This window comes from Mus musculus, chromosome 3 (genome assembly GCF_000001635.26).
Source record: "Mus musculus strain C57BL/6J chromosome 3, GRCm38.p6 C57BL/6J".
Lineage (NCBI taxonomy): Eukaryota > Metazoa > Chordata > Mammalia > Rodentia > Muridae > Mus > Mus musculus.
The window spans coordinates 142,525,694-142,669,872 of NC_000069.6; the positions used below are offsets into that span (position 1 = coordinate 142,525,694).

Sequence of the window (144,179 nt, forward strand, 5' to 3'; positions counted from 1 at the left end):
CTGATCTTAATTAAGTGTTGTTCCTATTCTCAGTTGTAAACAAGGCCTGGCTCACATCAGCTTTTTATGTATGCACTCTCTTTGTTTTGTGTTAAGAACCAGTGTACCTTGGCAAATGTATTCGCCTAGCCTTCTTGTTTTATAAGACTGGTGCTCGATTTGACAAATTACATCCAGATACACCACTCCCTTGTGTCTGTGTCCGTTTGTCATTCATTTCTCGCTGATGTCTTGCTCACCTGTAACCAGAACCCCATTCCCTGCAGACCTGAGACCCAATAGAGGTTTGTCTGCAGCAGGAGGTCACTCTTCATCTACATTTATTAAGTATTTGAGCTGGACTTTATGTGCTTCAATAGTAGACAAATCACAAAAGTTTAAAGACTACCAAAACCTTCAAATCTAATTCTGGATAGTAGTTCCAATCCATTCAGAATCACAGTTTCACTATTATGTATTCTGAAATGTTTAGGACCACCCATTAAAACATAATAGGTACAGATTTAGAAACTATTTCTATATCAAAATTGTATTTACTGTGGTTATATGGTTTGACTGGTCTTCACTAGTTAACATAGCTTATCAGTGTTGTGTTTTATTAAGAGAAAAGGAAAGGAAGAAAGAAAGAGAGAGAGAGAGAAAGAGAGAGAGAGAGAGAGAGAGAGAGAGAAAGAAAGAAAGAAAGAAAGAAAGAAAGAAGGAAAGAAAGAAAGAGAAAATCCAGGGATATATTTGGTGGCGATGCAGTATGATGTGGGGGAAGGGGGTGCCTTTGACGGCCCCTGCTGAGGTATCCTTTCCCCCTAGGTACCAACCACATGGACAGTATAGTATAGAATAGAATTTACTTAGAGCATGGGGAGGGGTGTTGAGAGAGTAGAGACAGAAAATGACAGAGGGAGGGAGAGAGGGAGGAAGGGAGGGAGGAAGGGAAAGAGAGAGACTGAGAGACAAAGAGAGACAGTGAGAGAGACAGAGAGACACATGAACAGATTGAGGAGTAGAGGTTAGCGGTGATCATGTGGAGCGAGGGGGCAGAGGGGAATGGGGAGAGAAGAAAAAGAGGATAAGGAAACAAGGGCAAGAAGAGAAGAGAGCAAGAGAGCAAGGAGGGGACAAGCAGCCCCCTTTGTAGTGAGTTAGGCACACCTGGCTGTTGCCAGGTAACTGAGAGGCAGGACATACCTGGCTGTTGCGGGGGTAACTTGTGGGGCGAAGCCTAAACACAATGCAAACTGTCACAATGGGAATTGCTATAAATACAAAATGTCAATGAACTCAAATGAGACTTAGATGATCTCATGCAGCATGTTTTACTACCGGATGGGCTGTCTCATGCTTCAAATAAATGACGTCCAGGCACGAAATAATCCAGAAAAATCATAGATACAGCTTTTCAGTCAAACCATCGAGTTCCTCTACTTCTGTATAGTCCTCAATAACTTTCGTTTTTCTCCTGACATTTTTCTCTTCCAAAATACTGCCCCTGTTTCTCATATCACATTACCGAATGTCTCCCTTTCATTCCTGACAGTGCAAAAAAAAAAAAAAATCAGATGTACTTCTGAGATTTTAAAATAGTTTATTAACTACTCAACAAATATTTAACAAGTACTCGGGGCCACACAATGGCCGAGTAAAGCAGACTCTAAACAACTGGCAGAGTCAATGATACAATCAATGCCTGCCACAGAAATTCAAGTCTCATAGGCTAAGGTTGAGAGAAAGGAAAAGAAGCCTGGGACTGAGATGAAGTATGCGTGCTAAGGGCTAAAGGATAGACAAGCATCCAGGCTTGTGGATGTTCACAGTGATCTGGTTGTCTGGAACTTGGTCTGAGTGGTGAATGTGTCACTGGACAGGAATTATCTAAGGAGCTGGGAGGAAAGCTACTGTGGGGAGTTTTCACATCTGACCTGAGTTTAGACTTCCGTTTATTCACGGCCTGGAGGAAATCACAAGATGCAAATGAAGAAGAAAGGACCAGACTGTGCAGCTTGGTTTTCATGGGGGTCCCCTAATAATTGGAGCATGGGACTGTCTTTGACTCTGTTATCTGCCATTAGATCTCCTTTTCCTAGCTGGACTGCCTGGTGGTGTCTCAGTGGGAGAGTATGCACTTAGTCCTGCTGGGACTTGATGTCCCAGGGCTGGCTGGTACCAAAGGAGGCTTCCTCTTCTCTGAGGGTGGAACTGGGAAGAGAGGAAGGGTTGTGACTGGCATGAATAAATAAATTAACTAATAAAAAAAAAACAGAAAAAGAAAGGATTCAAACTTTCTTGTGTCCGGTACATGACTGTATAGAACCATGTTATATTCAGAAAAAGGCTGATGTTGTATCTGCCTTTGTGTTTCCTTGGACAATGGTGTTTCTCTGGGCAATTTCTGGACAGTAAGGCAATGATGTGGAAACTCGTCCTTCAGTTAGAGTTCTCACTGGTGAGAATTACAAGCTCTACAAGTTAATGGGTGGAGCTCCTCTCTCAGAAGTCTGGATAGGAAGAATTCCCTACAGCTAAAGACACAGCTCTCTTTTAGTAGAAGGCACACCCTGTTGAATCTGGACAATGACAAGTGTCGCTGTGGTTGGTGGCCAGCTGAGCAGGGCCTTTCCCACTACATTCCAAAAGCTCCATGGCTCAAGAGAAAATAGCCCAGGCCGTCTGCTTTCTTCCCTTTCTCCACAGCGTCTGCACAGTGCCAAGTGGGTCATGAGGGAGACACTCAAAGAAATGGCTAAGAACAGAAGAGAGACAGTAGTAATCCATGGCCACTAAAAAGGTGCATTGACCAAACAAAGGAGAAAATAGAGGTGGCTGTAAAGAAAACCACCTAAGAAAAGCAAGAGAAAGTGCTGGAGCTCATGGTCAAGTCTGGCTGAGGCCTGGGAAGTGCCCGACAGTGCGGAAGGGAAGTGTGGAATTACCCAAATGCATGTACCCAGAGGCAACGGCAAAGGCATATGGTTCATTGGAGTTTCAGATCCATCTCGAGTCTATCCTTGAACTCCCATTATTACAGCATTTCCCACATGTTGGGTCATTATTCCTGATGATTTCAGGGAGGTCTCATTGTGCTCCAGGTGTCTTAGTTAGGGTTTTGTTACTGTGAACAGACACCATGACCAACGCAACTCTTATAAAGGACAACATTTAAATGGGGCTGGCTTGCAGGTTCAGATGTTCAGTCCACTATCATGAAGGTGGGAGTATGGTAGCATCTAGGCAGGCATGGTACAGGCAGAGCTGAGAATTCTACATCTTCATCTGAAGGCTGCTAGCAGAATACTGACTTCCAGGGAGATAGGATGAGGGTCTTAAAGCCCACACCCAAAGTGACACACCCACTCCAAAAAGGCCACACCTACTTGAACAGGGCCACACCTTCTAATAGTGCCACTTTCTAGGCTGAGCATATACAAATCCTCACAGCAGGTCCATCTGAAATAGATCCATTATGTCTTTTAAAAAGCAACATAAAAGAGAGGGTTGTGAAAGCTTTAACACTTAAGTGTCTGCCCCGTGCCCTGACTCCAGACATGCCTAGTTCATCCAGCGTTACTGCAATGAAGTGCATTCGTGTCCTAGCCTTGAGTCTGACAACTGCTATTCCACAGAGTTCACACTTAACTTTGTTCTATGGGAGAAATTTACCTCAGTCAAACTAACAGATGGGAATCAAATTGATGTTCCCACCTGAAGGATAACCTGAGGACACACTACATGATGGTTCTCAGGCCTGACCAAGCCCCACCTCCTCCCTAGCTCAGAAAGATGATTCCGAGGGGCCTGTAAGAAAGCATCAGACATGGATACTTCACTAGTCTGGTCTGTATGTAGATGTTCCTTAACACAACACGAGGTTACATTCCAATCACAGAATCACCCTGACATGAATATTTGTGAATTTAAAATGCACCAAGACATTTAACCAAACAAAGATGACAGCTTAGTCTGTTGTATGTTACCAGACATCTGGACAGTCACTTAAGACAAAGCTTTTTTTCTTTCTTTCCCAAAACACCTGTTGTAATTCATTTCGGTTTTGCCAAAAAAAAAAAAAAAAACAAAAAAAAAAAAAACCTCCATATAGTAGAAGGCATAGCAAGCTAACCCGTAGGGGACATGAAAAAGGGAGAAGCCAGACTTTCATATGTGCTGCTGCACAGCAAGATAAATGATGGTGACTGTGGCATACATCTCAAAAAAGAAGTGTTAACAGTTTGAAGAGATAGCTATGTTAACCCAGTCTGCATCATATATCACATGAGGTATCCAATGCACAGAAACAACCCATTACCTTTTTAATATGTACAGTATTACTATCATGCACGAGTTGCGCGTTTTTTAAGGTAAAAACGTCTCGTTGGTGTCAACCTCTTGGAATAAGCCAGTGGCAGGAGCTGGCACATTTCTGTTGCAGCATTCTGTATTTCCCAATAGAAGTCAGTATTTAGAGAATCAGCGACTTGTTTTCATCCGCCGCCCATCTGGCAGGGAAGACTATGGACTTGTTCCCCACAGATTCCGTTTTCTTTCCAGGAAAAGCAGAAGCTTCTCAGAAAGTCAGCACAAGCCTGTGTGTGCAGTTTCAGTTTCAGTTCTCCATCCCCACAACTAAGTGCAGGCAATATCCGGTTTCACTCTGGAGTTTAAGAATAGAGAGCTTTCAGGAGGAATCGGGGCGGGCGCAGCAGCAAGCCTAAAGGTGCTGAATCCAGGTAGCAGAGAATCCGGTGCAGGCTGGTGAGTTCCCTGAGACTCCATACCCAATGTACACATCTCCTAAGGAGCTTCAGGGAGGTCCCGAGGTCCCAGGCCATAAACTCCACATTTGGTGCAAGATGACACCGGAGGGTGGACGACCGCGATCAGAGACGGCTTGGTGGCCTCAGGGTGGGTGGACAGCGTTGCTCAGTGTGGGAAGTGCGACCACTCTCGAGCAGCCACCACAGCCAGGCATGGTGGGGGATGGGGTGGGGTGGTGAGCGGTTCCTACGGGAATATCAGCCCAGGGCTACCCACTCCCGCAGGCTACCCATTCCCCTGCATTGTTTCCAAGTAAGAGGGCATAACCCCAGAATCCTCATCTACCATAGTCCTCAGGTACTCCCGCCGCTGTGAGCTCAGCTCGGCTTGAAGAAACAGAAAACATAGCCTTCCCTTGTTGAGTCAGACAGAATTTCCAATTGCGCCCGCCCCGTGCACCGCTGTGCTACCAGTGCACTCTCGCGCTCTGCAATGGGGTACTCAGTCAAAAGTTAGAAACAGCAGGAAAGCCTGAACCCCTTCATGTATTGTGAACTGTTTCAAAGTCGTCCATCTAAGGTTTCAGACCAGTTTTGGAGCTTGTGAAAAATCTCCGGAGGAGGCAGTTTTTTACTGTCTTCCCTGTGGCTCGAGCCACCTTTGGAGACCATGGATAATTTACATGACCAATCGCAGCTATGTAGTTCTACTTATTTACTGTGAATTTTAAGCTTCTTAGTTGGGACAGTAACCCAGACCTGCACGAGAGCAGAGAGAAGAGAAATAACATGCCTATCAATATTTTCCTAATATAGATAGAACTGGTCATTAAGGTACTGTTGTCTTTCACAGAATTAAGGTGAGCTTACGTTTCCCATTCGACACCTACTCTAAATTGATGCTAAGTAAAGAAACACCTACAGTTTTTAAGATGCCACCAGAGGACAAACAGCACCCAGAGTGCCCCTTATACATTATATCATGACATGCCACTAATCAATTGAGAGTTGGTATTTCCCAATTAGGATATTTATCAGTGTAGAAAAGGTGAATTGCGGAAGTTGGTTCTATCAGGGAAGTTTTGGTAATAGGATCTGGTGTTTATTCCCTGATCCACTGGGCAGTTTATAGTCTTCCTGAGCATTCATTTAGCATGTGTGCATGACCTCCAAGACAAGTGAAAAGGAGGCACAATAGCCTTCAATACTTATGGTTGTTTTAAGAGAGAATGCACCATCAGAGATTTGCCCACAGAAGTATTTATTCACGAGGATGTATTTTCAGGGAAATTAGCCACTGGAAAAGAATCATATCCATGTGTCATCTTCAACAGCATGGGCATGAAGCAGGTGGGAGATGATAATTTGCCAGTGTAAGGTCACGTGCTTGTCACTTATCTATGTACAGAAAGTAAGCTGAAGGTCCTGGGGCTGATCTCAGTTGGTAGAGCGCTTGTCTAGCACTTGTGAAGCTCTGGCTTCAGTCCTCAGCATCATATAAACTGGGCACTGCAATACTCATTCCTGATCCTGGCACTCAGGCTGTGGAAGCAGCGGAACCAGTAGGTTTTGTTTTTTATTTATTTATTTATTTTTAATTTAATTTCTTTCAATTTATTCACTTTACATCCCATTCACTGCCTCACTCCCGGTCATGCCTTCCCACAATCCTTCCTCCATCCCCTTCTCCTCTGAGCAGGTGGGCCCCCCCCCTGGGTATCACCTCAACCCTGCATGTCACATCTCTGTGAGGCTAGGCACTTCCTCTCCCTCTGAGGCCAGACAAGGCAGCTCAGCTAGAGTAACATATCCCACGTACAGGCAACAGCTTTTGGGATAGTCTTCATTCTGGTTGTTTCAGACCCACATGAAGACCAAGCCACACATCTGCTACATATGTGTGGGGAGGCCTAGGTCCAGCTTGTGTATGTTCTTTTGTTGGTGTTTCAGACTCTGCAAGCCCCAAGGGTTCAGGTTAGTTGACTCTGTTGGTCGTCCTTTGGGGCCTACAATTCTTGCTCCTATTCTTCCATAAGAATGCCCAAGTTCCATCCACTATTTGTCTATGGGTGTCTACATTTGTCTGAGTCAGCTGCTGGGTGGAGCCTCTCAGAGGGCAACTTGCTCCTGTCTGCAAGCATAACAGAATATCATTAATAGTGTCAGGGATTAGTGCTTGCCCATGGAATGGGTCTCAAGTTGGGTTGGTTATTGGTTGGCCATTCCCTCCCTCTCTGCTCCATCCTCTGTGCCTACATTCCTTAAAGACAGGGTAAATTTTGGGTTGAAAGTTTTGTGGGTGGGTTGGTGTCTCTATTGCTCCACTGGGATTTCTGCCTGGCTAAAGGCGGAGGCCTCTTCAGGTTCCATATCTCCAATGTTGTGAGTCACAGCTAAGGTCATCCCCATTGATTCTTGGGTGCCTCCTTTATCTCAGGTGTCTGTCTCATCCTGGAGATGCACCCCACCCCTGTCAGTTGCAGATTTCCATTCATTCTCGTGACCATCTAGCCACCTCTCCTGTCTATCCCCACACCTGATCCTGAATAACCCCCATTCCCCTCCTCATTCCCCCCTCCCATTCCCCTCCCTCCATCTGCCTCTTATTACTATTTTATTCCTCCTTGTGAGATTTGTAGATTGGGCCTTCCTTCTTGTTGGTATAGCTGAATCTTGAGGTAAAATTATTCCCAGGTTTTTGAGAAACCACCAAATTGACTTCCAAAGTGGTTGTACAAGTTTGCACTCCTACTAGCAGTGAAGAAGTGTTCCCCTTGGTCTACATCCTCGCCAACATGTGCTGTCTCTTGAGGTTTTGATCTTAGTCCTTGTGATGGGTGTAAGGTGTGACCTCAGAGTTTTTTGATATCGCTGATGACTAAGGACTTTGAACATTTAAGTGTTTCTCAGCCATTTGAGAATTCTCTTTTTTAGCTCTGTACCTCATTTTTAAATTGCGCTGTTTGGGTTGTTTATGTCTAAGGTCTTGAGTTCTGTGTAAATTTTAGATATTATCTCTCTGTCAGACATAGGGTTGGGGAAAACCCTTTCCTAATCTGCAGGCTGCTGTTTTGTCCAATGACAGTGTCCTTTGCTTTACAGAACCTTTGCAGTTTCATGAGTTCCCATTTGCCAAGTGTTGGTCTTAGAGTCTGAGCCCTTTGGAAGAACCAGTAGTTTAAAACAAGCTCTACCCCATAAACAAACAAACAAATAAGTAAATACAAATTAAAATAAAAGATGAAATGCCATCCTGAGCTTGTTGGATCCTACCTAGAAAAGCAAAACAAAACAAAACAAAACACCCCTAAAATGTAAAATGTAACCCCTGAAAAAGCACAATGGGAAAGCCAAGTGAGATGATGCCTTCATTTAATCCCAGTAGATCAAGAGACTATGATAGGATTGGGTGTACGAGGGCAGCCTATCTACACAGAAAGCTTCATGCTAGCCTGAGCTGCATGAGACCTTGTTGAAGTGGAATAAAGTGAAAATGACCAATAATTAGATTTGCTTAAAAAAGCTCTGCTCTTGGCTTTGCTGGTTGTCAATCATGGCTTCACTCTGCTCCCTGGTACAGAGCAACCTAGAGAAATAGCTAAAAGACAGTAAGTCATTGCCCTTAACCCAACCACAAAAGCTTACACCTGTCAGATGTAACATGTGTCCTTGTAAAGCAAGAACTTGACTGCCATGTGTGCTTCTGGAAAAAAAAAACCCACAAAAGCCAAACAACAACAACAACAACAACAACAACAACAAAACAACCTTTGCTTGCCTGCTTGCCATACCTTGTGGTCTTAGATTATAAATGAAGTTGGAGATTAGACTCTGGACAGAAGCCTTCAGGAACTATCCTGACTTTGGGTCACTGGTGAATACGTCTCCTCTCTTCCACTCCTCTTGCCTTGAGAGTGCTTATGTCAGAGAGGCTCCTGAAAGGCTGTCACACAAACCCAACAACAAAGATCAATAATTCTAAGTTGATGCACCCATTGCACAGACACACTGTCATGCCACTAGAGGTGGCTTGGAGATCTCATATTCAACTGAGTAGACTTTTTGGGGTTTGCAGGTTACCATGGCATCTGGTCCCAACATGGAGGCTCCTGTGTGCCTAGTGGAAAATGAGAATGAAGAACTGAGGGTGAACTCCAAAGCAATAAACATTCTTGAGAGGATCACTCAGCCTGTAGTGGTGGTGGCCATTGTAGGACTATACCGTACGGGAAAATCCTACTTGATGAACCGCTTGGCAGGACAGAACCATGGTAAGTGTGGTCCTCAGACAAAAGTACCGAGTCCATTTGGAATCATTGGCAATTCAAAGTGGTCATTATCTCCTGCCCAATTCAATCCCCATCTTGTTTCCCACTTCTCTCATCTTGCTTACCATGGAGTCAATGCAAATGTGTTTGTTTATTGACATAGTAAGATGGAATGATGGAAGGAAGCAAGAAAGTGAGGAAGGACTGCCTCTGTGAGGCTGGAAAGGAGGGAGAGAGAGCAGGAGGAGGTGGAAGGAGAGGAGGGAAGAAGGGAGAGAGGGAGGGAGGAAGGGAGGAAGACAGGGAGGCAGGAGAGAGAACAGGAGAGGGAGAGGAGGGAGAAGAGAGATGGAGGGAGAGAAGGAGGGAAGGAGGAGAGAGAACTGGAGGAGAGGGAGGTAGAGAAGGGAGATAAGGAGGGAGGAGAGAAAGAGGAGGGAGAGAAGGAGGGAGGATTTGTGTTTATGTTACACCTTGTTTGAAATAACTATATTTTATGCCTTACACCATCACTTTAATAGTTATATCTATGTTTCTTTCGTAAGCCTTTAAAGTATGCATAATACAACTTAAAGATTACATAAAATACAGTGTAAGGCATCACTAACGAGTCTTTATTTCATTATCGATCAGGTCAAAATATTAAACTTTGTTAGCATTCAAATACGGTTTCATGTCATCTCATACTCTCCCAAGGCTCCTTATTTTCATGAAACTTCTGCCACTGATTTACAAAAACAGTTAAAAAAATACAAGTGTGTATCTATAAAAATCAGTTCTCTTTGACCTACTATTAAACTTCTTAAGGAGTGTGCACATATATAAATAATTATATAATACATATATGCATTTTTAATGTATCACAATATTTATATTGGAAGTGTGCAGATGTCACTGGCTTCTTTTGCTCAACACCCAGTTTGTTATAAGTATTATTAAATTACTAATTTTTAATTTCATAACATGTCACTATGAAAATAGCATTATTTATTGTGGTGAATATTGATTTATTTCCAGAACTTATTTTGGAGGACAAGGCTTTTACACATAAGCTTGTCTTTATGCTGCCACATTTTTGCATGAACTTCTCTTTGTATGACATAATCAGAAGTGAATCTCTAGATTCTAGGACATTTGCATGAAGCAGTGTTTCTTGATGACATCACATTCCTTTTTAAACTTTATGTGTAATTTTTATGTTTATTCATAGCAATAGAACATTTTGTACTCCTTTACAAAAATTGCGTCTGAATTTAAGTTTTGCTAATGTGGTGAACTTGGGGTGGTACCATGAGCTTATAGACAAGGGGAAAACAGCTCTTCATGTCATGCAATTTGCATGTCTTGCTTTGTAAACTGCACACTGGAGTCTTTTTAAAAACCAGAGCATTCTGTTTTTTTTATTGATCTCTTGACAATTTGCCCTGGTCCCACTACTTTCTTCTTCCTTTATAGACCACCTAGCTGCTCTTTCCCTCCTCATACCTTTTACCTGAATAAACTCAGAGCTATTAAGGGTGGAACCTCTGCCTCCTGTATTGTAAGGATTCATATAAATCCATGGTGCTTTCATATTCTCTCACACAGGCTTCAATCTGGGCACCACAGTTAGGTCTGAAACTAAGGGCATCTGGATGTGGTGTGTGCCTCACCCCAGCAAGCCCAAGTTCACACTCGTGCTTCTGGACACGGAGGGCTTAGGAGATGTGGAAAAGGTAGGTTTGGTCTTGGTTCTCTGTGAACCATTTGACTGCTGCTTTAGTCCAACTTCTGTGCTGCTTGCAAGAATTGCAACCAAGCTATTGATAAGGAGAATAAGTTGCTTCCCTTGGTGAAGTTTACTCCTTTGATAAACTCAAATGTTCTGTTGTAATGGAGGATAGTCTTATCTTGATACTTTTGTGAACAATACAGTTCAGTTCTTAATATTTATTAAGAAGCTGAATTCTAGTGTTTCTTACTATATGCTACAATCCTGCAGTGGAAGGCACAGATACATAACTTCATCCAGGAGGAAGCAGGCATATACTCTGACATCAGTACAAGGTGCTGTGGGTTCATAGAAGTAGACAATTCTCCAAGTTATCTGGTTGCATAATCCTTCTTAAAGGCAAGCTGTCACCTTTGAGGTTATTGAAAATTTTAATCTAATGGAAGTAATAGCAATAGCCTTAGATATCTATTATTGTTAACATAGGAGTAAACATTTCATTATGGTATATAAAATTCCCAATAATCAACCCTGTATTAAACCAAGATGAATTCTTCTGCAAGCAAGTTGGTGTCTGACCTAAGCTTTGCTTCTATTGATATGAATGTAGTATTTTTAGGGCTATCAAAAATGGGCATTTTAAAAAATATGCCCTCGGAGTATGAAAGATTTCCTGCCTGCTACATCACATCTAATAAGCCCAGAATCCATATTATGCACAAGAACAAGGGAGAGACACCACGGATACTGTGATGATAGGGTTTGACTCGCTGGCTCTGAACATTTTGAGACAGGATAGCATCTACCTCTGTTTGCCTGGCCTTCACAGCATTACATCTTACCTCATGTCTTGACGTCCTGCCCCAGCTTCCAAGTCCTCACACATAGTAACTGCTTCAGTCAAACAAAATAGGTGTACAGTGCATTTCATATGGCCTGTGCATTGTGATTGCTTTTAATTACTGAGTATTTATCTTCCCACATGTGTGATTCATTAAATCTATAATTACACTTACTAGCAATTACTTTAAAAAGGCTGTTTTTATACCGTTGCCATCATATCCCATTAGAGTCACATTAGTCTAAAGTTACATAGACCTTCTTGCCACTTATTAAAATTAATTATTTTTCTTCTCTATTAGCATTTCATTGTACTTTTGGCACAGATGATTATCATGGTTGTGTTTCTATATGTACAGGACTTTTTGTCTGACCCTATTGTTATATGAAAATTTGCATTCACACAGCTCAATGTAGTACTTGAGATTTTGTAGATGTTCCATGAATAGTAGTTGAATTTCAGTCGTTAATATGACATAATCAATGAACTGTTAATGAAATGATATGTTACTATTGTGCATACATTTCATTGTGTCTAAGCACAATAGCAAACATTTTTCATATTTTGACAGTATCATTGATTTCGGTTGTGGAAACTGGTAAAGGTCTGTTTCAAAATTGATAAAGAAATATGAATTTGTTATTGTTCATCTTATTATTCTGAAGTTTTGCTGCTTAAGCAGCAAATAAACAAATGGAAGAAAGAATGGAGGATAGAGTCTGAAGTTCTTTGCCCTTATGTGCTCTCCAGGGTGACCCTAAGAATGACTCGTGGATCTTCGCCCTGGCTGTGCTTCTGAGCAGCACCTTTGTCTACAACAGCATGAGCACCATCAACCACCAGGCCCTGGAGCAGCTGCAGTATCCTTCCAGGGACCAAATTGCCATGTTTCGTTGGCTTAAGATAATAACAACTGGGCATATTGCATATATTACTCAGTTCTTAGGATTTAGGAAAAGGGTAATGTCCTAACTGGTTCTAGGTGTCAACTTGATACAAGCTGGAGTTACCACAGAAAAAGGAGGCTCCCTTGAGGAAAAGCCTCCATGATTTCCAGCTGTAAGGTATCTTCTCAATTAGTGATCAAGGGTGAGAGGGCGCATTGTGGGTGGTGCCATCCCTGGGCTGGTGGTCCAGGGTTCTATAAGAAAGCAAGCTGAGCAAACCAGGGGAAGCAAGCCAGTTAACAGAACTCCTCCATGGCCTCTGCATCAGCTCCTGTCTCCAGGTTCCTACCCTGTGTGAGTACCCTGACTTCCTTTGATGATGAACAGCAATGTGGAAATGTAAGCTGTATAAACCATTTCCTCCCCAACTTGCTTCTTGGTCATGATGTTTTGTGCAGGAATACAAACCCTAAGACTGGTATGCAAGACAAAGAGGGTGCTTGTAAAATGGATTTGTAAGAAAAATGTGGGAGAAGTAGAGTAGTGCCTTCTATTCCTTAGCTAAGGTCCCAGCTATGTCACAGAACTGACAGAGCGGATCAGGGCAAAGTCCACTTCACGGTCTGAAGAAGTGGATGACTCTGATGAGTTTGTAAGTTTCTTTCCAGATTTTATCTGGACTGTTCGAGATTTCGTTCTGGAGCTGAAGTTAGAGGGACGTGTCATCACAGCAGACGAGTACCTAGAAAATGCCCTGAAGCTGATCCCAGGTATCAAAGCCAGCTTGGGTGGGAAGGGCTCCAGCTGTCTCGTTCAGAACTTGCATAAATGTTGATTTGACACTGGCATAAGCTCTAAGCCAACAATAAACTGATGAGAGCTGAAAAGCAATTGAACATTTTCCATGGTTATTATCCTGGAAAATCTTCAGCTGTTGGAATTTAAGGGCAAGGGAAACAATGAGGCACAAATGTTGGACCTAATGGTCTCCAGCCAATTAATAGTGAAAAAGTTAGTTGGATAATGATACACTCTATAATGTCCACACTCCACCCATCGTGCTCCTTATAAAGGATTTCTGTATCTTTTCTTTCTTTCTTTCTTTCTTTCTTTCTTTCTTTCTTTCTTTCTTTCTTTCTTTCTTTCTTTCTTTCTTCTCTCTCTACATATATTCTCTCCCTCTCCCTCTCCCTCTCCCTCTCCCTCTCCCTCTCCCTCTCCCTCTCCCTCTCCCTCTCCCTCCCCCCCCTCTCTCTCTGCGGTGTTCTAACACTAGCCCTAAAATATATTTCTATCTATCTATCTATCTATCTGTCTGTCTGTCTATCTATCTATCTATCTATCTATCTATCTATCTATCTATCTATCTTTACACACACACACACAAATATGTGCACAGAGAGTTCACAAATCACATGAAATTCCATAAAATGAAGTGATCTACTCCAGATTGTAATTCTTTTGTTCAGTGTATTTCAACACTATGATTTAAGATTTTTTTTTTTTTTTAGGGAGAATATACTATAAATAGTTAAGAAAAACATTGATACTTCCAATCAACAAGACTCAAATCTTTTATTTTATGTTTCTTATAACATCTGTCTCTTCTCTCGACAGCCTTACAGTTAATATATTTGGCATTATATATTTATTAAATATACAGCATTTATCTCTTGAGAGGGTGCTCTCAGTAATTTTATTGATTCATTCATTTCTTTTTCATTCAACAAACATTCACTGAATGCATGCATGGCATAGGAGTGCTCTATTTCATTCATTGAATGCTACAGTGGCGTAGGATGGCTCTATTTCTCAGTCAACACTAACAGACTCTAATTTAGGGAACAAAAGAGGTCTTCACATCACAGTCAGTTAATATTATTCCTCATAGTTGGCAAGGCACAGAATCCTGAGTGCATTTATGAGTATGTGTACAGGAAGCTGATATGTGTGCTTTTTTTTTTCTCTCCTGACCTGATATGTCATCTTTCATTTTTCCTGGTAGCATCTTATTCTTCTCCACATCACTTTGTTTCATAGCCCAAGTTCATTTCTGACAAAGATACAGGAAAATCAGAAAACTTCTTCTAATACTTTGGTTTCATTAGTTAATTATCCAGTATTTTGTTTTGTGTTGTTTTGTATTGTGTTGTGTTGTTTTGTTTTGTTTTAAGTTCTTAATTCATTGGGGCCTGTACCAACAAGTACTAGGAAGACCAAAGATTAGTTGCCATCATTCAATGGATGAATGGTCCTCTTAATCTTCATCATTACTTCATTGCTCTTTAACTCCAAGCAGAAATGAATTTACCCTTGTCTTAGATCAGTGGTTCTCAACCTTCCTACTGCTACTAATATGTACCTTTGTAAGACCCCCTTTCGGGGACCCCCACTCTAGTTTCGGGAGTGACAGAGCACCCAAAGAAACACGAGAATCCATCTTGCTGTAATCACATGAGGCAGTTTAATGCTGGAGCTCCAGACCGACATACATCCCACACAGAAGATAACAGATGTTGGCCACAAGGCTCAGAAGCTAGGGGTTTTTATGGGGTAAGGGGCTTAGGGGTGTGGAATTCAGCATAGCGACACACTATTGGCTTATTCAAACATCAGCAGAAAAATTACATGTACATGCAGGGTGTCAGAGTTCTGTGAGTTGTTGACTCAGTTCAGATAGCCCTGCTATGTCCTCACATTCCTCTTTATCTTTCTGGTCAAGATGTTCCCAGGAATGTTTTAACTACAGGGCATACCTGGGTTTGTTTTTCTTTGTTCTCAGCCCCAGGCAGCCTCTAGGCTCATAAACAACCATCAATTTCTGAGTACTTTATATGACTTACAAGTCTTGAAATTTCATCTTTCTTTCACCTTATGTTGTAGTTGTCCCTACCATAAAATTCTTTCATTTCTACTTTATGTGTAAATTTGCTACTGTTGTGAGTCATAATGCAAATATCTGTGTTTTCTGATGATCTTCAATGAACCCTGTGTAAGGGCCACTTGACTTCCAAAGAGGTTGTGACCCACAGGTTGAGAACCACTTTCATAGATGCTCAAATGAAGAGTAGTCATGTGGAGTGTTACCACAGATGGAGAAATAAAAGAACACCTGGGATGCCAAGCTCTCTGGAAAGGGAAACAATAGGCCCTTAGCCTGAAGACTGTCCTTTCCAACAGCAAATCTCATTTATATGTATTTTGCAGGCATGAGTATCAAAGCCCAGAAAGCTAACTTGCCTAGGGAATGCATCAGGCACTTCTTTCCAAGACGGAAGTGCTTTGTCTTTGATCGACCTACAAAAGACAAAGAACTTTTAGTGCATGTTGAGGAAATGCCAGAGGACCAGTTGGATCACAGTTTCCAAGTGCAGTCAAAAGAATTCTGTTCCTACATCTTCTCCAATTCGAAGGCCAAGACCTTGAAAGAGGGAATCGTTGTCAATGGAAACCGTGAGTCACCCTTGCCCCAGTTAACATCTCTTTACTTTAAAACGGTGTATTGTAAAACATTGATTATATGTTAGTATCTGATGTGATTACAAAGAAGCAGCTGTTCATGCTACTCAGAAAACTTTTTCTAAGAAGGACATACATTTTAAGGAAAATATTATCTCTCTACTTGGGTCTTTACTGAAATCTTATACATGTTAAATGCTCATGATCAAAGAAGCAAGATGAAGATTAAAGAGGGAATACCTGTGTTTGAAGTAATATAAAGGGCACTCATGTTTCTTTGTCTGGCTAGAAAAGACAGTTGTAAAGTATGTAAGAGAATAAGTTTCCTAAATATTTATTATGAGTTTGAGATTAAAAATAAAAGTCATTATTTTGGGCAAGGATGATGATGGAGTCAGTAGAGTGCTTAGCTTGGCAGCATGAGTTCAATCCCCAGATTCCACCTACAGAATTGAGAGTGGAGGTACACACTAGGAACTGGGGGCCTGGCAGAGGCAGGCAGGCTCTGGGGGCCAGTCCTGTATACTTTCAACCAGTAAAGGACTTTATCTCAATGAAATATAAAGTTAAAAGCAGGCAAGAGCATCAGACACAGCCTCTGCTGGGTTGCCTTCTTCAGCTATAATGTGAGGGGCTATGATATTATTAAGTTACATAATTTTATTGTAATTTGATGTGCCATATTTGGTTGCTGTCCATGGGAGGCCTGTCCTTTTCTGAATGAAAATGGAGGGGGAATAGATGAGGAGGGAGAAGGTGAAGGGGGGCAGTAGGGGAGGAGGTGAGGTGACAGAAGGGAGGAAACTGCAGTCAGGATGTAATATATGGGAGAATAAATTAATAGAAAATATAAAATTTAAACGAGGGATGGCATTTGAGACAATAGAGGTTGTCATTTGGCTTACACACACACACACAGACACACACACAGAGACACACAACCTCCCAACCCAAAATAACTATTGTCTTATATATACATATCCTTCAATGAAATGACTTTGTACAGTCACATGCCTGTAATAAGAGCTGTTCCTCTCACATAATGCTCTGTTATTATCGTGAAATTTTTGAGTTAAAAAAAAATCAGTTTCATTTGAGGCTGGGTCCTACAAAATAGGTCTTCGCTCTCATACATAAAATTTTCCTTGCTTAAGTAGTCTACTTCAGTGCCGACTCATGAATAATGTGAAATTAACGAGAGCTAGTTTGATATTTAGCCTTAAATTCTGTCCTGCGGTTAGGACTGGCGACTCTGGTGACGACCTACGTGGATGCTATCAATAGTGGAGACGTGCCGTGTTTAGAGAACGCAGTAACAACCCTGGCCCAGCGTGAGAACTCCATAGCTGTGCAGAAGGCAGCTGACCACTACAGTGAGCAGATGGCCCAGCGAATGAGGCTCCCCACAGACACGCTCCAGGAGCTGCTGACTGTGCATACAGCCTGTGAGAAGGAAGCCATTGCTGTCTTCATGGAGCACTCCTTCAAGGATGAGAATCAGCAATTCCAGAAGAACTTGGTGGTACTGAAAACTGCCTTTTCTGTTCTATTCCAAATCCCCATGTTTAGGAGTATTGATTAATGGCTGCCATCTTGACCTTGTCATTCTCCATTCTTGTGAGTGACAGGGTTCTCCAGGATCAAAAGCGAGGGACTTGATTGTTTTTTACTGGAGCAAAGGAATTTCCAGTGAACCTATCAGCATGCAAAAGCATGTGTGGGTTAGCTCAGGTTTATAGATTATGAGCATGGTTCAGGGAGGCTAGACCATTCCGCTCTGGCTATCTGAGGATAGAAACAAGATGTAAAGTGGGTTCCATTCTCGCCTGAAAACTCTGGAGAGTCTCCTACCTCAAGAGAGTCCCCGGACTGTAATTTATACAACACAACATGTTGTTGTTCTATCTCCAAGCACCCATCTCCTCCATGAAGGAATTGATGAAGGGTTCATGAACCTGTACAGAGTTCCAGTCACTGTGCTGAGTCACTTGTTCCTGATACATTTTTCCCTATATAAATCTCTGGAGGGAACTCCCTGCCAATTCTACTCCATTGCTCAGTTAATCACATGGTTAATCACAGTGTCTGAAAGAGCCAGCAGTTCTGCCATTTGACAGGGGATAAGCAGGCCACGGGAGGCGTGAGCTATTTCCAAGGTTATTTAGACAGTGGCTCAGAGACTCTGTGGGACTGAAGAGAATTTTCTAACTTGTGGTATAATTTTCACAGCAGAGTATATTACTTCCCTCAAGACCACAGTTGGATCTGTTCTCTAACAGCTTCCTTCTCTGATATCTCAACCATCCCCTGGCAGGTCACCATAGAGGAAAAAAAGGAAGATTTCCTGCGACAGAATGAAGCAGCGTCTCTCAGTCACTGCCAGGCTGAGCTGGACAAGCTCTCAGAGTCCCTGAGGGAGAGCATCTCACGTGGAGTTTTCTCTGTTCCTGGGGGTCACAGGCTCTACTTAGAGGCCAGGAAGAAGGTTGAACAGGACTATGAGCGAGTGCCCAGGAAGGGAGTGAAGGTGAGGGACAAGGGTGAGCATCAGGGAGATGGGTGTAGGGTTGCCAGGAGTCTCGCTCCTCCTTAGAACTCGGATGAAGTGTTGGTGAGGCAGGGGAGGAGCATGTCTGCCTATGCACTTCCAGCTTCTCTAGATCCAGAATGAATTATTCTTATTTACTTATTGAAAAATTTAATAGTATTTTATTGTTATACTGCACATGACACTGTGTTACATTAAGAAATTTTCATACATGTGTAGACATACACACACACAGACATACACAGACACATACACACAGACACACACACAGACACAGACACAGACACACACACACACAGACATACACACACAGACACACACACACAGACACACACACAGACACACACACACACAGACATACACAGACACACACACACACACACAGACACACACACACACACAGACACACACACAGACACACAGACACAGACACAGACAGACAGACAGACAGACAGACAGACAGACACACACACACACACACACACACACACACACACACACACACACACATACACGGTATGATGAGCATATCCCCTGTATCTCTTTATCCTTTTTTTCAACAAACCCAAAACTAATCTTTCCCCCGAAGTAATTTAAAATAAATAGTTCTAACTGGAGTAGAACAATCTTATTCCATTGATTAAACATGGCAATTGTTTCTTAACTAAATACATGGGATTTGAAGAACAAAGACACACTTGCCCATGAGCTATGGATGAGCTTGTCTCAGATATAAATAGTCAGTTGGTTACATCAGGGCAAGAGTTATCCTGGCATAAACAGTGAGCAGAAATTATGATGCAATTAGTATTATCATGGTTGCAATAATAATAATAATAATAATAATAATATTTACATGTCATATTCAATGCCCTCTTTTTAAGTTTTAGTTCCCATTGTGCTGTTCTAAGATGGAATCCTGAGGTAACCAGAACAGACTGGCACTGAATTTGCACTTCCATGGCCGTAGCCTCGCCAAAATTAGGATTACAGACATGAGCCACCATGCCCAGACTTTAATACCTTGCATTACATGACAGATACCATCAGTAACCTGAAAGTGCATGCCACTTTGGAAGTTACAATTCAATCCTCAGAATAAGGGTATAATTAAGTACTACTGTTGTGCACATTTAAGAGTCGTGGAATGGGATGGAGGAGATCCTAAGGCATTTTAAGGCCACAGAAGGACAGGCAGGGCAATTCATTGTAGTGAGCAGCCACACAAACCTCAGAAGACAGCCCTGACCTGTGTTTTTTGTGACCTGGCAATTTCTTCTGCTTATTTCACCAGGCAAATCATGTCCTTCAGAGCTTCCTACAGTCACAGATTTCCATTGAGGACTCCATTATGCAGTCAGACAAAGCCCTCACTGATGGCCAGAAGGCCATGGAAGGTATGTGGGAGGGCTCAGCTCTCACAGCAATCAGTAGGCTTCTGCTAAGCCTGCTGACTGACAAACAGGAAGATCTTTTCACATAGGTTTCACACTTCTGCTAATCTGAAATTAAGAGGGTGGTATGGCCTCACTCAGTGACTGTGACAGGCACCTTCCAGGATCATTCTGAAATGTGTTCTGGGGATGTGGTGGCTAGAATTCAGATGTTTCTCTTGCATGGTTCAAAGTCATCTGGGTCTCTGAACCCAAGAAAAGAGAGGTCACTCCTGACCCTTGTGTCTCCTCTCTCAAACCTTTGTGGGACAGCTGAGCGAGCTCAGAAGGAGGCAGCTGAGAAGGAGCAGGAGCTACTAAGACAGAAACAGAAGGAGCTGCAGCAGGTGATGGAAGCTCAAGAGAGAAGCTACAAGGAAAATGTGGCCCAGCTGCACGAGAAGATGGAGACAGAAAGGAAGAACATCCTGAGAGAGCAAGAGGTGAAGCTGGAACACAAGTTGAAGGTAAGGCTGAGTAGGTCCCCCAACTTCTCAGAAGTGCCCAGTTCTGGCTTTTTCAAACATCTCCCAGTCTTCTGAGTGGTATAGAGGGACTCCAGGCTGTTTTGAGTCATCTCTCATAATCCAGGAATCAGGCAAATTCATCAATGAGCACTTTTGGGGAGAGAGATAGACACATGTCCTTAACTCCTTGAGTTCCAAGTGCCAACCTCCAACCCCCCAACCGTCAATAGGCATGGTTTTCCAAGTGTATTTTTCTTTTTACAGATTCAAAAAGACATGCTTAATGAGGGATTTAAAAGGAAATGTGAAGCAATGGATTTGGAGATAAGTCAACTACAAAAAGAGATTCAACTAAATAAGGAGAAGAATAGCTCATTGGGTGCAAAAATCCTTGATGGGTTTGGAGATGTATTAATTTCAGTAGTGCCTGGTTCTGGTAAGTACTTTGGTCTAGGGTTGAAAATATTAAGCAGCCAAATGAATCAGACACAGAATTCAGACAAAGTTAGAAAACTCTAAGTATAGCTTTCCCCCACCTCCCTGAGACTTACTTTTGAAGTCCATCTCACTTTAATTTCATTTATCAAATTTCAAAAACCAAGAATATAGGTCACTCTCTATAAATTAATGGCAAGACCCCATTGCTGAAAACAAATGTATACAACTCATTGATTGATGGAGAACTCAAGCTGGTGCCCATAGATCCTTCTCCTTATATGCGGACATCTTTGGCACAGAATGACACTCTGCATGCTACCAAAGGAAAAACACAAATGCCAGCCCAGCCACAAGCCCTTTGATCTACAATGGCATCCTGCCTGCAAAATATGCAAATGCAGTGGTGGCACAAACTGTGGGAGTAACTAACCAATATCTGATTTGATTTAAGGCCAACTTCACGGGATGAAACCCATGCCTACACTGCCTGGGTGATCCAGAACCTAGATCAGATAGCCCAGCGAACCTTGAGTAAAACCAAATACTATTGTTGTATTAAAAAAAAAAAAGTAGCAATATAATGACTCTTCCTGACATTCTGCAGTACTCATTAATCAGTGCCTTGCTCAGCCATCATCACAGAAGCTTCCCCCTGCCACAGATGGGAACAAATGCAGAGAGGCCCACAGCCAGACACTGTACAGAGAGAGAATGAGAGTCTTGGGAACACTCAACCTTAAGTAGGGTGTCTTTATCAAACCCCTCCCCTCGGGGCTCAGGAACACTGTGAAAGAGGAAACAGAAAAACTATAACAGCCAGAGAGGACAGAGGGCACCAAGAAAAACACCCACCTCGCGGGGGCTGGAGAGATGGCTCAGAGGTCAAGAGCACTGGCTGCTCTTCTGGAGGTCCCTGGTTCAGTTTCCAGAATCCACATGGCAGTTCACAAATGTCTGTAACTGTGGTGCCAGGTGATCTGACACCCTCATACAGACATACATGCAAAACAAAAACAAAAACAAAAAGCAAAAAAAAAATCAAACAAACCCCAAATAATCAACAACAACAACAACAACAAAACCAATCAAGCAAGCAAGCAAGCAAACAAACAAAAACAACACCAAACAAAACCAGCTAACCAAGGAATCATTTAAAAAAAAAAATGCCCACTGAACCAATATGATCAATGTACATAGGAACTCACAGAGACAGAGGCAAGGATGCACAGGCCTGCACAGGTCTGCACTAGTTGGGGTTCTAGGGCTGAAAGGAAAAGTGGACACAAGCCCTCATCTCTGACACAGAAGCAATCTTCAATTCATAACCACTTACAAATGGAAATTAATCTTACTCCAAGAGAGTTTCTCCATCTCATGGAATGGGCTGCCTGACGCCACAGTTATTTTCCTTCATGGACTGGGAGACACTGGGCAAGGATGGGCAGGAGCTGTTGGTTGCAGGCGGCAGAACATCCCACATCAGGCACACCTGTCCACATGACACCCGATATGCCTATTACAGTCAACATGAATATGACCAGGCCTTCTTGGTTTGATATTGGACTTTCTGCAGATTTCCAGGAGGACGAATCTGGAATTAAACAGGTGGCAGGGAATGTAAGAGCTTTGTGATAGATCGAGAGGTGAAGGATGGCATCGCTTCTAACAGCATTATTTGGGGAGGATTTTCTCAGGGAGGCAATTGATTTTTTTTTTTTTTTTTAAATCATGCTCTTAAGACACAGCAAAAACTGCAGGACACCAATGGGCTCAGTTGCTGGCTTCCACTTCCGGCTTCTTCTCCACAGGGTCCCATCAATACCACTAACAGAGATATTTTTTGTTCTCCAGTGCCATGGAGATTGTGACTCTTTAGTTCCCCTAACATCGGTTCTCTTCCTGCTGAAAAACTAACAGCATTGGTTAATCCAGCCAATGTAACCTTCAAAGCTTTGGTGCACAGCTGTTGTCTGCAGGAAATGATGGATGGCAGGCAATTCATTGATAAACTTCTACCTCCAGTGATTGACATCACTAAGAGCCTTGTGTAGACGCTGGCTGGCATCACTGTAGTAGAGTACCTGATGGGAAAACTTCTAATGTTGCAGTGTTAAAATGATTTACAAATACATACCAGTGAGACAGACTAAATGATGTCTTCCTCATGGGAAATGTATGATCCTTTACATTTCTACAACATATTTCAGTATTATACAATCCAGAATATCTAAGTGTTAAAGAAGGAAAAGTAGGCAGCTAGCTTTTTTTTTTTCTTAAATTAATCCATCAGTCTTAATACATCATTTGAAAAGTGACTAGTAAGCTCACTGAAAAATATTTCAGGGCTAAACAAGCCGTTAGGATGTAAATGATTTCTTAATTTTGTGAATTAGACTATAATTTTACTCCACAATTTTATGGTCTCTATGCAGTGTCTATATTTTCATATGTGTATTCACATATACATGATGAATTAGATGGTATTATAATATCCTTAATACTAGGGATAATGCTTTTAGAGCATCAAAGAAAAAATAATACTGCTCTCTTCAGTTAATGGCCCTTTTAGTGTGGAAACCAGGCCTTTCTTTTTCTGCTATTTCATTTTTTCTTCTCTTGAGAAACAAAAAAATAGTTGGTTTCTTTCTATCTTGATTTTCTATAGAAGTCCAATATTGCCTCTTTGCCATAAAACCTACCAATATATACTATAATTTTACAGTTTGAAACATAGACATTGTATTTCAAATCTAGGGGTAATGTGAAAAAACAAACATTACTAAGATTACATATTAACTAATTGCACCTCAGTCCAGCTTTAGACTGCAGAGTTATCAGAATCTTCAGCCCTGGTGATAATTCTATGGTTTTTTTGTTTAGTAAAGAACTGAAAGAGTAAATAAAACCTTATTATGTTAAGAAATAAATACTTAAGATCAGTTTTGAAGTCTAATTCTAAGACAGTTACAACTTACAGAAGAGTTTGAGTTTACATTTTCTGTACCTATGCTATGTTTAAATGCAAATACTGTTCAACATGAGCAATTCAAAAGTTTTATTTTCATCTGGTCATGAACTAATTAGAAAATTTCATTTTAGGTAAAAAAAAGTTTTTTGAGAATAAGTCTCCAGTGTGTACATTAAAATAACAATAAATTGAGTTTAAATAGTGCCCAGAATATTGATGAAAATTATTTAAATTAATTTACGAGTAATAAAGACTGATTAGAACACACTCATAAACTCACATACACACACACACTATACATAAAACAGCTGAATACATACAAAACTGTGGTTATTGATGAGCTGTTGCTTTTGTTGCCTTTCTTGCTGTTTATTAACTGACAAAGACCATGCTAACAATCATCTTTATGAATGGGTGCTAGCTGATGGGCAGATCATTTGTATGGGCTAGATAAAAATGTTAATAATGAAGCCATGTGCTCAGGTTTGAATTGAAAACAATTAAAAAAAATCACTTGCTATTTTGTTTTCCTTTGAAGAATATAAAGTTATTTCAGTTAGATCATCAGTAAAGTTTTATCTGGGCTAAGAAAATTTCCCTTGAGTTCTTGTGCTGTAATGTGGGAAAATATCATGTTTTTCACAGTTTCCATCAATGTGAAATAAAATTTAATTCTGGCAAAAAAGTCTATATGGTGTGTATGTGTGTTAGAATATGTGTTAGTGTGGGTATGGGGGACGCTTCCTGTTGTCTCTCCTCACCTTCCACCTTGTGTGAGACAGGGTTTCTTATTTGTTGTTGAGTTGCTTCCTGTTGCTTGCCCCAGGCTAACTGACCAAGTTCTCACAAGGTCCCTGGAAAGCACCACCCTCTAGCACTTCAGCTGTTTCCTCTTATCCTTTTCCATCAAGGAAGCAGATGTAGAGGTTCCTTGAGTAGTCTTTCTTGACCTAATGGCTAGATATAAGGAGTCTTGGTTCTTACAAGAATTTGACACTAAGTTGATGGTTAGAGAAAACCCCATGTCATGATGAGTCACCTACATACAATGTCACTACAGAAAGAGCCTAAGGAAACTCTCTGAAGCCTCATGGAAACATGGGGGTAGGGGCTGTAACATTCTGTGAAATGAACTGTGGCCTTAAAGTGATATTCGCATCCGGTTCTGCTCTGGGGTTGGGAGAAGGAAGGCAGCAGATTCTGGCCCTTCACCAGGTGCCACTGACCTGAGCAATGGAACCTGCCTTTCCCTGTGCCCTGATCATTTAGGGGCATGAAGTCCTGTTTCTTCTCCTAACTTAACTCTTACTCCAGACCCTAGTGACCACCATCCCTGCCCACTTTCATGCTAAAGTGACACTCATTTTGTTACCTATCCTGAAGTCAAGGCTTGTTCTACTAAGTCACCAATTCTTAAAGTAGTTCTCTCAAATTAGGGCAATTAAGACTCTCACTAAGGGTGCCCACATCTATTGTATTGAAATGTACAGGGGCTTATTGTGGAATATTTGAAGCAAATTACTATATGAATAAAACCAAATTACTACGTGAATAAAGTTTAAAATTTCCACCAACACTCACCTACTATTCACATCGCCCTTTATCTTTGATTTATTTGTAGCAACAAGCATGTCACCACACCCCTTTGTTTTGTTTGGTAACTCTATCATAATTGAAGTTTCTCTCTAAGTCTGAGTGCCAACACAATCACTCACACTAAACAGGCTCTTCTGTCTAAACTGCTGTAACTCACCTGTGCCCAGCTAAACCCTGGTACAACAGTTTTCTACTCAAGTAATATTTATTAAATCTCTGCCACATAAATAAGTTGAAAAGCAACCCTCAACCTGCACCCAGGGATGGACTCTTGCAATGTACTTTTATAAATGAAAACTACACAATTGTTATGAATACATACTTCTATAATTTTAAAAACAACTCACAGTCAGGAAGAGTAAATTCATAGTAAAGGAAAAAAAAAAAAGAATAATTAGAACCAGCAAGACAGTTCAGCAAATAAAGGTGCTTGCTACCAACTAGCCAGATAACATAGTATTCTTGACCTTTGCGTACTTGGTGGGAAGTAAAAACTGGCTTCCACAGGTTGTCCTCTGGTCTCCACGGGTATACTGTGCTATGTGGATATTTGCATATGTACATGTGTCAACAGTACATGTCCAAAAGTACACAAAATTGCACACAAAACAAAAATAATTTTTAAAATTGTAAAGCAGAGGTCAGCTCTGGATGTCCTTCTCCAAGAACCACCCACAGTTTTTGAAAAAAAATGTTTCTCTTTGGGACCTTGGGGCTTACTGATCAGGCAAGGCTGTCTGGCCAGGAAGCTCCCTGGAACTGTGAATCCACGTCCCCAGAAGTGAGATTCCCAGCACATGCCACTGTGTGCAGATGTTTTTGGTAAGTGTTAAGGGTTAAGTTCAAGTTCTCATGCTAACTTAGTAAGCACTTTACCAGCTAAGCTATTGCTGAAGCCTCATTTTCTTCCTTCCTTTCTCTCTCTCTTTCCTTCCTTCCTTCCTTCCTTCCTTCCTTCCTTCCTTCCTTCCTCCCTCCCTCCCTCCCTCCCTCCCTCCCTCCCCCCCCTTCCTCCCTCCCTCCCATCCTTCCTCCCTTTTTGAATCAGTATAAACAATGGTTCTGAAGGCCTTGGAGTGATAAAAACATATATGAAAAATGTAAACGGATAGCTTTACCAATGTATTTTAATTGGACTGTTATTAAAGTCAAAATTCTAAAACTAATTAACCTCTAGTAAACTACTTTGGACAAGTACTGAAGAAGCATGTATAGTATGAACATTAGTAAACTACAAATAAATCAGATATGACAGACCATGGAGGGAAGCCAATCCATCTCTATTTGGATTTTACAAGTTGATCTTGGGACTTAGAATGGAAACATTCTCTTCAACTGTTTGCCAGGAGTTTCTTACCATGTGATGGACCACGACAAAGACACAGGGTTGAGTCTAAGGCGGGTTGTTCCCGTGCTTGTCAGCTACAACATACACCAGTCTGTCCCCCGAGCTCAAGATTACAGCAGGCCAGGATTGTGTCCCCTCATATGGAGAGACATCAGGAACTGTGCAGTGGAGAATAAAAGCAACCCAAGTCTGTGACATCTCCTGATGGACAGACATGTTCATCTTAAAAATTAATTATTTTATTTATTTACATTCCAAATGTTTCCGCTCCTCTTGGTTCCCCCTCCCTGAGTTCTTTATCCCATCTCCCCTCCCCTAGGCATCTGAAAGGGTACCCCCAGGAGGACCTTTCCCTTCTCTGGGGCAAGTCTACAGGATTAGGCACATCCTCTTCCACTGAGGAGTGAATTTTTTAAGTCAGTTTGTTTACTTTTTTACACTTCATATTTTCTACACACCTACCACCGTCCACCTTCCAACTGTTCCACATCCCATACTTCCTCCTCACCCCCTGTCTCCACATGGATGTCTCCACCCCCACCCCACCTGACCTCTAAACTCCCTGGGGCCTCCAGTCACTTGAGGGTTAGGTGCATCATCTCTGAATGGACAGACCTGGAAGTCCTCTACTGTATGTGTGTTGGGGGCCTCATATCAGCTGGTATATGCTGTTTGGTCCAGTGTTTGAGAGAACTCAGGGGTCCAGATTAATTGAGACTGCTGGTGCTCCTACAGGATTGCCCTTCTCCTCAGTTTCTTTCAGCCTTCCCTAATTCAACAACAGGGGTCAGCTGCTTCTGTCCATTGGTTGGGTGCAAATATCTACATCTGACTCTTTCAGCTGCTTGTTGGGTCTTCCTGAGTACGATCATGCTAGGTCCCTTTTTGTGAGTGCTTCCTGAGGTAACTCAGATCCAAAAGGATATGCATGGTATGTACTAATAAGTGGATGCTAGCCAAAAAAAGAAAAACAAAATAAAACAAACAAACAAACAAACAAACAAACAAACAAACCCAAGATACAGTCCACAGAACTCAAAAAGGTCAACAAGCTGAAGGGCCCAAGAGAGGATGCCTCAGTCCCACTTGGGAGGATGAAGAAAACAATCACAAGGGGGGAGGGGGGAGGGAGGAGGGAGTAAACTGGGAGGGAAAGTGGACAGTGGGGGAAGGGAGTATGTGTGGGGGAGCAGGGAACCTGATCTGGTATTGGGTGAGGGAAAAGGACTGAAGCCCTGAGGGCCAGCAGAAAGAATGGAAATAGGCAACCTTAGGAGATAGAAGGTTGGCAGGACCCTCCAGAATGCACCAGAGACCTGGGAGGTGAGAGACTCTCAGGACTCAAAGGGAGGGGTCCTTAGATAAAATGCCCTAGGGAGAGGGAACTTATAGAGCCCACCTCCAGCAGAAAGACAGGGCATCAAATGAGGGAGAGGGGAGCCATCCCACAGTCACAACTCTGACCCATAATTGTTCCTGTCTGAAAGAATTACAGGGATGGAAATGGAAAGGAGCCTGAGGAAAAGAAGATCCAGCGACAGACCCAAAGTGGGACCCAGCTGAGGAGTGCATCTTTAAGGAGAGGATTTCTTTACTGACATATGTTTTTTTGCTCTCTTCACTCTCCTTTAAATTGTACATACTATATAGAACACTTCATAGAGAAGAAAAGTAAAAATTTGAATAACAAACACAGCTTTCTTAACTAAAGTGCTACATAAGTCATGGCCCCTAAGAAACAAGCAGCTCAAAGATTAGTCTATGGGTTTTGCGTGCCAATACATTTTTATTTGTATGTTTGGTTTGGTTTTTATTTTGTTGTTTTGTTTTGTTTTTTGAGACAGGGTTTTTCTGTGTAGTCCTGAATGTCCTAGAACTCACTCTGTAGACCAGGGTGATCTTGAACTCAGAGATCCACCTGCCCAACCCTCACCCCCATACTGCTGGGATTAAAAGCAAGCACCATTACCACCAGGTGTGCCAACATATCTTAAGTTAATGGTGGTTGCATGAAAAGATCTTCATGAGGAATCCTTCTGGTGTGAGTTGTTTGTGGGAAATCCTTCTTGTGTCTGGTTTGGGACAGACATCTAGTCAGAATTTCTTCCTTGTGAACAGAGAAAAACACACCTTCTGATACTTAAAGAAGTGCATTCTCTGATTTGCCTCTTTTGGAAAATTCTCTATTCTACCCCAGAAACCAAACAACGAGAAGAAGACATGAGTGGTTTGGGGAATCTGCTTGGGGAAGATAGGCAGACACCATAGTGAGGCAGATTTGGTTGCAGAGGTAACATAAACCCAAACTGCAAATATGTAACAGATTGTGAAACACAGTGTTATTTCTGTTTTTATGTAACTCAATTAACTGGAGAGGCATTGTTGGTTTTCTATCTGGACTCCACCTCCACAGTTCCTGGCAAAAGCCAGGTGAGCTCCTCCCCATAGTTACTTGGCAACAGCCAGGTAGGCCTGGCCCACTATAAAAGGGGCTGCTTGCCCCTCCTCTTCCTCTTGTCTCTCTTCCTCTCTTGTTTTCTTACTCTCATACTCTTGCCTCTTGTTCCCCCTCTCCCCATTCCTTTCCCTTCCCCCCTCTCTCCACGTGGCCATGGCCAGCCTCTACTTCTCTACTCTCTCCTCTCTGCCTTTCTTTGCCTCTACTACTCTCTTAACTCCCCTCCCCATGCCCTGAATAAAGTCTATTTCATACCATACCGTGATGTGGCTGGTCTCTCACGGGGAAGGGATGCCTTGGCATGGGCCTGCTGAAATATCCCTTTCCCCCACACCTCACCACACCCTATAGAACATATTCTTATATTCCTTTATCTTTTTATGATCACAACATTGGTGCCTTCTGACTCAGATCTAGAAACCCTGCAGGTTTGCATTCCACCTCAGCTATCACAAGAGATCCACCCTTGCTAATCCAGATCTGACAAGCTCCCATTCTCACTGGTCAGAGTGACCATCTGCATGGTCCCAGAGATAGTCTCCTGGCTGAGAATTCCAGGCTGGGCTGCTCTCCTCCCCCTGGTGCTCAGCTCCCTCAGCCTGCTCGAGCTCCACCTGTGCCACTCGGTGTCACCTGGCCATATGTGCATTGTTAGGATATGAAACATGCTCCTTGGGCCCTTCCTTTTTCCTGCCCATCACGGACTCCAAGTCTAGCTGCTGGTAGGAAGTCCTGCACTGCAACAGCACAGACCTACAGGTTGCCCGTTCACCCAGCCCCCAGTCTCTGCCATGTGCGTTACACAGTCAGGCGGGCCCAAACAACCACTCGGTTCCACATTTCCTGCTACCAGACTGTGGAAGCTCACAGACACACACTGGCATATTGATTAGTAAGGAGCCTCTCCAGTTGGTGGGAGGGACCGTATATGCCCAGATGGCGCCTGGCCCGCCTCTTTTGGACTAAGGTGTTGGCTTTCAATGCCCTGGTCCTTATGACCGGTCTCTTGGCTGACCTAAAAGTTAAGGCTTAGACGGTTGGGTGCTTTCGCTTCTCGAAAGCTGTTCATAAACTCCTTGAGCTCTTGCAGCCAGCTGAAAATTCCTGGTACCAGGTTGAATTGCTTTCTGGAAATTCCAGGAATTGCAGCCTCTGATTATTCTCACGATGACCTGAATTTCTAGTTTGGCTGAACACTAACTAACCCGTTACTGTGCTCTTCTCGGGACGCCAGTACAGAAAGTTCAGTAACAGCCCCACCACCCAAGGGGCGCTAAATTGTCTTTAAACACTTATTTTAAGGGATCTTCACACATACTGCCAGCAGTCTGGTAAATGAAGAAAAGGCCCAAGCACTTACCTATCCATGCTCCCACACCCCAGGCCTGTTCTCATGGCCTGCGTGCTCAGTTTGTGTCCCAGGCCTAAATTTGCCTGGACAAACTCATTTTCTGCCACCACGCTATTATGCCACTGCTGCCATCTTTCTTATTTTGGTCCTAGCCAAATATTCCTTTGCTAATACAAAAATATGCTTCTTTCTACCTATACAACCTGTCAAAGTTACCTAAGATTCTCTTTCCTATCCTGTCTTGACTACTACTATTAAATTCTATTCAATTATAACCAATCTATATCATGGTCAGTCCTGTCAGAAGTTTATTAATTATTAAGTTTATGACAGACAGAATTCTCAAAAGCCTCTAACAGTTTCTCCCATTAAGTCTCAGAAGATGTGGACACAACTACAGAATACCCTCTGGACTGTGATATGACAATAACTGAAATACGCAGTGGACAAGACTGGATTCTCCGAGTCAAATGGCTTAATTAAATCAAGGTAAGCCATTTCTCATGTCACACGTATCCATCCCACAGAGAAAAAGCCCTGAGTTTTCTGCACCTGAAAGACTGAAAGACTGACTCTGCCCAAGTTGCCGTTGAGACCATGGAGACCACAGGAACTGTTGGCTAGTGGACTCTGTCATTTTTAAATAATATAGCTGCTCCCACACCCCAGGCGTTCTCATGGCCTATTGTTTATTCCCCGGACTTCTGTCTATGTTGACAGCTAAGACAGAAGCTAGAAAAAGCTTTCACAGATGTAACCTGCTATCTCTTTACCTACACTCAGTTTCCATGAATCGAATGCTTCATATTTCCTCTTCTTGCTATGCCACTGTCCTAATATTATCTGAGTTTCTATAAATTTACCTAACTCTAATAAAACATTCCGCTATACAATCCACCTTTTTAATCTTGTTCCTTCTGCTCCACAAAAGGCTCATCTTAAAGACTGTTCATGTGGTTAATTCATGTTATCTCTTTTATAAACTTATAAGCTACAGGACACCCACTCAGATCTACTTCACATGGGCCAAATAGGCTCCATCCGACAAGTGCATCTGCCTAACTTATTCCAGAGGGTGGGATACCTCTTGATTTCAAATGTACACCTTAATATCTAAAATTTTTCTATCTCCCAAACATACTTAATCTTATTCTCTACCTATAATGTGCTTCAACATCTTGTCAAGTCCAGGCACTTACTACACCCAGGACAGCTCCTGAGAAGCAACCTTCAGACGCTCCCATCTCCTCTCAGACACAGTCACTTCTGGACCTATTCCTTCTGACCTGTCCTCAGATGGCTCCACAGACCCTGGACAGCAAGGAAACAGCCAACTCTCCTAAGACTGGACAAACATCCCCTGTACCCATTCTTCTGGGTTTCCCAGAGACATGTTGCCCCAATGTCAGCATGAAGCAGCCAGATACAACAACCCTATTCCTGATTCGCCATCACCTCTTTCTAATTTTTTTCTAATTCTTATTTATTTATTTTATTTTATTTTTATTAGATATTCTCTTCATTTACATTTCAAATGCTATCCGCTTTCCTAGTTTTCTCTCCAAAAGTCCCCTATACCCTCCCCCTGTCCTGCTCCCCAACTTACCCACTCCTGCTTCCTGGCCCTGGCATTCCCCTGTACTGGGGCATACAATTTTAGCAAGACCAAGGGCTCTGCTACATATGTAACTAGAGACACAGCTGGGAGGCGGGGGTACTGGTTAGTTCATATTGTTCCTCCTATAGTGTTGCTGACTCCTTCAGCTCCTTTGGTACTTTCTCTAGCTCCTTCATTGGGGGCCCTGTGTTCCATCCAATAGATGACTGCAAGCATTCACTTCTGTATTTGCCAGGTACTGGCATAACCTCACAAGAGAGAGCTATATCAGGGTCCTGTCAGCACAATCTTGTTGGCATATGCAATAGTATATGGTTTTGGAGTTGTTTGTGGGATGGATCCCCAGGTAGAGTAGTCTCTGGATGGTCCTTCCTTCCATCTCAGCTCCGAACTTTGTCTCTGTAACTCCTTCCATGGGTGTTTTGTTCCCCATTCTAAGAAGGAACAAAGTATCCACACTTTGGTCTTCTTTCTTCTTGAGTTTCATGTGTTTTACAAATTGTATCTTGGGTATTCCAAGTTTCTGGGCTAATATCTGCTTTTCAGTGAGTGCATATCATGTGTGTTCTTTTGTGATTGGGTTACCTCACTCAGGATGATATCCTCCAGATCCATCCATTTGCCTAAGAATTTCATAAATTAGTTGTTTTTAATTTCTGAGTAGTACTCCATTGTGTAAATGTACCACATTTTCTGTATCCATTCCTCTGTTGAGGGACATTAGGGTTCTTTCCAGCTTCTGGCTATTATAAATAAGGCTGCTATGAACATAGTGGAACATGTGTCCTTATTACAAGTTGGAGAATATTCTGGGTATATGCCCAGGAGAGGTATTGCTGGATGTTCTGGTAGTACTATGTCCAATTTTCTGAGGAACCGCCAGACTGATTTCCAGAGTGGTTGTACAACCTTGCAATCCCACCAGCAATGGAGGAGTGTTCCCCTTTCTCCACATCCTTGCCAGCATCTGCAGTCACCTGAATTTTTGATCTTAGCCTTTCTGACTGGTGGCCAGCTTCTACTTCTCTACTCTTTCCTTCTCTATGCCTTTCTCTGCCTCTGCTACTCTCTTAACTCCCCTCCCCATGTCCTTGTGTAATCAGTTGAATGGAGCAATTTGTATATGACCCTTCTGTTTCTCACTGTGGGATGTAAGGATGGAATAGCTGGACTAGTGAGAATATGAATGCCATGGGTAACTCTGTACCTTTCACTCACTTGTCGGTCCAGTAGGGAGATATAGTTTTTTCTTATGATCAAGGAAGGAATAAAGCACAAATTGATACTCATATGTATTATATAAGGACTTCAACCTAACCAGCCTTAAAGGATAGTTAATGATAACTTGTAGCAGTTAATAATAAAAGCATATCTGTTGTAGCTCACCTGGAACTCTATTAACTGAAAAGTCAGTCTGTCTATGTCTTGTTTTTAATGTTGAAAGTTTGCTTTTTGCATGAATTATTTGAAAGTAGTCTATACATGAAGTACATGAAGTAGTCTGAGCACAGCCAACTTAGCATACATGAACCCCGTCCCACATATTGTATATATATTTTGAGACAAAATTTTCATGTAGCCCAGGCTAGCCTCAAGCTTAATATATAGCTCAGAATGGTTCCCCTGCCTCCACTTCCATGGCCAGTTCACATAGACAATATTTTAAATAATTCATGAAAGCAGGAAACTTTTATAGAACAGATTTTTTTTACTTGTGATTTTATGTCAGAACTCAAAAAAAAATCAGTATTGGGAGGATTTGGAAGTTTGGATTTGTAGATTAGGAATGAACACTTGTGTTGGACAAATGGCAAACAAAGAAAGAGAGTAGTTTGAGACATCCCCAGAAAGACAGGCAAAGCATACTGGGAACTTCCTGTCAGTCAGAGTAGAGAAGGAACAGCCCAGAGTTGTTAGCTCTACTGACAGACCTGACTGAATCATGCATTGTTCTTGCCAAGCAAGCTGCACTGTAAACAGTGGCCATCTCTATAGTTCACCATCTTTATAACACTTTGGTTAAAGACTCTAACAGGGAGCTGACAGCAGATATGCACTTTAAGGAAACTGGGGACTTGTTTTCCTTTAACAAAAAGGCTAGGATACCCAGGGCTTGAGCAATCATCTTTGACTCCCTAAACAAAGCTGGTTCATGTCAGGACACAGTTTCAGTTTCTATTTCCCAGATCCCTGGAAAACACAAGAAAGGGAGGAGAAAGGGCTTTTCTGCTGGGGGGAAGTCCAGTCGTCGCCTTTGGCTCGAATTCACAGCCTGAGTTCAGGTTGTATAATGACTGCTATTTTCTCCTGCTGCATCTGAGGGAGCATTTCCTCTGAAATGTGTGGAGGGAAAGGAGGAGGCCACACTGCTGATTTAGACTGCAGTCTAAATCCAAGAGGGCAGGGGACCCAGAAAACGCAATGACAATCATTGATTAGTAGTGTTCCCTGGTGAGTACTACAGACAGACTTGTGTGCCAAGTGTGATTCTGTTTTCTCCTTTTTTTTTTTTTTTTTTTTGCATCGGTGATGGAACACACTGTAGGAAAGAAAAAAAGTCTCAATCTGCAAGATGTGGCGGGGTGATAACTGCAGAAAGTTCGGGGGGATCTGGGAAATTCCTCAGCTCAGCTGAGGTCACAAATTCTGTTATTTTGTTCAAGCCCTCAACGACTGACTGAGTCATCAAGCAAGGAGCATGGTTTCGATTTCAGTTCCTTTTATCTCAATTTGTGTTTGGGCGGCTGTTACTTTGCCACTTCTAACAGTGGCTGCTCCAAGGAGCCTGGAGCAGTAGGAAGCTCAGGGAAAGAACTAAGTTGGCTGAGGACTGTCCCTGTTACAGAGCCAGTGCCTGGGTGAGTAACCACATGTGTTTCTCTCAACAGACGCTGCCGGCGAAATTGCCAGGACATCTCCATTCTGGGGTGGCAGACTCACCCTGGTGGGCAAGCCAGTGCAAGCTGCAGACCTCACAGGGTCTTGTGGCCATTTGCAGAGCGCCACCTGGCGGGCCAAGCGTGCATGTACTGCTTTTCTTGGGTCTTCATTCAATAACCCCTCTGGCTTGGGAGACAATGACCAAGGCCCATCCTTGGTGGTGAGAGCCTGGTACCCAGGAGCCAAACTCAGTAGTACTGCAGCCTCTTGTAGGGTAGCTTCCCCCAGTTTGCTTCCTTGTGTCCGCAATGTTTTCTTGATAGCAGACATCTGTCCTCAAAGGTGTCACTAAGAGGCTTCATTTTATCTTATTTTGCTGGAGTCAGTCCCTGTTTTATTTATCTGAATTCAACCTCCAATGTCCCTACCTCGCTCTATACTTACTTTATTCTAAGGCGTGTGTGGGCGCACGGGCACGTGTGTGTGTGTGTGTGTGTGTGTGTGTGTGTGTGTGTGTGTTCATTTTCTGCTTCGTTTTCTCTCCCATTTGAACAGAGGCTCACCAAGGTAGGAAATTGCACTCATTTAGTTTATTCTTTGATAACAGCCACCTAAGGCAGTGCCCAACACACACCCGGCAAACTTCTCATACTGAAACAGACTTCAAATTCTCTCAGAATGCCAGGAAACCTTTCTACCCACTTTGCAACTTTGCCACGTGCGTTTTTGCCTCACCCGCTGCAAAACCCGAGTGCTCTCAGTCTCAGACATCAGTGTTGTTGGCTTTCTCATGTTATTTTTTAAGAAGCCGGAGAATACTTTTCATAGTTCAAAGAAGAATCGTGATATATTCTATGAGAAATACTGTAACAGGTTTGGGAAGGCTGAGTTCATTTCCCACTTTAGAAACATACAGAACTTGAGATACGTGTTGCGCAAACAAAAACCGACATGTGTCTGCCTTGGGTGATGACAACAGACGATTTTAAGATCCCATATTTCAGTGAGCGACTGTTCTGGGTTACAGGGTTCTGCAGCTTCCGAGTGGACCATGGAGGCACCCATTTGTCTGGTGGAAAATTGGAAAAATCAGCTGACAGTAAATCTGGAAGCCATAAGGATTCTTGAGCAGATAGCACAGCCTCTGGTGGTGGTGGCCATTGTTGGTTTATATCGTACAGGGAAGTCCTACCTCATGAATCGTCTTGCAGGACGGAACCATGGTGAGTGTCCTTGGGGTGTATAGGGATAATTTCCTTGGACTAATGTAGAGCTGAGCACACTTTTCTAGGGTGATCTCGTGGAAAAGTCTGATCCCTCTTGCTGTGGTCATAAAAAGATAAAGAATATAAGAATACGTTCTGGTGGGGTGTGGGGGAAGGTGGGGGACTCTGTGGGCCCATGCCGAGGCATCCCTTCTCCCTGAGAGACCAGCCACACAACAGTATAGTGTAGAATACAGTTTATTCGGGGCATGGGAAGGGGAGTTAAGAGGGTAGTAGAGGCAGAGAAAGGTAGAGAGGAGAGAGGAGAGAAGTAGAGGCTGGCCATGGTCACATGGAGAGAGGGGAGAAGGGAATGGGAAGAAAGGGGGAGTAAGGGGACAAGAGGCAAGAGAAAGGAGAGAGAGAGAGAGAGAGAGAGAGAGAGAGAGAGAGAGAGAGAGAGAGAGAGACCAAGCAGTCCCTTTTATAGGGCCAGGCCTACCTGGCTGTTACCAGGTAGCCATGGGGAGGAGCAGACCTGGCTGTTGCTAGGTATATGTGGGGGTGGACTCCAGACAGAATACCAGCACCTCTCACAAGTGAAAATTCCCCTTCTTGTCATAAAATTTATAATTTCTTAACCCATGGGGGAAAATTAAGTTTTTCTGAGTATTAATAGTTTCCCAACTTCATCAAAAGACTTGCCTCAGCTTTCCTTTTGATCTCCGCTATTCTGGCCTGATCAGCAGCTGAACCAAAAGCATCCATTCTCCCTTCTGTACCTTTGCCCAAGCCACAAGCACATTTCAAGTATGACTATTGTTCCACCTGTTCTATTGAAAAATAGATAGGCTGAAGGATGTGTAATATGGTCCTTATATATCCTACATCCAAACTGGACTATCATCCTGTCAGGGTGTGGGGTGAGGATGTGGGGAGGGTGTTGTTTGTATTTCCTGTCAAACCTTTTTAAAGCTTTATTTTGCTCTATTGTGTTACATATGGCCATTTTCATGCATGGATATAATACATTTGAGCTGCTCTCCCCTCCCAAGCTTCATCCCCATAATCTTTCTTTTTCTCATTTCTTATCTCTCCTCCTGGTCCCTACCATTCCTCAGAGGAAGGGGCATCAAAAAATGAATAAATCTAATGTGCCCATGAGGGACCTGGCAGGAGATAGGAGCCCACTACACCAGCCAGCTGTCCATCATCATGCCAAATGCATGAGCGAAAACATTGGTGATGACACACGTTTGTTTTGATTGGCAGTGCTTGGAGGATTCAAGTCCTCCATAACTGGCCCCAGTGCTTATGGACCTGGTGGGAAAGGCAGCACAGATGAGCAGGAAGCCTATGGCAGAGCTGTGCTGCTCTGTTAATTTCCAGTCAGGCATTAAGAAAGCAACAGTAACGACACCAACAATATCAAAGAGACACAGCCTTCTCCAGTGTTCTTCAAAGGCATACCTGAAGACCTCCACTTGGCCTTGCCTCTTAAAAGTTTCCACAAGGAGTCCCTTCATCATTGTGTGGAGCAAGCCTTGAATTCATCAGCCTTTGGTTGATATTCTAGATCTAAACTCTAGCACCCAGTCATGGAGTAATGGGAGGGCATGATGGTTCAGTTCACAGTGGCATTGTAGGGCAAAGGGAACCAGCATGTGTGAGCAAATGTCTAGGGAGAGGCAGCAGGAATGACCAGGTAGGAACTAAGCTCCTTGTTTGAAAGAAGCAGGTAAGGAGTGAGTGCCGACATGTGGCAAGAGAAACATTGGCTGGAACTACATGAAGGGAACTGTGACCAGATGTGCAGCACTAGGCCCTGGGCACGCTAAAGCTCACCAGGGTCAAAGCCGAGGGAACTCAGGCCACTTATGTGACCATTTGCTGCTGTTCCTCAATTGCTGAACCCCATGTCTTTGAACATCTTTGAACTCAGATCAAAAACTCCAACTAATAAATAGAGTCTAAACTAATTCTATAACACAGTCTACTTTGAGGAGTTGCAAGAATGAGGCAAGAAATCTTTACCAAGTGTTTCTTGAAAGCATCTGTTATATACAAACTAAACTGATTGTCCTTGCTGAAATGAATGACAGCAACCCCTTTCCTTGACACAGTGTCAATACTCTACTAGCCCTGGTCTTCCTGCTGTGACCCTTTTCTGTTTTCCTCTCACCTTTAGGCTTCTCCTTGGGCTCCACAGTGCAATCCGAAACCAAGGGTATCTGGATGTGGTGTGTGCCCCATCCCACCAAGCCAACACACACCCTGGTCCTTTTGGACACTGAAGGCCTTGGTGATGTAGAAAAGGTGAGGTACTGTCTTCGCTAATACAATGACATCTTGCTCTAAATTCTCAGATTAACCCCCCCCCCATGTGCCTTTCTATGCCTTTTTGTTGTTGTTTATAATCTTGACTGTCTTCCTAGCACAATTGACATTATGGTTGTATTTATCTGTTGACAAGTTTATTTGCTATTATTACAAAAAGTTATTTTTCAGAAGGCAACTATGTTGAATTTGCTAGCCACAAAACATGCCTCTGCATTTTGTCAGAGGTACAGGAAGAGTTACATTTAATGAAATAGGGTTTGTGTCTATAATTGAGATAAATTTATAAAGGTATAACTGCCCGTTTTTTTTTTTTTTCATTGCCTACTGTATTCTAGGCACTTAGGAAATGTTTTATACACAATGAATATCTTGTCTTTTTATCAGTCATTTCTCAGAACTAAACTCAGGGCTTTGTGCATCTACCACTAAGCTATAGCCTAACAACTAATCTATAGTTAATTTAATTGCTAGAGGAGCAAATGGCATGAGATGGATCAGTGTAAGTATTAGGAATGAGGGCTGAATGTAGCAGTATCTTCCAATTTTGTTATTTCTCTCAGATTCACTGATAGTGTAGCTGAAAGAATAAACAATGGGATGATTGGATGAATGAATGGAAGAATGGATGGATGAATGAATGAATGACCATGAGACTCTTTATTTGCTTGCCCTTCCCTATGTACTCTCCAGGGTGACCCTAAGAATGACTCGTGGATCTTCGCCCTGGCTGTGCTTCTGAGCAGCACCTTTGTCTACAACAGCATGAGCACCATCAACCAGCAGGCCCTGGAGCAGCTGCAGTATCCTTCCAGGGACCAAATTGCCGTGTTTCATTGAGTGTAGGAAGAAGGCAACTTACTGCCCGTTGTTTGGTCTAAGTCAGTAAGTCTTGAATTACAGTAGGCTCAGACAAAGGGACTATTCTTAATAATTGAGACTACATGAGACCTGGAAGATATTTTGTTTCATATCCTTAGCTATAATCACAGTTTTGTGACTGAATTAACACAGCTAATCCGGGCAAAATCGAGCCCCAGAGAGGACAAAGTGAAGGACTCCAGTGAGTTTGTAGGTTTCTTCCCAGACTTTATCTGGGCTGTTCGAGATTTTGCTCTGGAGCTGAAGTTAAATGGTCGGCCCATCACAGAAGATGAGTACCTGGAGAATGCCCTGAAGCTGATCCAAGGTACCAGTGGGAGAGGGAAGTTAGAATCAGCTAAGCCTTGCTCCTTGCTTGACATCTCTTGCTTGAGATAGCATTGAAACTCTCGTTAATCGTGATGACAATTGACAAGTGGCCATGATTTGAACAGTCATTGTTACCTGCCAGTGTCCCCAGGCTATTTAAACCTACTTTACCTGAGAACATGTCATGACAAATGATTTTAAACCCATTAATATCACAAGAAATCAAAATAAAACCAAATAGGGGAGGATTACAATCAATGTGATCAATTCCTAAGCCTTATGTACTTGTAACCTATTAATTTAGACATCCTTTCAAGACAATGGTTCATCAAACAAATAAGTAAGAAAACCTAAAATCATGAGAAAATCTATTGAGCTAATTTTAAAAGCATTCCTTACTCAGAATGTCTTACTAGCTCAAATAGTTATATAGTTACACTTTTCAGTGGACGTAGGTATACAAATCACTTACCTCTCGGTGGACGGGGGTTGGGGGAGAGATACATGCTACTATTATTGAGAAATATTTCATTTTTTACCAAAATTTCACCCTCCAGCCTTATGCAATGTGCTAGCATGTTAATATTACAAATTTAAATTATGTTTGGTAGGACAGATATTTGTACCTAGAATCAATATTTGTCATTTATTCATTCATCTGAACTGTTAATCTATGTCACAGAGTCTCTGTGCAAATTTCGTAAATTCCATATAACGACTAAGCACTGAGGTCTCCCAATGCCCCGGGTACTTTAAAACTCTTGGTGCAGCCAGTCAGAGGAAGGGAGACTTGCAAGCATTACAACTACAGCCTTACAAACATTCTTGGAAAGTTGTCAATCCCCTTATCTTCCAGCTGTATCTTCAATCAGCTTTTTTTTTTTTTTTTTTTCTTTTCAGGAGACAATCTCAAAGTCCAACAGTCCAACATGACCAGAGAATGTATCAGATATTTTTTTCCGGTACGGAAGTGCTTTGTCTTTGACAGGCCCACAAGCGACAAACGTTTATTGCTCCAAATTGAAAATGTTCCAGAAAACCAACTGGAACGGAATTTCCAGGTTGAATCAGAAAAATTCTGTTCCTACATCTTCACCAACGGCAAGACCAAGACTCTGAGAGGGGGAGTCATTGTCACAGGAAATCGTGAGTTTCTCTTGTCCCAAGCATGTCTCTGTGGTTTAGAACATGTGAAGCAGCTGCGATTCTTCTGTGGTCTTGAACATTTCTGTTTGCTCATGTAAAGGAATATGGAGAGATAAATGTGCATATCACACATGCATGTTCCATACTGGAACTTTCTGTACATGAGAAGTCTAGCACATCTCACACAACTAACACTATGAGATGACAGACAGAAATCTGCCAGGTGACGTGGGGTTCCTGGAAGAGGGTCTCAGTTTGATTATATGGATTATGACACCAGTTAGAACACAGCCGGCCAAGAGACCCATGCAGTTGGAGAAATCAATTTCAACATACTAAACCTGATAGACACACTGCCTATGTAACTTTGCTTTGCCCCTGAAATGTGTCCATAATGTTATTCCATGTTCTCTATTCTGTCTTCAAATTTCTGATGGTGATTTTTATTGCTTGGACTTGACTTTTCACTTGGAATTTGGTTTCACAAAAAGTGAAATGTACTTTCTCTTTCAAACCAACTTTTATTAGATTTATATGGAAGAATTCCCTTTCCAAGAAACCTTGAAACCTCATATTTATAATCACTGATTATTTTTGATGAATTAAATTTAAGAACTACAAAGGAAAGAAGTTGATTTTATTAAGTAGATACTGATTCCAAGAGTGCATGAAATGAGAACAGAAGATATGGGAGATGTAAGAGAGGACAAAAACATCAAGATAAATAGAATTTTAATGCTTTAAATAATGCTAGGCTTAAAGCTAATAGCAACAATTAGTGAGAACGATTATTTTATTTCATTTCATTTCATTTTATTTTATTTGTTTTGTTTTGTTTTGTTTTGTTTTGTTTTCTAGACAGGCTTTCTCTGTGTAGCCCTGGCTCTTCTGGAATTCATTCTATAGACTAGGCTGGCCTTGGAAACTTTCCATATTTTAACGATGTTTTTCTCAGGGCTGGGGACTTTGGTGCAGACCTATGTGAATGCCATCAACAGTGGGACTGTGCCTTGTCTGGAGAACGCAGTGACAACCCTGGCCCAGCGTGAGAACTCCATAGCTGTGCAGAAGGCAGCTGACCACTACAGTGAGCAGATGGCCCAGCGAATGAGGCTCCCCACAGACACGCTCCAGGAGCTGCTGACTGTGCATGCAGCCTGTGAGAAGGAAGCCATTGCTGTCTTCATGGAGCACTCCTTCAAGGATGATGAGCAGGAGTTCCAGAAGAAGCTGGTGGTAAAACAACTTAGCCTTTGTCTTTCCTGCTCCATGCACTTTTGATAGGGCCCCTAGAATGTACCTTTCTTATTTCAAGATCTGCATCATTCTCATTAGAATTTTTATGGGTAACAATGACTCATTGGGCTCGAATTATGCTCTTTCTTAAAACAATAGAGTTTTATTTACCTTTATTGCTACAAAACAAGCTACCATGTGCTAAGTGCCTTGAAACAATATGCAGTTTAATAGTTCAAAGTTCACAGTAGAGGTGAAGCAAGGGTATGTGAGTTTCTGCTCAATGTACTACAGACAAACAAACAAAAAGTTTTGTCAGATGGATTTAATTCTGATCAGTAGGTCCAGGGGAAGCCCTGCCCACTTACCAGCAAACACGGAAGCACTGGGCTGGGCTCTTTTCTTGTTTCTAATGTTCTGATTTTTCTTTCTGCCAGAGCCAGATGAAACTAATATTTCGAAGAGTGACACTAGGTCACCTTGTGCCATATAATAATAGAATTACTGTCATTATATATCATTAGTACCAGCATAGGATTACTATCCATTATGTTCATTAGCAGAGGTTGATAAGAGCATTTTCACCAAGAAACAACTCTCAGGGGACAACCATGACCCACCTGACCAAAGGTAGCTTCCCTGAGAGGAGCTTGTCTTCTATTCATCTGAGTTTGAGTCCTGGAGGACAAAAATCTCTTAGTTCATATTGAGGAGATTAATCAAGATGATCAGTTACGAACACACACACACACACACACACACACACACACTTACAGAAACAAAACATACCTATTCCAGCATCCTGACACCGAAATCATTATTGAGACAATGCGAAAGGGTTCAAAATCCTGATAAGAGTACACTCACCTGTGAAGAATTGGTTGTCAGTCACATCTACCTCTGTTCTCAGAGGAAAATATCACACCCAAAAGCAAAATTACCCCTGTATTATTCACCACTGAAATCTGAGGTTCTGAGTAAACTAAATTTGTGTCTTCCAATTCGATTTCACAGCTGCTGCGTATGAGCCCCAGGAAGTTAACAGACTTCCGGAAGTCACTCAGAATTGACCCAACTGGGGCTAAAACAAATGTCCTGGTCCTCTCGATCCTCCTCCTGTATCCCTCGAGCTGTGGCTGTCACACTGGGATCATCCAGGATGGTGACTGTGGCACTTTCCTTCTAAGAGATTGTTCTGTGTCCCCCTTCTCACCTGGCAGGTCACCATAGAGGAAAGGAAGGAAGAGTTCATACGACAGAACGAAGCAGCATCTATTCGTCACTGCCAGGCTGAACTGGAGAGGCTTTCAGAGTCCCTGAGGAAGAGCATCTCCTGTGGAGCTTTCTCTGTTCCTGGGGGTCACAGCCTCTACTTAGAAGCCAGGAAGAAGATTGAGCTGGGCTACCAGCAAGTGCTGAGGAAGGGAGTGAAGGTGGGGAACAACAGAGACAATGGCTTACAGAGCTCAGCTGAGTGCTGGCTGCTGGGCACTGGTAGACCTAACCGAGGTGAAGATGAGTTCGTGGTAGCAGACACTGAGCATTCAGATCTGGCCTGAGGGTTCATTTCGGGTGACTTGGCTGGAATACCTGTTTTTACTTCTCAAGATAAACAAACCAGCAGAGTTTTCCACTCTCACGCACTGGACAAATGCAATGCATCAGTTGCCTTACTTGGTGTTATGGCCACACAGCCACTCACTGGCAGATTTGTAAGGTCAGCCAATAGAATCTCAGAATTCCGTCTTTTAAGGCATCTATGCTGTTGCACATCACGACTGCAACCGGTTTCCATTTCATGAAGAGATCTATAAAGGTTCCTTTGTTTTCCTCAAACTCAACCAAAACTTTTGAGGCTTTGATAATAGGCATGGTCACAAGAGTGAGGTGATACCTCCTTGGGGCTTTGATTTGTTATTTCACAAAGGATTAGTAATGCCAAGTACAAATATCTGCCGGCCATTTGAATTCCTTATTTTAAGAATTATCTCTTCAGGGCAGTTTTTTAAGCATGCTAGTGTTCCCTGTTGTGTCGTGAACATTCTTCATCTTCTTTACATTTTAACTCCTTATCACTGTGCAGCTTGAGACATCTTCTCTCATTCTGTATATTCCCTTACATCTTATCGACTCCTCCCTTTGCTGGGCAGAAAGCTTACAATTGCCTGTCCTCTCACCTCTCTATGTATCTGTGCTTCTGCTGTTAAATCTAAAACACCATCACAAAGCCAATGCCACCTGGCTTTTCTCCTACTTTTAAGAGTTTTAAAGTATTGGCCGTCTGAGATACAAAGTAACATGTCTGTAGCTGTTATCTTAGCTATAAAGTGGGGGATACCCATGAAGGTAGGAGACAAAATATATCCAAGCATGGTAAACAGTGGAGACTCTATGTCATTGGAACAGCATGTGACTGTGGTGGGAGATGTAACCTGAGGCAGTTCGTAGACAGCATCTCTGGGAAGGTAGGCTGTGAAGCTAGCAAGGAGACTGAGGCAGAGAGTTTCCTTATCCAGGAAGAGCTTGAATTTTTGGTTATGACTATGGAATTATACATTGTAGGACAGGACTCAAAAGATTAGATGTTTTATTGATCAATCAATATCTCAGCAGAAGACTATATCTTTACTACCTTAATTATGTTTTCTCGTTTTGGATCCCCAGGCAAAAGAGGTTCTCAAGAGTTTCCTACAGTCACAGGCTATTATGGAGGACTCTATCTTGCAGTCAGACAAAGCTCTTACAGATGGAGAGAGAGCCATAGCAGGTAGGGTAAAGGGTTCAAGTATTGGGCTTTACTTTCTGCAAAGACCTCTGACTGATGCTCAGGGAGGTCCTTGTGGAGCAAGGAGTTTCTTCCTGATAGAGGTCATGACCTCTCCTCAATGTGGAAATAATAATGGATTTGGTGTTGTGTTGTATGTCCATTCAGTTAGTACCTTTCTATCATGTTAAGGACCACAATGATGCTGGCCCGGCTAATGGGAGTACTCAGAGGTTCCTCTACAAGCCCTGGCTACATTCTGACTGTGATTTCTTCCCTCTCTCAAACATCTGTGGAACAGCTGAGCGGACAAAGAAGGAAGTGGCTGAGAAGGAACTAGAGCTGCTGAGGCAGAGACAGAAGGAGCAAGAGCAAGTGATGGAGGCTCAGGAGAGAAGCTTCCGAGAAAACATTGCTAAACTTCAGGAGAAGATGGAGAGCGAAAAGGAGATGCTGCTGAGGGAGCAGGAGAAGATGCTGGAGCACAAGCTGAAGGTGAGTGTAGATGGGCTTGGCAGAGCCAGATGCTGGTGCTCTGACTCCCCAGGATGGGAAGTGTTAATCTTGAGCCTGTAACTTCAACTTGCAAAGGTTTTTATCAAAGTCCACTTGGGTCTTACTGAAGCCTGTGAGAACACAAGATCCCAGCATCAGTGGGGGTTTAGACTTTGGAGATAGTGTCCCCCAGGGTTCTGAACTGCTGTGTGGTGAGTTTCTTGGAAGGTCTTCTTGAGGTCCACGTGACCCTTCCCACTAGACTTTAGGATTCTAGGCTTAACCTTCAAAAAGACATGAGGTAGGCCCCATCTTGTGTGAATCTATCAGATTTATCCCAGTATAAAGCAAGAGGATGATGGATTTGGGAGAGGGCTAAGTCAGTAATGTTCTCATTGTATACACACAGGAGCTAATTAGGATTTTCAGAGCCCAGGTAAAACTCTGGAGGAAAGTGACATGTGCCAGCGACACTGGCACATTTTGGGAAGAGACAGGAGGACCCTGGGGCCTTTCTAGTCAGCCGGCCGGCCTAGTAGAATCAGCTCTTGGATTGAGGAGAGAGGTTGTCTTCAAAATGAGACTGTGGAGTTGACACAGTTGTTCAAATCCCTTACTATTCTTACAGAGGACCTGAGCTTAGTCCCCATCAAGCACATGGCAATGTACGTTATCCAAATGTAGAATTCCAGGAGCTCTGATATCTTTCTTTCATACCTTTGGGCAGCAACACATGCACATATTACTCACTCATGCAAGCCAAGTACTCAAAAGTGTAAAATAAAAAAAATATATTTTATAAAAAATAAGGTAGAGGCAGTTGAAGAAGATATAAAAAAATCAACCGCTAGCCTCCATGGACATGTACAAACACATGCATGTGCTCCCTTTTACACACGTGCTCACACATGCACAAAGACAGGGTAATTCACTTAATGAAAAAATAAAATCATACAATAAAATAAAGAATGATGCAATTTCAAAAATTGATCTATTTATGCCCATATCTTCTCCATTCACTGGATCCCATGCTGAAGTTTAATAACCAGTATTCTCTATACAAGGTCAGCTCTCCCATTATCTGTTAAATATTCAAAGAGATACCTCCTCATTGGAACTCAGAGTCAATCTTTGTTCATCTGCTTTCTGCAATCTCCCCCACAGGGCATTGTTTTTCTATATTAAAACATTCACTCTGTATGAGGAGGTGCTGAGGGATTCCCCTATATCTTTGTATAAAGCATGGGTATTTCTACTGATATGTGCAAATGTCTTGAAATATCAAAAACCCTTCTGAGGTTGTAGACAAGTAAATAATGGTACTTAAGATAGAGTTATAAAATACAAATTTCTACCTGCAAACAACAGCAGCTTTTTTCTTTGACAGGTCCAAGAAGAACTGCTTATTGAAGGATTCAGAGAGAAATCTGATATGTTAAAGAATGAAATAAGTCACCTGAGAGAAGAGATGGAAAGAACAAGAAGGAAACCCTCACTGTTTGGTCAAATCCTTGACACCATTGGCAATGCGTTCATTATGATTTTACCAGGAGCTGGTAAACTATTTGGTGTGGGGCTGAAATTCCTCGGCTCACTAAGTAGTTAGTCTAAAGAGTTTCTGGGAAGGAATTTATAAAATCCAGGCTTCTGTTATTTTGATACCAAACTTTTTGCTGTGATTTTTAAGTACACATTCTAGTTTAATAACCACGGTTACAAAGAAAGTAAGAACTTCCATTAATAGCTAAATTGTCAGATACTGCTTCCTCGGAGTCTAATTCTGTGTCAGTTCATTACCTATTATATTTAAGGTTAAAGATACAAACCAATGATTGAAGAATATAAGGGTCTGGCGTCCATAAATCCTGTCAAATTTCAGTGATGTTATCTAAATAATAAAGAGGGAGGCCAGTCAGAATATAGTGAAATTATTTCTAGAAAAGATGTAAGTAAATCAAACAGAAACATGGCCAAATGAAGACACATTGGCATATGTATCCCAGTTGTACACTACAGATAAATTGTTAAAAAGAGCTCTTGTTAAAACGCACAAGTGGGTTTTCATAAGAGAATGTATGAGGAAAATGTTTGATTGATAATAAAAGGCATGCAGATTAAAATAATGAAGCATTTGTGTCTCTCTTCTTACTTGCAAAAGAATTTGGTTTTGGCAGAATCCTGGAGCACAAGGGGTTAATTGAAATGGCAAGGAACTACCATTTTCTAGGGAGACAATGAGAAACCTGTCCTTTCTTTCTGCAGCCCATGGAACTTGTTCTCAGAAGGGATGTGGAAGGTCTTGGAGCCTTGGGATAGGCAAGCTCTAGAGAGCTGTAAGAGCGCTTACTGCACATTTGGTTTGGGGGACCAGAAGGTTGAGAGAAACACAGTTCAGCATGGCCCATGAGGTCTCAGAGAAACACAAGGACTTCACTGGGAAATTGGCTACAAGTCATTTTGGCTCCATTCTGGCCACAAGCCTAGCTTCGAGTGGCCAGTGACCTGTATACACTTGGGGTGTGCGTTTCCTTGGTGGAGGAAATTTCAAGACACTGCAAAGCATTCAGACTTTGCAATGGCTGAAGCTGAGTGCTTTTATTAAGATCTAGAGTGGGAGAAGATTTTATTGTTCTTTGTTTGTTTACTTTCCAATAGTTTTTTTTATTTTTTCATAGTTTTTAAAATTCACATTACATTTTGTGATAGCTATTCCTAGAATGAACTACAATCCAGAAAACAAACCTTTCATTGAATTGGAAGCTCAGATTTCCCCCTGGTCGTTTTGGGCTTTTAGCCTTTAAACCAACAGGCCAAGAAAGGAATAACAGTGTTAGGAGTGGTGACAGAGCCAGATTATCATAGGGAAATTGGATTGCCTCTCTACAATGGAGGTAAGAAGGATTATGTCTGGAGTAGAGGAGATCCTTTAGGGTGTCTCTTAGTACTACCATATCCTGTGGTTAAAGTCAATGGGAAACTACAACAGCTTAATCCAAGCAGGATGACAAAGGGCACAGACACATCAGGAATGAAGGTATGGGAATCTCGAGGCAAAGAGCCAAGACCTGCTGAGGTGCTTGTAGAGGGTTGTTGAAGTACAAAAAGGGCAGTGGGGGAAGGTAGTTATAAACACTACCTAAGGCCACATGACCAGGTGCAAAACTGAGGATTTATATGGAATGAATGATTCTGTTTTATTTTGTTAAGAACACATTTGTATAGATGTTTGTGTTTTCTTTCAATTTCTTTAAAATCAATTAAGAGAGTATCAATTGGTATTTAAGTTCCCAAGGGACATTGACCTAAATTTACAATGTGATTGTACTAGGGATAGTTATAACATGTTAGGCGTATTTATGACCTGGTTATTGTTTCATTTGGACATGAGATATAATTTGTGTCAAGTTGACAAGGCATGGATCATGAGGCTATTCCTGGTTGTCAACTTGACTACATCTGAAATGAACTACAATCCAGAAATGGAGGGCACACCTGGAATGCAGATCCTGAGGCTGGAAGACACAGGCTTCTGACCTAGATCTTGACATGGAGATATTGAGACATAGTAGCTATTGGGCACAGTTTAGGCCAAGGCAAGGTAGCACATGCAATAATCTCAGGAGACTGAGGCAAGCAGATCTCTTAGTTCAATGTCAGCATGGGACAAAGCAAGTTCCAGATTCAGGCCTGGTAATCCATAACTTTAATCTGGGCCACACCTTCTGCTGGAGGCCTCCATAAGGACATTGGAAAAAGGAAGAGTCATTCATCTTAGACTGCTTGCACTTACTTGCTACCATATCTGTTGGAACCTGCTTCTTCATGATTCCAGCTTATACAGAAGACCAGCTGAGACAATCAGCCTCATGGGACTGAGCAACTACTAGATTCGTGGACTTGCTGTTCACAGCAAGGCCTGAAGGGACCCTGGACAGGAAGCTCTGTTTCTTTTGTGGCCCGTGCTTCTTCTGTGCAGAGTAGCCTCAGAGAGACCCCAGATTGAAAATGGTGATCATACCTGAATCCTGGGTTCTGAGTACTCCCTGGAGGCAAGCTCCCACTTCAGTCCCTCGCCTGTAGGAATCTCAGCTAGGATCACCCCCATGGATGTCTACGGCCTACCTGACTTTAGGTCTCCAGTTGTTCCCAGTGATGTCCCCTACTGATTTCCAGTCTCACTCCCAGCCCTCTTCAGCCAGATTCTCCACACAACTGATGAGCATCCTCATAGCCCTCCTCACTCCCTCATCCACCCCGTTCCTCTCTCTGTCCACCTCTGATGACTATTCTGTTTCCCCTTCTGAGTGAGACTCGTGAATCCTCCCTTGGGCCCTCTGTATTACCCAGTTTCTTTGGGTCTATGGATTATAGGACAGTTATCTTGCACTTTATGGCAAATGTGCAAATATAAGTGAGTACATACTATATGTGCCTTTCTGGTTCTGTATTACTTCACTCGGGACACTCAGGACAACATTCTCAAGTCTCATCCATTTACCTGCAAATTTCATGATGTCATTGTTGTTAATAGCTGAATAGCATTTCATTGTGTAGATGCACCACACCTAGAGAATTCATTCTTCAGTTAAGGGACATCTAGGTTGTCCCTCAATCTACGTCTGTTATTGCATAAGTAAAGTTGCTATGAACATAGTTGGGCAAGTATCCCTGTGGTATACTGAGGTTTCGTTTGGATATATGCCCAGAAGTAGTATAGTTGGTCTTCATGTAAATAATTCCCAATTTTCTGTGAAACTGCTAAATTGATTTCTAAAGTGCTTGTTCTAGTTTGTACTCCCACCAGCAATGGAGGAGTGTTCCCCTGCTCCACATCCTTGCCAGTTGTGCTGGCTCTTGAGTTTTTGATCTTAGTCATTCTGACTGGTGCAAGATGGATTTTCATAGTCTTTTTGATTTTCTTGGTGACTAAGGATGTTGAACATTTCTTTTTTGTTGTTTTTGTTTTTGTTTTTTATTTTTATTACGTATTTTCCTCAATTAAATTTCCAATGCTATCCCAAAAGTTCCCCATACCCTCCCCCCATTTCTTTAAGTGCTTTGCAGCCATTTGAGATTTTTCTGTTGAAAATTCTGTTTAGCTTGTACCCCATTTTTTGGCTGCATTTTTTGGTTTGTTGATATTCAGCTTCTTTTGTTCTTTCTTTATTTTATTATTCCTCTGTTGGATGTAGGGTTAGTGAAGGTCTTTTCCCATTCTGTAGGATAATGTTTGTCCTATTGGTGGTGTCCTTAAACTTGCACATTTTTTCAGTTTCATGGGGTCCCAAAATTGTTGATCTTAGGGTCTGAGCCCTTGATGTTCTCTTCAGAAATTTGATCCCTGTGCCAATGAGTTCAAGGCAGTTTACCCGTTTCTCTTTTATTAGATTTAGTGTGTTTGTTTTTATGTTATGGTAGTTGATCCAGTTGGAATTGAGTTTTGTGTAGGGTGATAGATATGGGTCTATTTGCATTCTTCTCCATGCAGACATCCATTTAGAATAGAACCATTTGTTGAAGGTGCTTTCATGAAGATGGTTTCATTTTTCCATTGTATAGTTTTGGCTTCTTTGTCAAATATCAATTGTCCATATATGTGTTGGTCTATTTCTGGTTTTTTTTTATTCTATTCCATTGATCAACCAGTCTGTTTTTATGCCAATACTGTTGTGCCAGGAAGCATTTGTGAACCCCAAATGACTACCAAGGAGCTGACTCTGATGTCATCACATTAGAGTCGTTTTATTATAAATTCAAGTTTGTGCATACTCACCACCGACCCCCAGGAAAGTTTGGTGAAACAGCTCTGAACACTCATCAGTACAAGGTTTTATAGAAAATGTAAGCAAATGAGGGGATGTTCAGCCTGACAAGCATCTAATGATTGACTAGTGGAAGCTGACAGGTGAGTGCTCTGAAGCAAAACCATATACAATGACAAACAGTCTTAAAGTACACTTTTGATTAGTCTGTTGTTAGGAAGGAGCTAACAAGGTAAGAAGTTGCCAACCTAGAGTTCCAATAAGATTGGGCTCGCAGATGTTCAGGTAGGGGAGAGGCTTCTTGGGTCAGCCTCGTTCTGGGAACCTATGGGCAGTTGAGAGATGCTGGAGAGAAAGTCATTGTCCTCAGTCATGTAGCCAATGCTGAATTACTATGATTCTATGGGAACCTCCTTATTCTTGACCACTTAAATAGCCCTGGCCAAACCCAGGGTGACACAAAGCAGAACCAAAAACAAAACAAGAGACACGAAAGTGGGAAGTACTCTTGCAGGCATGAGGGGAGGGCAAAAGAGATGCTGAAGGGATGAGTATGAGCAAAATATATCATATATTTTATGGCATTTTCAAACAATAAACTTTTAAAATACAAGTAATAAAAAACAAAGAAGATGACCAAAGTGGGCTCTTGCATGATAGACTTTGCTGTGCCTTCCTTTTGACCGTGTTTATGCCTGGGAAGTACTGCACTGTATGTAGTTAATATGAAACTAGAAAAGTGATTACTAGGCATTGTGGGTGTCCTTGGGAGTGGTGAGGGCAGATGGTGAATGGTATACATGGTCATGCACACAATGAATGTAACATATTGGTACTACTGTAATTAGTATGCCATAATATATTCAAAATAAAAACAACATATCTGAAAATAAGAGGGAGAGAGGGCAGAGAGAGAGAGACAGAGAGACAGGCAGAGAGAGAGTTATGGAGAGAGAGAGAGAGAGAGAGAGAGAGAGAGAGAGAGAGAGAGAGAGAGAACTTATGACTATAGTACAGACAGGACAGAGGCCAGGACAGATGTATGGGTGAAGCTTCTAGGTGACAGTGTCAAGCCCTACTTGTATAGAGTTTATAGGTAAAGGACGACTTGCTGAGCCAGGTTTTCTTTCCATTCAGGCTGGACTCAGAGCACGGTCATAACAAGCTCCAGCTGCAAAATGGAATGCCAAGTGTGGTACAAGTCCTCATACAAGTTATTTCTGACTTGGTTAAGACCATTGGGACTGCTGAGACATCCAGACTATCAGACTGAACGGCTACTGGATCCTTGGTCTTCCCTCAGGAAGTACGATTGTTGGACTGCCTCAAGGCCTATCGATGTCTTGTTAACCACAATGTTCCCAAATGGCATAACTCTAGGACACACAAACATTGTTAATGTGAAGCTGTCAATGACTTTTCTCAGCCTTTGGAGATTTTATTTATACTCAGTAGTTAGGAAAAGGACTCTGACACACTCTTCTCTCAAGAAAAATACTACAAAGAAGACTTTTGAGCTTAAAAACGGAAACTTGTTTTTCATTTACGTTTAAGTTCTACAAGATTCACAAACGTTCAAGCATGCAAAGTAATTCTGGGTTATCTAATAGAAATAACTGTTACTGGTCTAAAGAAAACAACCTATTTCCCAGTATTTAGATCTGTTTCTAAGAAACTTCGAACTGCTTTCATTTTCAGTAATAGTATCTCTTCCCACTTCCATGCCTGCTTCACTTCATGGGGTGCTGTTTTTCTCTCATCCTATCTTTCACAGTATAGAGTAGAGGAGCAGTGAATTCATTTAAGCCCATTTCCAATTATGGATCCCATGAAGTTGCTTGGTGTTGCAGGTCTTCACTCACCCTCTCTCTGAATCACCTTTCTCCTTAAACAGATAGGGTAGTGAGTATCTCATGAAGCAGTCTTGTGAGCTTTATCAAGACATGTACAAATGTGGAGGAAAAACAATTGGTGAATACACTGTACACTATCATTCACTAACTGAACAGAGGAACTCCTGGGAAGTGCCAAATGGTATAGGATTTAGAATTTTCAGGGTTTTTCTTTTTCTTAAAACTGTTATCTGTGGCTTAAATTGCTTTCAAAGGTATTTTTATTAGTTTTTTTTTTTGCTTAAACTTACAAAACAATGGATTTGTGCAACATTTTCATAAATGTATATCATTGTATATGCTCTAGCTTGCTTTTTCATTGCTGTGATAAAACACTGAACAAAAGCAACTTGGCAAAGCAAAGGTTTATTTCATCTTATAGACTATGGTCCTGTTTTTGAGGGAAGTCATTGTGTCCTGAAAGCAAAGACCATGGAGGGATGCTTCTTATTGGCTTGGTCTCTTTTTTTGCTTAGATCTTCCTAACATAGGCCAGGCTCACCTGCCTAGGGATGACACTGCTCACAGTGGGCTCACCCCTCCTCTATTCATCATAAAGCAAAAAAGTGTCTCACAAACCAATCTGATGGAGTCACTTCCTCAGTTGAGACCCCTGCCTCCCATGTATGTGTAGATGTGTGTCAAGGTAACAAAAATTATAACAGTATTTTTCCCTACATTTATCTCTTGTCTGACCTACTTCTTCTTACTGAGGGTCCGTTTTTTTAATGGCTTTATTTTTATTTCTTTATTATATATATATATATATATATATATATATGATGAATATATTGTAGCTGTCTTCAGACATACCACAGGAGGGGATTGGATCCTGTTACAGATGGTTGTGAGCCACCATATGGTTGCTGGAAATTGAACTCAGGACCTCTGGAAGAACAGACAGTGCTCTTAACTGTGAGCGATCTTCCCAGCCTGGCCCCTTTTCTCATCATAAATAGTACCCTCTACTGACCCTGCTCTCTCTCTCACTCTCTCTCTCTCTCTCTCTCTCTGTGTGTGTGTGTGTTTGTGTGCATCTGTCTGTCTGTCTGTCTGTCTGTCTCTCTGTGTACACACATGTATACATGTGATAATAAACCTATGTTTCAAACAAAGTTCTCGCTAACCGAATCCAAGAACACATCAAAACAATCATCCATCCTGACCAAGTAGGTTTCATCCCAGGGATGCAGGGATGGTTCAATATACGGAAATCCATCAACGTAATCCAGTATATAAACAAATTCAAAGACAAAAACCACATGATCATCTCGTTAGATGCGGAGAAAGCATTTGACAAAATCCAACACCCATTCATGATAAAAGTCTTGGAAAGATCAAGAATTCAAGGCCCATACCTAAACATGATAAAAGCAATCTACAGCAAACCAGTAGCCAACATCAAAGTAAATGGTGAGAAGCTGGAAGCAATCCCACTAAAATCAGGGACTAGACAAGGCTGTCCACTCTCTCCCTACCTATTCAACATTGTACTTGAAGTCCTAGCCAGAGCAATTAGACAACAAAAGGAGATCAAGTGGATACAAATTGGAAAGGAAGAAGTCAAAATATCACTTTTTGCAGATGATATGATAGTATATATAAGTGACCCTAAAAATTCCACCAGAGAACTCCTAAGCCTGATAAACAGCTTCAGTGAAGTAAAAGGATAAAAAATTAACTCAAACAAGTCAATGGCCTTTCTCTACACAGAGAATAAACAGGCTGAGAAAGAAATTAGGGAAACAACACCCTTCTCAATAGTCACAAATAATATAAAATACCTTGACGTGACTCTAACTAAGGAAGTGAAAGATCTGTATGATAAGAACTTCAAGTCTCTGAAGAAAGAAATTAAAGAAGATCTCAGAAGATGGAAAGATCTCCCATGCTCACAGATTGGCAGGATCAACATTGTAAAAATGGCTATCTTGCCAAAAGCAATCTACAGATTCAATGCAATCCCCATCAAAATTCCAACTCAATTCTTCAACGAAGTAGATAGAGCAATCTGCAAATTCATCTGGAACAACAAAAAACCTAGGATAGCAAAAACTCTTCTCAAGGATAAAAAAACCTCTGGTGGAATCACCATGCCTGACCTAAAGCTGTACTACAGAGCAATTGTGATAAAAACTGCATGGTACTGGTATAGTGACAGACAAGTAGACCAATGGAACAGAATTGAAGACCCAGAAATGAACCCACACACCTATGGTCACTTGATCTTCGACAAGGGAGCAAAAACCATCCAGTGGAAAGAAGACAGCATTTTCAACAAATGGTGCTGGCACAACTGGCAGTTATCATGTAGAAGAATGCGAATCGATCCATACTTATCTCCTTGTACTAAGGTCAAATCTAAGTGGATCAAGGAACTCCACATAAAACCAGAGACACTGAAACTTATAGAGGAGAAAGTAGGGAAAAGCCTCAAAGATATGGGTACAGGGGAAAAGTTCCTGAATAGAACAGCAATGGCTTGTGCAGTAAGATCAAGAATTGATAAATGGGACCTCATAAAGTTGCAAAGCTTCTGCAAGGCAAAAGACACCGTCAATAAGACAAAAAGACCACCAACAGATTGGGAAAGGATCTTTACCTATCCTAAATCAGATAGGCAACTAATATCCAACATATATAAAGAACTCAAGAAGGTGGACTTCAGAAAATCAAATAACCCCATTAAAAAATGGGGCTCAGAACTGAACAAAGAATTCTCACCTGAGGAATACCGAATGGCAGAGAATCACCTGAAAAAATGTTCAACATCCTTAATCATCAGGGAAATGCAAATCAGAACAACCCTGAGATTCCACCTCATACCAGTCAGAATGGCAAAGATCAAAAATTCAGGTGACAGCAGATGCTGGCAAGGATGTGGAGAAAGAGAAACACTCCTCCATTGTTGGTGGGATTGCAAGCTCGTACAACCACTCTGGAAATCAGTCTGGTGGTTCCTCAGAAAATTGGACATAGTACTACCGGAGGATCCCGCAATACCTCTCCTGGGCATATATCAAGAAGAGGTCCCAACCGGTAAGAAGGACACATGTTCCACTATGTTCATAGCAGCCTTATTTATGATAGTCAGAAGCTGGAAAGAACCCAGATGCCCCTCAACAGAGGAATGGATACAGAAAATGTGGGTACATTTACACAATGGAGTACTACTCAGCTATTAAAAGCAATGAATTTATGAAATTCCTAGGCAAATGGATGGACCTGGAGGGCATCATCCTGAGTGAGGTAACCCAATCACAAAGGAACTCACACAATATGTACTCACTGATAAGTGGATATTAGCCCATAAACTTAGGATACCCAAGATATAAGATACAATTTGCTAAATGCATGAAACTCAAGAAGAACGAAGACCAAAGGGTAGACACTTTGCGCCTTCTTAGAATTGGGAACAAAACACCCATGGAAGGAGTTACAGAGACAAAGTTTGGAGCTGAGACGAAAGGATGGACCATCTAGAGACTACCATATCCGGGGATCCATCCCATAATCAGCTTCCAAACGCTGACACCATTGCACACACTAGCAATATTTTGCTGAAAGGACCCAGATAGAGCTCTCTCTTCTGAGACTATGCCAGGGCCTAGCAAACACAGAAGTGGACGCTCACAGTCAGCTATTGGATGGATCACAGGGCCCCCAATGGAGGAGCTAGAGAAAGTAGCCAAGGAGCTAAAGGGATCTGCAATCCTATAGGTGGAACAACATTATGAACTAACCAGTACCCCGGAGCTCTTGACTCTAGCTGCATATGTATCAAAAGATGGCCTAGTCGGCCATCACTGGAAAGAGAGGCCCACTGGACTTGCAAACTTTATATGCCCCAGTACAGGGGAATGCCAGGGCCAAAAAGTGGGAGTGGGTGGGTAGGGGAGTGGGGGGGAGGGTATGGGGGACTTTTGGGATAGCATTGGAAATGTAAATGAGGAAAATACCTAATAAAAATATTTAAAAAAAAACCTATGTTTCAAGTGAGCATGCAGTATCTGTCCATCTTTGACCCTTCTGTTATCTAAGCTTGCTTCCTCTCCAACAGCATTATACTTTCTTCTTCCCATTACTTCCTCTCCCATCCTTATTTCTATTATATGTATACCATAACTCTCTACATATGATGCTAACTAACACATATGAGAGGAAACATGGGAGATCTGTCTTACTTCATGTAGCATGATGTGCTACAGTTCCATTCACCCTCCTAAACCCCTGCAGTGCATGTTCCCCATCTCCTTTACCATCCATGTGTTGGAGAATGTCTCATCTGCTTCCATACCTTGAGTACTGTGACTAGCACATCAATAATCATGAGTGTACAAGTGGCTCTGTGGTCGGCTACTTATAACATCTCCGGCATATTATAATTTAGAGTCTATGTAGAAGTAGGAAATGAATGCAACGAAGGAGGAGGAAAAGAAAGAAAAAAATTTTTAATGGAAATAAACACTCTTAAAGGAAATGAAGAACAATGTTCTGAAGGGGGAAAGAATGAGAAATGGAAAATATGATGATTCAGCAATGAAATTATCTTTCCACAGCACCAGATAACTGTGGGATACAATTCACATAGCATTGAAACAAAACATTTAAAAAGCCAAACCAAAAGTTTACTGAAAGCAAACTGACAAAAGGATACACAGGTGTGTGTGTGGGGGGGGGGGGGGGAGAGACACAAAATGAAGTGCCGGAGTATTCTACTGGCTTTTTTTTCTAGGATGTCAAGTGTTTGGAAGACTCCTTGTCTTTCCTTTGATTTAGGCTGGTGTTGAGCCTGTGATGGACACCTTGAAACAGCTGGGTGTGCTGACTTCATCTTAATACCTTTCACTAAGAGACAAGACTTCTTCCAGTCAGGATTTGCTTAGGGACTCTGCTATTTTAACTGATCATTACATTTATTTGTGGCACGAGTATTATTTGTGAGAATCAGGTGGTGTGAAAAGCCAATGCATCTCATGGATGTGCAAGTAGGAGCTATCTTCAATATTATCTATCAATTCTCCAATATCAACTTTTAGGACTTGTGTTACATTCGAAGGATTCAGAATTACATAAACTGGAACATTGACTCAGAGGGCTTATAGCCTTAGAAGGGAAGATATGAGTAATTAAGGCCACTGTGAGTTTAGTGTTCAAAGCTACTGAACCCAAAATAATATCTGATAAGACAGCCTCATTCCTGAGCTTCTCAAACTGCCTCATGAACATGAGTTGTTCGTTATGGTTCAAATCTAGCTTCCCACCCGCAACACCCAGCCCTTTCCTAGAACTCCTCAGCGGGAAAATCCTGATAAACATTGTAAGAAACTTTCAGCAAACATTGTCCTTGTATTCTGCACAAGTCACTGATTGATAACAGGTATATCGAGTACTTCTAATTTCACCTTCTTCTTTATCACTGTGTTTGCAGAAATAGCTCTAATTTAACTCGGCAGAAAATTTCTGCTAATGCTCTGGACTGCCCAGAAAATTGGAGGGGCAAAGTGATAAAACAACAGGTGCAGAAGGCATCCATCAGAGCATCCTGATTCAAGAGGAAAGAAGCCACCAGCTCCTCTTCACTTCCTAAGTTCTACCCAAAGGTAAGGAAGGATTTCTGTTCCAGGTGAGACAGGGGCAGGGGTCAGGTGCGGGAAAGGCCTCTGGCCTTTAGGATCCAGAGTTTGTGTGGAGAGAAGGTATGCTCTCAGCTCTACTGTTTCTGCTGTGCTCAATTAATAGGTATCAGGCAGTGGAGTCCACAGAGTTTGGGGTTGTAGGGGGACTTCAGTGTTCATTGTACTTTCAATAACCTTTGCTGCCCTAAGACTCTCACACAAACTTACCCACACTGTTGCCAGTTTGCATACCTCTTAAAAAATGAGGTCTGTACAACTCTGGCAACTTGGGACATGTCAAAACAGATACTCATCCCACTAAAAACTCAGGTGGTTATAAATTTTTCTGCACCCTCCTTATTTTCTGGGCCCTCATTATTGATTTCTTCCAGTTTTATGGGGGCACAACTCAAGTAAAAATAAAAAAAAAATACCAGAATTCGAGAGATAGTTCAATGTTTAAAAGGACTCTCAAGTTTGGTTCCTGGCACCCAACTTGGGCACTTCATAGCTGTTGCAGCTCCAGTTCTAGGAACTTTAACAAATTCTTCTCTCCTTTGTGGGCCCTCTACAAATGTATGGCAAACCCACACACACTTAACTAAAAGAATCTTAAAAAATCCAAACTGATCTTGATAGCTTCTAGGGTCTACTGTTGTTCAAAAGGAAAGATTCTATTTCAGAATAGAATGCCCTGTTCCCTGCACGATAAAGGAAGCAGGACAAGGGAAGCCTGGCCCTCTGTTGGATTTACGTGGAGCAAATCAGAAATGATAAATTCTAAGTCAAACAAAAACCACTCTTTGTCTTTACTTTATGATATCCCCGAAGACTGGGGTGAGAGACAATTTCAGTGTAGGCTTAATTTGCATTCCTTTGCAGGCTAAAGATGTTGAATGATTTCAAAATTATTGTTATTATTTTGTGCATTTGTGTTTCTTTTGAGACTTCAGCTCATTGTCCCATTGATGCATCCACAGTTTTGTGTGTGTGTTTATTTTTATAGTGTTTATTTTCCTGGATTTTATGCTTTGAAGCACAGCTGGAAAAGATCTTTGTCCCACTCTGAAGGCTGTGTGTTCATTCTGTTACCAGTCTCTGTCAATGTGAAGAAGTGTTTTAGTTTTGTGTGATCCCATTTGGGATTCTTGTGGTTAATGCTCACACGATTAGGGTTTTATTTGGATATGCTGTGCCTGTTCTGGAGTGTTCTCCAATGTTTTTTGGTATCAAGTTCAGCATTTTTTGGTTTTAAAGATTATTTTTTGTTATTTTTAATGTTTATTCATATGAGTATAGATCTAAGCGATGTATGTATATATACATATATACCTGTGTGTGTGTGTGTGTGTGTGTGTGTGTGTGTGTGTGTGCATGCCTGAAGAAACTAGAGGAGGGCTTTGGATACCCCGGAGCTGACAGAGCACATGACTGTGAGTTGCCTGATATGGATGCTGGGTACTGAACTCCCAAACTCTTGAAGAGTAACAAGTATTCTCAACCCAGCTGTGGAATATTGGGCTTTTGTTTGTTTGAGTTTTCGTTGTTGTGTTTGTTTTGTCCAGTCGTCCAGTGGACATAAAGTCTGTATCTTTTAACTTGCAGACCAAAGACCTTTGCATTTAAGGTCATAGCATTTTTAAAAATCCATCTTGTTAGCTTCTGGTTCATGAGTTAATTGACAGCTCTTTTGTCCTCCCCACAGAGATGGGTATTCATGGTTGGGCAGGACTAATTCCGTGCCCCTTGTCTTTTTCTCATCTTCTGCTTCTATGAACTGTGTTTCTTCCTGTGTTCTCTTATGGTAAGTTGTTTCTGCTTCTTCTCCTTCATCTCCTCCTCCTCCCCTTCTCCTCTTTTTTTTAAATCTTTTTTTATTAGATACTTTCTTTATTTCCGTTTCAAATTTGATCTCCTTTTGTCATTTCCCCTTTGAACCCCCCCCCCATCCCATCAGCCCTCCCCCTGCTCACTAACCCACCTACTCCCACCTCCCCACCCTGGCATTCCCCTACACTGGGCCATCAAGCCTTCACAAGACCAAGGGCCTCTCCTTTCATTGATGTTCTGCAAGGCCATCCTCTGCTACATATGCAGCCGAAGTCTTGAGTCCTTCCTTGTGTACTCTTTGGTTGGTGGTTTAGTCCCTGGGAGCTCTGGGGTTACTGGTTAGTTCATATTGTTTGTTGTTCCTCCAATGGGGCTGCAAACCCCTTTGGCTCCTTGGATCCTTTCTCTAGCTCCTCCATTAGGGACCCTGTGCTCAGTCCAATGGGTGGCTGTGAGCATCTACCTGTGTATTTGTCAGGCACTGGCAGAGCCTCTCAGGAGACAGCTATATCAGGCTCCTGTCAACCAGCACTTGTTGGCTTCCACACTATTGTCTGGGTCTGTAACTGTATATTGGGTGGATCCCCAGGTGGGACTGTCTCTGGATTTTCTTTTCTTCAGTCTCTGCTCCACACTTTGTCTCTATATCTCCTCCCATAGGTATTTTGATCCCCCTTCTAAGAAGGACCGAAGTATCCACCCCTCTTCTCTTATTGCTCTGTAGATAGTACTGCTTTAAGATCTTTCAGCTCCTCAAGCTTATTTGCCACGAATTACTAGAGACACAGCTCTGGGGGGTACTGGTTATTTCATATTGTTATTCCTCCTATAGTGTTGCAGACCCCTTTTGCTCCTTGGGAACTTTCTCTAGCTCCTTCATTAGGGGCCCTGTGTTCCATCCAATAGCTGACTTTAAGCATCCCCTTTTGTATTTGCCAGGCACAGGCATAGCTGCACAACACTAGCTATATCAGGGTCCTGGCAGCAAAATCTTTCTGGCATATGCAATAGTGTCGGGGTTTGGTGGTTGTATATGGGATGGATCCCTGGGTGGGGCAGTCTCTGGCCTTCCTTCCATCTCAGCTCTGAACTTTGTCTCTCCAATTCCATGGGTATTTTGTCCCCCATTCTAAGAAGGAACAAAGTACTCACACTTTGGTTTTCCTTCTTCTTGAGTTTCATGTGTTTTGCAAATTGTACTCTGGGTATTCTAAGTTTCTGGGCTAATATCTACTTATCAGTGAATGCATATCATGTGTGTTCTTTTGGCTAGCCTCCCACACATGCTGATTAGCAGTAGGAATATGAAGCCACAGACAGTGGGAATATTGGCTTGATATTAGAGTTGTTTGTGTAGCAGGAAGTGATGACAATGAGAGGAAAAGAACAATAACAGTCTGGTTCACAGCAACATCAGTCTCCACCCAGTCTGCAACTCAGTCACCAGTTGTCATCTGCTGAGTGTGCTTTGTGGGCAAAAGGGCTTCTTACACATTTGAAAATTGATGAAGAAAATTGTATTGATGGCACAACAGATCAATTTCTATCACTTCTTGGTAATTTTTGAAGGAAGATAAATTTACTACTCTTGTATGTATTATCTCAATTTCAATCACTTTTTGGTAATTTTTGAAGTAAGATAAATTTACTACTCTTGTATGTATTATCTGGGCTATTTTCTCAGAGTTTGTCTGTAGTATGCCCTCCAAGTGCTGCCTTCTCACTTGGTGGATTGAATTTCAGCCTCCCCAATAACTGGTTCTTGAAAGCAGGCTCTTCTTTGTGTTGAAGTTAGAAGCAGGAACTTATTAGAAATACAAAGAAATGGGTATAGCTCAGTGGTGTAGCCCATGCTTGGAGAGAGGAAGGGGTAGATTCTTGCAATAGAAAGACAGGTTGCAAGCTTTTTCAAGAATATTAGAAAGAAGGAAACAGAAAAGCTGATTCTGAAGTCTTGCACACTCCCATCAGTCTCTGCATCTGCAGCTAAAATTTTCCCATGTGAGCATATATTACTTATGAGAAGAAGGAAGATCTTTGACTGACCTGCCCACATAAGGTAAGAGACCCCCCACAAAGGAAACACCTTGTCAGAATTGGAGATAGCTAGGTTCTTTGGCCAGGTGTGAACTTCAGAGCAGAGGAAGTATTCTCTGTAGAATGAGTGACATGGGACAGCAGCTACAGATCACAGAATGTGGCACATCTATCATGAGCTATTAAACTTCTTACTGTGTACCCTGTTCATGAAAGTTTACATCCTTTAAAACAACCATACTCTCTGTTAACTTTATTATTTCTATCAGTCCTCATATCATTTAGCCAATTCTTCACTGTGAATATAGAAAAGAACATAGGTAGACTATATTATTATTATTATTATTATTATTATTATTATTATTATTAATTGTTTTATTTATTAATACCCCAAATATTTGCTTCCTCTGTGTCCCCCCTCTCAGAGTTCTTCCCCCATGCCCTCTCCTCTTTGACTCTTAGAGTGTACCCCCTGTTTATCCCCCCCACCCTGGGGCTTCATGTCTCTATAGGATTAGCTGCATACTCTCCCACGAAGGCCAGACAAGGCTTCCCCTGCTATACAAGTGCCAAAGGCTTTGAACCAACCCACATATGCTGTTTGGACCATCTTTTAAATACTTGGAAGCTCCTATCTACCCCATGCAATGCTCTGAGCGTTTACAACCCCTAAATTTGTATGCTGAAATTAATCCTCACTAAGGGAGTAAGGATAGGAAGAGAGGCCTGAAAGGTGATTGAGTCATGAGAGAGCAGTTCTTACAAGGGACCCAAGAGACCAGAGTCCTTTCATTCTACCAAGAAGGGTACAGCACAAAACCAATGTCTTTAAATAGAAAGTGGGCTCTTAGCCAGACAGCTGGTCTGCCATTGACTAGCTTTTGTCCTCCGAAGATTCCAGGATTGAGTAAGCAAGGCCAGTTGCATAAAAAAAACAAAACAAAACAAAACAAAACAAAAAACAATGGTTTATGGATTTATTGTAATTGTCCAACAGACAAAGACACCATGAAATAATTTGAAGTAGATTGCCACATGGACCCACACGTCCATTTCCAGCCTGCTTCTGGTGCAGACTTTTACCTTCTTTGCTCACTGGAGAAAACACCTTTATTATCTCCTACAGTAGCAGCAAATGAAGCTAGTTTCTGTCCAAACTAGGGGCATGAATAAAACCCATGTTCTTCACTACACTCTGTTCTTTGTTCTTCAGTGTAAGAGCCATAAACTGTTGAACACTAATGTCACTACAGTTAATATACAATCATCAATTCTTAAATGTTTATCTAACAGATAAATGAGAGGTTGTAACAATCCCAGCAGGAAATATTTCGTGAGTGACAGAGAAATGGCTCAGTAAAAGTTCTTGATGCCTAGCCTGATCCCCAGGGCTTACATGGGGGAAGAAGAGATCCGATTCCTTCAAGATATCCTCTGACCTTACAGGCTCTCTTGTAAATGTGTGTCTACACATATACACATTTATACATAGACAAATAAATAATTAAAATATGTTTTCATAAAATATGTGGTTTACTTTTTCATAGGGTGAAATTACTTCTTACAGTGCAGGTGTTTTTACATAACAAATAAATAAAAGAAAACATTAATTATGATAAGGAAAGTATATCTATTATTAGAAGTAACCTCAAGCTTCATCAATAAGATACAAATATTATGAACTTTACAATATACATTCTTCTACATCTTTCTGTTTTATTATTGATTTGTAAGGTATTTTATCAAAGGACAGTTTTGCATACACTCTGAAAGGAATCAAGCCCCACCCACTCATCCAAACTTATTAATAGGTCACAGCTTTATTCTTCAGGAAGACTTTGGAAAGTAGACAGAAAATTGACTTGTATTTCAGGCAAGCTACAGTTTTACCAAGAAATAATGTCCTCTCAATAAAAATATAGAAAATAGCATAATTTTTTTATTAAGGGAGCAGAACTGAGTGTGTGCAGGCAGGACTACTACATGTGACAAGAGTTCACATGACACTTCCCACTTGTCCATCCAAGCAGGATCATTTTGTCAGCAACAGTCCTATCTGACATGTGGCATGCTGCCTAGGATGCAAAGATAGACCATGAGGATGGGCTCCATGAAAAATTGTATGGGTGTGATGTGGCCATGACACTCACAAGCTCAAAGCACCTGCAGTTGTCAACATAGAGTTCACACAAGATTGGGCTCACAGATGTTCAGGTAGAGGAGAGGCTCCTTGGGCCAGCCTCATTCTGGAAGCTTATTGGCAGTTGAGAGATGCTGGAGAGAAAGTGGTTGTCTTCAGTCATGGAGCCACTGCTGAGTTACTCATGTTTCTTCGGGAACCTCCCTATCCTTGGCCACTTAAGTGACCCTGGTCAAACCCAGTGAGACACAAAGCAGAACGAAAAGCAAAACAAGAGATATGAAAGTGGGAAGTGCTCTTGGTGGGTTAAGTGGAGAACAAGAGAGGGTGTGGGGATGAATATGAGCAAAATATATTATATAATTGTACGACATTGTCAAAGAATTATCTTTTAAAATACAAGAAATCAGAAACAAAGAATTTGACCCATGAGGGCTAATGCACAACAGATTTCACTGTGCCTTCCTCTTGACAGTGCACATGGCTTGGGAAGCACTGCACTGTAGGTAGTTGAACTGAAACTAGAAAAGTGATTACTAGGCATTGTGGGTGCCCTTGGGAGTGGTGAGGGCAGATGGTGAATGATATGCATGGTCACGCACACAGTGAATGTAACAAGTTGAAACTATTATAATTAGTACCAATATACCATAATATATTCAAAATAAGACAATATATCTGAAATAAGATGCAAGGGGAGGAGGAGCAAAAGGAGGAGGAGAGAGAGAGAGAGAGAGAGAGAGAGAGAGAGAGAGAGAGAGAGAGAGAGAGAGAGAAAACGAACTTATGGTTACAGACAGGACACATGTGTGGGTGAAGCTTCTAGGTGATAGTGTAAAGCTCTACCTGTATAGAGTTTATAGTTCAGAGGGACAGAGTTTTGGAGAAGATTCTAGAGAGGATGACTGTGCTGACCCAGCACGCAAGGTTGCTTTTGTTTCCTTTCAGGTGGGACTCAGAGCATGGTCATTGCCACCCCTGAGAATGAGGCTTATGTCCCAGAAAGGGTTCATCATCACAAGCCCCAGCTGCAAAATGGGATGCCAAGTGTAGTACAAGTGCTCATACAACCTATTTCAGACTCAAGGCCATTGGGACTGCTGAGACATCCAGACCATCAGACTGAACAACGACTGGATCCTTGGTCTTCCCTCAGGAAATATGATTGTTGGACTGCCTCAAGGCCTATCGATGTCTTGCTAACCACAATGTTCCCAAATGTCATAACTCTAGGACACCCAAACATTGTTAATGTGAAGCTGTCAATGGCTTTTCTCAGCCTTTGGGGAATTTTATTTATACTTAATAGTTTAGAAAAAGGACTCTGACACACTCTATCTCAAGAAAAACACTACATAGAAGACTTTTGAGCTTAAAACAGAACCTAGTTTTTCATTGGCCCTTAAATTCTACAAGATTCATAAACATTCAAGAATGTAAGTAGTTTTGTGTTATCTAATACCAACAAATTTTACTGGTCTAAGGAAAACAACTGATTTCCCAGCATTTAGGTCTGCTTTTATGAAATTTGGTTATGCTTACATTTTGAGAAATATCTCTTCCCACTTCCAAAGCCTACAATGTTTCACTTTGTGGGAAGTTGTTTTTCTCTCTTCCTATCTTTCTCAGTGTAGAGTGGAGGAGCAGAGGTTTCACTCAAGTGCATTTCCAATTTTCGATCCCCTAAAGTTGCTTGCTTTGTAGCTCTTAGACTCCATACAGTCTTCACTGACCCTCTCTCTGAATCTCTTTCCTCCTTGAACAGATGTGATAGTGAGTAGCTCATGAAGCAGTCTTATGAACTTTATCAACACATGTACAAGTGTGGCTGAAAAACAATTTGTGCATACACTGTGCACCATCATTTACTGACTGGACAGAGGTGTTGGGTCCGGCCAGCAGACCACAACCTGGGTTCTAGCCTGGAAAGGCATTTTGGAAACCTGGAAGAGAAGAGGGGCTAGGTGGCGAGAGAAAGAAATGTAGCCAAGACAGTTATTCTGATCAAAGCTCAATTTTACTAGTTCCGACATTTCAGTTATAAAGGAAGGGGGAGGGAATCCGATTCCTGACGAATAATCTCAGGTCCAGTAGAAAGGTGAGCACGTGTGTGGCTCCAAACAGCAAAGCGGCAGGTTCCAGCAGTGGGAGTGGCAGAACGAATGAGCAGGAAGCTCCACCCCTGAACAAGCAGGTTTCAGGCTCGGGGAGGGGAGACTACACAGAGGGACTTCTGTGAAGTGCGAAATGGTATAGGATTTAGAATAAGACATTTTTTTTTTGTTTTTTTGTTTTTTGTTTTTTTCTTAAAATTGCCCTCTGTGGGTTAAATTTCTTTTGAAAGTATTTTAATTAGTTTTTTTACTTAAACACACAAAACTGGATTTACATAACATTTTCATAAATGTATATCATTGTATATATTCTGGTTTATTTTTCCATTGCTGTGATAAAACACTGAACAAAAGCCACTTGGGAAAGCAAAGGTTTAGTTCATCTTACCTGTTTTTAAGGAAAGTCAGTGTGAACTCAGGCAGGAACTGAAGCAAAGACCATGGAAGGATGCTTCTTATTGGCTTGCTCTCCTTGCTTGCTTAGATCTTTCCTATACAGGCCAGGCTTACCTGCCTAGGGATGACACTACTCATAGTGGGCCAGCCCCTCCTCTATTCATCATAAAGCAAGAAAATGTCCCACAAACCAATCTGATAGAGTCGATTCCTAAGTTGAGACTCCTGCTTCCTGGTTATGTGTAGATGGGGTCAAGGTAAAAAAAACAACAACAAGAACAACAACAACAAAAACAAAACAAAACAAAACAAAAAATGTATGACAGTATTTTCCCCCTACATTTAGTCCTTGTCCAACCTATTTCTTCCTATTGGTCCCTTTTCTTATCTTAAGTAGTTCCCTTCTTCTGATTCTTCTTCTTCTCTCTCTCTCCCCATCCCTCTCTGTGTGTGTGTGTGCACATGTATGCATGTGATAATAAGCCTACTTATCAAATGAACACGCAATATTTGTCCATCTTTTGACCTTTCTGCTTCCTCTCCCACAGCAGTATACATTCTTCTCCCACTACTTCCTCTCCCCATAGTACTTCTACAATATGTATATAATATCTATCTATGCATAATTAATAACCCATTTGAGAGGAAAAATGAGAGATCTGTCTTATTTTGTGTACCTTGATGTACTAAATTTCCATCCCTTCTAAAACTCTGCTGTATGTATGCACCATGTTCTTTACCATCCCTCTGTTGGAGAATGTCTCAGCTGCTTCCATAATGTGAGTACTGACTGTGACTAGCACAACATTAAACACGGGTGTGGAAGTGACTCTGTGGTCGGCTACAAACGGCATCTCAGGTATATTATAATTTAGAGTCAATGTAGAGGTAGGAAAGGAATGCAATGAGGGAGCAGGAAAAGAGAGAAAAGAATTTAATTGAAATAAACACTCCAAAAAGAAACGAAGAACAATGTTCTGAAGGGGGAAAGAATGAGAGATGAAAAATATAATGATTCAGCAACGAAAATATCTTTCCACAGCACCAGATAACTGAGGGATAGAATTCACATTTAATCAAAACATTTAAAAAAGCAAACCAAAACTTTACTTGAAGGAGATTGACAAAGGAGACACAGGTGGGTGGGGGAAAAAGAAAATGAAAGGAAAGAGTACTATATTGGCTTTTTTCTAGGATGTCAAGTGTTTGGGAGACACGTTCTTTCTTTGATTTAATGTGGTGTTGAGCCTATAACGGACACCTTGAAACAGCTGGGTGTGCTGACTTCATCTTAATACCTTTCACTAAGAGACAAGACATCTTCCAGTCAAAGTTTGCTTAGGGACTCTGCTATATTAACTAATCAATATATTTATTTGTGGCACGAGTATTTTTTGTGAGAATCAGGTGGTGTGAAAAGCCCATGCATCTCACAAACGTGCAAGTGGGAGCTATCTTCATTATTATTTATTAATTTTCCAATATCAACTTTTAGGACATGGGTTAGGTTTGCAGGATTCAGAATTACATAACCTGGGGCATTGTCTCAGAGTGCTTATAGCCTTACATGGGTACACATGAGTAATTAAGGCCACTGTGAGTTTAGTGTTCAAAGCAACTGAACCCAAAATAATATCTGATAAGACAGCCTCATTCCTGAGCTTCTCAAACTGCCTCATGAACATGGCTGTATGTTACAGCCCCCAAGGACCAGCCCTTTCATAGAACCCCTCAGCTGGATAATCCTGAGAAAGCTTGTGATAACCTGTTAGCAAACACTCTCCTTGAATTCTGCACCAGCCACTGATGATTTAGGACTACTGAGTACTTCTAATTTCACTTTCTTCTTTATCACTGTGTTTGCAGAAGTAGCTCTAATTTAACTGCCTCAGCAGAAAATTTTTGCTAATGCTCTGGACCGCCCCAGAAATTGGAGGGACAATAAAACACCAGGTGCAGAGAGCATCCATCAGAGCATCCTGATTCAAGAGGGAAGAAGCCACCAGCTCCTCTTCACTTCCTAATTTTATCCAAAGGTAAGGAAGGTGAGAGAAGGGGAGGGGTCAGTGTGGGAAAGGCTTCCAGGATACTGATGAATCCATGTAGATAACTGCTCCACAGGAGGCTGTTGCTCAGGAGGTTTTAGAATCCAGAGTTTGTGTGGAGGGAAGGTATGCTGTCAGCTACACTGTTTCTGCTGTGCTCAATTAATAGGTATCAGGCAGTGGAGTCCACAGAGGTTGGGGTGGGGGGTGGGGGGCGGGAGAGGGGCATGTTCAGCATTCACTGTACTTGAAATGATCTTTGTTGCCCTAAGACTCACACAAACTCACCCACTCTGTTGCCAGTTTGTATACCTTTTGAAAAATGATATTTCTACACCTCTGGCAACTTGGAACATGTCAAAACAGATACTCCTCCCGCTGTGGACTCTGGAGGTGATAAACTTTTGCAGACAGCTTTTCTGGGCCACCATTATGGATTGCTTCCTCTTTTATGGTGGCACAAGCCAAATAACAATAAAAACTACCAGGATTTGAGAGATGCCTCACTGCTTAAGTTTGGTTCCTGGCACCCAACTTGGGCAGTTCGTAACTGTTCCAGCTCCAGTTCCATGTTATTTGACAACCTCTTCTGTCCATTGTGGGCCACCACAAATGCATGGTAAACCCACATACACATAACTAAAAAGAATTTTAAAAAGTCCAAACTCTCACTTTGGTAGCTTCCAGGGTCCATTGTTGTTCAAAGTGATAGGTTCTGATCCAGAAACATGACCAGTGTGTCTGTCCTGTTCCCTGCAAGATACAGGAAGGAGGACATGGGAGGCCTGGCACTTTGTTAGATTTATCTGGAAAAAAACAGAAGTGATAAATGCTAAAGCTAATACAAACCACTCTTTGTCTTCACTTTACCACTCTTTACTTACTTTATGATAACCCTTCTGACTGTGATGAGAGACAATTTCGGTGTAAGCTTAATTTGCATGTCCCTGCAAGCTAAGGATGTTGAACACTTTCAAAATTATTGTTATAGTTATTATTATTATTATTATTATTATTATTATTATTAAATTTTGGTGTTTGTGTTTCTTTTGAGACTTGACTGTTCAGTTCATTGTCCCATTGATGGATCCACAGTTTTGTTTGTGTTTTTGTGTGTGTGTTTATTTTTTATAGTGTTTATTTTCCTGGGTAGTATGCTCTGGGGACAGCTGGCAAAGATCTTTCTCCCACTCTGAAGGCTGTGTGTTCACTCTGTTACAAGTCTCTGTCAATGGGCAGAAGTGTTGTAGTTTTGTGTAATCTGATTTGGGATTCTTGTGGTTAATTCTCACATGATTAGAGTTTTACTTGAACATGCTGTGCCAGTTCTGAAGTGTTCCCCAATATATTTTTGTTTAACAAGTCCAGCATTTTTGGTTTTAAAGGTTAGTTTTTGTTATTTTTTATGTTTACATATATGAGTTTAAAATATAAATAACTCCAGTACAGTCATTAAGGCCTCTTGGACACTTAAAAATATGCAATAAATAAATCCTGAGTATAAAACATTTTGATCCATCTTATTTTTAATAATAATTAGCTGGAATTAAGATATGACTATGTCATTTTTCTACTTTCCCTTTCTCTCACCAATAACCTCTCTAATGTACAACCTGCTGCTCTCTTTCAAGTCCATGGCTTCATTTTCTTTGATTGGTATTACACATGCACAAACACACACCCGCACACACACAGGTATATATTCCTCAATCAATGAACACACAATCTGTTCCATCTGTATAATGTTATTGGATGGCTATGATCTCAGGACAGCCCACTTGGTATTGGATAACTAACCAGGGAGTGCATCCATGAGGCTTTACACTCCAATCTCAGCATTCCTTAGTTGCCTGTAGTGCTTTGTTGAGGGTTCAAGCCCCATGAGATTTCCCCTTTGATGGTAAGCATGTCCATTGGTGCTGTACTTCTTTGGGGGTCTTGATTAGGCAGCCAAGCTGTTGAGTCTATGTGGGTATAGCTTCCCCATCACTTCTAGGAACCCCAGGTTCATATCAGACTTCCTGTTTTTCTGACTCTTCAATCTTTTCACCCCTTCCCCCTTTTCTGTGATGATCCCTGAGCAGAACATGCAGAAGTCAGCTTATAGTTGACGCTGGGTACCATACAACCATTTGTTCCTTGAACTTGATTGGTTGATGTTTTTTGTTGTGTTCTCCATCTGTTACAAAGAAAAACTTCTTTGGTGAAGGATAAGAGCTACACTTATCTGTGGGAATAAGAATAAGCATTTAGAATGCAGTTAAGAATGACACTGGGTACTCACTGATAAGTGGCTATTAGCCAAGAAAGTTAGAATACCCAAGATACAATTTGCAAAACTCATGAAACTCAAGAAGAAGGAAAATCAAAGTGCGGTTACTTTGCTCCTTCTTAGAAGGGGGAACAAAATACCCATGGAGAGAGTTACAGGACAAAGTTCAGAGCTGAGACTGAAGGAAGAACCATCCAGAGATGGCCCCACCTGGGGATCCATCCCATAAACAACCACCAAATCCCAACACTATTGCACAAACTAATAAGATTTTGCTGACAGAACCCTCATATAGCTGTCTTCACTGAGGCTCTGCCAGTATCTGGAAAATACAGAAATGGTTACTCACAGTCGTCTATTGGATGGAACACAGGGTCCCCAATGGAGGAGCTAGAGAAAGCACCCAAGAAGCTGAAGGGGTCTGCAGCTCTATAGGTGGAACAACAATATGAACTAACCAGTACCACTAGAGCTCGTGTCTCTAGCTGCATATGTATCAGAAGATGGCCTAGTCAGTGATCAGTGGGAGGAGAGGTCCTTGGTCTTGCAAAGATTCTAGGCCCCAGTACAGGGGAATGCCAGGACCAGGAAGTGAGAGTGGGTGGGTTGGGGGAGCAGGAGGTGGGGAACGTAAAGGGGATTTTTGGAGAGGAAACTAGGAAAGGGGATAGCAGTTGAAATGTAAATGAAGAAAATATCTAATAAAAAATTAAAAAAAAGAATGATGCTGGTTTAATAAAGTGGCAATAGTAGGATCTCCTTCAAGACCCATGGCCTTACTAACTTCAGGTAGTTAGTTGGGTTCCCAGCCAAGCTGTGTGTGCTGCTATTGTACCCTCTGGTTTATAACAGAATGCTCATGATAGTCCAGGTCATTGAACCGAGTTCTTCTAACTGACTCAGAACATTTCCTGTTTTATCATCTCTTGCAAACATAAGAGTACTCTCTGGAAATGGCCTCAGAAATCCACATGAAAGGCCCAGTGTGCCTCATCAAGAACTCCGGTGAGCAGTTGGAGGTCTACCAGGAAGCACTGGACATCCTGTCTGCTATCCAAAATCCTGTGGTGGTCGTAGCAATAGTGGGCTTCTACCACACAGGCAAATCCTATCTGATGAATAAGCTGGCTGGAAAGCAGAAGGGTGAGTTCTACCAGGAGAGCTCTGCTCAGTACCCCTTCCCACTTCCACTGTCAGTATCCAGAAAGCAAATGTGAGTAGAAAAAAGTCAAAGATGCAGGTGATATGGGGTGCTTTTTGTCCATCAGTGGACTTGCATTTCTGAATTAGTGTTCCTAGGGCTTCCTCCCACAATGCCATTACGTCTTTTAAAGGTATAAGCATGTCTTAGTGGGCTTCATAAGTTCTCACCTTTCTTATCCTCATCTCTAGCCCCCCTTCTCTCCCTCCCTTCCCCCTTCTCCCCATGTGACCATGGCCAGCCTCTGTCTTTCTTACTACCTTCTCTCTTTTCCAGCCCTTCTACAATAAAGCTCTAAAACTATATATATATAATCTTAGTGGAAGAAATAATACATTAATAGGGACAGTCAGCTTATGTTATAATGAATTACACAATACTTGTTAGAATGTTCACTTAGGAGGAGTAAGAGTCCACTTATGTCTAAGGTGGAAATGAATGGCTGATCAGCATTGGATGTTCTGCACTCCATGTTTCCTGGTTTGAAATCAAACCCAACACCTGGAACTGGCTGGTCTTCTGTAAATGGTAAACATGTTCATTCCAAGGCAATTTCAGGAAGCGTGTGCTGTTTATCTCCCATCTCATCCCTACTCTGTAGGCTTCTCCCTGGGCTCCACTGTGCAGTCTCACACAAAGGGCATCTGGATGTGGTGCATGCCTCATCCCGAGAAGCCAGAACATACCCTGGTTCTGCTTGACACTGAGGGCCTGAAAGACATGCAGAAGGTACAACATAATCTTTCATATCTACTCATGGTAAATCAATAGTCATTCCCAGTCTTCAATTATAGTACTGATGCATCAAATTAGTGTATCACTTACCTAACATAGGAACCAAGAGTTGATACTAAAGTCAACTGATTAACAGAGAGTCAGCCTTCATAAGAATAACTGACAATATTTTTTTTTTGCCATTTTTCTCTTATACCATCACACCATGTTTTGGTGAGACTTTTAACGGTGTCACTAAATATGCCTGTACATTTTCTGAACTTGCATAAGTGTGAGCCTATGGAAATGATGAGAACTGTAACTTCTACATAGCACTATCAATGAGAGGAAAACAATATAAAACGTATACTTTTGGTAGGGCTCTAATGCAGTGAAGAGACAGCATGACCAAGGTAACTATTTTTTTTAAAGCATTTAGCTAACATTTAACTGCTTCAGAGGCTTAGTCTCTTATCATCATGGTAGAGAACATGGCAGCAGGAATGGCAGGCATGGTGCTAGAACAGTACCTGAAAGATACATCCTGATCTCAGCAGCAGGAGGGAGGGAGGGAGGGAGGGAGGGAGGGAGGGAGGGAGGGAGGGAGGGAGGGAGGGAGAGAAGAAAATGGAGAGAGAAAAAGAAAGTAATAAAGAGAGAAAAATAGAGAGATTGAGAGAGAGAGAGACAAAGACAGAGAGAGGCAGAGGCAGAGAGAGACGAAGAGAGACAGAGACAGAGAGACTGGGCTTGGCATGGGTTTTTGAAACCTTAAATCCTACCCCTAGTGACATACTTTCTCAAATGAGGCCACACTCCTAATTCTTCTAATTCTTTAAAAATTTTCCACTCCATTCATGATGACTAAGCATTTAAAAATATAAGTCTGGGGGCAGGGGCAATGTTCACTCAATACACCACAATTTTCAGTAGGGCCATTTTTTTTAATCTATTTCAAACCATCACAGCTTGCAATAACATCTTTTTTCATGGAGTATCACATAACTACTCTTCCAAACATGAGACAAATAAAACTTTCACTGAAAGAGAGCTAAAATGGTCCTTACCATAACATGTCCTAGGAGTGAAATCCAGCATGCCAGTTTAGATTTTAGTAACTGACCAATGTTATGACTTTTAAATGTGAATGTCCTTCATGCTCTTATATATATGGATATACTTTGTCATATTTGAATTATACAACATAAATTTAACATTGATAAAATCATTGTACAGATACAAATTTATTATGACTTACCTTTGATATCATAGCTGATGGGGGACCATTCAGATAAAGGGGATCAGATAAAGGCCATTTTTGCCTAACCAAGTTGATGGACAGTCTCTTAGTCACTCTTCTTCACTCACTGACCTGTAGGGTGACAACCAGAATGACTGTTGGATCTTTGCTTTGGCAGTCCTCCTCAGCAGCACCTTCATCTACAACAGCATAGGAACCATCAACCAGCAGGCCATGGACCAGCTGCAGTATCCTTTTGGTGTTCTCTAGCATAGTCCTAAACCTAGAAACAACAGCATCAATATTACATCAGATAGGCAGACAAGGACCTAAATATTTTGAAGTCTCTCAATAACAAAACCCTTGATTCTCATGTGAGTTTGCCTTACTTCCCAGAAAAATTTAAACTTCTTGCATCATACAATGCCTTAGACAGAGTGGTACACTGCTGAGAGCATCCCTATCTGGATCAATATCCTGCATTTGTCCAAATCCTCAACATGATTCAGAACCCATGTTCTCAATAGTCAGTATTATCATTATGTCTAAATGAGAGTAGCATCCTGAGTGCCCACTGAATGCTATAGGTAATATTTATCCTACAAAGTCATCAAGGGATCCTAGACCTAGAAGGAACAGCTTCATTATTTCATCAGGTGAACTGACAGGTAAGTCTGTTCTCTTTCAGTCACCCCAACTGCAATAGCAAATTTAAGGGATTTGGAAAATCCTTGTCTCTTTACCAGGTTCACCTCAGTCCCATCACAAGTTCACTTTATCCTCGCACATGTGTCACATACTGCTCAGAAAATCCATTTCTTGCCTAATATTTTTCAAATCTTCCACCTCAGTTAAAAGTATCTCCCTGCAAATCACTATTTCTGCCAGCATCTGTATGTGTTACCATCTAACTGCCCAGGTAATGTGCTGGAGGTGATACCTGCTGCTAATCGCTCAGGTGCTTTGATGTGTTGTTTGTTTCGCTTTATCCTACCCTCAGACTTTGCATGTTATAGAGCAGTAGATGACACAGGTATGCTTCTTTTGCCTACTTAGACCATGCTGCACACTCTCACTCTCATACCAATAAAAAGAAAACAAGGGTCTCTGAAGCACGGGCTCTCAGAGTACAGCATCTTTCTTTCCAGTCTTTTTTCAAACAGCCACTTGACACAACATTTTTTGGACAAAAGTCCCGCGTCTATACCTGATATCTCTCTTCCCTCCCCTTTCTCACACTGTTTTCATCTTCCTAGTACCTTGTCTAGATCACTATTAACGTTTGCTAAATTTCAATGATCTTAACTTCAAATATGAGTTCAAGTAACTCCTTTATTCAGTGGATCATTGTCATTGTATTGTTTGTCTCACTCAGCAGGTGCCATGAGTTGTACTCTTTCACCTTTCTGCATAAATTGGCTCTTAGCACTAGAGATTTTAAGTTTTCCAGTATTCTACCTACCACACCAGCAAGCCTTTCCTGTTTACATTCTCTTCTTTTTGTGGCTTCTAAGTGTATGACACTAGTGACTGTGCCTTTGATAGCTGGTTTTACTTTGTCTCTAGGGACTGTCATTGTGCCTCATGACACAATTGGAGCACCCATATGTCAGCTGTCATCAAGTAGTTACAGCCACATTCAACCATTCACATATAGCTGCTGATGGCATACCTCATGTAGATATCTTAGAGACAATGCAAGTCAAAATTCACAAAATCTCTCCTTCCTCCATGTTTCTAATTACATTAACATTTCCCATCATTACAAAATTACTCAGGTTTAAAACATAGATATCAGTTGATACAACCATTTCTCAATACATGAGAACTCATTATTCTATTATTCTCAGCTCCATTAGCAAAGCTATTTCCCTAAACTGACACACTCTCTATGTTGTGTACAGTTTTAAAAATATGCTACCACCTTTTTATAGGAGCTGCAGCCCTGAAGATGCTGCCTGTACTCTAGCCTTTCCCAGTTCCCTTTTGTTCCTCTTGGCTTAGCTTTGCCAAGCTGCCAGGACCAACCCAGCTTCTCTCTCAACCAACCTTTGCACCATGAAAGCTACTCAGATAGTTTTATTACTTAAGAATTTGCCTACTAGCAAAATTGCCTGGCTTAAATAGATCCCACTTGGAAATTTGTGCCCTTAATTTAATATCTCCTTCTCTCTTTCTGCCCTAAGCTTAATGGCTCATATTAGCTAGTGGTACAGGCTGATGGTTCTAGCTTCCCAAAGATCTTACATGCTTTTTTGTGCTTCTCCTTCCAAACCTGGCCAATAAGCCCTGTCTCTTTTCCTCTGTCTCCTCTTGCTCCAGGGACCTGGAAGTCCCACCTGTCCCTTCTGCCCAACAATTGGCTCCTGGCCTCCTTTATGGACCAAATCAAGAACCAATTTCAGAACCAGAACTTAATACCAGCGTACCACCCCCTACCTCTCTACATACCTTCCACAACAAACTCTAGTCTAAGCTTTTCTTGTCTCTTGGACATGTCAACTGCCAAATTATTCTTTGCTTATACTCTTGATTTTCAAGTACCTTCCCAGCCAGTATGATCCAGAAATGATGTTGTATCATCTCTCCTCTCCATAAGGTGCCTTCAGTTTAGTGCAAATCAAACTAAAGATTAGGATCTGTATAACTTGATGTCCTATATGTAGGTCTTTTGGAACTTCTGCCCCACCACACTGGCAAGCATGCTTTATACTCATTATATAATCACATTTTCCTGTTCGGGGTTTACAAGTGTTGTAACCTCTATTTGGAACATTCTTCTACTATATATTCCATGTTTGGATTTTTGATAACCTAACATCTTGAAGATCACAAGTAGCCCTTTGAAGACTTCCAAGTGCAAGCTCCCCATGCAGATCCATGCATTGATTCACTATTGCTTGGGCTAGTTTATTTTTTGAATCACAATTTTAGCAATATTTGAGGATTTTTATTTTGTATTTTATCCATAACCTTATTGTCTCTCCTTTTAAGAATGATATAAACTCTAGTATTGGCATTTTTTTGCTTATTTAAATTTTGTCCCAGGGAAAGTACATGATCCATAGAAGACATTAAATAGATTTTTGTGACCAATTAAATTCTGAAAATAAATAAGCTAACAATATATGTTATTTTTGAGGGGTAGTGGTGGGATCCACATCATAAAAATGGAGTTTTCCCTGTAGTTTTCTTAACTTCACATGCCAGCTATGTGACAGAACTGACTGATCTCATCAAATCAAAGTCATCACCTGATCAGAGTGATGTAGACAACTCAGCTAACTTTGTGGGCTTTTTTCCTATCTTTGTGTGGACTCTGAGGGATTTCTCCCTGGATCTGGAATTTGATGGAGAATCCATCACTCCTGATGAGTACCTGGAGACTTCACTGGCTCTGAGAAAAGGTAAATGGGCTCAATGGAAGTTTGTGATATCATGGTAACAATAGCATAAGGATCGCTTCTGTATTCCTGGTAAAATTCTTAATCCTGTATTTGTGCTTCCCTCAGTGTTGTTATGGGAAATGAAAACACAGCTTGACTGAATTTGAACTGTACCATCCACAGCTTCTCAGAGGGCTTGTTCTTTCTTGTCATCTTGTTTTGTTTTGCTCGTTCTAGATTAGTTATTTACCCCTTGCTTTGGGAAAGTTATATTACTGAAAGTGTCATATATTTGAAAGAATTTATTTGAAGTTTACTGCATCTAATTTATCTTTCCTTAAGGAACTGATGAGAACACTAAAAAATTTAATATGCCTCGCCTGTGTATCAGGAAGTTCTTCCCAAAGAGGAAGTGCTTCATCTTTGACAGGCCTGGAGACAGGAAGCAACTTTCCAAACTAGAGTGGATACAGGAGGACCAGCTGAATAAAGAATTTGTAGAACAAGTTGCAGAATTCACCTCATACATCTTCAGCTATTCTGGTGTCAAGACTCTATCTGGAGGCATCACAGTCAATGGGCCACGTAAGTCATCCCTCTACCTCTTATCTCGTCTTCGGCTCATTGTAGGATACTAACAAACCCACTCTAACCAGACCAAACAGCATTTGTTGATGTTGTTGAAGATGGAGTGTATGCCTCTCATACACTTGGAATTTACTTGGGAACTAAATGTATTTCTCACAATCTCATCCTTGTAATAGCAAACAACATCAGAAACCACCAGAATATATTGTAGCCTGAATTTCCACTTGTTCATGGTTCCTTACTAATAAAGAGGTTAACTGATTGTCACAGAAGATCAAATACCACATTGGACTAATACAACAGAGTAAAGCCTAAGGCAGGACATGACTTTCCAACTTCAGGAAAGTAAAAGCTATGTGACTGAAAGAAGAGAGTGCATGAGAGGAGTGGAGTCATGATGCAATTGTGCTGTCCTGATGGAGCAGACATGACTGGAGGACTTCACAATTGGCTCCAAGCTTTGTAGGAAGGTCTCTAATTTATAGACATCAGACACTTGAGTAGAATTAAGTGGTCATTGGGTCCTAATCCAATTAGGACAAAATTAGGGCAGTAAAAACTGTCAAAGAGTCATGGAAGCTAATATATATTAGTGTCAAATATAAAAGTTTTCATTATAATAAAATACAACAGTATGGTAGATCCTAGAAGGAACTACAAATATGTCACCTCAGACTGAAGCTTTTCATTTCCTGTACATTGTATTATTTCTTGAGAAAGTAATATCAGGAGGAAGAATTAGTGTTTTGGAGTGGGTTAAGTTGTTTATTTTTGAATAGTTTAATGTGGATTCCCCCCCCCCATATTTATAATGGGGAACACCATTGAATCAGGCAGCTGATATTTATAATAGAGAATTCCATGGTGTCAGTTAGCTCACTGGTCAGGGATGTTATTCAGATAGTAGAGTAATTTACTAGCATTCACAAAGTTGGTTTAATCTCAGCACCACATGAATTGGTATGGCTGTGCAACCTGGAATCTTAGTTTTGCACGGGTAGAGGCAGGAGGATCAAAAATACAAGGTCATCATTGGTTACATATCAAAGTTTAGTGATGTCTGAGAAACATGAAACTATTTAAATAAACAACAACAAAGAAAACAAATAAATGAACACACACACACAAAATGTAATTAGAGATTTTTTTAATTAGGTATTTTCTTCATTTACATTTCAAATGCTATCCCAAAAGTCCCCCAGACCATCTCCCCCACTCCGCTACCCACCCACTCTCACTTCTTGGCCCTGGCATTTTCCCATACTGAGGCATATAATGTTTGCAAGACCAAGGGGCCTCTCTTCCCAATGATGGCCGACTAGGCAATCTTCTGATACATATGCAGCTAGAGACACGAGCTCTGGGGGTACTGGTTAGTTCATATATTGTTCCACCTATAGGGTTGAAGACCCCTTTAGCTCCTTGGGTACTTTCTCTAGCTCTTCCATTGGGGGCCCTTTGTTCCATCCAATAGCTGACTGTGAGCATCCACTTCTGTGTTTGCCAGGCCCTGGCATAGCCTCACAAGAGACAGCTATATCAGGGTTCTTTCAGCAAGTAGTTAGAGATTTAACAGAAGGGACACAAAAAAAAAATCCATGATTCATCACAACTATAGAACCAGAAAAGAAGAGTGCAGGTCTGACTGGCACAGAACTGTTGAGAGAAAGGACTTGGCACCTGCTCTGACTTGCCTGAGAGCTGGTTTCTGGGATGTGATGCTTTCAGTAATCCAAAGTGCAAGGATGTATGAAAATCTGAATGTCTTGGTCATTCTATAGCTCTCATGAAAACAAAGAACATAAAATCCAAAAAACTGGATAGACCCATTTACAGAGTGTGGAAACAGGGCAAGAAGCATGTAGTACTGAAAACAAAAATAAGTAAAAGAAGAAAGACAGTCAGACAGACAGACAGACAGACAGAGAGAGAAAGGAAGGAAGGAAGGAAGGAAGGAAGGAAGGAAGGAAGGAAGGAAGGAAGGAAGGAAGGGAAGAGAGGGAGGGAAGGAGGGAGGGAAGGAGGGAGGGAAGGAGGGAGGGAGGAAGAAAGAGAGAGGAGCAACAAAATCTCTCAACTACAACAAAAGAGGAATAGGAGAAAGGTAATGACAAGCTTTTTCTTTAGCCACTTACTGAGAAATAAAGGAAAGGTAATGAGAAGGGAATATGGAAAGAGAGGTGATAAAATAAGGAGACACAGTGTCTTGGTCCATCCAAGCCCTGTCCTGAATGATTCAATACTAAAACCATCTCTGGGATAAATGTAGAGGCAGTAAAAATGGGCTTTGATCTCTGGATCTCCAGGTTAACACATTATCCATTTGGGTTTCTTTCTCAGAAAATTGTGAAAGCTATGTACTCTGTCCAGCAACTAATAATCATTTTGAAACTCCTTTATATAGGTCTAAAAAGCCTGGTGCAGACCTATGTCAGTGCCATCTGCAGTGGAGAACTACCCTGTATGGAGAACGCAGTCCTGACTTTGGCCCAGATAGAGAACTCAGCAGCAGTGCAAAAGGCCATCACCTACTACGAAGAACAGATGAATCAGAAGATCCACATGCCCACAGAAACCCTCCAGGAGCTCCTGGATCTGCACAGGACCTGTGAGAGGGAGGCCATTGAGGTCTTCATGAAGAATTCTTTCAAGGATGTAGACCAGAAGTTCCAGGAAGAATTAGGGGTAGGTGTGGCACTCAACATCTTGAGAGTCAAGAATATATTTGTCTTTTTGAGAAGAGAATTGTCCTTAGACAGGGATACTCAGTGATGTGCACAGATTTATAATGACTAGTGAAAGATTAGATTCTGCAGGACATTGATAAAAAAAAAAACCTAGCACTATAGTTAATCACATTTTCTACAAAATTTCTTTTTATTATAAGAAAAAATTTGATCAGTGATAATCCCTCCCTGATTAGCATGCTAAGATTTTACTAATGATAAATTATTGTGATCAAAACTTCTAGTGAAGCTAGCTAGTCGATGTCAGTAGGAAATAGGCATCTTCTTACCTGAGGAATTTTTAGGATGTAATGTATATAGAGATACATTATGCTTTCTAAGTTTGAAATTCACATCATTATCATCTTCATCATTCATTAGCTTCAAAGTGACAAAATAACACAGAATTTTACAATATCAAAAAATACTTATGAAACTGGTAGCTGGGCGTGGTGGCACATGCCTTTAATCCCAGCACTCAGGAGGCAGAGGCAGGTGAATTTCTGAGTTTGAGGCCAGCCTGGTCTACAAAGTGAGTTCCAGGACAGCCAAGGCTATACAGAGAAACCCTGTCTCAAAAAAACAAAACAAAACAAAACAAAAAGTATTTATTCTTTTATTGAATATTTTTAGTAAAGTCTCTGGCCTTAGTACTCTGTCTTACCTCAAAATCTGAATAGAGACCTCTGACATTGGTATTCTCCATCCTGCTTCACACACACAAAAATTACCTGTCCACAAATGTTAAGGACACCAAACAGTGCAGTGGCATATTCAGTGAGAACACAGGAGCCTGTGTAACTCTAGCCTTTGTGATCTGAACTATCCCTAAAATCAGAGATGTAAAAATAAAACAGTTTCCTATGATGTAGCATCTCTATGTTGACAATCACTTTCTAAGTCAGGAAGGGTGGGCAGAAGGAGGGATGCAGGAGAATTCCTTCAGGGATTAACAAACTGAAGGACCAGTTTCTGAAGGGGCATTACAGTGAGGTGAAGAATGAGTCCTCAGTTAGACATTCTCCAGTAATCTGTTGTGTATCTCCTCCTGTGCCCTACCAGGCCCAGCTGGAAGCCAAACGAGATGCCTTTGTTAAGAAGAACATGGACATGTCATCTGCTCATTGCTCAGACTTACTGGAGGGCCTCTTTGCTCATCTGGAAGAAGAAGTGAAGCAGGGGACATTTTATAAACCAGGAGGCTACTACCTTTTTCTTCAAAGGAAACAAGAGCTGGAGAAAAAGTATATCCAGACTCCTGGAAAGGGACTCCAGGTAAACTCAGCTGTTGGTAGCATATTGTGGTGCTCAGTGTAGAATCTCCACCAAATGTCAGTGACTGCAAGGAAGCTACAGTGCAGACTATGGGCTGTGTGCTTGCCTTACATTTAAATAGGCAGTCGGCCATTATACAGACAGCAGCTTCTTCCTTGGGAGTAAAATTGGACCTCTCAGAAATGTTTGTGGAAAACATTCATTCTCTTATTTAGTCATCTAATCATCCAATATTGATTTATTTATCCCCAATGTTTAGAGTACTTCTCAGGGAGCTAAGGGCTACTGTCATTTAAGGAGTAAACAAACAGAACCAAACCAAAACAAAACAAAACAAAACAAGTAACTAGTAATTTCTTTCTCATAAGCTCTAGATAATGCTAGCTTACAGGCTAGTAATAATCATAGTAATAGCAGTTGATACGTAGGTTGTTTTCACTTTTTCTAGAAGTTAACTCATTGAGTTCTAACATAAATTCTATAAAGTATCTATTATTATCTCATAGAGAGAAAAGGAAATTGTGGCAGAAGAAAGTTAAGACCTCACTCAAGATCACAGAGTCAATGGGCTTTACAGCCTCAATGAAAATCCACGGTACATAGTCTGCCATGGACCGGCCTCAGTCGGCCTCCCTCAGTCTGCGGGAAATTAGGGTTCCAGACAGGTGGGCAAGGAGTTGGCAACAAAAAGGATGACAAACAGACATGGACACAAGGGAGTGCTGTATCTGGATGTAATTTTTGTCAAAGTTAGCATCAGCTTTGTATAATACAGAAAACAAATGAGTAGAGTATCACAGAAGGCAAGGTACATTGAAGTTATCTGACACAAAACAAAGGAATGCCTTCAAAAGACTGGCAGGAACTGGGCAATGTTTACAGTTAAGAATAATGACCGGGGCCAGGAGAGGATTTCATGCCCTAGTCACAATTTATGTTGTTCCTTTGAGCCTGGTGAAAGCTAGCACCAGGGGGATTCTGCTCTAGCAAACCTTATCATGAATAATGCAATAATACTGTAGATCCTCTTAAAACCACAACCCCCTTTTTTGTAGGCCTTGGTAAATTCTTGCATATGAGAGTAACTTGGCAGTTCTTTTAAGTATCTGTAGGGAATCTTAATTTGTCAGAAGAATTCACCAACTTTCTTCTAATATGTAACATAGTTTGCCATCCCTGACTGTAATGAAGATTCTAAGTATACTTTGCTAAGCAAGCCTGCCCTGAGACTTCCAACTCCTATCCAGTAAAATATTGTAAGAAAGCATGCAAGACCCTCCACACTATCCCAGGAACAAATCTGGGGGCATTCTTGCTATGGGAGTGCCAAGGTTCCAGGAGACTAAGTTTCCGTGAAACTCTTTGCTCGGGACTACTTTCAGGCTTTCTAGGCCTGTCATGCAAGTCACTACTAGAGTGGATGTAGCAATAGTCTTTGCCTTTAACCATTTTAAACTGCCCTACTTAGGCAGTAGATTCAAGATTAGATTTGGCTACATACTATTTTCAAATCACTACCATGACCAAAGCAAGTCTTATAAAGGAAACATTTAATTTTGAGCTTGCATACAGCTTCAGAGAGTTAGTCCATTATCATCATGATGCTGAGCATGTCGACACACAGGTAGACATGGTGCTGGAAATGTCGCAGAGACCTTTATGTCCTGTGTTGTAGACACTGGCCTGGTATAAGTTTTTCAAACCATAAACACAAGGCATACTCCCTTGAGTAAAGCCATACCCCTAATCCTTCTCAGTTTCACTCCCTGATACCTAAGCATGGAAATATTTGACTCCATGGGGGCCATTCTCATTCCAACCACCACAATGACACTTCCTGAAATGTTATGGCAGCATTCTAGGTGCTCTGAGAATGAGCTGCAGGACTCATTCAGGCAGACAGGAAGGTTTCAGCCCAGGAGGTTTGTTTGGACCAGATGACAAGGAAAAGTCCCTGGTTAAAACTTCAGGCCAGAGTCCATTCCAAAAAGTGCATAGCTAACACAAAACAAACTCAATGGTATTATTGTAGACATTTTGTCTTCCTGTGTTTGGGTGTTTTTGTTTGTTTGTTTGTTTGTTTTTTGTCTTATTGTTCTTTTGCTTGTATATTAATTACAGTTTACAGTTTTATATTTTAGTGGATTTTGTTTGTTTCTTGGTTTCTTGGGGAGAGTTGTTTGTTTTTTTAAAGGATAGAGGAAGAAAAGGCATGGAGTTGGGTGGGTAAGGAGGGAAGGAGGATGTGTGGTGAGCTGAGGGAAGAGAGCATGTGATCAGAATATATTGAATGACAAAATTATTTTCCAATTAATGAAGGTTACATTTTGAAGTGAAAATCGACATCATTAGGTGATAGTAACATATGAAATAAATATTTTGAGGGGAATAATGCATTAAAGATGCAGCTGGATGAATGGAGTCACCTGTTACTAAAATTTGAACGGCTTGAAATGATTGGCTCTGGAAGGGGACCTCAAGTTGATTTTAAAACCTTAAACTTGAAATATACTGTTTGAATTACAAGGTATTTATTGCATAGTTGATAAAATTAAATTGAACAAAATAAGCATGATTTGTCTTCAACTCATGTACTTACTTCCTCATTCTAACTCCCTTCAACATCTAGGCTGAAGTGATGCTGAGAAAATACTTTGAATCCAAGGAGGATTTGGCTGATACACTTCTAAAGATGGACCAGTCACTCACAGAAAAGGAAAAGCAGATTGAAAGTGAGAGCTACTGAGAATATTCCCAATGTTGGGAATTCTTGGCATATGCTGCAATACTAATCCATATCACCTCATCATTGTGGAGAAAAAGATTACAAATGTCACTCTTAGCTTCATGGTGGCTGTTTTTAAACTAGTAGACATGGCATTCATTGTGCCTCCTTGTTATCCAGTTTTCAGGGTAAAGATTCCACAAAGTGGTTAAAAAAAAACAAAAAACAAACATACAAACAAACAAAACGAAAGCCTCTCCCAAAATGTACTCTTCATCTCCTTTGCTTCTCTCTTTTCTCAGTGGAACGTATAAAAGCAGAAGCCGCAGAAGCAGCAAATAGAGCATTGGCAGAAATGCAAAAGAAGCATGAGATGCTGATGGAACAGAAGGAACAGAGTTATCAAGAGCACATGAAACAGCTGACTGAGAAGATGGAGCAGGAACGGAAAGAGTTAATGGCAGAGCAACAAAGAATCATATCCCTTAAACTTCAGGTACCTGGCTGCACCATGTGCTGGCTGCACTGGGTTCTTTGGTTGGCTAGGTTTTGTTTGTTGGTTTGTTTGTTTTCTCTTGTAATTTATTTTATATTTACAATACATCACAATTGCAATCCCTCCCTTCTCTCATCCCAGTTCTGCCCTTATAATTCTTTATCCTCATTACATCTGTCCCTTCTTCTCCTTGGGTACCACCCACTCTAGGACATCTAGTCCCAGCAAAACAAGGTATATTCTCTCCTACTGAGACCCAACCATGCAGTCCAGGAAGAGGAAGGGAATTCAATGGTAGGCAACAGAGTCAGAGACAGTCCCTGCTCCATCTGTTAGTGGAGCCACAGGAAGGCCAAACTTCACATCTGCTACAAATGGGGGTGGGGGAGCTAAGTCAAAACCCTGCATGCTCTTTGATTGGTGATTCAGTCTCTGGGAGCCTCCATGGGTCTAGGCTACTTGATTCTGTGGTCTTCTTGTGAAGTCCTTGACTCACCTTCCCCTTTGTCAATTTTATCTCCAATTCTTCCATCTGACTCGTCCTGATGTTTCGCTATAGGTCTCTGCATGTCTCTCCATATGCTGCTGGATGAACCCTCTCAGGAGATAGTTAAATTAGGTTACTGTCTGCACACATAGCAGAGTATCATAAATAGTATCAGGGATTGACTCTCTCTCATCCGGGATGGGTCTCAAGTTGGGCCAGTCATCAATTGGCCATTCCCCCAGTCTCTGCTCCATCTTTATCCCTGTGCATCTCGTAGGCAGAACAAATTTCAGGTTGAAGGATCTATGGGTTGGATGATGTCCTCTTTCCACTGGAAGTCCTGCTTACCTAATGGAGGTGGTGAGTTCAGTCTCTATATCCCCTGCTGGTAGGAATCTCAGCTAGTATCACCCCTATACACTCCCCAACCCAGGTCTCAAACCATTTGCCTGCAAAATTCAGGATGTCTTTGTTTTTAATAGCTGAATAATATTATATTTAGTAGACATATCACGTTTTCTTTATACATTCTCTAGTTCAGAGATGTCTAAGTTGTTTCTAGTTTCTGGCTATTACAAATAAATCTGCTATGAACATAGTTGAGCAAGTGTCCCTATGGTATAGTGGTGGATCTTTGGGGTGTATACATGGGAGTGGTATAGCTGGGTCTTGAGATAGAACTATTCACTATTTTCTGAGAAGCTGCCAAATTGGTTTTCAAAGTGATTTTTACAAGTTTGCAGTCCCACCAGCAGTGCAGGTGTGTTCTTCTTTCTCCACATCCTTACCAGCGTGTTCTTCCACTTGAGTTTTTTATCTTAGCCATTGTGATGGGTGTAAGATGAAATCTCAGGTCGTTTATATTTGCATTTCCTTAATGATTAAGGATGTTAAAGGTTTCTTTAAGTGCTTCTCAGCCATTTGAGATTTCTGTGTTGAGAATTCTCTGAGAATTGATATTCTTGATTTCTTTATATATTTGGGATATTAGTCCTCTGTCTGATATAGAATTGATAAAGATTCTTTCCCACTTTGTAGGCTGCCATTTTGTCCTATTGGTGGTTTCCTTAGCCTTGCAAAAGCTTTTCAGTTTCATGAGACCCCATTTATTATCTTCGTGTCTGAGCTATTGATGTTCTTGTTCAGAAATTTGTCTCCTGTGCCAAGCCACTGAATTCAAGGCAGTTCCCCCAATTTTTCTCCTATTAGATTTAGTGTGTTTGGTTTGATGTTGAGGTCTGTGATCTACTTGGACTTGATTTTTGTGCAGGGTGATAGTTATGGATCTATTAGAATTCTCATACATGCAGACATCCAGTAAGATCAGCATCACTTGTTGAAGATTCATTCCTTTTTTCTTTGCATGGTTTTGGCTTCTTTGCCATAAACCAACTGTCCATAGATGTTTGGGTTTATTTCTGGGTCTTTCATTCTATTTCATTGTTCAACCAGTCTTTTTATGCCAATACCATTTAGTTTTAATTACTATTGCTCTGTAGGATAGCTTGAAATCAGGGCTGGGGATGCATCCAATTGCTCTTTTATTGCACAAGATTATTTTAGCTTTTCTGGATTTTTGTTTTTCCATATAAATTGAGAAATGCTCTTTCAAGGATTGTAAAGAATTATGTTGGAATTATGATGGGGATTGCATTGAATCTGTAGATTGTTTTTGGTAAGATGGTCATTTCCACTATGTATGTTAATTCTCCTGATCCACAAGTAGGGGAGATCTTTCCATCTTCTGATATCTTCCTTCAGGGACTTGAAGTTCTTGCTTTTTCACTTGATTGGTTAGAGTTACAACAAAATATTTTATATTATTTTTTGCTATTGTAACAGGTGTTGTTTCCTTAATTTCTTTCTGAGCCCATGTATTGTTTGTTTTAAAAAGGGCTAGTGATTTTTTTGTTTTAGTTGACTTTGTATCTAGGCACCACTTTGCTGAAAGTATTTATCACCTGTAGGAGTTCTCTGCTAGAATTTTGGTGGTCATTTATGGACACTATCATACCACCTGAGAACAGTGATACTTTGACTTCTTCCTTTCTAATTTGTATTCTCTTGATCTCTTTTAGCTGTCTTACTGCTCTAACTAGAACTTCAAAAACTATATTGAATAGATAGGGAGACAGTGGGCAGCCTTGTCTTATCTACATTTTTAGTGATATTGATTTAAGTTTCTCTCCATTTAATTAAATGCTATCTACTGGCTTGTTGTATATTGCTTTGACTATGGTTAGGTATGCACCTTTTTCTCTGATATTTCCATGACTTTTAATATGAAATAGTGTTAGGTTTTGTCAAAGGTTTTTTCAGCATCCAGTGAGATATTCATGAGATCTACTTTTCCTTTCAGTTTGTTTATATAGTAGATGACATGGATTGATTTTCATAAATTGAACCATTGGGATGAAGCCTAGTTGATTGTGCTGGGTGATGTTTTCGATTTTTTTTTTTGATGCAGTTTGCATGTATTCTCTTGAGTAATTTTTCATTAATGTTCATAAGAGAAATTGGTCTGATGTTGTCTTCCTTTGTTGAGTCTTTGTGTGGTTAGTTATCAGGGTAAATGTGGCTTTAAAGAATGCCTTTGGTAATGTTCTTTCTGTTTCTATTTGTGCAATTGTTTGAGGATTATTGGTATTATCTCTTCTATAAAAGTATGGTAGAATTCTGCACCAAAACCATCCATCTGGCTCTTTTTTTTTGTTTTCTCTCTTTTTCTTTTTAGGAGACTTTTAATAACTGCTTCTATTTCCGTAGGGGTTTTAGGTCTGGTTAAATAGTTTATCTTCATTTAAGTGCTATCCATTTAGAAAGACATTCAGTATCATTCGTTTCATTTAGATTTTTCCAGTTTTGTGAAGTATAGGCTTTTGAAGTAATACTTAAGGTTTCTTTGGATTTCCTCAGTGTCTGTTTTTATGTCTTCCTTTTCATTTCTTATTTTATTACTATGGATCCTGTCTCTCTGTTTTTTAGTTAGTTTGGATAACGATTTGTCTATCTTGTTGTTTTTCTCAAAGAACCAATCCTTTATTTTGTAGACTCTCTGAATTGTTCTCTGTGTTTCTAATTGATTGATTTCAACCCTGAATTTGATTATTTCCTGCCATGTACTCCTCTTGGGTGTGTTTGCTTTCTTTTTTCTAGACTTTTAAGGTGTACTTTTAAATTGCTAGTATGAGAATTCTCTAATTTCTTTATGAAGGTACTCAGGGCTATGAACTTTTAAGGAAACTTTTAACCCTGCCATCGTTGTATTACATAAGTTTGGATAGGTTGTGCCTATATTTTCATTGAATTCTAAGAAGTCTTTCATTTCTTTCTTTCTTTCTTTCTTTCTTTCTTTCTTTCTTTCTTTCCTGACCAAGTGATCATTGAGTAGGGAGTTGTTCAATTTCCATTAGTTTTTAGGCTTTCTGTTGTTTCTGTTGTTGTTAAAGTCTAGCTTTAATCCATGATGGTTTGATAAGATACAAGAAGTTATTTCAATTATCTTATATATGTTGATGCTTGCTTTGTGAGCCACTATATTGTCTATTTTGGAGAAGGTTTCATGAAGTATTGATATAAAAATACTCTTTTGTGTTTGGGTGAAAAGTTCTGTAAATATGAAAATCACTGAAGGATGAACCCAGACTCAGCTAGTACACATAGACAAAGAACATTTATTCTGCAGAAAGAAATAGCATGAAAGGTTTACACATGATTCCAAATGGCAACATCTGCAGATACATTCCAGTTCCTTTTACAACAGGACTTCTTAATTGCTTCTGAGATAACAGCAGACTTCTAAGACTTAGGGCATGTTCCAAGGTGTTACAGAAATCATTAAACAAACGTCATAAAGAAGATATACACCACAGGACCCAGAAGCAAAAACAGGAGATAAGATATTGACTGAGTTTGTCAAAACAAGACTTCAAGGATGGCCCAATTATAGTTTTAAACTTCCCATGACCCTGCAAGGAGAAAGTTAAGCCAGATAATTGTTCCTAGTGTATATGTATATAGGCATTCTCTGTTATAACCTCTTTTTTAATTAATTATCTGAATATGCAAACTTGCAGCGAGCTTTTCCTATGTGAACACTAGCTCCTAGAGTTGTACAAGACAAAGCTCAGAGAAAAATCTCCCTCCCCCTTTCTCCCTGGGACTTCAACTTAGAGAAGCACAATTCCTCCCTCCCCCAAGAAGCTTTACCTAGCCTCCTGCTGTGTCACTTTGAGGTGCCAACTAGAGGCTGGGGAAGCCATCTTTAAGGGACTGGGTCAGGCTGATCAGCTGCAGAACTTCAGAAGCAGAGTACCTTTCACCTAGGACAGATAGGAAATGGTCAAAATGGTCCATGGCTTAGTTTCTGAATGTGATATAAGCAATGACCCCCTCACTGTTAGGTCCATTGGATTCATAACCTTAGTTTCAATATTTCTCTGTTTAGTTCCTGTCTTGATGACATGTGCTTTGGTGAAAGTAGGGTGTTGAAGTCTCCCACTATTAATGTGTGGGGTTTGATATGTGGTTTAAGCTTTAGTAATGTTTCTTTTACGAATGTGGGTGCCCTTGCATTTGGAGCATATATGTTCAATATTGAGAAGTCGTCCTGGTGGCTTTTTTCTTTTATGAGTATAAAGTGTCCTTCCCATCTCTTTTGATTAATTTTGGTTGCAAGTCTACTGTATTAGATATGGGAATGACTACTCCAGCCTGTTTCTTGGGTACATTTTCTTGGAGAACTTTTTTACAGCCCTTTACCTGGTTCTTTATTATTCTGTGGACCTGGATGGTTTTTCTTAGGCAGGCCTTATAGGGGCCAGCAGAGTTGGCTGCACCATTTTAATTTTCAGTTCCCAGTGGTCCAATCAACAATGTATATGGGGAGGCTGAGGCATTAGGTTCACAAGGTCAAGGCTTGACTGAGTTATGAGTAGAGACCTGTGCTCCATCCTCCCCACTCTCAATCCAAGGGCAATAAATAGCATACCATCCCCCAATGGCAGGGTATCATTCACAAACTTTTTATATTCTCATTCCGTCACTGCTCCTTTTCCTAACTATTACTGGTTCTTTAAGTCTGCTTATTGCTAAATGAAGCTCTTTATCAGGGTATGTCTATTAAACTGTAGATTTGAATTGCAAATTCTCCTCAGGTGTTATCTAGGATTTCTGTGATAGAATCCTCAACTAACTTATCAAGGACTATTATTTTCTCCTGTCCTAAATAGAGTAATTGTAATATCTACATGTAAAATGGCTTTTTGCATCATATTCTATGACATAATATTCAGCTCTTAATTTTTTTATATTGAATGGGATCAGTAGAAATTTTGTGTCTGCCACACCTAGAATGCTCTTAACACTGGAAGCATCTCAAAGAGCAGAGTCAGTCTCAAATCTTTAAGCAAAGTGGTTAAATGCTCAAATTGCCCATAACATCTTGTTTTCTGGGCATTCCTCCACATCTACACTAAGCCTCCATTGTTGTTAATGAAACTGCCTGAGCACTGAAGACACACTTGCTTCAATATGTCTTCTGTCTTGGTTACTACAACTGGGACAAGTAGTAAATCCACTGATTGAACACCACCTGTCCTGATTCCGATTCAGATAGTGACATTCCGGTTGGTTTAAGCCCCTCTTTATCACCTTCTTTCATGTGTTTGAGAATTTGCACAGCACGGCTTAGAGATGAGGCAAAGAAGAACAGGCAAGCTGGTGCTGATTTTATACAAAATTGTGTTTTCCATGAGTCAAATGATGTAAGAACTGGACCTGAGTGCTTTAGGGAACTGGTGTTCAGAACTGTCAGTCTACATTTCTAAAACTGGAGAAAGAAATATGTGTGTGTGTGTGTGTGTGTGTGTGTGTGTGTGTGTGTTTGTGTGTGTGTGTACAAGACAGGGGAGAGGAATCATGGAAGTTAAAGAATAAAAAAGACTTTTGAGAAAAATGTCAAAATCCCCCCAGGGTTCAGTGTATCTACCAAAGCAGAGTCTGTGTGAGTCTGAGGAATGTGGCATGGGATGCCTTCTGAGTTCAAATTCCATCTCCATTTTAGGAACAGGAAAGACTTCTCAAGCAAGGATTCCAGAATGAGAGCTTGCAACTACGTCAAGAGATAGAGAAAATCAAGAACATGCCTCCACCTCGATCATGCACCATACTTTAAAATCTGAACAGACTAAAGCTCTCTACCCTGTTTCCACTCATCAAGGAAAAAACTTCGGGGACAGCTTTGGATTGTGACACAGCATGGCATTGAATGAGACTTGAAGACAATGACACTTTACTAGGAAGAAGGGAGAAATAAAGTTCACAAAGTGGAGTTTATATGTGAAAAAAATGTTTGGCTTATGAGGTGACTCAGTTCATGTTTGTGTTAGAAGTGAAAATTCATGTGATTTTTAATCGGGTCTTATATTTGATACTGCAAACATGGACTCTGTAGACATACTAAATTGTATTGTTGGGATTTGTTTTTACAACACAGTGATAGGGCAGCTGTCTTTGGGTAGACATTTTGTATCACATACATCCCCTACTGGATATTCTTAGTTGTGTGCTCATAAGTAATTCAAAGATGTAGCTTGCTCTAAGCTGGGATTGGCATGTTATAAACATGATAAAAATCTGAACATATCCATGGAACACAGCTCCTAGGGCCTCATGCTATCTGCAGACATTGGTTCCCAGGGTAGACAATGGGCAGTGCCCAATGTGGGAAGGCTCTGTGGTTGCTGGATGAGCAGAGTATTTCATTGGAGAGGAGAAGAAAATTCCCCTCCAGGCAGAATGCATAGGCGAGTGGGCGTTGCACCTCCCCCATTGAGAGAACTTCTTGTTTTCTTTCATGCTCCAGCCTACTGTGTTTCCTTTCTAATCTCTCTTTTTATTTTTCAAAAACACTTTCTCCTTCTAAGAGTTTTAGAATGACTTCTACACAGAATGGAGAACTCAAAATAAATTTCGTTCTATTCCTCTGAGGCTCATAATCACAGTGCCAACTCTTGTGAAACCAACCTTCATTTTTATCTTTCTTTTGCTGCTATGACATGATTTGCATATCTCTGAAGATAAATGCCTTTTACAATGTGGCAGAAGCACTGTTTAAGTGAAAACTGTTAATAAAAATGATTAAGCTTACCATAATTGTTTCAAGTGCATGCTGTACATTGTTCATAATGTAAGAAACGCCGCTCCTAAATTTCTGTAAGAGGGGAGGTCATTAGAAGACTCTTAGCTGTCACACAGGCACCCAATGATGAGGGGTTCAGCTCTGCAACTGAACATTCAGAATAACAGTAGTACCACACAGAGGAAATGTCACAGTCACGGGGCTTAGTACTCTTGTGGAATACAGAAACACAAAGATACTTTCTGTATAATTATTTTCTGGTAGTGGCATTAAACCCAGGGCTTTAAAAAATACTTCTAGTGGTACATTAACTTATAGCATAACAGTGGATGGTATAGTGTTTCTGTAGTATACTTTTCAGTGCATGCTTGTATCATGTGTGCTTGAAGAAGAATTCAACACTTGTATTCAAAGTCTGACCTATTGTCTGATTTGTGTTAAGTCCCTGGAAGATTTTAAGTACTAGTCCGTGGGTAAATCAGCATGAGGATTAATTAGACATCTTCAGAACTTCAAAGCACAGTTTGGGACACTTCTCACAGCCACAGTGCCAGTGGCTTGTCAACTCCATGGTCATTCCCAGCCTTAGCTCAGAGACTCACAGATGTCAGTCTCAGTTTTGACAGTGGCTTCCCTCAGCCTCTGAGAGATGTTATTTGCACTCAATGGTTTAGGGTCAGGACTCTGACTCACTTGTTTCTAAGGAAACATACTACAAATGACTGGAAACTCCACCCCTTTAAGCTTAGAAACAAAAACAAAAAACAAAAAACAAAAAAAAAAGGAAAGAAAAGAAAGAAATCCCTTTTGCTTACTCTTAAATTCTACATGTCTACATGATTGAAAATATTTAAGTGGTGCTAAAATTGTTGTGGGATTGTACATAATGTTAATAGCGATTATTCTAGTCCAAAAGACAAATGAACAAACTAACAAACAAGCTAGCTGATTTCCCAGCATTTGACATGTTTAAAGGAACTCAGATTCACTTTCACTTTCAGTAATTTTTCTTCCTCCCTCCTTCCCTCTCTTTGTCTCCCCCATCTTTCTCCTTCCTTTCTCTCTCCTTGTCCCTCCAAATTCTCACCTTTTTCGTTCTATTTTTATTCTTTCACAGTACAGAGAAATGATTTTTAAACGATTCATGTCCACTTCTGAATTGCACAATTGCTTGCTAACTTTGTGTAACACAGTGGGGCTGGCAACTTCACAAAACAAACACTAATGGACAAAAAAGGACTGAAACATAAGAGAATGATTTCAAAACCACACCCTTTTCACCCTACATTTTGAAACACCCACAAGAAATGGCACCATTTATCAATCTCTACCTGAGAAGTCCTGAGACCCTCCTCCCATGAGCAAACCCCTCATTCCTGCAGTGCTGGTTGAGTCATCCCTCCAACCCCACCCCAGTTAGGAACTCTTTTAGTTTCACTTTCACTGTCTTAAGCATAAATAAAGAGCGAACTCCTCACAAGTTCTCTGGCAAAAATCTGGAACTTCCCGGGTTACTACAGGGTCTATGTCACAGTGCCTGTGAGAGAGGACAGAGCACTCTGCAGCCAGCCTCAGAGGCAAAGCTGACCAGCATTGAAAAGCTGCTTCTTCTTCTTCTCTAAAGGATTTCTCTTCAGGTAAGACAGAGGCAGGGGTGGAAAACTGTTTAGCAGACTGCTGGTTTACCCTAACCAGAGGAGGCTGAAACCAGCACAGATGTGTGTGGCCCAGGGCTAGGTGACAGAGGCAGACTTTACCCTAGATGTCCCTGTCCCTACTAGGGCAAATTAATTAAACTCTGGGAAAGAAGACTTCACACTGAGAGCATAAGTGTGTTGAGGTTCATATTGCTTTCTCGGTACCATTTTATATCATTCTTACTATTTAATGATACTCAGACAAAGTTCCTGAACTTGTTGCCAGTGTCTACCTAAATAAGTTAGGCTGCTTGGAATTCATAAAAAGAGACAGTTTCCCCCATTGAAAAATCTATTGAGCTACAATATCTTTGTGTATACTATTTTGAATACACACACATTATTTATTCCTTGAGAACATCATATATGTCATGTGTTTTTGATTGTGTATATTCCCTACTCTTTCCTCCATCTCCTCCCACCCACCCCTCACTCAGTTTCATGTCCTCATTTAATCAAGTCACTGCAGCTCATTCAAACGTGGGCATAAGGCCACCTAGTGGAATTCAGGTAACTTAACAGGGGCCATTTACTGAAGAAAACCAACCCTGGAGTCTGTAGCAGCCATTAACTGCCATTATCATCTCAGTTATGCTCTGGGCTTCCCGGGACTCTCACCAACCTATGGTAGAATTTTGATTTATGCATTTTTTCTTTTTTCTTTTGTTTTGTTTTCAAAATAGTGTGTCTGTGTAGCCCTGGCTGTCCTGAAACTCACTGTGTAAACCAGGCTGTCTTCAAACTCAGAGATCCATGTGCCTTTGCTTCCCAAGTGCTGGATTGAAGGCATGTGCCACTAACCACCCGCCTTTATGCAGGTTTTCTATAGGCAGCCACAGCTGCTGTGACTTCATGAGTTCAAAAACTATATCATGTTCCAGAAGATACTGGTTCACCTTAAAGCAATGCATATAGTCCATGTGATATTTGTGGCATAAATACCACTGTGAACTGAAAGAAACCAAACCTTTGGGAGGAATTCTCTAGGGTAACATAGGAAAACTATGAGCTGTGTCTGGAAGACTGTGCTGGTAGAGAGTACCACAGCACTGGGAATGTCATGGAAGTCTACCAGCCAAGCACGGGATCCAGCTGAGGGAGCCTCAGTGAACACGGGGAACAAGCCAGGCAACAAACTAAGGAATGGTCACAAAGTCCTAAGTTACACGGAATGAAATAATAAGTACTTAGCAGTCCATACTGATGCAACTGAATGAATGAATGAATGAATGAATGAATGCAAGTAGGAACAATACTGGCTGTTGAGCCCCCATTAATAAATATGCAGTATGATAAGAGTAGACAGTCCTCTGTAAGCAAATGCTAAAGTGGTTAATTTATAAACTTGAATTGTTAATAGATGCTGAAAGTAATGATGAAACTACATGAAGTATAGTGAAGTTGTATGTGCTGAGTGTCTTTCTAAAGGCTGCTTTAAAAATATATATATATACATATATATATTCATACACAGATATACACATCTATATTTATACATATATATCTATATATACATATGTATTATACACACACATCTGTACCTACACAATACGATATGTATCACAATACTATATGTATATACACCTATATCTACATACACACACACACACACACACACACACACACACACGGAAGCAGTATTTGGTCATTTGGTAGTTCTAGTTGTTTTTGAGGAACCTCCATCCTGTGGCCACAGCAGTTAACATTCGTTTGTTTGTTTGTTTGTTTGTTTGTTTGTTTTGGTTTTTCAGGACAGGGTTTCTCTGTATAGCCCTGGCTGTCCTGGAACTCACTTTGTAGACCAGGCTGGCCACAAACTCAGAAATCTGCCTGCCTCTGCCTCCCAAGTGCTGGGTTTAAAGGCGTGCGCCACCACCGCCCAGTCAGCAGTTAACATTCTTAGCTGCAATTCATAACTCATAACTCTTTCATTTCTACACCCTTAGAAGCACTTTTTATTGTTTTCTTAGTGCAGGATTATTCTCAGTGGGGTGAGATGGAACCTCAATGCATTTTTCACTTGTATTTCCCTGCTGATTAAACCCTAGACATTTTTTTCTAAGTATTTATTTGCTATTCAAGTGGTAATTTTGATTACAAAATAGTAAATAGTTCTTGGCAGGTAGCCCCTTAATCAAGAGACTGTATTCAAAAGAGTACTATCAGAGCAAGTCATGTTCACAGCATCCATCCTTTGATTTGATCAGTGATGATTGCAAAATAAAAATTCTATGACCTTCTTACCCTGTATATACCAGTCAAGTTAACATTAAGGAAAAAACTAAAAACTTATCTAACTGAAGGGTACTCTACAAGGTAACTGCTATGTACTCCTCTAAGCCATAAAGGAAGGGAGGATAAAGGAAGATGGAGGAGCTACTGAAGATGAGAAGAAGCTGAAGAGATGTGAGGATAAAGCAGGGATGCCGCATTAGATCGGGAAGCAGAAAAGGGGAGTTAAGAAGCAGAGGGGGTATAAGGCATGCAGCCTCATTAGGGCTGTTGTATAAATGCTGCAAACCCAGTCAGCCACTACACTCAGGATATGGAGGGCTCTGAGATTGGACAAAGCTGGGGAAATAGTGCATGTCACCTTTTGAACCCGGTGCATAACTTTTCTGGTCCTCAATGAATTTCAAATTAGTTGTATTTAAATAGAAATAGTAGGCCAATCTATAGGACAGCCATACAGGGCTCCAAAACTCTTAGAAGTGTACATTTCAGAGAAGGAAAATTTTAGTACATATTATTTACTTCATCTAACTGACTAGAAATTGCAGTCCAATTTATCTTCTTCTTAGAGACAAAAAGAAACCACCCTGGACATGGCCTCAGAGATCCACATGTCGGAACCCATGTGCCTCATTGAGAACACTGAGGCTCAACTAGTGATCAACCAGGAGGCTCTGAGGATCCTGTCTGCCATTACACAGCCTGTGGTGGTGGTGGCAATCGTGGGCCTCTACCGCACAGGCAAATCCTACCTGATGAACAAGCTAGCTGGGAAGAGGACAGGTGAGTGCCACCAACAAATCTGTGCTTGGTTCCTTCTGTTCACTCATGTCACCAGCATCCTGAAAGCAGATGTGAGGAAAGAGTGTCAGAGAGAGGAGGACTAGGGAAGGATACTGCCTACCACCAGTGGAACTTCTTGCTGTTGAGTCATCCTTACCCACTGGGTCTTTAAACAGTACCTTTGCTTTCCAACTGAAAGGTATAGTAGGTGCAGTTTAGAGAAAGAACTAATACATTGAGAAAGTTAACTTCTTTTATTTTATTTTATTTTATTTTATTTTATTTTATTTTATTTTATTTTATTTTATAGACTAGGTTTCTCTATAGTCCTGGCTGTCCTGGAACTTGCTCTATAGATCAGGCTGGCCTCGAACTCAGAGATCTGCCTGCCTCTGCCTCCCAAATGCTGGGATTAAAGGTGTGGGTCACCACCACCTGGCTAACTTCCTTAGGAATGAATTATGAAACATTTTCTAGACTGTCAACATAGGAGGAACAAGTATCTAGCTCTAAGAAATGAATATATTGATCAACATTAGATATTTCAAATCCCCTATTTCTAGGCTAGGAGTTCAATCAATACTTGAAGTCATTTTCTCTTTCAAATGTAACTATGTTATTTTTTCAACTCAATATCAGGAAGCACCTTCATTGACTGCCCTGCCCGTCCCATGCTCATTCTGCTTTTCAGGCTTTTCCCTGGGCTCCACTGTGCAGTCTCACACCAAGGGCATCTGGATGTGGTGTGTGCCTCACCCCAAGAAGGCAGGGCAAACCCTGGTTCTGCTTGACACTGAGGGCCTTGAAGATGTTGAGAAGGTAAAAAATAAAAATAAAAATCTTTCAGATGCTACTTGTAACTTGTCAATAGTTCACCTTGCAGTACACACCCCACTCCTGCATTTATGCTTCTGAAATTTTAGATGTATGTACTGTTCTTCAAGTTTGTCTAAGAGCTGAGAATAGCAGCGGATCAGCCTTTAAATGATAGCTAACAATATTTGAGTCATTCTTCTGTCAAATCAAAGTAGAATATCTTGGTTGAGATTGTAATGACAACTTGAACTTGCCTATATGTGTTATAAACATGGCCAACTATTCAGTGTGGGACCATGATGCAAGTACAGTGTTGTAAATTATCAAAGAATTAATAAAATATGTTTTTTTAAATAGTCATTTCCACAAAGGACTGTCAGTAAGAGAATGACAGTGCAAGATCTTCAATAATATCATTGTTTATGGAGAATCATGAGTTACTATCTGAGACAAAGAAAACTCTTATTGAAAGACCTTACTGTCACTAGTGCTAAAATGGCCCTTACCATACATAACATGTTCTGTGAGTGAAGCCCAGCATGCCAGTTTAGATTTTTGTAACTGACCAACATTATGACTTATAAGTGTGAATGTCCTTCATACTCTCATATACATGGATGTACATTGTTGTATTTGAATTATACAGCATGAGTTGAAGATTCATAAAATCATTGTACAGATACAAATTTATTATGTAGTAGAACTGACTTACCTTTGATGTCAGAGCTGATGGGGGACAGATAAAGGCCTTCTTTGCCTAACCAAGTTGATGGACAGTCTCTTAGTCACTCTTTTTCACTCACTGACCTGTAGGGTGACAACCAGAATGACTGCTGGATCTTTGCTTTGGCAGTCCTCCTCAGCAGCACCTTCATCTACAACAGCATAGGAACCATCAACCAGCAGGCCATGGACCAGCTGCAGTATCCTTTTGGTGTTCTCTAGCATAGTCCTAAACCTAGAAACAACAGCATCATTATTACATCAGGAAAATGGGCAGGCAAGGGCCTTCGTATTTTCAAGTCTCTCATTAACAAATCCCTGACTCTCCTCATGTGAGTTTGCCTCACTTTTCACTACAAATTCAAACATCTTACATCATACATTGCCTTAGACAGAGTGGTACACTGCTGAGAGCATCCCTATCTGGCTCGGTATCCTGCATTTGTCCAAATCTTCAATATGATTCAGAACCCATGTTCTCAATAGTCAGTGTTATCGTTATCTCTAAATGTTAGTAATATCCTTACTGCCCACTGGATCCTATAGGCAATATTTATCTTGCAAACTCATCAAGGCATCTGAGCTGGAGATTACTCTTTAGCCTGTACCTCCAGTGTCAGTTATTAATGTTTCTGCAAACTACAGCTCAGTCACTTTTTCATCCTCTGCCATCAGAAACATGATGTCCTTTGAAGCCAGTGCCCTCAAACCACACCACCTCCTTTTATCAAACCCCGAGGCCTAGCCCAAACAGTCTTCTTTGCTGAAGATTTTATGTCTTGCTGTTTGGAGACTGTTAGCCAGTAGACACTGACTTTCACTATTCTCTCCGGGTTCTTCCTCCTCATATCATTCCTTCCTCTCCCTTTTCAATTACCAACCCTAAGTCACAATCAATGCCATTCATATCCATGAACTTAACCTCAGGTATACATACTGCCTTCTATGTATACTATGGATACTATGCTCAACCAGAGGTCAGATTATCTGATCCCTCAGCCACATTTCAAACATCAATTCTTTTCAGAACCACTTGCTTCTTGATCTGGAACTTCATCATTTACTAATATTCCACTTCCCTCTCTGGCTAACTGGTCCATTGCCTTTGAGGACTCTGAATGTCACAGCTCATCGCTTTCTGTACTTTTCTTCATTCTTTCCTCCTAATCCCTAGGCAATGTTATTCTGTCTGATGGGTTTCTGTGCACTTATATTTCAGTCACCATCAAATTTCCATTTAAAACTGTGAGAGAATTTAATTTTTTCATATTCGTATAGATCTTTAAGAGATGATTTCATCTCAAAATTTACAAAAACAATTCCCCAACTTTTCCCATTATGGCACATTCCCACATGTCCCACAAAGTTGCTCTGCTCACAACCTCATCTTGATCCTTTCCTTCATATCCTAGAAAGGATTCTCTCACAGATGTTTTAAACTCTTATCAGCAGAGCTGTTTCCCTAGACCAGTCTCACTATCTTGCTCATTGTTTCTAGTTCTAATGCTCTTCCCTGATAGTCTCAACTGTCGGATGGAATTCCAATAGTGTGACCTTTTGAAATACTGCCATATCTATCTTCTCTACTTTCAAAATACACCGCTGGCTTCCTACTTAGTAGAAAAAATCTTGAAACTTCTTACCTTAACTTTCAAATTTACATATCCTGCCACTTATTTCCTTAGTGATTTTACCCTATGCAGTGGAGTTCATACACGTGTTGCATACATACTCATATTATTCTATCACAGAAATTCTGACTACTATCTGGAAGAATGTTACCCAAATAGAAGTCTCAGATATTCATTTCATTACTATTAATTGTGTTGTTAAGGCCTAGGTAACTGTTATCTAGATAGTCTACTATAAGAAAACTTTCTCATATGTTTCTGCTGTTACTAGGAAAATTTTGAATGCCAAGGTTAACTAGATATTCTGTTATGTTCTGTGCCCTTGGAAACCAATTATGCTAGACATCAGTAGAACTGCTTTGTATAATTACCCACAGTAAGCTTGGACCTGAAACAGCAACCAACACTTGCTGACCTATGTATAAGATATTATAGTATTTGTCTTTATAAGCTGCCCCTGGAATGGACGCCAACATAAGACAGACACCTGCACCAATATAAGAAACTACTTAGAATAAGACTTACATTTTGAGTAGTGGTCTAGTGAATAAGTTCCCAAGACCTCCCAGGGACCTGACATCCTACTTGGCAGAAAGAGACCTGTACATGGGTAACACATCCTGGTTGGCAAGTTAAGACATAAAGATGAAACAAGTCTCATCCTAGAAGACAAATTAAGACATGAATATTGGACAAGGCAAGTCCCCTGTCATGTGAGTCAAAAATGGGGTTCCTCGTCTAGCTAGCCACAGGGCTTGAGCCACTCATGGAGGTAGTCATGGAAAGTTTTGATGGCGCCCAACCCCACGGCCCTGGTGGGCAGGTGTGCAGGACCCTCCCCTCCTTCTCTGGGGAAGGCACAGTCTGGTGTCCCTGTGAAACCTGCCGGAATTGGCTCGGGGTCCCCAGGAGTGCACGGAGGCTGGGGTGGACAAGTTCTCATGCTCTAATGCAGTTTTATATTTCAGAAGACCTGAGAAGAGATTGGGGGGTCAGCAGGCAGACTCTGGCCTGGGGATGAAGGGAAGGAAGAGGGCTCCAGCTGATTATTGTGGGATGAGAGTCCTTGGCTTGCTCAGTCGGCTTGGCTTGGGATGGTGGAAGCCATGGCTGGGAACACAGGGAGGGCTCCTGCAGGAGGTTAGACATGCAGCTCTTTGGAGGAGGACCTGCTCTGTTGTTCCAGCAGTGTGGGTCCCGATGAGAAGAGGCAGTCCATGGTTTTAAGGTGTTTATTGTAGAAAGGCAGAAAGAGGGAGAAGAGTAGAGAAGTAGAGGCTGGACATGACCATGTGCAGAGAGGGGGGAATTTTGGGAGAGCAGGACAGCAAGAGGAGAGAGTAAGAGCAAGAGTGTGAGAGGGAGGAGGAAGCAAGCAGCCCCTATTATAGTGGGCAGGAGCTACCTGGATATTGCCAGGTAACTGTGGGGGTAGAGTCCAGACAGAATACCAGGAGCTGAAGCATTGTCTATGTGACTATTGGCCACACACCTCTCTGTGGGAGAGGGGGCCTTTGGGTGGTTGTCGCTGTGCAAGGAGCCAGGGGCCCTGGAGGCGTGGCAGAACACCTGCTGTACCTTAGGGTCACCAGGGTTCAAGGCCTGTGCTCGTCCAGGGAACAGGCTGTGTGCACAGCTTACTGCCTCACACTACCACAGTTGAATACCCCAACCAATGGGAGGAGGATAAGTATACAGCAAAGACATGTTCCTTAGGCAATCCCCCTTTCCTGAAATCTTGATTGGCGAAATAACTTGACACAGATGTTTGTAGATTTTTGTCTTAAAAACCCTTTAGAATCTGAATTCAATGTCATGGTTCAGTTCCTGGCCAACCAGTCCTGGGGTGTATGCTCTATAAACTATCCCTGTCTGACTGAGATCAGTGTTCGTGTGGTATGTGAGGCAATTCCTGGACCCCAACGTGTGTGTTGATGCATATGAGCTGCTTCCTGAAACTAGAAGGATCACATTTCCTGAAACTTTAATTTGCCCAAATTGCAGGCCATTGGACATGGGTACTGGGGACTGAACTCAGGTCCTCTGCAAGAACATGAACTGCTCCTACCCACTGACCCATCTCTCCAGCATCTCCACTGGGGCTTTAAGGAATGGGTCCTCTAATTCTTTTACATTTCTGCTAACAAGTACTGCAGAAGGCACATGAAGATCTCGTAGTAACTAGACACACACATTTATTCTCTAGCCTTTAGGCTAAGGCATTTTGCTACAAGAAGATGGTAGTAAATATCTGAGATTTTGAAATAATTTACTTATTGTTTTTGTTTCTGTCTTTATCTGTTACACCATAAACTCTATGATGGTAGCATTCATTCATTAATTTTAAAATGTATTCCCTGGGATTGCCTGATTTATAGTAGAGACTCAATAGATGTTGGTGAATGATTGAATCCTGTGAATGAATAAGCTAATGTCCTAGTTTGTTTTCTCTTTCTGCGATGAACATTATGGTCCAAAACAACTTGGAGATGAAAGGGTTTACACGCTATAGTCTATCATCAAGGAAATCAATGCACAAACCAAGATGCAGAGGCCAGAGCAAAGATCTTGAAGGATTTCTTCTTGCTTCATGTACTTGCTAGCCTACTTTTCTTATACAGCCTGGAACTACCTGCATAGGGATGGCACCACATGTTGTGGGCCTTCCTGCATCAATCAGTAGTTGAGAAAATGTCTCCACAGATATGTCCACAGTCCTTGTTAGAGGTTACTTCTCAATTAAGGAATTTAATCACTCTTCCCAAGTGTCTGTAGTTATGTGAAATTGACCAAAACTGACCAACATAGCTAAGCAAACAAACAAGAAAAACACATTGATTTGGGGAGGCACTGGTAGAATATTTATCATAAAATGATAAACATGTTTTTCTAGTTTTCTTAACTTCGAATGCCAGCTATGTGACGGAGCTAACTGATCTTATCAAGTCAAAGTCATCACCTGACCAGAGTGGGGTAGACGATTCCGCTAACTTTGTGGGCTTCTTTCCAACCTTTGTGTGGACTCTGAGAGATTTCTCCCTCGAGCTGGAGGTTAACGGAAAACCCGTCACTTCTGATGAGTACCTGGAACATTCCCTGACCCTGAAAAAAGGTACCTGGACTTGGTGAAATGTTCTGAAATGGCGGAAAACAATTTCATAAATGTCATCTCTGCCCGGTTGGCAAAGGTCTTGAGTTTGTAGCAGTGTTATCCTAACTGTTGTTATAGGAAATGAAAACACAGCTTAGCAGAATCACTTGGACTCCTTTTGAAATTTCACAAGCTACATCTTCTTAGAGAAAGGGTGTTTTCTTTCCCATTACTTTACGTTTTTGTATTGCTCGTTCTTCATTAGCTTTTTTACGGCTTACCTAGGCTTTGCGAAAGTTACGCAAGTAGAAGAGTCATATATAGCAATAATTCATTGGAAGTTTATTGCATCTAATTCTAAATTCTGGCAGGAGCTGATAAGAAAACTAAAAGCTTTAATGAGCCGCGACTGTGCATCAGGAAATTCTTTCCAAAGAGGAAGTGCTTCATCTTTGACAGGCCTGCTCAGAGGAAGCAACTTAGCAAACTGGAGACTCTGCGGGAGGAGGAGCTGTGTGGTGAATTTGTAGAACAAGTTGCAGAATTCACCTCATACATCTTGAGCTACTCTTCTGTCAAGACTCTGTGTGGTGGCATCATAGTCAATGGGCCACGTAAGTCATTCTTTTTACTTCTCACCTTGACTTCCCTTCTTCTCACTGTAGAGAATACTCAGGGAGCCACTTCAACTAGACTAAACATCATTAGTTGATGCCATTGAAAATGTAGTGCATGTATCACATGGTAGAATTTACTGGGCAATTAAAGCCATTTCTCACCGTCTCATGTCTATAATAGCAAAAGGGAAAAAGAGAAAATGACTAGAACCTAATTCAACCCCACAAGCCTTCTCATTGTTCCCATGTATAAAAAGGATTAATAAAAGTCAGGAAAAGTGAAAATACCATATTTATGGACTTTGCCACTAAGGGCTAAAACTTTCATGTACAAACAAAATGTTTAGTAATGACTGCTGGGGGCAGAGAACATGCCGTTCTTTAAGCTAATGGGTAAGGAGTAGATGAAAATGGGTAAGAGTCACCCAGAAGGACAGAGGGTAACATAACAGAAGAAGAAACAGAATGAATCACAACTTTGCAACTTCAAGAAAATGAGAGTCAGTTGACTGAAAGAAGAGAGTGGATGAGAGAGAGTGCCCCACTGAAGAAGTGTGGAAGGATGGTGTCCTGAAAGGACAGGGATATGATTTAAGGACATCACCATGGATTCAAAGCTCTATGGAGACTTTGCCAGGCAGGGATGTAAAGCTTTCCAGTCTATATGACTAGCTCTCTTGAGTGTTCTGCATATAACACGTTATGGTTCTCCAAAGGACAGGGCACATACCTGGAGTGTGATATTTTTAGTCTGTCAGCAAAGCTCTGAGAAAACTTAGCTGATCCCCCTCATCAATGTACACTTAGTGGGAGAGTATCTGGGTTGATCTATTATTATATGGCCAGAGATAGGAGAAGAAGGAATCAGCATTTAAAAAAAAACACACACACAACAATGAAGTCAGCAGAAGTGACAAACCTCTCTTTTTTTTTTCTTTTTTGCTTTTTTAATTGATTAAGAATGAAAGGACAATGGGGAGAGGGGAAGGAGGGTTAGTAAAGGAAATGGATTTAACATCACAGCTCTACTTCCCCAGTACTAGAAGCCACTGAATCCAACATCTATCTTTCGAACAAATTAAGGAAGCCCAAAGCAGAGGGGTACATTTTATATCCTCTGGTCTTCATGGTTAATAAACTATTATATTGCTGCTTTTTCTTAGAGACTTCTAAACACTGTATGTGGACTGATCACTCTACTAACTGACAGCCATTTTCTTGACTTTTGTAGGTCTAAAGAGCCTGGTGCAGACCTATGTTGGTGCCATCAGCAATGGGTCTCTCCCCTGCATGGAGAGTGCTGTGCTGACTTTGGCCCAGATAGAGAACTCAGCAGCAGTGCAAAAGGCCATCACCCACTATGAAGAACAGATGAATCAGAAGATTCAGATGCCCACAGAAACCCTCCAGGAGCTCCTGGATCTGCACAGGCCAATTGAGAGTGAGGCCATTGAGGTCTTCCTGAAGAATTCTTTCAAGGATGTAGACCAAAAGTTCCAGACAGAATTAGGGGTAGGTGTGCTACCCAGAAATCATAAGACAAAGGAAAACATGGACCATTTGAGGGATGAATATTTTTTCTTAGTCTCCAAGGCAGTGACACTCAATGATGCACACATATTTACAGTGATTATTGAAATATTAGATACTTCTGGGAGCTGTGTTCTTAGCCATTGAGGGAATTGCACGAGTGCATTTACAAAAGATCATTTATTTGCTTTTTCATTATATATTTTTCATTCCTTGAGAGTTTTTAATCATATTCATCCTAATGTAGTTTGTATTCTTAAGGAATATATCATTGTTGCATTTCCCACTGGTCATGAGAAACTAATCATAAGATGTTTCTTTGTTTGACCAGTTGCAATGCTTTTTAGATTACAAAGGCAGGATTTTACAAAGGACATGTGATTTCATCTAGAGGTTCTGATAAAACAGTATAATCAATGTGAACAGAAAATTGACTGCTCTCTAAAGGAGATAAGAGAGCTTCCATTTAGGAATTTGCTTAATGTCATTTGGAGAGATCGCTCTCTTGTTATGTTTTCCAAACTCTAACGTGCTCTTTACATCATCTTCAGTATTTTCTTGGCTAAATGGTGAGAAAATACAGGGGAATATTCCCACATTAAAGGACATTACATAGCCCACTACCCTTTTCTGGGTAGAGTTCCTCACACAGTCTAACAAGAGACCTCTTGAGACTGGTGTTGTTATAGACAAGGAAACTTTAGTTCACTAATTACAAGGTCATGAAACCTCAAAGAATTGAGTTCAGGAAGTCCACACAGGCCTGCCTAGCTCTACATATTCCTTCAATTGAAGACTTGAATAGATAAAGGATTTTCTCCTGACAAGTGATACCTTAGCTCTGTCAATATCTCTGAAGCAGGAAAACAGGAATAAAGCCCTTCAGGAACCAAATTTGAAGTGTCAGATTCTATAGCCAGCACCCCAACTCCTTGGGGAGGTTCTCCCGATAAAATGAAGAGCCTGTCCCCATTTAGACTTTCTCCGGTAGTCTGCTGTGTTATCTCTCACCTTTCAACCATCCTTGTGATTTTGTTCTTACCCAGAACCTGCTGGTAGCCAAGCGAGATGCCTTTATCAAGAAGAACATGGATGTCTCATCAGCTCGTTGCTCAGACTTGCTGGAGGATATTTTTGGACCCCTGGAAGAAGAAGTAAAATTAGGGACATTTTCTAAACCAGGAGGTTACTACCTCTTCCTTCAAATGAGACAAGAGCTAGAGAAAAAGTATAACCAGGCTCCTGGGAAGGGGCTCCAGGTAAATCAAGTAGTTGGTACCATTTTGAGGGCTTGGTGAGGAATCTCTTCCAGATGCCAGTGAGAAGGAGGAAGATACAATGGTGTTGGTATAGAGTGTTCTTGTCTTGCATTTATCTAGGCAGACAGCCAACTATGAGACAGAAAGCAGATTTATCCTTGGGAACACAACTGGACCTCTTAAAAATGTGTGTGGAATTTATTCATTCACTCAACCATTTGGTCACCTAATTGTCTAAAATGATTTATTTGACCTAGTGTGTCAAGAGCTTCTTGGGTTGGAAGAGGCAAGATGATTAAAAGTAATGATGGTGGCAATAGCAGTTATCACTTAGATTGCTCTCCCTGTGTTTCAGAAATTGAGTCTCTTAATTCTCCCACCACCACACAATCCATGCATTATTATTAGTGTGTCTATAAAGGGAAACCGAAACTTTGGCACAGTGAAACACAAGACTCACAGCCAATGAGCAGTACACCTTGAATGCAACTCCAGACAGCATTATCTGCATTTGTCAGGTCTAGACTACTCTATGCTGGTAATAGAGTTTAACATTAGGTTTGCCATTGTATTATCTACAAAGAAAAATATTTTTTAAATGGCTGGATATTTCTTCTTTTACTTCTAGTCAATAAGTCAGGTCAGAACTCAGTGCCTCTGTGGTGGCTCTACCAAACCTAATTGTTCCCAGACATCTTCCTCTCTTCTCCACCAGAACATTAGTCCAGCACCTCAAACTACAGGCTGTATCCATGCTTTAAGATAGCTGCAAGAGAGTCAGGCTCTATTTCAACTTTATACCCCAAAACAAAAAAGAGGGACAAAAGGACAACAGAATGGTACACCAACTTCTCTTAAGATTTTGAAGATGCACCATGACTTTTCTGATTATACACCTTTCACATGAATTTAATCCCATGGATATCCCAGATATGAAAGAGATACTGTAATTTACTATTTTGATAGATTATGAGGGAAAAAAATAGCAAGTTGTTCAAAACTGTTAGAAAGACTACTGGCTATATAGGGGATGGAAATTTCAAACAACAGAAATAGTCCATAAAAGTAAATGAATGCATATTTCAGATTTAGCAAGAGACCTGATATTCTGGAAGGTAATGGGCAAAGTAAAGATTAGAAAGACATAAAGAAGATCTAGACAAGGAGCATCCTGGAGAAAAATGAAAAAATGCCTGATGCTCTTTTGGATGAACTATAGTCATCTTTGAGCATTGGAGTAATAGGAGCATTCTCAAAGTGACATGACAAAATTATAGATACTCCAAGATAAATGAGCTGGCACAGTAGTTTAAGCTGACGCAAGTATATGGCTGTGAGATGTGGATGCAACAGAAGATAAGCAAAAGGCTAATGTTACATTTTTGAAGCTAAAACTGACATGATCAACTCATAGTTACATGAGATACGTGAAGAAGATAAGAGAAAAGATCAAAGATACCAACTAGCTAAAAAGAGTTAGGAAATACTAAAAGATAGGTCTGGGAAAGGATTGTAAGGGGGGGGGTGGTTTCTAAGTCAATTCTAGCTTCATTAAACTTAGGAAGCTATTTGGATTGCTACATAGCAGTTCAATTAATGATTGAAATCAATTAACATCAATGTCAATTAACAGACACATTGCCTTGTCTCCAACTTATTCTATACAACTAGGCAGAAGCGATGCTGAAAAACTACTTTGATTCCAAGGCAGATGTTGTTGAAACACTTCTACAGACGGATCAGTCACTCACAGAGGCAGCAAAGGAGGTAGAAGGTGAGAGCTGCTGAAGCTACTGCAGATGGTGGAAGCTCTTGACATGTTTAGCAATATTGGTCCATATGGAGTCCTCAGTTGTGGAGAAGAATTACAAGCATCATTCATGGTGTTCTTTTATGAACTGGCATACATGGATATCTGTTATTAGTTGGTTATTCCGTTTTAAAAAAAAGTTGTCACAAACATTTTACTGAAGATAAGAGAATTTTTTTCTTTTTTTTATTGGATATTTTCTTTATTTACATTTCAGATGCTATTCCCTTTCCTGGTACCCCCTCTGAAAAACATCTTCCCCTTTTCCCCTCCCCCTGCTCACCAACCCACCCACTCCTGCTTTCTGGCCCTGGCATTCCCCCACATGGGGACACACAGCCGATAAGAGAAGTTTTTTAAAGGGGATAAAAACCAAAAGAAACTCATAAAATTTAATCTTCATAATCCTTGCTTCCCCTCAGAGGAACGTACGAAGGCTGAAGCTGCTGAAGCTGCAAACAGAGAGTTAGAAAAGAAGCAGAAGGAGTTCGAGCTGATGATGCAGCAGAAGGAAAAGAGTTACCAGGAGCATGTGAAGAAGCTGACTGAGAAGATGAAAGACGAACAGAAACAGTTATTAGCAGAACAGGAAAACATCATAGCTGCTAAACTTCGGGTAACATACCATATCATCTCAGTACATTCCTGTGCCCCAATGAAAAATAAGTGTATCAGAGAGTTGGGAAAACATCTTAGTAGTTAAGAGCATTTATCTCTCTTGCAGAGGACCCAGGTCTTGTTCTCAGTATCCACACAGTGGTTTACAACAGTCCATAACTCTAGCTCCAAGGAATCCGACCTCCTCCTCTGGCCTCTGTGGACACTGCATATATGTAGTACACTTACATACACTTAAAGCAAAACATTCATCACTTAAAATATCATGAATAAATCTAATAATCAAGAGAGATAACCAAAATGCAAGTTGATCATCAGGCTGAGGCAGGAAGATGACTAGTTCATAGTCAGCCTGGGTTATGAAGTAAGACTCCTGCACAATGAAGACGCCTGCAGTACAGTAAATGGTTCAGATACTCTGATAGACTTTCATCCCATCAGTGCTTAACTCCAGCCCTGTCCAGTGAGTAAGAGCTGTTAATGCGTGGATGAAACCCTTTACTAGGCTGTCCACAGACAGTGGCTAGGAATTGCCTAAGTATCTTCTACTTATTTCCATTTAATAATTCTAGACTGTTATTGGTGTGTGTGTGTGTGTGTGTGTGTGTGTGAATGCTAGATGGGGACATTGTAATTTCAGGAGATGTGAGGTAAGTAATACAATGTACAGCTTGTTTTCTCTACTGAATGGAACCTAGAGAGATTTCATTTCTGCCACACCTAGAATGACCTTGTCTCTAGAAGCACCCCTAACCATCTAACAAGTTCATGAGTTAAGAACCAGAATTGCAGCACTTTGCATTTCTCTACATCCATGCTGAGTCTCCATGATGGTCCAGAATTTCCTGTGAGGACTGCAGACCCCAGTCGCTTCATTATATTTCTGTCACCCATTTCTGTCACGAACATGTTGGGCATGTACTAAATCCCTTGACTGAACACCTACCCTGAATCTGATTCAGGTAGTAACCTTTCATTTTGTTTGAGCCCATCTTTATCACCTTCTTTTATGTGTCTGAGAATCTGCACCACACAGCTCAGAGATGAGGCAAAAAAGAACAGACAAGCTGGTGCTGATTTTATAGAAAACTATGTTTTACATGAGTCAAATGACATAAGAACTTGACCTGAGGGTTGTAGGCTTTTGGTGTTTTAGAACTGTCAGGCTACATTTCTAAAGCTGGAGAGAGCAAAGGAAACCAATTATAAGCTTTGGTGGGAGACAAGGGGGGGTGGGGCGGACAGACGCCAGAGAAAGACAGAGGGAGAGGATGTTAAAGGTGGAAAAGGCTTCAAGAAAAACACCAAAATCCTCAAGGGTTTAGTGTAACTACTAATGGAAAGTGTGTGAGACACTGGGGAATATGGAACATGATCTGAGTTCAGCCTCCATTTCTGTTTTAGGAACAGGAAAAATTTCTTAAGGAAGGATTCGAGAATGAGAGCAAAAAACTTATTCGAGAGATTGATACCCTGAAGCAAAACAAATCGTCTGGGAAGTGCACTATACTCTGAAGGCCCAAGGCCCAAACCTCTCTGCCAAGCTCTCTCCATCACACACTATGTTGACTGAGCATCTTCAGGCTTTGAAACAACTGCTATGAAACTCAATTCACCTCAGCTCAAAATCAATCATATGCGACTCCATTTTGGGGTCACTGTCTGACCACTGGGCACTGTCAGAGGAAGTCCCTCTGTGTGCAGAATGCATGTATGAGCAGAGGTTCAGTCACCTGTGTTATAGGTACTCTCGGCCTTCATCATGCCCAGCCATACGTTTCTCCTGTATAATCTTAAGTGTTCCTCTTTCCTACAGATAGCTTCTGTAATCACAGAACAGGCAACTTTTAACTAACTTGCAAAATGAATTCCCTTTCATTTCTCTGAGGACTTTTTCTACTGTTATTCCAAACCTAAATCTCATCCCAGGTTTCCCTTTTATCTCCCCACTGTGACAACATGTCTTGAAATTACTCAAGACAAATGTCTTGCAAGAGCACAAGTTAATAAAAATGATTAGCCCACTGTAATTGTTTCTGAATGTGTATTATCATTTGTGGTTCACTAAGGAAACAAAAGAATGTTCTAACAAACTAAAAAGTTACTAATTTTTATGCCATTTGGTAGTATCCAGGGTCCCTAACTCTGGGATATTAAAGTGTCTATTCTATTTCATAAGAATAATGGCATCAACCAAGGATAATGTTGAAGTCATGATTCTCGTCATGAAAACACAGAAACAAAAATACCTTTTGTATGTACATTTTTGGCTGGTGCTCATATCAAACCCGGGGCTATGGCAATGCATTTTGATTAAACATTAACTCACCAAATAACAACTATACACATAATGTTCCCTTGACACAGGTTTGAATTCAAGATGTTGGCACTATGTGTGCTCATAGAAATGTCTCAGCATCTACAGCTAAGGAATCAGGAATCCTGTGTGTTTCTGTGTGAGATCAGATGCAGGCCTCAAGATGCTCTTGAATGAATAGCACAACAGGAGAGTTGACAACTTAGAACTGGAAAACACATCTTGGAAACAGAAACTCAGTTAATAAGGGTTCATGAGTTGACCAGTATTACAGGGCTGGTGATGTACCTCAAGCATTTCTCTTGGGAACACACAGGTTTTGAGTAGAAACCCCAGGGAACTCAAAAGACACCTTATGTGCACAAGCTTAGCCATGCTGTGGAGGGAGTATGGCTTCAAATATACCCATCTCTTCTGTTTCACCGAAACCCACAACACCCAGTCTCTGATGTTAGATGGTACAGAGCATCGGTACCAGTCCGTGCAGTGTGGGATGCATTTAACAGCTTTGGAAGGGACCTGAGTAGCCCCCAGCTTTGCTTAGCTTGCAAGGGGTGTGAGCAGGAGCAACCTCACATGGTTCCATCTGAAGCACAAGGAGACAGAAGGGGACACTGTCATAATTTTCTTCATGGAATTCCCTCTTGTCAGTTTGCATCGCTCTAATATGTCCATGATGAATTTGTTGGGATTGCTACCAAAGGTTCCACCCTGTCTTACTTGTATGCTTTTATATAAGGAATAATCACACCTTTAAAGTTGGAGGTACAGTACCAGAGAATTTTGAAGAACTATAGGCAGAGGCAATCTAAACTGCCCACTAGTCATTCTACTGAAGCAGGGAAGACAGTGGGCTCAGCTGCAACTTGCTGAAGTTCCTTTCAAAGCAGAGTAGGGAGGAATGGAGGAGGCTCCTGGAATCTTTACAAAATGTATTGCTGGTAGTGATGAAGTAGAATGAAGGTACTGTGAGCCATGTATTCAGTCCAGGTAGTTTTGGTCTAAACTACGGAATGCATTAAACACTGAAGCTCAGATTGGTCCTTGGAACCTCCCAGGATGGAGAGTAACTAGACAAGGGGTTTCATAGTTAAGATGATGATCTCTTTACACAACATCTCAGACTGGACAAACTGAGAAGCAAGGCATGTAGGCATCTGTGGGGTGGGGACAGGTCAGGATGTACAATGATAGACTTCAGAATGCCTTAGTGGACCTTTGAGAAAACTGCAAATAACTGAAGAGTATGTAGAGAAGACAAGGAGTGCTGGCTCCATCAGAGTCTCGGATAGTGGAGGACCGGCCACCATTGTGATTTCACAGAGACTCAGAGACAAGTAGAGGAACAGGAAACGTTCATTGTGGAAGGAAGCTCCAGGTATCTTCTCATTATAGGCTGTTGCCCTGGGGCTGAGAGATGGTTAACCATAAGCATGGTACTTCACATGTTTGGATAGGGAACACACACACACACACACACACACACACACACACACACGTTCCAGTGAGCAGTGATTTGACAGAAGTCTTTCAGTTACTGATCAAGATGATCCACGATTTTTGCAAATATTCTCAACTTTGTCTTTGACTGGGTGTAATGGTTAATACTGTTTGTCAACGTGGCAAGGTCTAGAATCACCTAACAATCAAATCTCCGGGCACATCTGTGAAAGCATTTCAAGGCTGACTGAGTTGAGATGATCCACACTGAATGTGGGCAGCGGCAGTACATAGGCTGGGGTCCCAGAATGAATTCAAGGAGAGTGAGCAGATCACTGCATGCATCTGTCCCTGCTTTCTGATGGCAATCGTAAGGTGCCACCCACCTCAAGCTCCTGCCACCATCAGATCTCTTCCGTGGTGGACGGTACCCGCTAACCACGAGCCAAAGCAAACTGTCCATTCCTTAAGTTGCTTTTGTTAAGTATTTGGTTGCAGCAAAGAGAAAAGTAGCTAATCCGGAACATTGGTACCAGCAGGGGGCGCCTTTGCTGTGGTAAATCTGACCACGTTGTTCTTAGAGCATACCGGTTATAAAGCGGTCCTTTCATTGCGTTCAGCAGCACCCTGACCTGCACACTCCCGAGAGAATGTGATGAGCAGCATTAAACAGTTACTCTTCCATTTCCCAGGTAGTCATAGGAAGTGGCTATGATTCAGTGAAAACGTGACAGGCCCATCCCAGTGCAACAGTACTTTTTCTCCTTTGTAGTTTCCCAGAACTGAACACAAGGAGGCCAGTCCTTTGAACATGTAAATAGAGAAGGGGACCATCTTAGAGAAGCTCTACACGACTAAGTAGTCAAGTTAGGCAAATGGTGTGCTCACGGGGATCCTTGGGGGCCACTCCAATCAGCCCCCTCGTGTTAGGTTTGTCAAATTCACCATGTTATCACAGACACAACATAAAAAGTATCATTAAAATCATCTCAAGGATAAAATTGATCACTTGGCACGAAGTGTTATTTGATGTCGCAGCTCTTTAGTTTTATTTTTTCCAATATTCTAAACAGAGCTAGAGTAGAGTAACGTGGGGAAGACCAACAAGTAGATTTACTTAAAGTAATGCTTTTATGTAAAAGTAAATGATGCTTTTATTATTTTTATTATTTTTATTATGATGCTTTTATTTCCTCAGATGAAGGGATGAGATGAGAGCCGTACCCCAGCTGTGCAAACACACTGCTTGGGCTGATCCTCTCTTCCACTTTCACTGATATTAGAGTGCTTATTCCAGAAATAGCACCACGACTGAATCACCAAGCCATTAGGAGTCTCTGTCTACTCTCTCTCCCCACTCTTTGGGAAATTCTAGTATGCTTCCTAACTCTATAAATGTATCTGATCACCATATTTTATATAAATAAAAAGGTAAAACATAGACTCTTCTTCTATCTTTAATCTTAGCACAACTTTTGAGTTTCAGCAATACTCACATATATCGATTCTTTATCCCGTTGACTAACAATATTACATCATATGAATATCACACTATTTTACCCACTTATCAGTTCATTTTTTTTGCTCTGATGTTTATCATTTAACAATTATGACAGTATTGCACACAGTTGTACATCAGGGTTTGCGTAGACACATGTGTTTCTCTTCAGTACACACCTAGGAATGGAATTAATAGGTTAGTAGTAATTTCCTTTAATCTTTTGAGGAACCAAAAACCTGTCTTAAAATGCCTGTACCTTCCTCAGTGATGAATGTGTTTCGATTTCTTTTCATCTTCAGTAATATCATTGTGAGGTTTTTGGTTTTTTTGGGTTTTTTTTTGGTTTTTTTTTTGTTTTTGTTTGTTTGGTTTTTTTTTGTTTTGTTTTGTTTTGTTTTGTTTTGTTTTGTTTTTTGCGGCATTACCATAGGAGGGGAGAGATTATGCTATGGTTTTGAATGGAAACTTCCTAGTAACTTATTGTTTCAATGTGTGTCTTTCCCACTTGCACACATAAAGAAGTATCCCTCATATGCTTGGTACACGCTAATGTTGCAGGATATTTGCTTACACCGGGAACCAGGAGATTGTGTTTCTTACTAGAAAAATCCATCTCTAACTGTAGTGTGGCTGAAACCTGGCACAAACACATAATTCAAGAGACTTGAGTTTATGAAAAGAACTAACTGGATCCTCTCTAATATAATTTAAAAAAAGGACAGCGAGTTCTGGAGGCCTAATATTCAATACTGATGCAAATAAATCAGGAAAGGCGTGTTATAATCAGAAAAATAAGTAAAGTGGCTCAGAGACCTTATGATTCAGTTAAAAAAAATATAGAGCTAGATGCCATTCTTATGGTATCATCAGATTTTCCTAAATCTCTCAATGTAGTTACTGACTTGCAATATGCAGAAAGAACTGTTTTCCATGTTGAAACTGCTGAGCGTATTGTGGATGATTCAGAATTAACTTTGCTATTCATTCAACTACAACAAATGATCAAAAATAGAAATCATCTCTCATATATAACATTTATCAGGCCCCCTAGCACAAGATAGTGATGAAATTGATCAATTAATAATAGGAAATGTGCTAGAAGCCTCATAATTTTATAAGAAACATCATGATAATAATAAAGATTTAAAGAAAATATTCCTATGACTTGGCAACAAGACAAGGAAATTATGAGGAAATCTCCTACTTGTTCTTTGTATAACCAAACTCCATTACCTGCAGGAAATAACCCAAAAGGTACCCAGAGGAATGAAATTTGGCACATACATGTGTTTCACTTTACAGAGTTTGGAAAATACATAGATACATACTCAGAATTTCAATGGGGAATTGCTTGAAGTTCTGAAAAGGCTGATTCTGTAATTATAGTTTATTAGAAGTTGTGGCTATTACAGGGATACCTGTACAAATTAAGATGGACAATGCTCTAGCATATGGCTCTAATAAAATGAAACTTTTTGCATACAATAATATAAAGCACATTACATGTATACCACACAAGCCTACAGAACAAGCACTTATAGAAAGATCTAGTCACACTTTAAAATATATGCTTAATAAACAGAAACGGGTAATAAAGACTCTCAGAGAGAGATTACACAGTGCTTTATCAACGTTCATTTTTAAAATGCTAATGAGAAAGGAACAAGAGCTGTGAAGAGACATTGGATAATAGAAACAGCTGCTGAATTAAAATCACTCTATATTTTTTTAAAGATGTGTTGACCCCATAATAGAAACTGGGATAAGTGTTATATTGGGAAAGAGGTTTTGTATTTGTTTCCACAGGAGTACACAAGTTGTAGATACCATCAAGGTTGGTAAAGGTTAGATTTGAACAGGAGAGACCTCCTAAATAAGGTGAGGAAATAGTTCATCAGACAGCTTGGTTATTCAGTCCAAACTAAGTTATAAAGGCTAACAAGAACATTTCATGTGATCAGGCATAAAAACATAAAAGTGAAAAAAGATAATATTTTTAATAATATATTTGATAATTTACAAAAGGCACACTTGCCTTACTGGCATGAAATGAAAAATGGGTTTTCTTAAACCATGTGTCTTAGTTTCATGTAACATGTTAGACTGTAGATTTCCACGTGGCCCACACCATCTTGGACATTAACTTTTCACTTTTCTTCTTAAATAAAAAGGATATTATTGTTGTTTGGTATTAAAAACACAGTCAAGAGATTTAAAGTATGTTGAGTAAATTCAACGAATTACTACAGTTCAAACCTGTTTTCTCAAAAGGTAAAACATATACTCTCCCTCTTTGGAGCTAATATAAAATATTTGAATAGCACGGTGGAAGCCCATGACTTGAATCCCAGCCGAGACTGCCAGTTCTCTAAATATACCAGTTGTTTTCTAGATTCTAGAGTTACATTTAGTAAGGTGGCACATACCTTTAATCCCACCAACCAGTGACAAAACTCAGATACAGCTTATAATTGGTATGCTTTCACACTAGAGAAATTTCATACTATATTTACAGATCATTTAAAAACCCCTTTATAAATGGGTTACTAGAAGAGCAGCTAATTTGAAATGAGGAGAGGAATAGAGGGCCAGTGATTGCTGGTAAGCTCATCTATGTGCACACAACCCCAACCAATATTGAAAGAGATGGTACCTTCATTGTGGATGATGGTACCTTCATATTTATTGGTGAATTGACAACTGGGGACTCTTCATAAAGCATAAAGGAGCCCACCAACACTTGCCTGCTGGCTTCCATTGCAAACATGTCTATATATGGATAATAAATATTCGGTGTTTGAGAAATAAATCTGGATATTTATACAAAGCATGGAGAACCTTATACTCAGTCACTGCCGGCCACTCTATGGTCATAAGGGTGCGCCTAACAAAGTTCGATTGGATCTGTGAGAAGGCAGAGCACTTCACAGGCTTAGTCATGGAAGGAAAAGTATTACAGTGGAACTCGTACCTGTCTGAATTCCATTGTGACCAGGATGTGGTAACAAAGGTGTCTGTGCCTTCTGGCACCAAGGAAATAGCTCAATTGCCTCTAACCCCCATCCCTAACCCACTCATCACTTCCCCAAAGAAGTACCCATTGAACTGTGGAGACCAACGGAATGGTCACAAGAGTTGGTTAATGCATGGTTTACTGATGGTTCATCAACCACTGATGGAGGCAAAACTAATGGAAAGCCAGAGCCTAGAGACATGGGGATGGAATGGCCAACACCAAGGAAGGAACCACAAGATCAGCATAGCACTATTGGCTATAAAACAAACAACTAGGAAAACAAAAAGTAAAATCTCTCTCTTCTCCAATTCATGATGCATTTGCAATAGTATAGCTATATGCTTACCAAAATGGAAAAAAAACACTGATGGGCAGAAAAATGGCAAAGATATCTGGTTATGGGAAACATGAATAGAAGTGGCAAAACCTAGCAAAACTTAGCAAAGACTTAATATTTTATATAGTCATACAGGCAAGACAGGCAGAATGTCTTAAAATAATGAAATAGTGGACAAATTGGCATCATGTTTAATTAAGACTGGGATATTAAAACTTGTCATGGGACAAATTTAGAATAAATTAGGAAGAATGATAGATTACACATTTGAAAAACTTAACAGTTTATCCCTAATACTAAAAAATAAGGGGAAGTGGAGAACCAAATTAAACCAAGACAACCCTACACAAATAACTAATTTAAGGAGTCCATAGTCAGTAGGTGGTTCGCATCTTTAATCCCAGAACTTGGGAGGCAGAGACAAGCACATAAGAATCACAATGATTTAAATGTAAAAGCAGCTTGCAAAAGGCAGGCTGACGTTCTAATTGAATGTCCTTTGTGATCTAAAAACAAATATACTTATACCTTGAATTTATATATAAAGAGAAAGGGGAATATAAGTATATTTATCCACATATACTAAGGAATATTTTAGTTTTCAAATTTCAAAAGAATTTTTAAAATTTCAATTGTAAGGTAATACTTTTATTGTTGCCCCGCCTCATATTGCCCCAGGAAAGATATAACCTGCCAAAAAAGAAACCCCAATAGTTAGGTTAGGGCAGGGTTTTGTTTTTATTTTTCCCGGAGAATAGGAGCATCCAACTAAGTAATCGAGAGATCACTGGACAAGTCTGGACAAGTGAAACCTACCCAGAATTGTTCCTGTCTAAAGGAAACACAGGGACATCAAACAGAACAGAGACTAAAGGAAAGGCCATCCAGAGACTGCCCTACACTGGGATGCATCCCATCTGCAGATACCACACCCTGATACTGTTGCTGATGCCAAGAAGTGCTTGCTGACAGGAGCCTGGTATAGCATTCCTCTGAGAGGCTCTGTCAGCATCTGACTAATATAGATGCGAATGCTTGCAGCCAACCATCAGACTGAGCACAGGGAACCCAATGGATGAGTTAGGGGAAGGCCTAAAGGAACTGAACTCCATAGGAAGAACAACAATATCAACCAACCAGACCTCTCAGAGCTCCCAGGGACTAAACCATCAACCAAAAAGTATACATGGATAGGTCCATGGCTCCAGGTACATATGTAGCAGAGGTTTGCAGCCCTTGGTTCTATGGAGGCTTGATGTCGTAGCATAGGGGGATGCTAAAGTAGTGAGGCAGAAGTGGGTGGGGGAGCACAGTCGTCTTAGAAGCAAAGGGGAGGGGGATGGAATGGGTGGCTTGCAAAAACAATAATAAAGTAATAAAAAGATAAAATAAAGTAAAGTAAAAATTGGTGTAAAATGAAATCAATTATAAAATCAGTACCATATTAATAAACAGTCACTTAATTTAAAAGAAAGAAAGAAAATGTCTTAAGAAAAGAAGTTGCTAAATGATATTGCCTACCTCCAGCTTTTCTCTGCTGCCCTCTACAGGCATAAGTGGCAATTGCGCTCTCTCCTCTAAACCCATGAACACTTAAAAGAAAAATCCAAAATGCTGCGGGAAATATTAAAAAAAAAAAAAAGAAAGAAAGAAAGAAAAAGAGAAAGAGAAAGAGAAAGAGAAAGAGAAAGAGAAAGAGAAAGAGAAAGAGAAAGAGAAAGAAAAAGAAAAAGAAAAAGAAAAAGAAAAAGAAAAAGAAAAAGAAAAAGAAAAAGAAAAAGAAAAAGAAAAAGAAAAAGGAGAAGAATGAACCTGCCAGCTCTCTGAGGGGCCGGACCATGCTCCCATGCTCCTGTTGCCATCAACTCTCTCCAGTTATCCCCCACTGTGCCTGATCACTGTGTTCCCAGCTCTTGTTCACTTGTCCCCAGTGCTCCTAGGTCTTCCTCAGCCATAAACCCATGTAGTCAGCGATCCCATATTCCTAAATAGAACTATATACTAAATAGAACTGCCAACCTCATGGTTGTATAAAACGATACCCATTAACCCGGTAAAATCAAGACTCTTAAAACTTAATTAACCAATATACCAATAATATCACAATTTACAAGAAGTCAACACAATAATTTCAGAGCCAATTGATAATGGTAAAAGCTTTATCCCAATTAATCTAACCTTACAATATCACAACTGCTTGTGGCTGGTAAACGCCACATGAGTTCACATCTGCAGCTATCTTCCTTCTCTCTCCTCTGCCTCTTTCCCCTGAGATGCTCTCTGTCTCTGCAACTCTTGCTTAGCTCCACCTCCCTTTCCCCTGTACAATCACAGGCCTCCTCTGCACTAATGTAATTGGGTAGGGAAAACCCTGCGACACCAAAATCTGTCACATATCAAAAGAACCACCTAGCATTCGAAAGAGGAAAACAAAAAATAAGAGAATATTCTATAGTCACTAGTCTCATACACTTTCAATTTTCATTTGATACTTTAAAACATTTTTAAGGTATAAATATTATCTCAAAAATCTGTAAGATTTTTATGTAGGAATAAATTTTCTGTAGTGACAACAATAGCCATACAGAATCCTAATTCTAGAAATAAGCATCATCTAGCTTCATGTATGTGTTTTCAGGTTTGAGTCTGAAGCAGGTAACTGGGAACCAAGTTTGAGTACCTCAAATGCATATAATAGATTCTGGTCCCCAAACCTTTCTGAGATCTGCTGAGTATGGATTCAAAATATTTCTTCTACCATTCCGGAATAACAGTAACCTTTGAGCTCTCAAAGATGATGGGGCTCTGCAACAATGAATCCTCCTGAATTGTGGTAACACTAACCACTTAGATAAATTGCCCCATACCTCTTCTGCCACAAACAGTGGATACCTTTTGGGTTGACTGCTCTGTTCAACCTAGCCAGGATGGCCACAGCCACAGATCAGCTTTGGACTATAAACTGCTCAGGACATTCAAATGGCTGAGTTCATAGGAAGAACATATGAACATTTAACAGAACTTGAATTCAGAAATAATAATCCTAAAACTGCCAAATATAACCAAGCTGGACATTATGTAAAGCTTGGCAGAAATAGCTTCATTAGTGTGAATTGTTTTGCTGTGTTAGAGTTTAAATCTTTCCTGTATATTTAGACAAAAGGGGGAAAATGTTTCAAGATATTTGATCACTCTGTAAACCACAAGATTGTTATTTACTGGAAAAGCCTGTTTCTACTTGTGTCCTAGCACACAGTTTTAATCCAAGAGCTTCCCGTTTATATTAAATAGGATTAAATAAAGTCAAGTACAGGTCAAAAGACAGAGCAATAAACCAGTTGACTGTTGGTTCACTTGCAATCATTTCTGTAGCCTCCCCTCCCCCAGCCTTAGGGTTCCACTGTTTACACCAGGATGGAGCTTGCCTGCTCAATCGTTCTGCCACGCCCACTGCTGGAACCTGCCACTTTGCTGTTTGGAGCCATACACGTGGTCACTCTGCTACTGGACTCCAAGATTATTTGGCAGGAATCAGGCCCCTCCCCCTTCCTTCATAACTGAGTGTCGGAACAGTAAAATTGAGCTTTGATCAGAATGCCTGTCTTAGCTGCATTTCTTTCTCTCGCCGCCTAGCCCCTCTTCTCTTCCAGGTTTCCAAAGTGCCTTTCCAGGCTGGAACCCAGGCTGTGATCTGCTGGCTGGACACAACACATCTCCACATGATGTTTGCATGTTATATACATAAACATTATACATATACATACACATATAATATACATATATACATATATTATATATATCAGGTCTTGAGAAATTGATGCTTAATAAAAGCATTTGCTACAGCTGGGCGTGGTGGCACATGCCTTTAATCCCAGTATTCGGGAGGCAGAGGCAGGTGGATCTCTGAGTTGAGGCCAGACTGGTCTACAAAGTGAGTTCCAGGACAGCTAGGGCTATACAGATAAACCCTGTCTTGAAAACAAAACAAAAACAAACAAACCAACAAACAAACAAAAAAAGCATTTGCCTCATAAGCTTAAAGACCTGAGTTCAAATCCCAAGAAATAAAAATTTAGTAAAATCATATCACAAATGTGGTGTCTTGAAGCAGCAAATTCATCCTCCTACAGTTCTGCAGAATGGGTTAGCTAAGTCATGATGTCACCAAGTTACCCTTCTTCCATGTTTCTGGGAAAGACAGGTTCTATGCCATGTTTCTTCCAGGCCCTGAGGCTGCCAGCATTCCTTTGCTTTCGGTTCCTTTGCCTCCACCTTTAGGTAGCTGCTTACCCCATGACTGTATCTGCTCTTCTGTCTCTCATATAAGGATGCTGATTATATTGTGGCTTCCTTGGCTGAACCGTACACTCTTCTCTCATACTTATTAATTCTCATGTCTGCAAAGATTATTTTTTAAATGATGTTCAGAAGTTGTGGGGGTTTTCAGAAAAAAAAAAACTCAACTAGCTTTTACTGTGTGTTAATTAAATTCACTACTATGTAGTACACTTTCTTTGTTTCTTGTGTTTCTCATGTATGTTTTATTCTTTGAGTAACCCTTCACTTTCTGCTTTTGTTTGAAGTGGATGGTGTTTTATTTTTATGTAATATTACAATTTTGGGTTTTTTTGTGATACCATTTTTAATTACATTCGTTTTCAAAAAGTGGTTTACTTTTATATTTTTACTGGTGTGGGTGTGGGTGGGTGTGTGTGTGTGTGAATGTGCACGCTCACACTTGCTTGTGAATGCTGTGACCTTGAAAGCAAGAGTCACTGAGTGGATCCATGAGTAGTTATGAACTGCCTGGAAAAGTTGCTGGGAAACGACCAGGGTCTTCTTCCCCAGTTCAGTGTCTAGTTTTCTCAGTTATATCTATGGTTCCTCTATGCTTGCCATGGGCTCCTTGGCTTATCACATTTTACTTCAAATCCATACCAAGTTAATTTCAGTAATCACCAAAAAACTATAACATTATTCTTTCTCCTGTTTTGACACCATTTTATGCATATTACATAAGAATCTGTAAGAATCACAGTTGTAGCTATTTTATATATGATATCCCAAAGCTTCAAAAACCTTGAAATGATATTATACAGACTGAGCAGGTTATATTTAGAAATATTTTATAAATACATGCATTTAGATATATGCATGTAACAACAATCAATGAAAAAGAGAGTACATTTGGTTTTTGTTCTCTTTTCTTTCCCTTTCCCTTTCCCTTTCTCTCTCTCTCTCTCTCTCTCTCTCTCTCTCTCTCTCTCTCTCTCTCTCTCTGGTTTGGTTTTCTGAGAGAGTGTTTTGTGTAACTGTGCCTATACTGGAATTGCCTCTGTATACCAGACTGGGCTCAAACTTTCAGACATCTACCTGACTTCACCTCCCAGATGAATGGCATACAACACCACCACATGGCAAGTACATTTAATTTAAATTTAAAGAGGTGGCTGGCAGTCACATCTGGTTTAGGACTGAATCTGTTGGACTCTCTCTTACCTGTCCTGGAGGTCACGTGCAGCTTGTTTGGGATTACTTGCACAAAAATGGCCTTTTAGTGTTTATTATGAACAAACATGGTCTCTTGGCACATGCCTCTGTCTTAGGTTGAAAAGAGCCACAGGACATTGGCCCATCCTTGACTGCTGGCCCTCAAAGCACACCTTTCACCCATTCAGAACAAAGCCACAATATGCACTCAATGCATCTCTTCATAGTGGTGAATAACTGCCATCTGAGCTTTGCTGAATGCGAGCATATATGGAGTTAACTGACCTGCTTGAAGTACAAAGTCAAAAGTTAAAAGCAACAGGATTAAAGTTGTCTGTGGGGATGTCCCAAGCACTCAATTCAGTTGCTAATTAGCAGCGATCAGACCCAAGCTCTGGCTTTGTAGTGTGGGGGAGGTGGCTTTGAGAATCAGCAGAATAACTGTTACTTCTCAGGAAATAGTGGAGGCTATGCTCCAAGTTAACTCTGCTGGTAAATAAAGAATTTTTTTTTAGCCATTATCATAATTGGAATCATACTAGAAGACACAGGATCTGTGTCCATTTGATGAACAAATCTTTCAGGCAGCCATCACGCTCTGTCTTATTTTTGTGAACAAACATAAACAGAACCTCTTCCCCATATTAAAATGGGGTCTGGACCATTCCACGTATTAGTTAGAGGGTCCCACTATTTAACCATGGCATATGAATTAGAAGTGACTGGGTGCCAGTGGCGATCTGTTGCAGACTGACCTCTAGCATCAGTTTGCAAAAATTTTAAAACAAATAAGACAAAAGCAAGATGTGCTTTTGGTGACCTTGTGAGGGGTATAATTCTCCCCTTTTTGACTTTAAAAGCCGTTTGGGCGCAGAGTTGGCAGACACCCCCAAGGTCTCCTAGAGGACTCTCCACGAGATCTTAGGACCACCAGTGAGTGGAACACAACTTCTGTTCCAATCTGATTGCGTGGGACCTGAGATAGCATTAGGAAAGCAGGAAACCCGGCCTGACCAGGGTCACAATTCCCTTCTGGGCAACGCCAGCACTGGATCACCTGGGCGCAGAGTCAGTGGACACCCCCAAGGTCCCTAGAGGACAGCTTCTGAGACAGACCCCATTTCAGGCTCCAGACATCCAGGCACCTTCCCTGCCAGAGGAGAGTTGTCCACCCTGCCCGGGAAGGCTTTGCCGGAACTCCTGGGGGAGCCATCTTGGTTCCCGGATCCCTCTGAGACTAGTCTGTGCAGGGGAGAGTGTGGACTACAGAAGCTAACAGCTTCTGTGACAGGCCAAAGCAACACATCTACTGGGACAGGTCCTGTTTCTGGCCTTCATCTTCTGGCAGGATGGAGATCCGAACGCCAGATATATGTGCACCTTCCCTGTAAGAGGAGAGCTTTCCTTCAGAGAGTGCTCTGACCACTGAAATTCAGAGGCAAGAACTAGTCTCCCAGATCTGCTGATAGAGGCTAACAGAATCATAAGAAGAACAATCTCTAGCCAGAGACAACTATAACAACTAACTCCAGAGATTACCAGATGGCAAAAGGTAAACATAAGAATCTTACTAACAGAAACCAAGACCACTCACCATCATCAGAACGCAGCACTCCCACCTCACCCAGTTCTGGGCACCCCAACACACCCGAAAAGCTAGACCCGGATTTAAAAGCATATCTCATAATGATGGTAGAGGACATCAAGAAGGACTTTAATAACTCACTTAAAGAAATACAGGAGAACACTGCTAAAGAGTTACAAGTCCTTAAAGAAAAACAGGAAAACACAACCAAACAGATAGAAATCCTTAAAGAAAAACAGGAAAACACATCCAAACAGGTGATGGAAATGAACAAAACCATACTAGACCTAAAAAGGGAAGTAGACACAATAAAGAAAATACAAATTGAGGCAACGCTGGAGATAGAAACCCTAGAAAAGAAATCTGGAACCATAGATGCAAGCATCAGCAACAGAATACAAGAGATGGAAGAGAGAATCTCAGGTGCAGAAGATTCCATAGAGAACATTGGCACAACAATCAAAGATAATGCAAAATGCAAAAAAATCCTAACTAAAAACTTCCAGGAAATCCAGGACACAATGAGAAGACCAAACCTATGAATAATAGGAGTAGATTAGAATGAAGATTTTCAACTTAAAGGGCCAGCAAATAGCTTCAACAAAATTATAGAAGAAAACTTCCCAAACCTAAAGAAAGAGATGCCCATGAACATATCAGAAGCTACAGAACTCCAAATAGACTGGACCTGAAAAGAAATTCCTCCCAAAACATGATAATCAGAACAACAAATGCACTAAATAAAGACAGAATATTAAAAGCAGTAAGGGAAAAGGGTCAAGTAACATATAAAAGCAGGCCTATCAGAATTACACCAGACTTTTCACCAGAGACTATGAAAGCCAGAAGATGCTGGACAGATATTATACAGACACTAAGAGAAAACAAATGCCAGCTCAGGCTACTATACCCAGCCAAACTTTCAATTACCATAGTTGGAGAAACCAAAGTATTCCACGACAAAACCAAATTCGCACATTATCTTTCCATGAATCCAGCCCTTCAATGGATAATAACAGAAAAAAAAAAAAAACAATAAAAGGACGGAAACCAAATCCTAGAAAAAGCAAGAAAGTAATTCTTTAACAAACCAAAAAGAAGACAGCCACAAGAACAGAATGCCAACTCTAACAACAAAAATAATAGGAAGCAACAATTACTTTTCCTTAATATCTCTTAATATCAATGGACTCAATTCCCCAATAAAAAGACATAGACTAACAGACTGGCTACACAAACAGGACCCAACATTTTGCTGCTTACAGGAAACCCATCTCAGGGAAAAAGACAGATGCTACCTCAGAATGAAAGGCTAGAAAACAATTTTCCAAGCAAATGGTCTGAAGAAACAAGCTGGAGTAGCCATTTTAATATCTAATAAAATCGACTTCCAACCCAAAGTTATCAAAAAACAAAAAACAAAAAACAAAAAACAAGGAGGGACAGTTCATACTCATCAAAGGTAAAATCTTCCAAGAGGAACTCTCAATTCTGAATATCTATGCTCCAAATGCAAATACAGCAACATTCATTAAAGAAACTTTAGTAAAGCTCAAAGCACACATTGCAGCTAACACAATAATAGTGGGAGACTTCAACACACCACTTTCACCAATGGACAAATCATGGAAACAGAAACTAAACAGGGACACAGTGAAACTAACAAAAGTTATGAAACAAATAGATTTAACAGATATCTACAGAACATTTTATCCTAAAACAAAAGGATATACCTTCTTCTCAGCACCTCATGGTACCTTCTCCAAAATTGACCATATAACTGGTCACAAAACAGGCCTCAACAGATAAAAAAAAAAAAAAAAAAAAAAAGAAATTGCTCCCTGCATCCTATCAAATCACCATGGACTAAGGTTGATCTTCAATACCAACATTAATAATAGAAAGCCAACATTCATGTGGAAACTGAACAACACTCTTCTCAATGATACCTTGGTCAAGGAAGGAATAAAGAAAGAAATTAAAGACTTTTTAGAGTTTAATGAAAATGAAGCGACAACATACCCAAACTTATAGGACACAGTGAAAGCATTTCTACGAGGAAAACTCATAGCTCTGAGTGCCTCCAAAAAGAAGCTAGAGAGAGCACACAAGCAGCTTCACAACACACCTAAAAGCTCTAGAACAAAAGAAGGCAAATTCACCCAAGAGGAGTAGACAGGAAATAATCAAACTCAGGGGCAAAATCAACCAAGTGGAAACAAGAAGAATTATTCAAAGAATCCACCAAATGAGGAGCTGGTTGTTTGAGAAAATCAACAAGATAGATAAACCCTTAGCCGGACTAACTAGAGGGCACTGGGACAGCATCCTAATTAACAAAATCAGAAATGAAAAGGGAGACATAACAACCGATCCTGAAGAAATCCAAAACACCATCAGATCCTTCTACAAAAGGCTATTCTCAACAAAACTGGAAAACCAGGATGAAATGGACAAATTTCTAGACAGATACCAGGTACCAAAGTTAAATCAGGATCAGGTTAATGATCTAAACAGTCCTATATCCCCTAAAGAAATAGAAGCAGTCATTAATAATCTCCCTACCAAAAAAAGCCCAGGACCAGATGGGTTTAGTGTAGAGTTCTATCAGACCTTCAAAGAAGATCTAATTCCAGTTCTTCACAAACTATTCCACAAAATAGAAGCAGAAGGTACTCTACCCAATTCCTTCTATGAAGCCACAATAACTCTGATACCTAAACCACATAAAGACCCAACAAAGATAGAGAACTTCAGACCAATTTCCCTTATGAATATCAATGCAAAAATACTCAATAAAAATCTTGCTCACTGAATCCAAGAACACATTAAAACAATCATCCATCCTGACCAAGTAGGTTTCATTCCAGGGATGCAGGGTTGGTTTAATGTATGGAAATCCATCAACATAATCCACTATATAAACAAACTCAAAGACAAAAACCACATGATCATCTTGTTAGATGTGGAGAAAGCATTTGACAAAATCCAACACCCATTAATGATAAAAGTCTTGGAAACATCAGGAATTCAAGGTCCATACCTAAACATGATAAAAGCAATCTACAGCAAACCAGTAGCCAACATCAAAGAAAATGGTGAGAAGCTGGAAGCAATGCCATTAAAATGAGGGACTAGACAAGCTGCCCACTTTCTCCATACCTATTCAACATAGTACTTGAAGTCCTAGCCAGAGCAATTCGACAACAAAAGGAGATCAAGGGGATACAAATTGGAAAGGAAGAAATCAAAATATCACTTTTTGCAGATGATATGAGAGTATATATATATGACCCTAAAAATTCCACCAGAAAACTCCTAAGCCTGATAAACAGCTTCAGTGAAGAAGCTGGATATAAATTTAACTCAAACAAGTCAATGGCCTTTCTCTACACAAAGGATAAACAGGCTGAGAAAGAAATTAGGGAAACAACACCCTTCACAATACTCACAAATAATATAAAATACCTTGGTGTGATTCTAACTAAGGAAGTGAAAGATCTGTAGATAAGAACTTCAAGCCTCTGAAGAAAGAAATTAAAGAAGATCTCAGAAGAAGATGGAGAGATCTCCCATGCTCATGAATTGACAGGATCAATATAGTAAAAATGGCTATCTTGCCAAAAGCAATCTACAGATTCAATGCAATCCCCATGAAAATTCCAACTCAATTCTTCAACAAATTAAAAAGGGCAATCTGCAAATTCATCTGGAATAACAAAAAACCTAGGATAGCAAAAATTCTTCTCAAGGATAAAAGAACCTCTGAGGGAATCATCATGCCTGACCTAAAGCTGTACTACAGAGCAATTGTGATAAAAACTGCATGGTACTGGTACAGCGACAGACAAGTAGAATTGAAGACCCAGAAATGAACCCACACACCTATGGTCACTTGATCTTTGACAAGGGAACTAAAACCATCCAGTGGAAAAAAGACAGCATTTTCAACAAATGGTGCTGGCACAACTGGTGGTTATCATGTAGAAGAATGCGAATTGTTCCATTCCTATGTCCTTGTACTAAGGTCAGATCTAAGTGGATCAAGGAACTCCACATAAAACCAGAGACAGTGAAACTTATAGAGGAGAAAGTGGGGAAAACCCGTGAAGATATAGGCACAGGGGGGAAATTCCTGAATAGAAGAGCAATGGATTGTGCTGTAAGATCAAGAATCGACAAATGGGACCTCATAAAATTACAAAGCTTCTGTAAGGCAAAAGTCACTGTCAATAAGACAAAAAGGCCACCAGCATATTGGGAAAGGATCTTTACCTATCCTAAATCAGATAGGGGACTAATATCCAATATATACAAAGAGCTCAAGAAACTGAACCCCAGAAAATCAAATAACCCCATTAAAACATGGGGCTCAGAACTAAACAAAGAATTCTCACCTGAGGAATACCGAATAGCTGAGAAGCACCTGAAAAAATGTTCAGCATCCTTAATCATCAGGGAAATGCAAATCAAAGCAACCCTGAGATTCCACCAGTCAGAATGGCTAAGATCAAAAACTCAGGTGACAGCAGATGCTGACGAGGATGTGGAGAAAGAGGAACACTCCTCCATTTTTGGTGGGATTGCAAACTTGTACAACCACTCTGGAAATCAGTCTGGTGGTTCCTCAGAAAATTGGACATAGTACTACTGGAAGATCCAGCAATACCTCTCCTGGGCATATATCCAGAAGATGTTCCAACTGGTAAGAAGGACACATGCTCCAGTATGTTCTTAGCAGCCTTATTTATAATAGCCAGAAGCTGGAAAGAACCCAGATGCCCCTCAACAGAGGATTGGATACAGAAAGTGTGGTACATTTACACAATGGAGTACTACTCAGCTATTAAAAACAATGGATTTATGAAATTCCTAGGCAAGTGGATGATTCTGGAGGGTGTCATCCTGAGTGAGGTAACCCAATCACAAAAGAACTCACATGATATGTACTCACTGATAAGTGGATATTAGTCCTAAAACTTAGAATACCCAAGATTTAATTGGCAAAACACACGAAACTCTAGAAAAACAAAGACCAAAGTGTGGACACTTTTCTCCTTCTTAGAATTGGGAACAAAACACCCATGGAAGGAATTACAGAGAAAAAGTTTGGAGCTGAGACAAAAGGATGGACCATCTAGAGACTGCTGGATCCAGGGATCCATTCCATAATCAGCCTCCAAATGCTGACACCATTGCATATGCCAGCAAGATTTTGCTGAAAGGACCCTGATATAGCTGTGTCTTGTGAGGCTATGCCAGTGCCTGACAAACACAAAAGTGGATGCTCACAGTCAGCTATTGGATGGAACACAGGACCTCCTATGGAGGAGCTAGAGAAAGTACCCAAGGAGCTAAAGGCATCTGCAACCCTATAGGTGGAACAACAATATGAACTAACCAGTACTCCCAGAGCTTGTGTCTCTCCTGCATATGTAGCAGAAGATGGCCTAGTCAGACATCATTGGGAAGAGAGTCCCCTTGGTGTTGCAAACTTTATATGCCCCAGTATAGGGGAATACCAGGGTCAAGAAGTGGGAGTGGGTAGGTAGGGCAGCAGGGGTGGTGGTATGGGGGAGTTTTGGGATAGCATTTGAAATATAAATAAAGAAAATACCTAATAAAAAATTGGAAAAATAAATAAATTATATAAGATTCATCTTTATAATTTATTTTAAGTATCCAGATCTGTGGCATTAAATAAACTAATACATCTGTACATTTCCGAATCCATCTCTAGAACCAGACCGTCCCGCTATTCCACATGCTATATCTGTGATGCTCACTGTCCTAGCAGTGTCACATAGGTGGACTCACACAAAGCATGGGGATTTTCATTGCTTGTTCTCTCACTTAGCATGATACCGTCAAGCTTTGTCACCATGAGAACAGGATGGCAAAACAGGCTTCCCTTTTCAGGGTCAGTGATCAGGTATCCTTGACATTGTCTTATCCATTCACCTGTGAACAGGAGAATTGAGTACGCTGAAGGATGCTGAAGTGAAGATGATATAGATACCTGTCTGAGCCCAGGCTTTCAGGTTCTGTTAGTCAACGCAATGTAAGAAAGAAGGGTTTACTCCACTCACAGTCCAGGGGATATCAGTCCACTATGGCAGGGGAGACAGGGCTTTGTGTCTCCATGTGTACTGATAGGAGTGTGTGGGTTTTTTGTATCATGGCTGACCAGGAAGCAGACAGCACAGGGCCACAAACAAGTCTAGTATTAAAATTCCAAATCATTCCCACTGCCAGGTGAATCCTACCTCCTAATGCACACATTTCTCCCAAAACAGTGGCACTGACTGGGACCAAGGTTCAAATACATGGTCCTGTGGTGAATATTTTATATGCAATCCATAGCATTCAGTTCCTATACCCTAAACGCAGTAGCTCCATCTTCAAAAGTTCCTATAGTTTTATAGCTCTAATAGTGTAAAATGAGTCCGAAGGTTCATCTGTGACTCAAGGCAAGCTGTGATATGCAGTGTCATAGAATGAACTTTCCCATTTCCAGGATTCAGGAGGATAGGAAGGGAAGAACAGTCCACAACAGACTAAACTCCAGCAGAGCAAACCCCAGTTACTGTAGTTCCATGTGCAGCATATAGAGCCTGTGGGTTTCTTCTATACATTATCATCTCGCAAACCCTCTCTCTACTGTCCTGCTCCTTAAGGGACACAAGGGACCTCTCAGGCTCAGGTGCACTCACCGAGTCCAGCTTTCCTCGTGGGCATCCTTCAGTCCTGGCATCTCTAACAACCTGGGGTCTCCTGCTTATGTCTGCTTTACCATCGCAGCTTCACACACAGCAAGCTCAGCAGCTCCACCTGAAAGATTGACTTTGCCACCCATTTCTTTTGGAACCTTGATGCAAGACTGGAGGCCTTGTGACTCTTGCATTCTGAATATCAGAAAATGAGTATCCGTTATATCTGTGGTTGTGAGATCAATGCTAACTTTAATTTCAGCGAATTCTCCTGCCTTGCTTGTGTGGATTTTTCAAGAAAGATTTGTTTATTTTAAATTCACATGTGTGAGTATTCTGTCTGTGTACTAAGTGCATGCCTGGTACTCACTGCTGCTAGACAGGAGCAAAGGCTCCCTGAAACTGGAGTCCTACAGTTCTCAGCTGCTCTGTAGAAGCTGAGAACTGAACTGTAATCTCCTCAAAGGTCAGCAAGCACACTTCACCCCTTTCCACTTCCATTATGCTGATTTTATTACCACTTTCTGGAGGCCCTGATGCTAAGTGTCTAATCCCTCCTTCCCTCTATGCTTTGCAGGTTTTTCCATGGGCTCCACTGTGCAGTCTCAAACCAGGGGCATCTGGATGTGGTGTGTGCCTCATCCCGAGAAACCTGACCACACCCTAGTTCTGGATGACACCGAGGGCCTAGGAGATGTTGAGAAAGTAAGAATGGGGTTCAATTATTGATTCAGCCTTAATATCTGAGTATTGTATGCTTTTTTCTATGCTGTCTTTAAATCTTTTATTATTATGTGTGTGTGTGTGTGTGTACATACCTATGTGTGCGAGAATGTGCACATATAAGTGTATGGGTTAGTTCATCACAAGTGTCATCTTGCATGAGCTACAGTGCATATGTGGAAGTTACAGGACACTATGTGGGATCAGTTCTCTTTTCCATTGTGTGGGTTCTGGAATTTGAACTCAGGCTGTAAGGCTTGTAGCTTTTCAATAAGAATTTGAACATCATCATCATCATTGCCTCCTATACATTCATACTGACATGGCATGTAGTCACATTTAGCCAACAAAAAAAAGGAGAATTTTCATAAGACTGGATTGTATAACAGCAAAATAGTAGTCTGCAGTATTCACACACACACACACACACACACACACACACAAACACACACACACACACAGACACACACACACACACACACACAGACACACACACACACACACAGACACACACACACACAGACACACACACACACAGACACACACACACACAGACACACACACACACAGACACACACACACACACACACACACACAGACACACACACACACACACACACACAGACACACACACACACAGACACACACACACACACACAGACACACACACACACAGACACACACACACACAGACACACACACACACAGACACACACACACACACACACACACACACACAGAGGAATTCTCAGCAGTCCTTGAGTGCATCATCACAAGTGAATCTATAAACTAAGAGAACATTCACCCTGCAGGCGCTCTGAACAGCATCTGCAGGTTTAGTGTTGCTTCTGTTGTTCGGCTTTATACCTTGCGTAGGTTACAAAGCTTTCATTTGTAAGGCTAATATGCCCTTTAATGAGTATGTGTTCTTTACTACTGCTCATTTGGAAAGTGACATAAGAACAAGACATACTCTCAACCTATACATGTGCTCTGACTTCCAGGGTGACAACCAGAACGACTGCTGGATCTTTGCCCTGGCTATACTTCTAAGCAGCACCTTTGTCTACAACAGCATCGGGGCCATCAACCAGCAGGCCATGGACCAGCTGCAGTATCCTTTCTATAGTTCATTCCAACCTTCATGACTCCAGCTTTTTCTTAATGCAACATGAAATGATGGTAAGTCACGTATATGTAGCAGGCAGTGTTCACACTGAAGTTAGGGATGAGGCAGATGAAGCTTTTGGTTTAGGGTTGGGAAGATGTGGAATTATTGTGGCCTGGGAAATCTGGAGCTTTGGATAGTGCTACAGTTGTTTCAGTGGCTTTCCTTAATTAGCTGATCAGCTATGTGACAGAGCTGACTGACAGAATCAGAACAAGACGCTCCCCTGACCATCAAGCTTTGGAGGACTCAGATGAATATGTGAGCTTCTTCCCAGACTTTGTATGGACCCCGAGAGACTTCTGTCTTGAGCTGAAAACAAATGGACAACCCCTCTCAGCAGACGAATACCTAGGGAATTCCCTGAAGCTTCTTCAAGGTAAGAGACTTACAACTGGTAAATGAGGATGCAAGAAAAATAAAACAAAACAAAACAAAACAAAACAAAACAAACAAAACTGCGAGTTCGGCTTCTAGCTATAATTTTCTTATACCTGGAGTTTTTATTTCGTCTTGCTGACTTCACATTGAAATTAGTGTTTAATATATACTTAGTCAGATTGACTTGAACATTTTCTCTTATTTATTTGTCTTTCAGAGTTTCATTTACAGAGATTAATTTGACTATTCTGCTTTAGAATGAAGATATATTTGAAAAAAAAGCTAGAATGAAGTGTTACATTCTCCAACTGTTAGAATAGTGTGGCCCCCAGACATGATGGGTTGTCAGTGTGGCCCCCAGACATGATGGGTTGCCAATAGTCTATGGAAACTAAATGATGCTGGACATATGGGTTTTCATGTTGTCTGTGTGAATAGTCCACATACTCCAAGTGGGTTGAATCCTTAGATGCCACCTTTTCTGATAAGACTAACAGAGCATTTACTATGCCTTTTACAAAAATTGGAAGATATTTAAAGCAGAAAACACTGCCCAACTCCCACACATTCCCATTCTCTTTTCTTGTATTGTGTTGTCAGGATCACACTATGTGATCCAGGCTGGCCTCAACTTTTAATCCTCCTGCCTTCAAGTTTTGAGTGTTTTAGGATTTCAAATGTTCACATGATGGAATTTAAAACATATACTCAGCTTATACATCCTGACTGGATATCCTGTTTTTCACTCCATCTAGGTTGTAGTCAAAAAGAAAAAGAGTTAAATCTGTCTCAGCTCTGTATCCGTAAATTCTTCCCAACTAAGAAATGCTTTGTCTTTGAGCGCCCAGCACCCGGGAAGAAGATTGGCCAGCTGGAATCACTACAGGATAAAGACCTGGACTCTGACTTCGTGAAACAAGTGGCAGAGTTCTCTTCCTATGTTTTCAGGTCTTCCAAGATTAAAAAAATTCCAGGAGACCTCAAGGTCAATGGACCGCGTAAGTCCTATGGCAGACTCTTTGCTCACTGTATCATGAGACAGCAATGACCTACGTCAACTTTGAAGAAATGTTAATCTATCACCACTGCACTGCTAAACTGTAGATGAAACCAGCACTTATAATCAATTTGTCTATCAGATTTTCTTGTTGTCAAAAGAGAAAAGGAAACAAAAGAAAGTTAAAAAAAATGTTTTAACTCAACTGGGCACCATGGACTTAAGTAGACCAATAAGATAATCACTAAACAAGTATAGCTCTTAAATTTTAAAGTAAGTCCAATATAGTGTACATGGGGCTGCTCATTGTCAAGTTACCACACACAGAATGTTCTCTTAGGAATGCTAATTATTCTAATCAAACTAACAGAGAGTCTTTGACCATGATTTGTTCCCAAATGGGAGTGATATTTACTATGCACAGTGTTGGCGATGCAGAGAGCCATGAAGGAGGTATGGAGCCTGTTCTCGTAGTGCCTATGTTAAAATGAATGCAAACATTCCGTAGACACGGGCCCATGAAATCTCCATCCAGCATTCTTAGCCTTTAGGGTTGCAGGCACCTCATGAGAGGATCTTGCTAAGAGGAAAGTCTAATTCTATCAGTGTGAGACAGAGGCTGGGATGCTTCAGTTTGTCATTCTTTCAAACGATGCTAAGGACACTGATGCTCTACAACATCATATCTAGTGACTGGCATATCTAGAATTTCACAGAATAGACTTGTCTTCATCCATCTGTTGCAAATATTGTTACCTGTTTCCTGTTTATAGGACTAAAGAATTTGGTGACAACCTATGTGAACACCATCAGCAATGGGTCTCTGCCCTGCATGGAGAGTGCTGTCCTGGCTCTGTCAGAAACAGAGAACTCAGCAGCAGTGCGAAAGGCCATTGCCCACTATGACCAGCAGATGAGCCAGAGTCTGAAGCTGCCCACAGAGACCCTCCAGGAGCTGCTGGACCTGCACAGGAGCAGTGAGAAAGAAGCCATCAAGATTTTCATGGAAAATTCCTTCAAAGATGTTGACCAAGTGTTCCTAACAAAATTAGAGGTAATTTTTTCCCTCAAGTTTCTGGAATGTAGATTTTTAAAAGCAAGTCAAATGGGAGTTGTGATTAGGCAACTGCGACTAGATTTTGAAGTAGTAACAGATAATTATTAATAATCACAATAAATAAAAATGAATTGCAATACACTCAAAACTTTGCAACATTACTCCTGTCATGAATAAGGTAGTGATATCCCCCTTCAATGAATTAATGACAGAGAGCCAATTAGTGTATCTGATCATATTGCATGCCCAGTGTCAGCAAACTGATTCAATATTCAAGCCAATAACAAATTCACATTGAGCCATGTTTAGTCCTTGTGTCATCTTTAACCCAGTCTGAAAAAGTAGTTTAACATCTAAAGGTGAAAATCTCTGCTCTGAACTTCACTGTCAAGGAGCAAGGATGACGTCAGTAAAAGCTGGCAAGAGAGGAAGAGATCTAGTTACAGTCAGCACTCATATATTTTTCTTTGTTTTGCATTTGTGTTTGTTTTGTGTTTTGTGTTTGTTTTACTTTTAAGGAATTCTCCCCAAAATTCTAAACTCTGGCTTTCTTTTTCTTATTATTTTTTCTTCATGTATTTATTATTATTATTATTAAAGACGGAATTAGAAAGAAGGCAAGCAAAGGGAATTCTGTAAGAAGAATCAAGAGGCATCCTCAGATCGCTGTTCAGTTCTGCTTCGGGATATTTTTGGTCCACTAGAAGAAGACTTGAAGCAGGGTGTTTTTTACAAACCAACGGGTTGCTGTCTTTTCAGCCAGAAGATACAGGGGTTGAAGAGAAAGTATGAGGAACCTGGGAAGGGCGCAGGTAACCAAGGTAACCAAGGTTCCGCATGCCCTGGGAAGTTTCTTACCATCAGGCTGCAGTGTCCCCAGGCATCACTGGGGAACGCCAGCTTATGCTGTTCGTGTATCACATACCTGAAGGTCTTCATACTGGATATTTCCTGCTCACCCATCAGAGACAGTCACTCACTTAACAGTCAGACAGTCACTCGCTTAACAACTGAGCTCAAACTGACCACCTTAGCCACCAGTGGGACTGTCACCCTCTGTTTCAGCTAGACTCTTTATGTTGCAAAGAACTCAATGGCAACCCCTTAAACAAAACTTATAATTCATCAGTTTGGGCTTCACATTGTCTTATTTATTTATTTGTTCATTCATTCATTCATTCATTCATTCATTTTTAAAGCCTGTGAACAGTATTTTACTGAAACAGTTCATAACACAGAAAATCTGTCTAAAGTGTACAGTTACTGTCTCACACAATGACAGATCCATTTGAAAAGACTAATATGAATACAATAAATATGAGGTTTACATACTAATTTATACACAGAAACTGCCCCACAGCCATAAAAATTTATATTTAACAGTGCAACATATCATTTAGTCATCATTTAGTACAACATATAATTTAGTCATCTGATTTATTTTACAAGTTTCTACTAAACACAACTACCTGGTTTTCATATACATATATAACATTGTATATATATAGATATTCAACCATCTGTACAGATTATAAACATAAAACTTCTAAAAGGCACAATTGTCTATACAACATATACAAAAAATGGCTGGGGCTAACACAAAACAACAATTATTGGTCAAAAGCTCGTTATTGCACAAAGATTAGTCATGAGTTTATGTCAGAAAAAAATGTGCTTTAAGGAAAGGAGGGTTTTTCAAAAAAAGCCTGTTATTAAGAAAAATCAGTAAAAAACAAACCATTAGGTTGCTATGACAAGCCTTTCCTCGTCATTGTTGCTACTCATGCCGCTGAAGTGTACAATGGGCTGCCTATGGGGCACTGGGGGCCTGGGAGCCGCTCTGTCTGTGGGAAGTGATGGAGGGGCTGAAGTTGCAACTTTCTGTAAAGCTTCCAGTGTGGGTGCTGGCTGTGCGCAGGTGAGGCTCCAGGCAACACATGTCCCTCAGAGGGCCTCTTCTTGGTGTCCGTTTTGGTTGAGCCTTCAGGCCTTGCGTGATCAGCTGAGGGATCGGGCACTGTTTGTGAGGTTTCCTGAGGGCCTTCGGGTGACCCCTGTGGGGGCTCAGCACTGTGTCCCTGGCCTGCGGGGGTCTGCAGCTCCATTGCTTTGCTGTTGGGAGTGGCCTTTCAAGGAGTCCCCGTGGTGCCCACAGTCAATGGGCCAACAGAGGGGATCAGGGTGGGGCAAGGCAATGATTTGGAGTCTCGGAATGTGTGCAGGTGGTGCTGGACTGCTCTGGGTGGGCGCATTGGCCAGAACCTGGAGCCCTACTGCATTGAGGGCCAGGCCCGGGGTGTGCCCCTGCAGGCCCACGGTAGCGTTGGCCAGGCCCACCAGGTTGACTGTTTCCATCCCCAGGGACATGAGCTGGGGGACTTAAGTTCTACAGGCCTGTCATGTGGATTTGGCCTATAGGAATATAGGGCACAACACCGCTCAATTCCACCATTCTGGTGGGGTGATTAGGAGCACCTGAAGCTTCAGTGATGGTATCCCCAGAGGTGCCCACGGTTCTGTGAATAACACTCACAGCGGGGATGGTCAGTTGCATTGGCCTGGCCAGTATGGGTACAAAAGTGGAGTAGTTGAGGCCAGCAGGCACCACATGGATGCCCCCTATGGGAACCCATGTTGTATAGGGTCCTTGATTGCTGCTGGGAATGCAAGGGGAGATGGCTGTACAAATGTGTCTGTGGGGAAGGCAAGCCAGGAGGTGGTTGCAAGATTATTTGCTGCTTCTGGCTTGACTGTCAGGGTGAGGTGAGACTGAGGAAGAAATCCTGGCTGCTGGCTGAGGGTTGAGCTAGGTTACGGTGAAAGACCTCAGTGGGGAGGCCCCCACCCACAAATCCCGAGATGGCACGCACACCCAAGGAATCACGAGAGACCGTCTTGATGCAAACACTTGAGGTAGTTTAATGACGGAGCTCCGGGCCTATACGTATCTCACTAGGAGACAGAGGAGTCAACCACAGGGCTCAGAAGCTAGGGGTTTATATACAAAAAAGTTGGGGGCAGGGGAAGAATTGGCACAGTTACACACAATTGGACAGTTTAAACATCAACAAATTGTACGTGCAGAGTGAGGTAACAGCAATTCTGAGGGGCAGGTGCTTAACTTGGCTGAGATAGTCTGGACAACCCTGCTGAGATAGTCCGGACATCTTTGTATGCCTCTATCCTTATGGCTATCCAGTTCCTGGAATGACTTCACAGCAACAGCCTTTGTTCTTTGCCCTTGGCTCCAAAAGCCCTCTTAACTAGCAAGCCGCATGAGTCATGGACCTTGAATTTAATTTTCTTTCATTCCCCTCTTCTTCTACTAAATAATCTAATCTTAGAATTTTACAGGTCTATATCTCTATGTGGGGAATAGAAATTATACTCTTTTTTCTATCTTAACTATAGGTTGGTATTGACACTGGAGGACCATAAGCTGCACTGCATTCACTCTATCTTTAACATGGGAACAAAAACAGAATAAGAAGGGATAATAAACAGGACTAGGCAGGAACCCTTCCAGTGAGGCTTGAGGGTCTGGGTATTATGCAGGTGCACGTAGATCAGCTCTCTGACTGGAACTGGTGAGATGTCTTTGGGGTACCCGGCTTGTTTGCTGTAGCCAGTTGTGACTAGACTTCTTTCTGCACCACCTGCAAGCCTTTTAACTTAGCATATAGACGATTATTATAACAAAATATGGGTTCAAACACATCAATTTTTAGACAGTGATGGGCATGGGAGCCCCATACAGGATCTCAGAAAGAGTAAGGCTGAATCAAGAGGGAGTATTTTTAGTTCTAAATAGGGCAAGGGAAAGGAGCACCAAGTCTGTGCCAGTCTCTATGGTTAATTTTGTCAAGGTTTCTTCTAGAGTTCTATTTATCTTCTCTACCTGTCCTGAGCTTTGGGGTCTGTATGCACAATGTAACTTCTAATCAATCTCTAATATCTTGGCCAGTCCCTGACTTACCTGGGCAAGAAAGGCAGGTCCACTAACCACACCTTTTAATTTTTGGCCCCCAAGTGGGTCAAGTAATGTAAGTTGGTAACATATTTGTGTCCTTCTTCCCATGGGAGGACTAGTTCCTTTACCAGTTCTAGTTTGTCCATAACTTGATAGTCCTCAGGGGTGTATCTAAAGCTGGTCTCTCTGACATCATAATCTTTAGGCTCCTTGACTGTCAGGATCATTGCTCTTTGGGCCGCCTGTTTGGCAGTTAGATCTGCCATCTGATTCTATTTAGCCACAGCATCTTAAGTCTTTTTCTGCAGATGTCAACAGCCCTCTTTGTCTGTATATTACTCCGTATAGTGGTAAAAGTATACCTGCTGTCAGTATAAATGTTGATAGACTTCCCTTTTGCCATTTGTAGAGCTTGTATCAAAGCCACAAGTTCGGCTTTCTGAGCCGATGTCCCTTCAGGGAGGCTGCTGGCCTAGATCACTTGCTTTCTGTCCACCACTGCACTGCTGTCCCCACCTTCCACTTACCTTTAACCATGAGGCTACTGTCATCCGTGTACCAGCTCAAACTCTCAGGCCAAGGCTGATCTCATCGTTCAGATCATTTTTGAGTACCAGTTTCTTCTGCCAGAATGTTAACGCAGTGACGAGTAGGTGAAGTTTCAGGCAGTAGGGTAGCAGGATTGAGGACAGCAGGGAGAGTGAAGGTCACTCATTCAGTCAACAAAAGCTCTGAAAATGTGTCCATCAGTCAGGGGGACTGTAGGATGTTTTTAAGAGCATGGGGTGCCACTACGGTTATTTGCTGTCCCAGAGTGAGCTTATCAGCATCCTTGACAAGCAGAGTTATGGCAGCAATAGCTTTCAGGCAAGAAAACAACCCACTGGCAACAGGGTCTAACTTCTTCAATAGGTAAGCCACTGGCCTTTTTCAAGGTCCCAAAGTCTGAGTAAGGACTCCTCTGGTGACCCCTGCTCTCTCTTCCACATAAAGAGTGAAAGGCTTGGTTAGGTCAGGTAAGGCCAAGGCTGGCTGTCAGCAGGGACTTTTTAAGTTTTTAATGGCTTTCTGGTGATCTGGGGTCCACACAAACACCTCTCCTTCTTTGACTAGGGGGTACAACAGGGCAGCTAAGGTCGCCAACCCAGGTATCCAGAGTCTGCAGAAACCAGCGGTGCCCAAGAATTCTTTTACTTGCCTTGGTGTAGTTGGGGTGGGGATCTGAGTTAGTCCTTTTTCTGGCTTCCTTTAGCCACTGCTTCCCATCTCAAAGGGTGTATCCCAAATAAGTAACTTCAGTCTGACACAGCTGAGCCTTTTTAGCTGAGGCTTGGTACTCTAACTCACTTAATTCTGTTAAGCACATTGGTCTTCTGTTGCCCAGGTTTCTAGGTCCTGTCTTTTTTTTCTCTAACCACTGTGGCCAAAATTTTAGTCAATTTTCTCTCTCTCTCTTGTAATATGCCTTCTCTGCCTCTTATTTACTGATTCTTACTCTAAATATTTTCCATTGAGAGTATCTCTCTCGTCTCAGACTTCTCTAATCTCTTTCATCTCTATTTTCACTTTTATTTACTGTTAATCTCTCTACTTGTCACTGTCATCTATCTCTCCTGAGTCTGTTGAAGCTTTGTTCTTCCTTACAGTCTAAGCTCACTTCTTTTTAGACCTCTATACTCATCTGTCTTCTTCATCCTCTTTCTTCTTCTTCATCCTCTCTTTTTTCTTCTTGTTCTCCTTATTCTTCTCCTTATTCTTCTTCTTGTTCTTCTTCTTCTTGTTCTTCTTCTTCTTGTTCTCCTTGTTCTTTCTCCTTCTCCTTCTCCTTCTCCTTCTTTCTCCTTCTCCTTCTCCTTCTCCTTCTCCTTCTCCTTCTCCTTCTCCTTCTTCTTCTTCTTCTTCCTCTTCTTCTTCTTCCTCTTCTTGCACTTTCTTACCGACTTACCCTGTCCTTTTTCTAACTTCTGTAATTTCTTATTATCTTGGTCAGATTCTTGGGGCTCTTTCTAGTCTCACAGAGACAAGACCTCTATTAGAGCCTGGTGGTTAGACTCGCAGGTGCTCCTTACCTGGAACAGGAGAAGCCCCAAGTGGGCAGATGCCTCCCTCGCTGGAGCTTGGAACAGACTCACTGCCAGCAGCTCAGGGCAGGGCCGCCCGAGAAGAGAAGATACATGGGGCAGGGAAGAGAGCACAGCTCTCACAGCTGGCTGCACTGGGCCACTGAGGGGCAGGTACTTAACTTGGCTGAGATAGTCTGGATGGCCCTGCTGAGATAGTCCGGGCGTCTTTGTATGCCTCTATAATAGATATAATAGATGCAGTTCGACAGACAGACCAGAGTCTGATTGAAGGTAAGGCAAAAGTTAAGGGACAATGTGCCCTCAAAAGCCAGGAAAGGTTTAAATAATCTCTAATCCTGGGACCGTAAACTAGAGCTAAAAGAACAAAGCTGCATCTTACTGGCTGGCATCAGACCTGGGTATCACAATGAAGTCAGCAGTAAAAATGAAGTCTTAGAGGAAGAGTAGAACAGCATTTACACCTTCTTGCTTCCTTTCCTTCACAGTGCTAAATATGAAAACTGTAGTTTTGGAGAATGCCTCAAAACTGCTGGAGGAAATTCAAAAGAAGAATGGCCAGTTGATGGAACAGCAAAAGAAGAGGCACCAGGAGAATATGAAACTGTTGCTTGAGAAGATGGAAGGAGAACAGGGAGGAGGAGGAGGGAGGAGCAACGGAGAGCGATTGAGCACAAAATGAAGGTATTACAATTGCAGAACCTGCTATGTTCTCTTCATTATAAAAAAAAATTGAGGGGGCTGGTGAGATAGCTCAGCGGTTAAGAGCACCGACTGCTCTTCCAAAGGTCCTGAGTTCAAATCCCAGCAACCACATGGTGGCTCACAACCATCTGTAACAAAAATCTGATGCCCTCTTCTGGAGTGTCTGAAGATAGCTACAGTGTACACACATATAATAAATAAATTAATTTTAAAAAAAAAGAATTGTCAAACTTGCTTTTAAAAAAATTGAGAGAGAGAGAGAGAGAGAGAGAGAGAGAGAGAGAGAGAATTTGCTTGTATGCATATAATATCTCTAGAGTCCCAATGAGGGAATGAGATGCCCTGGAGCTAGAATTATAGGTATTTGTGACCCACAGAACTGGATGCTTGGAACTGAATTAGACAGATGTGTTAGT

General features: G+C 41.1%; 4 protein-coding genes, 1 long non-coding RNA gene, 1 other non-coding gene and 2 pseudogenes across 14 annotated transcripts; 5 read left to right on the forward strand and 3 right to left on the reverse strand.

The window, feature by feature from the left end:
* The first annotated feature begins 4,642 nt into the window (after positions 1–4,642).
* Gbp7 (guanylate binding protein 7) lies at positions 4,643–24,458 on the forward strand. 2 transcript variants are annotated; one of them, NM_145545.4, is made up of 11 exons: positions 4,643–4,746; positions 8,806–9,019; positions 10,604–10,731; positions 12,319–12,428; positions 13,029–13,225; positions 15,663–15,908; positions 17,156–17,436; positions 18,229–18,441; positions 19,757–19,859; positions 20,169–20,362; positions 20,627–24,458. In NM_145545.4, exons 2-11 carry the CDS (start codon positions 8,830–8,832, stop codon positions 20,879–20,881), a joined length of 1,917 nt encoding a protein of 638 aa, NP_663520.2. In that variant the 5' UTR covers positions 4,643–4,746; positions 8,806–8,829; the 3' UTR covers positions 20,882–24,458. The 2 variants fall into 2 exon arrangements, with proteins under 2 accessions (NP_663520.2, NP_001076781.1); NM_001083312.2 differs by having other exon boundaries at positions 8,824–9,019.
* A 9,864-nt stretch (positions 24,459–34,322) lies between these two features.
* Positions 34,323–47,520, forward strand: Gbp3 (guanylate binding protein 3). 6 transcript variants are annotated; one of them, XM_006501719.2, is made up of 12 exons: positions 34,323–34,590; positions 34,803–35,165; positions 36,047–36,242; positions 38,413–38,540; positions 39,255–39,364; positions 39,554–39,750; positions 40,653–40,898; positions 41,854–42,134; positions 43,355–43,567; positions 44,799–44,901; positions 45,200–45,393; positions 46,781–47,520. In XM_006501719.2, the coding sequence occupies exons 2-12, from the start codon at positions 35,010–35,012 to the stop codon at positions 46,997–46,999; spliced, it is 2,043 nt and encodes a 680-aa protein (XP_006501782.1). In that variant the 5' UTR covers positions 34,323–34,590; positions 34,803–35,009; the 3' UTR covers positions 47,000–47,520. The 6 variants fall into 6 exon arrangements, with proteins under 6 accessions (XP_006501782.1, XP_006501787.1, NP_001342332.1 ...); XM_006501724.2 differs by having other exon boundaries at positions 35,028–35,083; NM_001355403.2 differs by having other exon boundaries at positions 34,351–34,590; positions 34,803–34,997.
* Positions 40,620–43,434, reverse strand: Gm40158. Its single transcript, XR_867676.3, has 3 exons — positions 43,002–43,434; positions 42,755–42,812; positions 40,620–40,980 (listed from the first exon to the last, which is right to left on the reverse strand). It is a non-coding gene; the product is annotated as a predicted gene, 40158 (long non-coding RNA).
* Positions 47,521–69,122: 21,602 nt separating the features above from the next.
* Gbp2b (guanylate binding protein 2b) lies at positions 69,123–93,486 on the forward strand. 3 transcript variants are annotated; one of them, XM_011240014.1, is made up of 11 exons: positions 69,123–69,218; positions 72,439–72,642; positions 73,302–73,429; positions 74,793–74,902; positions 77,865–78,061; positions 78,383–78,625; positions 81,033–81,313; positions 82,417–82,629; positions 85,259–85,361; positions 85,657–85,850; positions 86,615–86,649. In XM_011240014.1, the coding sequence occupies exons 2-11, from the start codon at positions 72,453–72,455 to the stop codon at positions 86,633–86,635; spliced, it is 1,680 nt and encodes a 559-aa protein (XP_011238316.1). In that variant the 5' UTR covers positions 69,123–69,218; positions 72,439–72,452; the 3' UTR covers positions 86,636–86,649. The 3 variants fall into 3 exon arrangements, with proteins under 3 accessions (XP_011238316.1, XP_030108281.1, NP_034389.2); XM_030252421.1 differs by lacking the exon at positions 86,615–86,649 and adding an exon at positions 92,402–93,486 and having other exon boundaries at positions 69,129–69,227; NM_010259.2 differs by lacking the exon at positions 86,615–86,649 and adding an exon at positions 92,402–93,483 and having other exon boundaries at positions 69,154–69,218.
* A 1,483-nt stretch (positions 93,487–94,969) lies between these two features.
* Gbp2 (guanylate binding protein 2) lies at positions 94,970–112,315 on the forward strand. Its single transcript, NM_010260.1, has 11 exons — positions 94,970–95,115; positions 97,977–98,190; positions 98,882–99,009; positions 99,820–99,929; positions 104,276–104,472; positions 104,823–105,065; positions 106,300–106,580; positions 107,645–107,857; positions 109,529–109,631; positions 110,090–110,283; positions 111,690–112,315. The coding sequence occupies exons 2-11, from the start codon at positions 98,001–98,003 to the stop codon at positions 111,798–111,800; spliced, it is 1,770 nt and encodes a 589-aa protein (NP_034390.1). The 5' UTR covers positions 94,970–95,115; positions 97,977–98,000; the 3' UTR covers positions 111,801–112,315.
* Mir6381 (microRNA 6381) lies at positions 98,167–98,253 on the reverse strand. Its single transcript, NR_105802.1, has one exon. It is a non-coding gene; the product is annotated as a microRNA 6381 (primary transcript).
* Gbp2-ps (guanylate binding protein 2, pseudogene) lies at positions 133,258–137,815 on the forward strand (annotated as a pseudogene).
* Positions 138,751–139,825, reverse strand: Gm19166 (predicted gene, 19166; annotated as a pseudogene).

What these genes read in the sequence shown, in the direction of transcription:
- Gbp2 (NM_010260.1), top strand. Translation starts at nt 98,001, where the DNA reads ATGGCCTCAGAGATCCACATGTCGGAACCCATGTGCCTCATTGAGAAC. An exon ending in GCCTTGAAGATGTTGAGAAG is followed by an intron (nt 99,010 to 99,819) that starts GTAAAAAATAAA and finishes ACTGACCTGTAG; the next exon opens with GGTGACAACCAGAATGACTG. An exon ending in CAGGCCATGGACCAGCTGCA is followed by an intron (nt 99,930 to 104,275) that starts GTATCCTTTTGG and finishes TTCGAATGCCAG; the next exon opens with CTATGTGACGGAGCTAACTG.
- Gbp2b (XM_030252421.1), top strand. Translation starts at nt 72,453, where the DNA reads ATGGCCTCAGAAATCCACATGAAAGGCCCAGTGTGCCTCATCAAGAAC. An exon ending in CATCACAGTCAATGGGCCAC is followed by an intron (nt 78,626 to 81,032) that starts GTAAGTCATCCC and finishes TCCTTTATATAG; the next exon opens with GTCTAAAAAGCCTGGTGCAG. An exon ending in TCATATCCCTTAAACTTCAG is followed by an intron (nt 85,851 to 92,401) that starts GTACCTGGCTGC and finishes TCTCCATTTTAG; the next exon opens with GAACAGGAAAGACTTCTCAA.
- Gbp3 (XM_006501719.2), top strand. Translation starts at nt 35,010, where the DNA reads ATGTGTTTCTCTCAACAGACGCTGCCGGCGAAATTGCCAGGACATCTC. An exon ending in TGCTGAGGAAGGGAGTGAAG is followed by an intron (nt 43,568 to 44,798) that starts GTGGGGAACAAC and finishes TTGGATCCCCAG; the next exon opens with GCAAAAGAGGTTCTCAAGAG. An exon ending in TGGAGAGAGAGCCATAGCAG is followed by an intron (nt 44,902 to 45,199) that starts GTAGGGTAAAGG and finishes TCTGTGGAACAG; the next exon opens with CTGAGCGGACAAAGAAGGAA.
- Gbp7 (NM_145545.4), top strand. Translation starts at nt 8,830, where the DNA reads ATGGCATCTGGTCCCAACATGGAGGCTCCTGTGTGCCTAGTGGAAAAT. An exon ending in TGCCCTGAAGCTGATCCCAG is followed by an intron (nt 13,226 to 15,662) that starts GTATCAAAGCCA and finishes TGTATTTTGCAG; the next exon opens with GCATGAGTATCAAAGCCCAG. An exon ending in AATCGTTGTCAATGGAAACC is followed by an intron (nt 15,909 to 17,155) that starts GTGAGTCACCCT and finishes TCCTGCGGTTAG; the next exon opens with GACTGGCGACTCTGGTGACG.